This window comes from Pelodiscus sinensis, chromosome 29 (genome assembly GCF_052426305.1).
Source record: "Pelodiscus sinensis isolate ZL-2025 chromosome 29, ASM5242630v1, whole genome shotgun sequence".
In the NCBI taxonomy this organism is placed as follows: Eukaryota; Metazoa; Chordata; order Testudines; family Trionychidae; genus Pelodiscus; species Pelodiscus sinensis.
In genome coordinates, this window is record NC_143080.1 from 2451921 (window position 1) to 2575983 (window position 124063).

The 124063-nt window shown below is 59.9% G+C and overlaps 5 protein-coding genes across 9 annotated transcripts; 3 read left to right on the top strand and 2 right to left on the bottom strand.

The window, feature by feature from the left end:
- The first annotated feature begins 484 nt into the window (after window positions 1-484).
- On the top strand, window positions 485-6405 carry SCRN2 (secernin 2). Of its 2 annotated transcripts, none has more exons than XM_075911533.2 (9): window positions 485-637; window positions 2184-2358; window positions 2488-2669; window positions 2903-3102; window positions 3537-3752; window positions 3994-4159; window positions 4572-4752; window positions 5015-5184; window positions 5722-6405. In XM_075911533.2, the coding sequence occupies exons 2-8, from the start codon at window positions 2185-2187 to the stop codon at window positions 5171-5173; spliced, it is 1278 nt and encodes a 425-aa protein (XP_075767648.2). In that variant the 5' UTR covers window positions 485-637; window position 2184; the 3' UTR covers window positions 5174-5184; window positions 5722-6405. The 2 variants fall into 2 exon arrangements, with proteins under 2 accessions (XP_075767648.2, XP_075767649.2); XM_075911534.2 differs by having other exon boundaries at window positions 5834-6405.
- Window positions 6379-15357, bottom strand: LRRC46 (leucine rich repeat containing 46). Its single transcript, XM_075911536.2, has 8 exons — window positions 15225-15357; window positions 14746-14848; window positions 14047-14155; window positions 10689-10735; window positions 10132-10241; window positions 8609-8678; window positions 7208-7374; window positions 6379-6877 (listed from the first exon to the last, which is right to left on the bottom strand). The coding sequence occupies exons 1-8, from the start codon at window positions 15232-15234 to the stop codon at window positions 6486-6488; spliced, it is 1008 nt and encodes a 335-aa protein (XP_075767651.2). The 5' UTR covers window positions 15235-15357; the 3' UTR covers window positions 6379-6485.
- Window positions 15358-15414: 57 nt separating this feature from the next.
- On the top strand, window positions 15415-23278 carry MRPL10 (mitochondrial ribosomal protein L10). Of its 2 annotated transcripts, none has more exons than XM_075911537.2 (5): window positions 15415-15559; window positions 16110-16276; window positions 18059-18223; window positions 20099-20243; window positions 21968-23278. In XM_075911537.2, the coding sequence occupies exons 1-5, from the start codon at window positions 15517-15519 to the stop codon at window positions 22237-22239; spliced, it is 792 nt and encodes a 263-aa protein (XP_075767652.2). In that variant the 5' UTR covers window positions 15415-15516; the 3' UTR covers window positions 22240-23278. The 2 variants fall into 2 exon arrangements, with proteins under 2 accessions (XP_075767652.2, XP_075767653.2); XM_075911538.2 differs by having other exon boundaries at window positions 15442-15559; window positions 16142-16276.
- Window positions 23279-28723: 5445 nt separating this feature from the next.
- Window positions 28724-48654, top strand: OSBPL7 (oxysterol binding protein like 7). Of its 3 annotated transcripts, none has more exons than XM_075911189.2 (23): window positions 28724-28874; window positions 35933-36110; window positions 36419-36541; window positions 37212-37265; window positions 37468-37581; window positions 38126-38248; window positions 38405-38528; window positions 38687-38790; window positions 39307-39486; window positions 39721-39850; window positions 39939-40057; window positions 40525-40632; window positions 40856-40987; window positions 43296-43377; window positions 44732-45045; window positions 45366-45503; window positions 45803-45866; window positions 45984-46062; window positions 46142-46286; window positions 46868-47012; window positions 47357-47483; window positions 47574-47696; window positions 47870-48654. In XM_075911189.2, exons 2-23 carry the CDS (start codon window positions 36012-36014, stop codon window positions 47976-47978), a joined length of 2736 nt encoding a protein of 911 aa, XP_075767304.2. In that variant the 5' UTR covers window positions 28724-28874; window positions 35933-36011; the 3' UTR covers window positions 47979-48654. The 3 variants fall into 3 exon arrangements, with proteins under 3 accessions (XP_075767304.2, XP_075767302.2, XP_075767305.2); XM_075911187.2 differs by lacking the exon at window positions 28724-28874 and adding an exon at window positions 30037-30233; XM_075911190.2 differs by lacking the exon at window positions 28724-28874 and adding an exon at window positions 30041-30233 and having other exon boundaries at window positions 39394-39486.
- Window positions 48655-51646: 2992 nt separating this feature from the next.
- On the bottom strand, window positions 51647-82120 carry TBX21 (T-box transcription factor 21). The gene is made up of 6 exons (XM_075911191.2): window positions 81118-82120; window positions 56072-56226; window positions 55046-55167; window positions 54306-54464; window positions 53397-53458; window positions 51647-52678 (listed from the first exon to the last, which is right to left on the bottom strand). The coding sequence occupies exons 1-6, from the start codon at window positions 81678-81680 to the stop codon at window positions 52048-52050; spliced, it is 1692 nt and encodes a 563-aa protein (XP_075767306.2). The 5' UTR covers window positions 81681-82120; the 3' UTR covers window positions 51647-52047.
- Window positions 82121-124063: the final 41943 nt, after the last annotated feature.

Here is a 124063-nt window from a genome sequence, read left to right on the forward strand (position 1 = left end):
ATCACAGCATGCACAGGTTGCTTCCCATCCCCCCACCAAAATCTGAAAGGGGGCCCCTGAAAGAGAGAGCGGGTCTCTCGGGCAGGTGCAACCGCCCTGGCCTGGCAAAGGCAAAAGGGCGAAAGCTGGTTGGAAAATGGATTTTAGCTGAGAGCGCCCAGCCAGCCCTTCCATAGGGTGTGCTAGGGGACCCCATTCACTTGGGGGGGGGGAGAGGGGTGTTTGCTAGGGGACCCCCTTAATTCCAGGGGGGTTCGCTAGGGGACCCCATTTATTCCATGGGGGGCTGCTAGGGGACCCCGCTCTTAGGGGGTGTTTGCTCATTCCCTAGGGACATGCTCGCTAGGGGAATCCCAGCCAGGCCGACCCGAGCGCGGGGCTGCGGCTGACCCGGGCCAGGCACGGGTGCCAGGGCGCCCCCTAGCGGTGGGCCCAGCTGCAGCAGGACGGGCTCTGGGCGGGTCTCGCCGAGCGATTGCTGGGTTCGAGTCCCGCCCGGGGAGGCCGGGACACGGCGCTGGGCCCCGCCCCGCCCTTGCTGTAGCAGCCTCCAGCCGCGGGGCGCCGCCGCTGCCTGCTCGGAGCCGCGGAAGGGCCTGGGGGGGCACGGAGCCCGGAGCGGAGGGAGGCTGGACAGGTGCGGAGACCCGCTCCCCGGCCCGTGCAAAACAGGCGGGGGGGAGTGAGAGAGACCCCCTGGGTCGGGCAAAACGGGCGGGGGGGAGTGAGAGAGACCCCCTGGGTCGGGCAAAACGGGCGGGGGGGGGGGGGGAGTGAGAGAGACCCCCTGGGTCGTGCAAAACGGGCGGGGGGGGGAGTGAGAGAGACCCCCTGGGTCGGGCAAAACGGGCGGGGGGGGGAGTGAGAGAGACCCCCTGGGTCGTGCAAAACGGGCGGGGGGGGAGTGAGAGAGACCCCTGGGTCGGGCAAAACGGGCGGGGGGGGGAGTGAGAGAGACCCCCTGGGTCGTGCAAAACGGGCGGGGGGGGGGAGTGAGAGAGACCCCCTGGGTCGGGCAAAACGGGCGGGGGGGGGAGTGAGAGAGACCCCCTGGGTCGTGCAAAACGGGCGGGGGGGGAGTGAGAGACCCCCCCCCCAGGTCGGGCAAAACAGGCGGGGGGGAGTGAGAGACCCCCCCCCGGGCCGTGCAATGCAGCCTGTAGGAGAGATTCGCCTTTTGCGGGCTTGTGGGGGTGTTTTGCGGGAGACCCCCCCAGCAGAGCAAGGAGCCCGTGTGTAGGGACCAGCTGCTCAGGCTGGGGAGGCCAGTGGGAGGGAGAGGAGGAGGCCTGGGACTGCGACTGTAAAGGGTGTGAAAGGAACAGGGGGTCAAGTGGAGGTGTGGGGAGGAGGGGGCCAGAGAAGAAGGGCTGCAGATGGGGCGTGCTGCGGCCCGGGGTGCAGTGTCTGTGGATTGCCCCCCCCCGTGCACCGGTCTCTGTGATCGGCCCCGCCCCCCGTGCACCGGTCTCTGTGATAGGCCCCCCCCCGTGCACCGGTCTCTGTGATCGGCCCCGCCCCCCGTGCACCGGTCTCTGTGATAGGCCCCCCCCCGTGCACCGGTCTCTGTGATCGGCCCCCCCCCCGTGCACCGGTCTCTGTGATACACCCCGCCCCGCCGTGCACCGGTCTCTGTGGGTCGGGCCCCCCTCCCGTGCACCTCTGCCCCCCAGGCCTCCCCCTCTGCACCGGCAACTCAACCGGAAATGGCTTTAATCCCAGGACAAATAGTTTAGGGGACCCAGGTTGGCCTGGGCTAAGCCTGGCCACCTCTCCCCACCGGCCCCCAAGGCCTGGGGCTTTCCAGGCCTCTGCGCTGGGTCTGACCCCATGATCCAGGGGCCCAAAGCCGGGGAGCGGTGCTGGCCCAGCAGCGATAGGGGGCTGGAGCTGCGAGTGGGCCCCTGTGGGTCACGGGGTAGAGGGCTGCAGAATGGGGAGAGTCCCCTCTCCTGCTGTCCCCGGGGGCTGACCCATGCTCGCCCTGCCCCAGAGCACCCCTGGCATGCCCGGCCTCGGGAGGGGGTGTGGTACCAGCGGGCCGAGGGGGAACTGATTGCAGGAGGCGGGGGGGGGGGGTGCCCGGGGCTCTGCCGGGAGGGGGGCTGATGACTCCTCCCCCCCGGGAGACCTGGCTGCGACGGTCGCAGGTGACCCCCCGCTCTCTTCCGCTGGCTGGCTAGCATGGCCGAGCGGGTCCGCCCCGCGCCCTCCTCCTGCGACTGCTTCGTCGCGCTCCCTCCAGCCACCGCCGCCCAGGCCGTGATCTTCGGCAAAAACTCCGACCGGCCGAGAGAGGAGGTGCAGGAGGTCGTCTGTCTCCCCGCCGCCGCCTACGCCAGGGGGGCAAAGCTCAAGGTGAGCGGGCCGTGTGCCAGGGAGGGCGACCTCGGGACCCAGGTCTGGGGAGGCGAGCGGGGGGCCTGAGCCCTGGCTGGGAGAGGGAGCCCCCTTTTGCTGACGGTCTCTTCTCCCGCCGCCTCCTAGTGCACGTACATAGAGATCGAGCAGGCGGCGAGGACCCACGCCGTGATCCTGAGCCGCCCGGCCTGGCTGTGGGGCGCCGAGATGGGAGCCAACGAGCACGGCGTCTGCATTGGGAACGAAGGGGTGTGGACCAAGGAGCCCCTCGGGGAGGGGGAGGCCCTGCTGGGGATGGACTTGGTCAGGTGAGAGGAGCCGGCCTGTATCCCCGTCGGCGGGGGGTGGTGAGTCCAGGCCCCTCTGCTGGGCTGTGATCTGAGACCGGGAGCCGCCCGGCTCAGCCCTGCGGCTTGCACTGCTTTGCCGCCCCCCGGCCGTTCTCTGCCTGTGCGGGGGCAGCCTGGCCGGGATGCGTGCCTGGCCGAGGCAGAGCGCCCCTCCGTGGTTCCCCCGCCCAGCGCTGCTCTGTGTGCCGCAGGCTGGGTTTGGAGAGAGGCTGCTCGGCCCACGAGGCCCTGCAGGCCATCACGGCTTTGCTGGAGCGCTACGGCCAGGGCGGCAGCTGCAAGGAGGAGCCAACCCCTTTTGTGTATCACAACACCTTCCTGCTGGCGGACCGGCGGGAAGCCTGGGTGCTGGAGACGGCCGGCCGGTACTGGGCAGCGCAGAGGGTCCGAGGTGAGCGGGCTGAATGCAGAAGGGGGGGACTCCAGTCCCGCTTTGCCCCAGCAGGAGGCGCCGTGGGGGAGCGGTTAGTCCAGTCTCAGCAGGGATGTGTCTGCGCTGAGGCGGATGAAAGCCGAGTCCTGCTGGGGGAAGATCGGGGACATGGGCAGCCCAGATAAAGGTGGAGCCTCTCGCTGACCCCTTCCCAACTTTCTTCCCGCCTGCTGCCTCTGGTGGCCTGTGTGATGAGTTTGGCAGGTCTCTGCCCAGTTCGCACCACGGCCCCGCCCCCTGTCCGCGATGCCCAGCGTGAACAGGCCCCGGCAATTTGACTCTTGTTCTCGCGCCCGGAGAGGGGTCTCCCTGGGGCAGGCGCTTGCCCAGCCGGAGTGCGCTGTCCCGTCTCGAGGGGCGCCCGCCCGGGCTCTTCCTGTTTCGTGTTGCAGAGGGGACCCGCAATCTCTCCAACCAGCTGAGCATCGGCACGGAGATTACTGCGGAGCACGTGGGGCTGAGGCCCCATGCCCAGAGCCAGGGCTGGTGGGATGGCGACGGGGAGTTTGACTTCGCCAAGGTCTTCTCTCTGGCCCACCAGCCCGTGCGCATGGAGGCAGCCAAGGCCCGGTACCGCGCTGGCAAGGAGCTGCTGCAGCAGCATGCAGGTGGGTGTGAGGGCCGGGGCTGGTACCTGTGTCGCCCTGGGACCATCCCCGCGAAGGGTCGGAGCTGCTGGGCCCCTGGCCAATGAGAAGGGAGCAGGTGGGAGAACCTAGTGCTCCCTCTGGGTCGTTGACCAATGGCATGGTCTCGTCCCATTGGCCACCCGGAGCCCTAATCTGCGATTGGTCGAGGGGAAGCGTGAACCCGCCCCCCCCATTGGTTTTCCGTCTCTTGGCTTGCCAGGCCGCATCACGGCGGAGACCATCATGGGCATCCTGCGGGACAAGGCCAGCGGGATCTGCGTGGACTCGGAGGGCTTCCGCACCACGGGCAGCATGGTGTCCGTCCTGCCGCAGGACCCCGCCCGACCCTGCGTGCACTTCTTCACAGCCACGCCCGACCCCTCCAGGTCAGCAGCTGCACGGCCGCCGGGCGTAGGGAGCCGGGAGAAGACGGGGTGGGAAGGTTCAGCAGACCTATGGGGTCCGAGGTTCCTCAGCCAGCAGCAAGGATCCCCCCGTGCATGGAAGTCGCTGGGCGCTCAGGGATCGAGTCCCAGATGGGGAAGCTGACAGCGTCCCCACCGAGTCCCCTCCGCCGTCCTGATGGCCTCTGGCCCCCCTGCTGGCCCCCAGAGCTTGGCTCGCACAGGCGGTGCCCCCATCCCGTGGGCGTGAGCTGCTCGGGGAAACCCCCGGCAACTTCTGACCGAAAGCCACGGGCCTGCGCGAAGCTTTGCCTTGGCCCAGCCCCGTGAGGACGGTGTCGGGAGTCCCGGCGACTGCCCTGATCGTCTCGGCCCCCGTTCCCCTCCCCGGCAGGTCCGTCTTCAAGCCCTTCGTCTTCGTGGCCAGTGTGACCCCGGTCCCGCAGGTGATGTCTCCGGGCTTCGGCGACGAGGACCCCGTCCAGAAGGTCCCTCGCTTCCAGCGCAGGGTTGATCGGAGGCACCAGCTCTACCGGGCGCACCAGGCCGCACTGCAGCTCCTGGAGACTGACCAGGTAACAGAGTGTCCTGGGGCTCTGCTTCCCTCTCAGATGCCGAGCGAGGCTATGGACAGCCTCGCCTGGCCCCAAGTCCCCACTGCACCGGCCCTGGGCTGCCCAGCTGCCTGCGGTGCAGCGGGCGGGTTGGCGCTGGGCTGTCTGAGATCGGCGGGGGAGGGAGTGAAGGGAGCCAGATCCTGGACTCCCTGCTCCACACCGTCCCCATGAGCGGCAGCTTGGGCTGAACCTGTCTCTTCTCCGCGGACCCACTCCACAGGAGCAGGGCCAGACGCTCCAGCAGACCATGCGGGAGCTGGAGAGGCAGGGCCTGGAGGCCATGAAGGACGTGCTGGCCGGCAGGATCCCCCTGAACCCGGAGGAACTGGCCGATCTCTTCTTGGACTGTGTGGAAACTGAAATCAAATGCTACAAATAATCCCCAGGCAGGTGGGTTTGCGGGTGGGTCCGGGAAGAAAGATGCCGCAGAGTTCATGCATTGGGGGCTGCACCCCTCTGCTGTTAGGGGCACCCCCCGATTTTGCCCGGTGCACCCGGACTGCGGGTTCGTTTGGGGGTAGTGTTTGCTCTGGTCTCGTCTCCCTGCAACGCTGGCTGCTCCCTGTGCTCAGTCACACCCCTGTCCAAGGCAGGACTGGAGCAAAGGCTCCTGGGAACCAGTGGCATTGCCCCGTGGCCCAGTATCTCACCGTGGTCTAATACCTGTGCGTAAGGGGAGTGGCTTGTGCCACAGCTCTCTGTGGGGTTGGGGGGATTGCAGGGGGTCTCCTCTTGGGAACCCGAAAGCGCCTTCATGCTCGACACAGAAATGTGGCCCACAGAGACCCCTGGGCCCACGGTGCAGCGTCACGGGCTGCGCGTAGCCGGGCGGAGCGTTGCATTGTGGGGCGTGTGGTCGGCTGGGGCTGCGCCGTCACACCGAGGACAGCGTGGCTGAGCCATGGCCCTCCCCTTGGTTTGTTTCAGAGCCCTGCCCGCCCTCCCCCGGCTGGGTGGGGTCTGTTCGCTTCTGCCCCCCTCACTTCCTTCCAGCCGGGGCACTTCCAAGGAACAGAACGTTCGTTCCTCCTGTGCCCAGGCCGATTCCTAAGCTCCCAGCGGCTCCCTCTGGCTGCACTGACGGGACTGGAACAGCGGGGGACCAGAGCGAGGTCGCGCCGCCAGGATCGCTGCGCCGGCAGGGCGCCTTCTCCGGACCCTCCGCCTGGCATTTCTCAGCCGGCAGCTGGGAATCGTCCTGCCACGCCTTGCACTAGCTGTCACTCCCAGTAAGAATCCGGAGGCTTTAGCAGTTTGAACAGGCCGGCGGTTCTAGGCCCGGCTATGGGGCTGGGAGGGGGAGAGCCGTAGCTAGTGAGAGGGAGCTGAATTTGGTGGCTGGGTTACCAGTGCCCACCTGGCTCCTTCCTAAGAGGAAACACGGCCTAGTGGTTAGAGCACGGGACATCTGGGTTCTCTTCCCAACTCGGCCTCACCGAGGGACCTCGTTTGGGTCACCTGTCCCTTCTGTAGCAGGGGGAGGAGCCCCACCGGCCCGCCCTGCGTGGAACCGTGATGTGGGGTGGCGCTAGCCCCGCCCCACCAGGGCAGCAGGACGGAAGGTCCCAGGCAGATGGGCCAAGGTGGAATAAAGAGGTTTTACATTTGTCACACACTCCACTGTGCTCTCTCCGCGGGGCCGGCCCGGTCGGTCCCACGTGCCTTTGCAGCGGGGCCTGGCCAGGCTGCCGTCATTTCTTTGCTCTTCTGGCTGCAGGTTTAGCACCAGCGGGCGCCTCCCCTTTCAGGGCCTTGAGGGGGGCGCCGCGCCCACCCGCGCGTGAGGTGCCAGGCCGCGGGGAGCCTCCGGCCTTCGGCAGAGAAAGCAGCCGAGATCCGGACTTGGGTTTGGGGTGCGGCTCACGCAGCCTAGGGGCTGGCGATCTCCCTCCTGCGGCTCCTTCCTCCACTGGGCGAGGGGCCTGGTGGCCCTCCCAGCTTCCTGGGCGCACACGGCCTGGCGGCTGCATCAGTCTCTGTCGCTCTGTGAGCTCCTCCAGCCGGGCCTGGTGTTCGCTCAGCGCCTCCTGCCGCCTCCTCTGGGAGCGACCAGCCAGCTCCCGGTGGAGATCCACAAGGAACTCTGTGCGGGGGGGGGAGTGGGAAGAGTTAGCACCACCAGCAGGAGTTAACCGGCTCCTGTGGGTTTCCTCACAGCACCCCCCTGGCAGGAGCATGGGGGGGGGGGTCAAGCCCTCCGCCAGGCTCCTGGGCACTGCTGCAGGGCGGAGGGGTCTCCCCGTCTTTGGAAGGGGCGACCTGTCTGATCACCCGTCTCACCAGCACCAATAGTCACGCCTGTAGCCCAGGCCTGTGCAATCGAGGGGCAGGTGACTTTGTCTGGGTTCACCCCCGTGTACCAAGAGCAGAATCCCATGTGGTCTGAAGTGGCTGCCAGCAGCTGCTTGGTCACCTTTGTCTGCGCAGAAAGGCCCCGTCAGCTCAGGGAAATCCGCTTCTTCCTCACTGGCGCTGTCCTCAGACGCGGGCTCCTCCTCTGTCGGCTCAGGGTCTCTCTGGCCGGGGAGGAGTTGGGCGTCCAGCTTCAGGAGACGGGGCAAGGCCCTGAGCACCAGCTCTCTGGAAAGACCAAACCCCAGTGTCACCGAGGACCCCGGAGCGCTCTGACCACCGCTCGCCGGCTCACACGAAGCGAGGCTGCAATGCAGCTGCCTCTGGGGTGGAACAAGGCAGTGAGCCTTGTTGGAGGTTAGGTCCATAAAAGGCTATTAGCCAGGGGATAGAAACGGTGTCCCTGGCCTCTGTTTGTCAGAGGCTGGAGAGGGATGGCAGGAGACAAATCGCTTGATCATTGTCTTCGGTCCACCCTCTCTGGGGCACCTGGTGCTGGCCACTGCCGGTAGACAGGCTACTGGGCTAGATGGACCTTTGGTCTGACCCAGTCCGGCCGTTCTTATGTTCTTATGAGCTGGGACAACTCCACACAACAGGCCTGGGCAGGAAGTGACGATGCCACAAATTGTAGCTGGGGAGGCAGAAGGGAATTACTCCTGGTGGCATGAGGGGGAGGATGCCCACTTACCATCCTGGGACCCTGCAAACTGCCATGGGTCTGGAATGGTCAGGAGAGGGTCAGAGGGGGAGAGAGCCCCCTGGCCACCACCAAGGGGCCCTGGGTCAGAACGGACATGGGCAGCAACGTGCCACCTCCCCAGCCCTGACCACGGGAGAGCCGCTGTAGGGCAGACCTCAGTAGCCACCCCGGGGGGCACGGAACCCGTTACAGCGCTCCTCCTGCTGGAAGGCTGAGCAGCAGATGAGCGCAGCTGGCCCGAGCCAAAGGGGACAGGGTTCAGTCCGACCTGCGTCACCAGGGGCTGTAAATACACGCGCCGGGCAGGGGGAGCCCAGGGCATCGAGGCGATTTGCATTTTTGCTCATGGAAGGAAGGAGCCACTCAGTCCCCGGGCTTGCTTGTTACCTGCCGTGGCCCTGGTCTCAGTCCAGGGGGAGCCCTTTGGGGGCCCAGTCCTGCCCTCAATTCCGGGCAGTGTGGCCCCGGTGCTCCAAGGCTCGTAGGCTCCGGCCCTTCTCTGCCGGGAGGCTAAAGAGCTTTGTGGATCTGGGCCTCGTTAAACATCCCCCTGGTGACGCTGACGTGTGTCCTGGCGGGTCTCCCATTTAAGGCACAGAACTCGCTCGACCCTGCTTAGCAACCCCCAGCCTACTCTGGAGGCACTCAGGTAAGGGGAGGAGGAGGAGGAGGTCCTTAGGTATTTAGTTACCTCCCGGGAGCTGGGCTTTCACTCTCGGCCCTGAGACTCACAGGAGGGGGGATTTCGGGTCGTCTCACCTGTAGCCGTTTTGGCTGGTGCATCCATTTCCGGATAAGTTCAGGATGAGGAGGCTCCCGGGCAGCTCTTCTGTACAGAAAGAAAGGGGGGGGGAGTGAATCTTCTGCTGGCTGTTCTGGTAGGGTGCAGGCCTCCTCGCCCCCCCCCCCCCCCCCGCTTGGGCACCGCCAGTCCTCGCACTTTGCAAGCACTAAACAGTCTCTCTCTCACACACACACACACACACACACACACACACAGCTGAGGAGACTGAGGCACGAGAGTCTCCCCAAATCAAATCACACCGCAACTCTGTGATAGAACTCAGGCGTTCGGATTCGCTGGTACTGTATTGTTAACAAGCAAGGTTCCCTTGCTGATTTCTCCCTGCCAAAAACTAGAGGCTGATCGGCACAGGCCTTTCGTGCCTGTTCCTGGAGGCCTGCTCTGGGTGGAAGGGACAGATTGTAAGGCAGCTTTTTGCCCAGAAAGTGCTTCATTGCACACTCTGCCCTGGGAGCACCCAGATGGATTTGGTGTGAATCTGTGTTGGGTTGGTTTGGAAAGCAGCACGCATGGGAAGTGGCTACTGTGCTTAAAAGGCAGATACGGTATCGCCCGTGGGCATCGCTTCCCGGCTTCCTGCCCAAAGGAAACGGAAAATAAACTCGAAATTCTGATGCATCAAAAGGTGTTTATGCCCGTTGAAGGCCACGGGACACAGTACACACACTTGGGCACTCTGCTGAATCGGCGCTTTAAGGAGGACACCGAATGCAAAAGAGGCCCTGGAGTGTCTTGGGAAAACATGGACTATTGGGCTGCAGCTTAAAAACCTGGCCCAGGTAAACGACACAGGACTGTTCGAATGTGGAGGAGGAGCTGGAGTCACATCATCTCTTCACTCGAGCACACGGCTCCTGCTTTTTAAAGCTGCTGCTCTTTGGACAGGAGACACGCACGAGCGAGCCCCTCTGCCGAACTGCCACGTGCTTTTCCCGCACCGGTGCATATCTCCGCTCGTATTCTTGCCGTGTGTGACACACAGAAGAGAGTTAACCTAAGGCAACACAGGAACGGCTGTGGCTACCTCCACAGAGGAGGAAAACATTGGTCAAACAGAAAAGAGACTCAAGGGGGAAGGCCAGAGGAGTGTGGCTGAGAGGTTAAAGTGGGGCACTTGAGATCAGAACTTGTGAAAGCCAAGACTAGTGGTTAGAGCAGTAGTAATCAGGACTCCTGGGTCCTATGCCCAGGTCTGCCATGGACTACCTGTGTGACCTTGAGAAAGCGGCTTAACCTTTCAATGCCGTGTAAATGGGGATATGACCATCTTTGTGCACAGGGTGGGCGTCTATGTTTGTTCCGGCTTTGCCATCCTTGGCTGGACGTGGCTAGGGATGTGCACAGTTACCAACCACGGTAGCTGTCCACCACGGGTCTGCCCTCGCAGCATGTTAAGAGCAATTAAGAATAAGCAGGAACAGCCAGATGCATGTATCTGAGTCTGTCCAAAAGAGACTGCCACCTGCACCTCTCCTACCAGAGTCCAGGGTCTCGATCCGGTTCTGCGACAGGTCCAGGAACTGCAGTTGCTTTAGGTCCCGGAGGTTTTCCACTGCATGGATGCGGTTCCCAGCCAGCGAGAGGAACCTGGGGGGGCGCCGGAGAAGGTGGGAGAAGCGGCATCAGTGCATGCGGGGGACTTGTGCAACAGGGAACGTAGCCGACCAAAACTGCAGTGTGAGCTTATGCTGATCTCAAAAGTCAGTGGAAAACCCGCTGTTGCCTTCGGGGGGAGTGAAAGGAAGCCAAAGGACTCGTCCAGCTGCGGCTCTGTGCCGGAAAACTTAAAACCGACGGGCAAAGTCTTGTGTGCCAGAGAACCGTGGCCACATTCTTGGGTTAAGCTTCCATGAAAGTGCTGATGTCGCTATGGACACCCAATCCTCCCTCCCACCCCAGGAAAATCCTGTGTTATCGTCTGGTCGCCACGTCCCCGCTGGGGAAAGTCCCCCCCCCACCAGAGCCGCTGTGCAACAGCTGCTGTGTACACACGCTCTGAACACAGTTCATCATGTCCCAGAGAGCCCCACCTACCGGAGGCTGGGAAGGCAGCTGAGATTCTCAATGGTCTCAATTTGGTTCTGCAAAACAAAATGATTTTTCTCCTCAGTGAAACCTATAGATGGCACGTCACATGATCACAGCATTAACTGGCCCTCCCGGCTCCTCCCTCCCCCTCGGACAGTCAACGGCATGTCACATGATCACAGCATTAACTGGCCCTCCCGGCTCCTCCCTCCCCCTCGGACAGTCAACTGGCCAAGTCGTATTTTACAGAGGAGGGAAACTGAGGCAACGAGAGACTTGTCCCAGGGCGCAAGGCCAATAAGGGGCAAGGCTGAGAGTACGAGGCTGAGAATGCAGAACTCCCCGAGTTCCGGTCCTGTGCTGACTCTTCTGCCGCATGATTCCTCCAGGGAAACTGCCCCCCCATGAATCTCAGAGGTCTAAGGAGCAGTGGTGGGGAGAGAGGTGGCATTCGAGGGAAAGAATAACTTGCCAAAAAGCAGACTCTGGGAGCAGGCTTTCCAGGCCTGACACGTACCTGTGAGGCAGCCAGGTGTTACCCAGGAACCTATCCATAGGGATCACTCAGACCCTGCTCCGGCAACCTTTACACACACGTGCGGCGTTACCCAGGGAGGGAGCTGAGTGTAATAAAGACACGTCAGAGTTTCATGTGCGTATCTGCAGGGTCGGTCTAAGGGTCTGCCTGTGCCTTTAAATTGATATGGATGCACAGTTGCAGGCCAGCAGCTGAGTCCTTGCAGTGCTTGGGTACAGACACTGCCTGTGCAGACGGGAGGGGTTCACCCCCTGGTGTAAGTACTCCAACTCCAGGAGAGAGCTACGGCGACAAAAGAATTCTTCCCTTAACCTAGCACCGGCTATCCCAGGGATTAGATCAGCACAGCTCCAGCTCCTGAGGGTGAACTTTTCACGCCCTGGAAAGACGAGGCTACGCCAATGGAAGTTTCCAGTGCAGACCGACCTCAGGACGCCAGTCCTATAATCAGACCTGTTCAAATGGGCCCCAAAGTCAATGGGCTTTGCAGTGGGGCTGCATGCAGAGACCCCATTGCGGGAGTGGGGCCTATACATGCACATGATCTTAGCCAGACCTGCCAGATGGCTGGAACCAAAGCAGAACTCTATTTATTAATCCGAAGGGGGCTTTTTTAAAGGTCAGTGTAAAAACCAGATTTTTAAAAAAGCTGAAATGTTCTTATCATCAGTGTCACTTAGGGTATGTCTAGACTACAGGCTTGTGTCGACAGATACTGTCGACAAACCTTCTGTTGACAAAGAGCATCTAGACGACATCCAGTTCTGTCGACAAAGCAAGCCGCTTTGTCAACATGACAGTGTGGACGCAAAGGACAGTGTAGATGCAATAACGCCTTCTGGTGACAGAACTCTGTCGATAAAAGGCGTTATTCCTCATAGAATGAGGTTTACAGCCATCGACAAAACTGCTGAGTTCTGTCGACATTATGTCGACAGAACTCAGCGGCAGTGTAGACGCAAGTGCCCTTTTGTCGACAAAACCCTGTAGTCTAGACACACCCTTAGATGGTTCAGTTTCTGGTTCTTCTGCAGCTCAGATCATCAAAATTAAAAGAATTAAAGATCAGTTTTGCTTTTCCTTGGGTTTAGGCCATTTGTATATTTGTTGTGGTCACGTGTCTTTCAGAGTGGAAGGTCCCTCATCGTTACTTTTGTGTCTTTCTGGAGATAGTCACTGTCTGGCTCCCACGCCCTGGGACAAGGCTGTGATGGTTAGGTGGCTGTCGCTATGTGGCTAAATTCCTGTAATATTATCACTCTCATTTCACTTTGTATTAAGAACTTGTCCTTTTAGATATATCTTTAAATGTTCTTATAGAATCTCTGTAACATTTCTCCTAGAATTTTGTATTAAGAGACACTTTCCTTTTTATATATATATATAGATCTCGTAAGAAAAAATGGCTTTTGAGCTCTCCCCTTTCCTTGATGGTCCTGTTGAAATGAATGAGCTGTGAATGGAGAATGAAAGGGGAGCACTTCCAGCAGCAGTTGTAAGGGTGGAGAAGGTCTGGGAGCCAGATCCAAGACAATACCTGTAAAGTGAGCTCATTAAGAAGACTGGACATACAGACGCCTTGGGAGTCAAGCAGCAAGTGCCCTTGGAAGAACTCTCTTTGAAGCAGCATTAAGAAAGGCGAGGTGATGACTAATTGGCTGCATGAGAGGGATAAATAGGCATCTTGCAGAGGGACCCCGGGTTTTCATCTTGTCAACATGGGGGGGGGGAGGAGAGAGAGAGAGAGAGAGAGAGAGAGTGTGTGTGTGTGTGTGTGTGTGTGTGTGTGTGTGTGTGTGTGTGTGTGTGTGTGTGTGTGTCATATGCATGGATTGATCTATGTATGTTCAATAAATGTGGCGTGTTGCCTTATCCCCCTGAAAAAGATCCCGGGTGCTTCTTTTAAGCACAACAGCTAAAGGGAAATGTGTAAATCCAAACACAAAATCGTGGCCAGGTGTCATTCTATGTCATACACTTTTCTAACATAAAATCTGGGCCCAACACCCTTGCCATTGTCTCTGTTTCTCACCCTTGGGGTGTCCCTCCCCAACACCGCATTCTTGAGAAACTGCTTGCCAGAGGAGAGTCTGACCTTATTTCAAAGCCAAACTATGTTCTTGCTTATAATGGACCTAGCACTGAATCCTTGAATGGCTCAGTGTGGGGAGGGGGTGCACAAGTCAGGTTAGGGGGTAACGAGGGGCTCTGGGCAGGGGAGAATGTATGGGGGGGGGGAGCGGAGAGAGCCAAAGCTGCTTGCTCTTCTCCTTCCTGTCCGTCAGGGAGCAAGAGCCAAGTGCAAAACTCCTTTGCTCCCTGTGCTCTCCAGCCAGCGTAAGGAATGCAGCAAACTGTGCACTTTCCCCTTGCTCCCAGATGAAGGGGAACAGCCAGCAATGTCCCCATAAGAAATGGGAGGGGGGCTTCAGCCCCCCTGCCCTCACTAAAGGGCTGCCTGGGGGGTTGGGAGGCTCAGGGCTGGAGAGCCTTTTCACCTGCCTGGTGATTCTCTTTTCTGTATGGTTTTATGAGACGCAACCCCATTCCAGGCACCTTCCATTTTCCTGGCACAACCAAACCCCTACATTGCTTTAAGTTATGGTAAGAGGAAGCTGCATCCCAAATGTGGTGGTCCTAGCTTTTACCATTTAGGAGGAGTTCTTGAAGACACAGACAAATAAACAGACAGAAAAACTTTCTCAACTATGTAGTAGATTTACTGGGGTATGCGAAGCGTTTGGCTGCTGTGAAAAACCACATCTGATCTCCAGAGGGTGCTGTCTCCCAGCCTCAGAGACAGATCAGGTCTGCTAAGTGTTTTACCTGTTGTAGGTAGAGACTGCGGACTTCTCTCAGACCCTGCAGGTTGCTGATAGCACGAATGTTCTCCCTGTCCAAACGGACGGTCAGCAGAGAGGTTAACGCCTTGGATCTATGGAGAAAGGCATTCAGAACAAATGTATGTAGCCAAGTCACTGGAATACAAGAGCAAAGGCAATCCTTCCGAGAGCCCCTTCAGAAAGAAGGATCCGGGACGGCTGGGAGAGCAATTTTCAGACTTTAATAAAGTGACAACCTTACGTTCACTGATCTGCTGGGTGAAGGCAGGAGTAAAGCAACCGGGTGCATTGTGGGTGTCTCTGCAGCAGCTCTGAGGAGGCCAGCGGGAGTTAGTCTAGCTCTGTGGAAGTTCCCCATCCCAAGACCCAAGGCCTGCTGCTTTGGGTGGGGAGAGCTGAGGGTCAGCTCACCTTAGTGTTAGTGACCTGCCAGTACCGTATGTCTCAAGTCACTACCTCCATGCCTCAGTGTCTCCCTCTGTAAGATGAGGATGATAATACTAACGTCCTTTGACAAATCCTTTGCTGTCTACTGATAAGCGTTTGGTAAGAGCTAGGGATTATCATTACATCTCCCCTGCCGTCTGATAGGATCCAGGGGGCCTCCCACCCACCCCTCCTTTCAAGGGACTCCCCCTCTTTGCTCCCTGGCGTCCCATTTCAGCAGCCGTCAGACACTCACATGCTCTCCGTGGTCTCTTTTCCGGCAGGGCAGGGCAGGTTCCTCAGGGCAATGAGAGAATCGGTGATGCTCCCCCCTCCCCTGGGGGGGCTCTGCTGAAGGCCTGGGAGCAAACACAGGGATCCAGAGTCACTTGGCGCCCCTAATCCTGCTCAGCAGGGTCAAGGGAATGTAGCTTTGGATTGCATTGGAAGCAGGGCCTGGCTGAACACAGTGAAAAGCTCTGGCCCTGCAAAACCCGCCCCCCACCTGCACCCCTGCATGCACCTCCCCCCACCACCATCTGCACCCCTGCATGCACCTCCCCCCACCACCATCTGCACCCCTGCATGCACCTCCCCCCACCACCATCTGCACCCCTGCATGCACCTCTCCCACCCCTGCATGCACCTCCCCCCACCCCATCTACACCCCTGCATCCCCCATCTCCACCCCTGCAACCCCCCCCAGGGCTGCGGTGCCCCGCTCGGGTCGCTCACCCCTGGGCATGGCCCCCGGGGGTTCTCCCGCCGGCGGGGGGGGACGCGGCAGGGCCCAGGCGGTGCAGGGGGTCGGGGGGAGGCGGGGCTGGGCCCGGAGACAGGAGCCCCCGGGGGGGGGGGGGGGGAGGCGGGCCGGCGGCGGAGGCACAAGCCCAGCGCGTGCCCGTTGCTAGGAGACCGGCGCTTCCGGGCTCTGCGGCGCGGGCGCCCCCTGGCGGCCCGGAGGCCCCTGGCAGCCGCCCCGCCCCGCCCCCTTCCCACAACCCCCCGCGGCGGCCTCCCGGCGGAGATGGCGGCTGCGGCGCTGAGCGGGCGGGGGCCCTGCAGGGCGGGTAAGAAACCCCCCCCCCGCCCCCCTCCTCCCGCCCCCCCGCCCCGCCCCCATCCCCCCCCCCCCAGCCCCGCCCCCACCTCTGACCCCCCCAGCATCGCTTCCTGCCCCCGCCCCGCCCCCACCTCTGACCCCCCCCAGCATCGCTTCCTGCCCCCGCCCCGCCCCCACCTCTGACCCCCCCAGCATCGCCCCCTGCCCCCCGCCTCTCCCCCCCCCACTCCGCCCCCCTGCCCCCCCAATCCCCCCCCCAGCCCCGCCCCCACCCCCCCTTCCCCCTCAGCCCCCCCCCCCTCAGCCCCCCCATCGCCCCCAGGCGTCTGACCCCCCCCGTTCTCACTGCTGGGGGGGGCAGTAGCCTCTGCGCCGTTACAGCCACTTGCGGCGACCCCCCCCCCCCCCCCCGGGTCTGAGCGTTGCCTCCGGGGCTGGCGAGTCGCTCAGACCCCCCCGTGCCTAGAGCGGCAGGGCCCGGGCCCTGGGGGGTCCTGTCGCCCCTCGCCAGCCCGGCTGGACGCGCCTTTCACCGCTGTCGTTCTGTCCGGCCCCAGGCTGGCTGCCCACCCTGCAGTTTGTCCGCCAGGCCAAGTCGGTCACCCGGCACTGGAAGGCGATGCACTTCGAGCGGCAGAAGCTGATGGCGGTAACGGAGTACGTGGCCCCCAAACCGGCCATCCCCGTGGTGTGCTCCACGCCCCGCGTCCACGCAAAGAAGGAGGTACGCGCTGAGCGCGGGGCTGGGAGCCGTGCGGAGACCTTGGGGGTGTCTGCGTGGCCTCTGGGAGGAGCCACCCTGCCCAGGTCGAGGTTCCTGTTAATTGGGTTCACCCCAACGTGCTAGAAATAGCTTTGATGTTGCGCCACGGGCTCTCGAGCCCACGCCGTCCTAGACTTGCGACTCCAAGTTCCAGCCTACGGAGCTGGTTTTCATGCCCTCGTGCAACCTGCTGGAGGGCCACGTGTGGCCCATCGGGGTTCTGCGTGCGGCCCACGAGACGTTTCGTTTTCCACTCCCATGCACAGGGCTTCCGCAGGTTTCCGTCTGGGTTGGTTTTTTCCTAGCGCTGTTACTCAAGTGCCATGCGTGTAAAGCCAGGGCACGTGAAGGGAGGTGCATGTTGATTGCACCTAGCACTGAGTGAGAGCGCCAAGCGCTACCTTGCAGCCAAGCTCAGGGCTGCTACGGGTTGGTCAGCACCGCCTGCAAATTCTAGGGGTGCCAGTGCAGGGAGCAAATACCCTAACCCGGGAGACCATCTTGGTTATCACAATCCTGCATCCCAGTGCGATGAAGGCGGCCACTTGGGCGGCTCACTCACTAGCCGAGGTTGCCCATTGCTGACCTAGCCTGAGCCCTGCTAACTCGAGTGTTTAAACCTGGGCTGGGCATTGGATGCAGTGTAAATCCACCCTTACAGGCTCAGATTATTCACTGGGCATTGGTTGCCCTAGCAAACCCTCTGTTTATAGCTGAAATCCCTCTTCCTGCCCTTGCTGCCCTTGGGTCTAGACGTCCCTTTCGTTGCCCTGTTGTTTTTCTTTTTTCCTCTCAGCTTCTTGAGCGATAAAGGCTTGAATCCCGTCTCCCACGTTTCTCATCTTTTCGACCTGCCTTTGGCTTTAAGTTCTGATCAGCCCTTCTGTTTGCGTGCCTGCTTCATCACTGATGCTGGGCATCCCAGCCACGCCTGTATGAGCTGGGGATGTTTGGCTTCTCTCACATCAGGCCTTATGCCCCTGCTAGGCTTGCCAGATGCTTTCACCCAAAGTCCCGAACGTGACAGGGAAAAAAAAAACTTGGTCGGGGGGGGGGGGGGGGGGTGGAGGGAGAGACCAAACTTGTTGACCAAAAAACCCAGGAGACAAAAGTTGTTGAGCAAAAAAAAAAAAAAAACCAAACAACGGTAAAACGCAGACATGGCAGGGGAACAATGTCCCCACCGGCTTTCCGTCCAAGAAAAGCAGAAAATACCAGACATTTAAAATGTCCGGTATTTTCTGTTTCTTTTTTACCGGACAAGGGCCAGAAATAACGGACTGTCAGGGTGAAAACCGGCCACCTGGCAACCCTTGCCCCTGCTGTCCCTCCAGAGCCAGCCTCTTCAACTTTTGCCTTGTGCTCTTTCCCCTCTTGGCTCTGCCTTGGTGACGGACCCAGTCCAGCTCCTGGCTAAGCTACTGGCCTGGGGATGTCAGTTAGTGCTGGATCAGACCCTTAGTGCACATGGGCTGCTGGCTAAAACGGGACACAGGGTTCTCACCCTGGCCCTGCCACTTACGCTGTGTGTGACCATGGGGCGCTGAATCTCTGTGAGCTCAGTTCTCCCATCTGTACATGGGGGATGGGGCCTGCCTCTGGGAAAGCCTTGGATGAAGGGTGTTCTGTGACGGTCGGGTTCTGCTTAACTGCTCTCTGTGCGGGCTTCAGTGTGGCCGCTGGGGCCCCCCAGCTCTATGCTTGGCCAATGGCATGTAATAAATACGGCTCTCCCGCTCCCAGGAGAACGGCTATGCAAAGCTGTTACACCGCCAGGTGGCAGAGGCGTTCCAGGACAGCAAAATGATCGCTGTGTGCCAGCACTGCTTCACGCCCAGCGACGAAATGCTGATGATGCAACATCGCCTCCGAAAACACAACATCCACGTCAAGTTCTTCCCTAACGAGGTACGGCCGGAGCGGCCAGCAGCTGAACCCGGCACCCGCCGGCCACTCCTATTGGAGTGAGGTTTTGTTCTGAAAGGGGTGCAGTGAAGCCAGGGCGAGAGTGTGTCTCTAGACAGCCCGTGGAAGGGGGGACGGGGTGAGGGTTATTGTGCGCCCTTGGCTGTGATAGCTGGACTTGCTCTTTATTAACCTACACCTCGTCACAGGAGGCTGGAGTAAGTGCTGTCTGCCTCAAAGCGCCAGCTGGCCTTTGTCACAGAGTGGCACAGCCCCCCCCGTCGGCAGTCAGACGGGACTCTGAGCCGGCAAGTAGAACAGACGGTTTATTGGGTCACAGGGACACAGCGAAGCACAGACTTCTTGTTACAGGAACCAGGAGCCGTCAGTACAATCCACCTTGGGGATGGGGGGCCCAGAGCCAGTACTCTGGGCCCCTGCCTGGCCCCCCCCAAGCCAGCTAGACTCCCTTCTCCCTAAGTCAGCCGAAAAACTCACTCACCAGCCAGCAGCTGGTCCCAGGCCTCCAGGCAGCCCTGTCCCCTCCTATGTCCTGCTTCCCAGGTCCAAGGTGTTATCTGACTATTACTGGTTGCATCTTCCCCCTCCGGTCAGGTGACAGGTTGACCTGGGCCATTCCGTAGGTCGGTCTCTGTCTGTCTGTCTGTCTGCAGAGCAGCACAGGACAATAGGAATCCCACACAGCATCACAAAGCAAACAGCGAACACAGTCCCCACGACGTCCCAGCCTAGGATTGTGGGGTTTAGCTTGTAAGGCAGCGGTGGGCAGTCCACGTCCCGGGGATGCTTGTGGCCCGTCAGGGTTCTGTGTGGCCCACCAGATGTTTTGTTCCCAGTGCCCACGCGAAGGTCGCCAGATTCTGCTGGTTTCCGTCCGCGTAGGTTTTTTCCTACCAGTGTTACGAAAGTGACGCGCGCTTTAGAGCCAGGGCGCGGGAAGTGAGGTGCGGGCCGACCGCACCCAACGCTGCCGGAGAGCCGGGCGCTCCCTCTGCAGCCAATCCCAGCGCTGCCACGGGTATGTCGGCACCGCCCCTGCACTCTAGGGACGCCAGGGCAGGGAGCAAAACTGCCCTTGCCCGGGAGACTGGCTTGGTGACGGCCACCCTGAGATGCGGGAGGCCGCTAGCCTCACTTGCCCGGCCCTGTTCTAAGGCCAACGGAGGATTGGCCACCCAGATGAACCTGGCCTTCTCCTGGCGATCAGCAGGCTCTGGTGCCCCGCTGTAGGGGCATGTTGCACAGCCAGGGCCCTTTCACCAGAATGCACTGTCCACAGCTCCACGTCTAGCTTGGCGTGCGGGAGATTTCGCAGGGAGCGAGGCGATCCGGGGTAGCTGGTCCGGGAGGCAGCGGTTTTCCAATGCCGTGCGCTGCATGCGAATAAAACGTAATCCCTGTCGGAAAAAGACTCTGTGGAGGGAAACCAGCGGACTCTGGCAACCCTGCAGGTGGGCACCAGTAGCAAAGCGTCTCGTGGGCCACACACAGAACCCCGACGGGCAGGGCGCAGGTGCCCGCCGCTGTTAGTTGTACAGGGGAACTGTTAGACTCAGGCAACATCAGAAAAACACCTGGCTATTGGGGACCCGATGGTGCTGGCTACTTGGGTTAATTGAGTCCAACTGCAAGATGGTTTTGGGCTGAGAATTCGGGGAGGGGTGTCTGGAAGCTGCCGGTCTCAGGCCTTGGGGAAGGCCCGGGTCTGTTCTCAGCGGGGCAGCCCGTGCTCTATCATAAAAAGGCGGGCGCCATCCGAAAGGCACCGCAGGGGGCAGCCGTTCGTTAGCGCCACGTGCAAATTAAGTGTCATCTCTTTCCTGCTTACTTTGCGTGCTCTTTGCCTCCCTCTTTCAGATCGTGAGACCCTACCTTTCCACGTCCAAATACAAGAACCTTCTCCCTCTCTTCGTGGCCAGGAACCTCATGATCATGAGCCCGGAAATCAAGGTGAAGGAGATGTTGCGAATGCTGAAGCGCGTACCACAGATCAGCCTCCTAGGTAAGGAACCTCCCTCAAGGGATCGGCCGGCTGGGAGAGCGTCCGATGTTGCTCCGTGTATTACACGGGTGTCTAAAGAGGCTCCCTGAGGTCAGGGCCCTGTGGCGCACGGGGCAGAGCAGCCGCAGAGGGAGAGGCAGCCCCTGCCCCAGAGAGCTTATGGTCGAAGTAGGAAAGAGACCGGGTGGGTGGGGAAAACACTTTGCTCGGAGTGATGTGGGCTGGGAATAGAACCCTGGGTCCCGCGTGCCATGTCAGCGGCCCGCAAGGCCTCTGGGTGCATCTCAAGGGGAAACTTTCTGCCTCTAGGGCAGGAGCAGGCACGATCCAGTGTGCCAAGCCTTTTGATCTGGCCCAAGCTGCTCAAAACAGCTGGCACTGGGGGAGAGAGAGAGGGTGCCCAATGGGAGCTGTGGTGATTGGCCTGGGGGCGAGGGCAGGGTGCAACGTCTTCTTCCCACCCCCGCCCGGGTCACACGGTGCAGAGCGGCACGTGGAGGGAGCCTCCAGGCGTCTTGGGCTGTGGCAGGCAGGGTTCTCGGGTTCTCTGTTGGGCTGCTGGCTGGCAGCCACCTGCAATAAGCGCCCCCCGGACAGAGCCTGCCTCTGGCGCCCCACCCCCTCTCTCTCCCCAACTCCCTGCCCTAGATCACCCCCCTCCTGCCCTAGGTCACTACCCAAACCTCTGCACACACACCCTGCCCCAGATCACTGCACCCCCCTCTAAACTCCTCCCCCGGGCCAGAATCCTCTCCTGCACCCTGATCCCCTGCCCTAGGTCACAACCCCGTCCTCCACCCGAACTCCCTGTCAGACCCACATCCTCCCCTGCACCACATTCCCCTCCCCTGAGCTTCCTTCTGCACCCAACCCCACACCCCCTCCATAGAAAAGTGCGGCCCGTCACCACTTAGCAAAATCTTGGCGTGCCCCCCCCCCATACAAAATTATCCCCCCCCTCCCCCCCGGAGGGGATTGGCCCTTCCGCTCACGCATCAGGCATGTCTGGCACAGCTGCTTTGCCCTCGGACCCCAGAATGTGCCCGGGCTGGGGAGGGGGGGGGTCTGTGTTCACTCGATCCAGCACCAGCTGGCGCAGCTCCCCGGTGGCGGAGGGCTGAAGGCCGGGGGGGTCTCCTGGGCCGATGCCTGCCCAAAGTGGCATCTGCAGAAGAGAACAGTGGGGAGCCAGGCTCCCAGGCAGGGTCACGCCGCAGGGGCAGGGCTCTGCTCACGGCCCAAGAGGCCGGCGCTCTGCGGGCCAGTCCAGGACAGGAGCTCGTCCCCCGCCAGGGCGTGGACCGGGCTGAGCGCAGGTGCTCGCGGCACAGTCGCAGTAGTGCCCTTCGCCCCTCCCCTCGCTCCTGGCGGGCCGAGTTAGACCAGGATCGTGCTCCCCGGGAAGTGGCCCCTTCACGTCAGGGCCGCATTGCGTCGACGGGGACGCTTGTCCTGCTGCTGCCTGCAGGGCTGGGAGCCTGGGGTCTCGTCCTGTCTCTGCTACCGATTTGCTGCCTGGCCTCAATCAAATCACGTAACCTTTCTCCGCCGCCCTCTGCGAAGAAGGGAACAGTCTCCGGGGCAGCAGCCGTGCCCAGCGTTGAGCTCCCAGGACCAAGCACCTCCCGAGCGCGCCGGCGGAAGAGACAGGGACCCGAGCTCTTTGTCGCGGCGTCGCCTGGGTCTTGCACTCAGCGGGGTCTGCTCCTCTCCTGTCTTGCCAGGTGCCTGCATTGACGACACCATCCTAAGCAGCCAGGGGGTTGTCAGTTACTCCAAGCTGCCCTCCCTGGAAGTCACCCAGGGGCAAGTGGTGGGCACGCTCTCGCTCACCACCTCCCAGACGTGTGCACTCCTGCAGCACGGCGCTGGGCACCTCTCGGCGTTGCTGGACCAGTACGTCAAACAGCAAAGCGGCGGCACCGGGGAGCCGGACGGGCAGGCAGGGGAAGGCCAGGCTGAGCCGGGGCCTGCGGCGGGTGCGGCCGGCCTTTGATGCCAGCTTCCTGGCCCCGTTTATTAACCACGCGCTGCACATCGAGACTGACGGCAGGAAGCGTGTGCAGGGCCAGGTTTCATCAGAGGTGGGTGGGGATTCGTGGGAGGGGCCAGTTGCCTGTCTGAACCAACAAACAGGATCCTAGAGGACCAACCCCTCAGTCTGCTACTAACGCAATGTGCTTGTGTTGGGGGGCGGAGTCTGCTGTGTTGGGGGCGGAGTCTGCAAGGCGGTCCAGTCTGCCTCTCTGAGTTCGTCCTTTCTCCGCTCTCTGTAACGCCCCCTCTGGGTTGGAAATGCCACCGATGGACCATCCGGAGTCTTGCTCGGCATTGTGGGATATGCAGGAGTGGAGTGGGTGGTGGCTGAAGTATTTGCCTGCTTTCCAGCCCCCCTCCGATCCCGCTGGGCCCATCGCTGGGCGGAGGGAGGCCAGAAAGCACATGGGGAAATTCAGCCTCCCTCTTTCAATGAGGGGAACTCCGAGGCAGCCTCCTCGGGGCAGGCACCAGTGGTGTCACGCCCCACGGCAAGGCTCCGCCGCGGTTTCGGAAGCGAGGCTGCTGGCCCGACAGGCTGAGCGGACAGAGCAAGCGGGGGGATCTGCCCTCACAGCGGCGGAGAAGTGTGTTTCCCAGAGTGGGCAGGTGTACCCGTCTTCGCGGCGCTTAGGCTGCCCTGTAAATACGGCAGGTGTCTGCTAGCCACTCCCGTGGTTGGCCCTCAGGTGGCTCGCCCGAGTGGCGGTGACCACGCTGCTATTTTTAGGGGTAAGTTTGGGCAAAGCTAGTGCGTGTGTGCCTGCCCCAGCAGGGTATTCCATCTCCCCGCCGCTGTGCCGATGCCCCCGTCCTGGCCCGAGCACGAGGGTATCCCTGGAACCGGCCCTTTGGGGGGATGTTTTCTAGGAAGAAATGTTTGCTGATGGAAAATGGCTTGGAGTGGGGGGCGGGAATTCTTGGGAGCGGGGGGCACCTGTTCTTGTGAAGCTGTGAAAGATTTTGGAGTCTTCGATTAAACCCTGAAAATATTTGGACACATTTTGTTCTCGTTGGAAACATTTTACAGAGGAGAAAAAACCAAACCCGGTTCTTCCAGGTGGGCCCAGCGCTGGAGAGTCTCTCTCCTGGGGAACAGCTTCCAGTGCTGAATCGCAAACGGGGCGGGGGGGGGTCTTGCTGTCTGGTGGCAGCTTCCACCTGTGCTCCCCGGGGGTCCTCAGGCTGCTGTCTGCCCGCACGGACGTGCTCCAGCCCAGTGCTTTCCTCAGAGCAGTGGCAGGCCCCCGGCCCGACCAGGAGCTCAGCTCCCTGTCCCCACGCGCCTCTGATTTTCTACTGAGTCTGAAACCTGACCCACCGCTTGCCTTAGCAGAAAGGGAAGCTGGCGAAAGCACGTAGGCAAGTGGCGGGCAATCCCGTCTCCTTTGCAGAGCCCTGCAAATCTGCCGATAGCTGCCTTGTCTCCGAGGATATCCCCACCTGCGGACCTGCCCGCGGATAGCCGCTTTGTATCCGAGGGTATCCCCACCTGTGGACCTGCCCGCGGACAGCCGCTTTGTATCCGAGAGTATCCCCACCTGCGGACCTGCCCGCGGACAGCCGCTTTGTATCCGAGGGTATCCCCACCTGTGGACCTGCCCGCGGATAGCCGCTTTGTATCCGAGGGTATCCCCACCTGTGGACCTGCCCGCGGATAGCCGCTTTGTATCCGAGGATATCCCCACCCGTGGACCTGCCCGCGGACAGCCGCTTTGTATCCGAGAGTATCCCCACCTGCGGACCTGCCCGCGGACAGCCGCTTTGTATCCGAGAGTATCCCCACCTGCGGACCTGCCCGCGGACAGCCGCTTTGTATCCGAGAGTATCCCCACCTGCGGACCTGCCCGCGGACAGCCGCTTTGTATCCGAGAGTATCCCCACCCGTGGACCTGCCCGCGGACAGCCGCTTTGTATCCGAGGATATCCCCACCTGTGGACCTGCCCGCGGACAGCCGCTTTGTATCCGAGGATATCCCCACCCGTGGACCTGCCCGCGGACAGCCGCTTTGTATCCGAGGATATCCCCACCTGTGGACCTGCCCGCGGATAGCCGCTTTGTATCCGAGAGTATCCCCACCTGCGGACCTGCCCGCGGATAGCCGCTTTGTATCCGAGGGTATCCCCACCTGCGGACCTGCCCGCGGATAGCCGCTTTGTATCCGAGGGTATCCCCACCCATGGACCTGCCCGCGGATAGCCGCTTTGTATCCGAGGGTATCCCCACCCATGGACCTGCCCGCGGATAGCCGCTTTGTATCCGAGGGTATCCCCACCCGTGGACCTGCCCGCGGATAGCCGCTTTGTATCCGAGGGTATCCCCACCTGCAGATAGCTGCCTTGTCTCCGAGGATATCCCCACCTAGAGCCGCTTTGTCTCTGAGGGTATCCCCACCCGCGGGCCTGCCCACAGATATCCACGGCGTATTGGGGCGGATGCAGACACAGATGTGTCCACGCCAGGCTCTAGCTGTGAGCAGTGATGGGGAATAGAAGAAGTGGAAGTAGGTTTCAGCCCTGACGTGAGTGGACTCGGGCCTAGCGGAAGCCGGGCTGTGGGTGGCCGCCTTGAAATCTGCAGGCCGGTATGAAATGCTTTGTCCTCTAACAGCCTCAACACCACCAGGTGCCTTGTTGGACTAGGCTCCTCTGTTCTCCTGCTGGCTTTGGCCTTGCGTCGTGTGGTCTGGGGCCAGGCAGTCGCCGTGACAAAACAGCCTGGGCCTCCTCCAAAGGTGGAAAACTCTGAAAGCAAGTCCCCGCTCTGGTGTGCTTGTTCCTTTGCTGTTCGAGCCGCCTCCCTTGGCGGGGTGATACCGAGCCTAGCAAAGCCGCGAGGCCCGGCCCGGCTGCGGGAGTGAAACGGGAGGACGGGCGTTAAACGTTTCCTAGAACGTCCAGGTGGGGGCGTCGGTCTGAGGCTTTTACAAAGCCCCTCTTGCTTCTCCCCCGCTGTGGCTGACTCCTTTGGTGGCTTCCTCGTCCAGCTGCAATGGGCCCAACCTAGTGCTGGGGCCTGTAGCGCTTTTAACGCAGACCCCAGACTTCTCTGCTCTTCTGCCGTGGCCGGGAAGAAGGCCCCTTCGCTTTGCCCATTGGCTCCTTGCATGGGGAAGCCATCTCCTTTGCCACCCTCCCGGGAGATGAGAGCCAAGTTTGGTGTTAACACGAGCTCCCCTTGCACTCGGGCCCACCAGTCTCTGGGGGGCGGGGGCGGGGGCCAGGAAGGCCATGCACAAACACCCCCAGTCCATGCCTTCGCTCAGCGTTGGCGGGGAAGTGAGGGGGAGCTGAGGCTGTGGAGGCCGATTGAGCCCTGACACCAGCGACGTGGGGGGACTCGGGCCTAGCGGAAGCCAGACTGGGTGGCATCCTTGAAATCTGCCGTGTAAAACGCTTTGTCCCCACCGCCTCCAGCACCTTCCATCCAAGGATCTCCTGTCCCAAGCCGGCCGGGGTGGCTGTCTGCCTGAGAAACAGGCACAGCTGGGATGTCACCTGCTCCCCGCCGTGGGGGATTTCTACCCAGGCACGTGGAGGGCCGTGTCTTTTCACTTCCCGCCCCTGGGGAGGTCAGAGTTCTGCTGAGCTCCGGGTAACAGGGTGTGGCAGAGCCTGGAACAGAACCCCGGGGCTCTGCCTCTCCTTCCTGCCTGAGAACGGCAGGGCTGGGCCTGGGGAGGAGGGAGGGAGCTGCTGCATTTTCTGCAAGTGGCTTCCGGGAGCCCATCCAGACGCCTCTCGACCTGCGCGTCTCCCGGGCTGCCTTTGTTCTGGCTGGTAGCGCCAGTCACTTGATCGCAAGGCCTTGCTCTTGGCCGCTCCCTGCGCTGCTCACAGCTCTTGTTCCCTGATACGTTCCCAAGTCACAGCAAGGAGGAGCCGGATTTCCCCTGGTGGCTTTGCCAGGGACAGAGGATCGAAGGGGCTGGCAGGAACAGCTCTGCCCACAAGCACAGCAAACGCACGAGGGCAGCTGGTCTCCATCTCAATGCAGGAGGTCTGGGATGGAACAGTGGGTGGGTTCCTGGTTGACTGTAGGACACCAACTTGCCTCCATCTATGCGGGGTAGACCATTTTCTACCCCGGTTCCACTGCTCTGATCCGGCCAGGGAAGATCCCACTGGGTGGTATAGACCTGCAGACCCCAGCAATGGCATTTTCAGTAGGAGCCCCATTCCCACGGTGTGGGGGAGGGAGAGAAAAATTCTTCTGCCGCTGGGTTTCGCACGGGGAGTTTTCTGCTGATTCTCTCATTGCAAAGAGAACGGAGGGTGGTTTTCCCAGCAATAGCTGAGTGCTAGGTCTGAAATCTGGGCTGATGTGTGTGTGTGTGTGTGGGGGGGGGGGGGGTTGTAAAAAAGGAGTTTGGTAAAAAAAATAAATCAGTTGAAACTGAAAAAGTCTCATTTTTTGTTTTGATGAAAACTTGCAACACGTTCGAAGAAAGATGTCGATGCACATGCGGGGGGGGGGGGGGGAGATGGGGCTTTCAAATAAACTTTGTCCAACTTTTCCCCTTCCGCCGGCAGGTGAACAGAGAGAGCTACTGAACAAGGGTCTGGTCTTAGATACTGGCTCAGCAATTTTCCTGATATTCCTCTCTCCCCCTACAATATCATTCCCTCCAGGGCGATGCCTTTTACTCTGTATCTCTGCCCCTGCAGTGTTTTCCCTCCCTTCTGGAGAGAACGGAAGGTATTGACTCGGATCTCCAAAACTGGCGTCTGGTTTGATTTTTAGATCCGAGGGAAACCAGGACGCTGCAGAGAGACGTAACCACTTGCTTATTTATTGCAAGCCTGGAAGCAGTTAAGAGAGTTGTTTGCATTTTACAAGCCTTAAAAAAATAATTACTGCACACAATGTGTAAATGTTAAATACTATGCATTCGAAAAACGATTAGTGCAGCACAAAACACTCCAAAAGCAATTCATAGAAGATTTATTAATTACAATATTTAAGCCTAGTTCATTTACACTTCACCCATAGGCCACCTACAGTCCCAGGCAGGTTTGTGGTCCCTTCGACTCGCACGCGTCAGGACGCCGTACGCTGCCATAGCCGGTGTGAAGGGTCTTTTACTTTCACTCCCATCGATTCCTCTTACTAAGCCTGTTTTATAGCAAAGCAAGGCCTGGTCATTCTAATATTACCTACCAATTGATTACATGTTGTGTAAGATACCTACAATGCCCTTCTTTGCTACTCAGGATGTTGCAAAAACTAGGTGCTTGGTTATAGTTTTATGGCTGTATCTTGAATTTTTGCTTATCTGAAATGGAATGTACCAGTACAAGGTTCCTCCCGATGTTCTTGGCGTGGTCTCGCTGGACCATGCTGTGTGATTGTGCAAACAACATTCCTGCCTCTCCTAGCTTCCCCCGGCCTTGCCTGCGTGCTCACAGGCACCAGACTTGAGACAGGCCCAGGTTTTGCTTTGTTAGAGATCCACACTGTGGTCAAGGCAGACATTATTACTTGTCAAGGCAGGGCCCTCCAGGTTCCCCTACAAAAACGCAACAGGCTTTGGGTCCTGCATGCCCGGAGAAGCTCACATTCTCTGCGTCACTTTGGGCTGCTGTAGCAGTTGAGATAAGGGAGCAATAGTTTCCCAACTTTTTGCCAGTAAATGGAGTTTTCATTTACAAGAAAACTGTTTTCTTTCCGGTGGAAATGGTTGATTTTTTGGTGGTGGTGGTGGGGGCGGGTGTGCAAGAGGAAAATCCAAAATATTTTGGCTAAAATCTGAAATATTTAAATTCAAAAATGCTGCCACCGTGCCTTATGGGAATTGTAATTCAGCTGCCTCGTGCTCCCATTCTCTGTGGTCGGAGCTTCCTGGCTGGATTTCATCTCGCATGATGCGCTGCTTTGCCTCGCCAAGAGGGGAGATGGCAGTGCATCATGGGAGACCGCCATACAGAGTATGTCTACACTACAGAGTCCACACTGCAAGCGCGTTCTTCTGCAAGAAAATCGAAAGGACAGAGGGGTTTTCTGACATTGGTAATCCTCGTTCTACGCGGAAGAAGCCTTTTTGCAAAAGAGCTTTTTTGGAAAAAGGCACGTGGGGACGGGGAAGAGGGAGTTCCCTCGGAAGAAGAGGAAAGAGGAAAAAGCAAAGGTGCCTTGGTGTCCACTCCGCCCATAGCAATCACAGCTGACGTGAGAGAGCGTCCATTGTGTGGATTCACTTTTGCAGTGTGGACGCTCTTGATTTTGCTGTGTGGATTCACTTTCGATTCACTTTTGCTGTGTGGACGCTCTCTTTCAGAACACCTTTTTTGGGGAAGATCTCTTCTGAAAAAAGCTTCTTCTGAAAGAAACCTGCAGTCTAGACCTAGCTTATATGGAGACATATGAGACACCCAAACTACAACTCCCATGGGGCACGGCAGCACCATTTCAAAACAGAAACATGTTGGCGCTGGGCCTATGTCCGTTGGATTTTTGGCCCCCAAACTTGAAATGTTCTGTTTTCCTTGCGAGCAGCAGGGGGCCTTCCAGCTAGGAGTTCCTTGAGTTACACACAGCTGAGCATTTTCCGATGGCCGGACTTTGTGGCACTCTGGAAGCAAGAGGCTGGAAGGGTATGTTGTTAAAACCCTAAAATAGGAGTCCGTTCCTGGCTCTGCCATGGTTTTCTGTGACCCTGGGGCAGGGCTGGCCATAGGCCGATTCCCCCAAATTGGGCCCTGCGCCTAAAGGGGCCCCGTGCCCTGAAGGTGGAAGTGTGCTGGGCGTGTGTGTGTGAGAGCTACCTCCGGGATTTGACAGGGGAGGTAGCTGGGGATTTTTTGTCTTTTTTTTTTTAATGCTGGACCAAAAAAATTCCCGGGCCCCGTTGAAAGTTTTGTGTGCGTGTGTGGGGGGTTTCTTTTTGCTCAACCAAAATTGCTCTCTCCTGCGGGGCCCCATCGAAATTGTTCGAATTGGGCCCCGCACTTTCTAAAGCCGGCCCTGCCCCGGCGAAGTCACTTGCCAGCTCTGTGCCCCCGTCCCCCTGTGCAAAAGGGACGAGTCCTGTGCAGCTGAAAAAGGGTTTTACCCAGGGAAGCGAACGCCCCCAAAAATCTGTTCAACTCGCAGGTGCCACCGGACTCCTGGTGGTTTTTTCAGATAGAGACCAACAGGCAACCCCTCCGAGAGGGTGAAATGGGGCGGGGAGGTAGCACCGTTCCAGTCCGCACCCCGCAGAGGGTGTAACGAGCCCATGTGCACTGGGAGACGATCCCACCCCATGGTCCGGGGACCAGCCTGAGAACTCCCGAAAGGATGGAGCCTCCATGCACGGGCCGTTCGGGGTCGATGCGCTTCGGCTGCCCCTGGGCTCACCGGCCCCTGGCAAAGGCCCGTTGTAAAGTCCTTGTGCTTTGGTGCCAATCACAGGCCGCTCGGAGGGCCCGGCTGGTGGGTTCAGACACAAATACCCGCTGGGCTGCTCTTGTCCTGCCCGTTAACACCGTTCTCCTTGTCGCAGCCCCAAGTGACTGTGTGTGCGGGTCCGGGCGGGGGGGGCCGGTGCCGTCCCAGGGGCCGCGTGTTCGGGTCCGGGCGGGGGGGGGCCGGTGCCGTCCCAGGGGCCGCGTGTTCGGGTCCGGGCGGGGGGGGGGCCGGTGCCGTCCCGGGGGCCGCGTGTTCGGGTCCGGGCGGGGGGGGCCGGTGCCGTCCCGGGGGCCGCGTGTTCGGGTCCGGGCGGGGGGGGCCGGTGCCGTCCCGGGGGCCGCGTGTTCGGGTCCGGGCGGGGGGGGGCCGGTGCCGTCCCGGGGGCCGCGTGTTCGGGTCCGGGCGGGGGGGTTCCCTGGGGCCGCTCCCGGGATCCTCCGGCCGCGCGGGGCCGGGCCGCGCTCTGCGTCCGCCGCGGAGCTGGGGGCAGAGCCGAGCCGCTGCCGGCTCCTTCCGTGTTCCGCTTCCTGCGGCGCCGGGCGGCGGGGGAGGCGGCTCGCTAGGTAAGGACCGGGCCGGGCGGGATCGGGCCCCGCGGGTCCCCGCCGCGCCGGGGGCTGCCCTCGCCGGGGCCCGGCTGCTGGACCCCCCCGGGTGCCCCAGCCCAGCCCAGCCCAGCCCCCTGGGCCCCCCCCCAGCCCAGCCCCCCCCCCAGCGCCCCCGAGCCCGGCCCCCCCAGCCCAGCCCCGTGGAGCCCGCGCCCCCCGCCCTGGGTTCCCCCTGCGCCGCCCCGCCGAGCCCGGCTCCGGCAGCCCAGCCCCAGCGAGCGGGAGGCCGGGCTACCTTGGCTGGAGGGGGTGGGGGGGTCCGGGCCGGGGGCTCCTCTGAGCTGGGGGGGGTGGTAGGGGCCGGTGCCCCGTCCGTCTGTCCGGAGCGCCCCAAGCGAGGGAGCCCAGCGGCGGGCAGGGGGTCTCGGGCTCTGCCCCCAGCTCCGTGGGCCGGGGTGTCCAAGTCTAGAGCGGTGGGTAGCGACTGGCAGCCCCCGTGCTGGGCCCTTCCCCCGGGTGCTGGGCGCTGCACAGGTGAGCGCGGCAGGGGGCCGGCAGCAGGATGCCTGGGTTCTGACCCCTGCCACGAACTTGCTGCACGCCCTTGGGCAAGTCACTTTCTTGCCCCTGCCTCAGTTTCCCCCACCTGGAAAGCAGCGGGGCTAACGAGACCTGCTTACGCGCCAGAAAGGCGGCTCAGACGGGGTTTGGAAAACGCAAAGAGGGCCAATTATCCGTCGCGTTGTTGGTCTGGGGTGTCGCCCTCTTGGGCCTGGTCTCCAGCCCGAATTGAATCTCTCCTCTGCAGTCCCCCTTGGCTTCCGCCTCCTCCTCCTCCTCCTCCTGTCCTGCAACGGTGGCGCAGAGCACGGTTGTCGAGCAGCCGCTCTGTTCCACCCCAGAAGCAGCTGCATTTCAGCCTGCCTGGCTGAAGCGACACCCCTATGTCGGTGCTTTCGCCAAGCCCTCGGGGATGAAAAGCCCCCCCCCCCCCCCCGGTATTTGTAGCAGCACCCCAATGGGCAGGCAGATCTGCTAGGAAGCGCTGAGGTGGCAGGCACGGCGGAAATTGACCACAGCAAGCCCATGGAGTGGGCCGAGGTCACCTCGTCTGTTTCATTCACACCGGAGTTGTGGCTCTTTGTGTGCTGGTAGCCCCCGGCCGTGGCGGGCGCTGTACAAACAGGCTAAGCCGCCGGCCGGGCCCTCGGCACCCACTTGGCAAATCTGATCCCCGCTGGGTCCCGGAAGAAAAGTTCTGGGCCTAGTCCCTAGTGCTCAGGTTCCTTTGGGCGGGTCTCTATAGAAGCCAACAGGTTGGGGACCCTGCTGCTCCTCCCGCCACCCTCAAACCCAGGGCTACTCTACATGTGGCCCACGGCCTGTTTGTTTGCAGCCCGCGGTGCGGTTTGGGCTCGACACGCGGCCGGCGGGTGGGAGCCAGGACAAAAAAGCCGAGCCCAGGACTCTGCTGAGATGCGTTTTAGCAGTTCAGTGCCTGGCCTGGCGGTGCCCATTCAAAGCGCCGTCCTAGGGGTGAAACGGGGTCAATGTTGCATTTTATTAATAGCAGCAGAACGGACGTCGATGGGGCCTGCGTGTGGTGTAGTCTTGCCTTAATCTTTGGATTCATGCCCGTCAGTGTGAAAGAAGCGATTTGCATAGATTTGCATATAGATTTGCATGTATAGGCCACCCCACTTAATTTGCGCCCCTCGGCAAGTGCTGTGAGCGTCATTGTGGCCCCCGGCGCTTCCAAAGTGGGGTAGCCCTGCTCAACCCCACGCCAGGTCCTCCCTCTTCTGCGCGCCCCCAGCACCCCACCTGGTTCCCGACTCCAACGCCCCCTCCCTCCGCCTAGCTGGGGGTGGGGCACCTCAGGCCCAGGGGCTGGATGCGGCCCCCGGCTTGCCTGGATCCAGCCCCCAACCCCCATTGCAGGGTTAGAGCCCACAAAATCTATTAGGCCGGGCCCCCCCTTGGCTCTGGTGTGCGAGGGGCATGTGGGGGGCCTCTTTCTCCTCCATTGTGTGCAGCCCCCGACTGATTTTTCTGGGGGTCAGCGGCCCCCCGACCCAAAAAAGGTTCCCGCCCCTGGCCTCATGGCCTGTGGCAACCACTCCCCCACACACAGAGAGGCAGTAAAATCAAAGGGGGACACCTGGAGTTTGGGGGTTGCTGTCCGGCCAGGGGGTACCATGGCAGGCACAGGCCTTAAGGGGATCCTTGGGGTGCGAGCCCCGGAGACCAGCCCTCCCACGCCAAAGCTGTGCCAATCTCGGGATGGCCTGGGACATCCATTTGCAGATTCCCAGCCCCTGGGGCCCGGGAGCTGGTCACCGAGGTGCCACCGTCCCGCAGCAGGTCGCCCCCAAGCTCGGAGGGTAAAGATGGGGAGCTGCCGGCAAAGGACTGAGTCATTGCTGGCCCGGCCGGGGCAGGAAATGCGGAGGAAGCAGAATGAGGCAGGGTGGGGGCTGGCAGTTGCACTCTGAACCCGGCTGCTTGGCAACTCCCAGGTAATCAGCTGTGGAGGGGAAGTGGCATGGTGGCAAGAGAAGCCAAAATAACGCCCTGCGGCTTTTCTGTGCCCCGGTGGATTCTGGGGCCTCCCAGTGATGGGGACATTTGGCCGGTCCCCAGCCCTTCCTGCCCGGGGATCTCAACGTGCTTGGGGAGTTAAGGCTCCATCCGAGGTGGGTCAGTAGCGTTATCCTCATTTCGGATGGAGGGGGGAAACTGAGGCACGGGGGAAGGGGAGTGGCAGCAGGTTAGTGGCACAGTTGGGTGTAGACCCCCGTGCTCTAACCACTGAACACACTGGCCTTCCCCGGAGTCCTCTTTCTGCTCTAAGCATTAGACCTCACTGTTTCCCGGAGCGGGGACCAGCACCCCGGGGACGTGGGGCCCGGTCTCTAACCACTAGGCTCACTGCCTACGACGTCTGTGTGTTTAGACTCTCCTCTGAATGTATACGATGGGTGGGCGTTTGTATGTAGACTGGAGTATTAATATTTGCATTACGGTCACACCAGGGAGCCAGGATCCTGCGGAGCCAGCTGCTGTACTAGATGCGCATTTACTCGACTTTCTATGTTTCACATGGTACATTGAGGGGGGGAAAAAAAAGAAGAAATTTGGGAGAGGATCACGGGAGGGGTTGGTCCCCCGATGCTGATACCCTGTAGTTAGGAGGATCTCCTGTTAACCAGTGGGTGTCAGGGACTGCTAGGCTGTTTCCAGCTCTGCCACTGACTTGCTGTGGGACCCTGGTCACATCCCCTCTGTGTGACTCAGTTTCTCCTCTTAATATTCCACCTGTGAGCTCTCTGGGGCAGGGACTGTCTCTTAGGGTGTATAATGCAGACAGACCCCGTCCTGTGTCTCAGGCCGTTTCTCTGCGTTGAACTTACCACGGTGAGAGGAGGCTGCGCCAGCCAAGGGGCAGGGCGAGCGGGGGTGGAAGAGTGAAGAGGGGAGACCCAGGAGAGAGGGCGAGGAGGGGTGAGGTGTGGGGCCACGGCAGCTCTCTGTGTGGGGCGCAGGGGGCAGCAGGCAGTGGTGGGAGGCGGAGGAGGCCGTGGGAGGGGCGGGCGAATCGGAGGGTATATCCCCCATCCCGGGCAAACGGGATAAACACGGAGGCCTGTGGCCAAGGGGGAAGATGGGGAGTGCCGGGTGCTGAACTGGTTAAAGTCTCCTGAGGCTTGTGAATGAGTCTGTTGTCATAGCCTGGGGAGGGGCCAGGTGAGACAGGCCTGCCAAGTCCTCAGGCTCTTTGCCCAGCCCTGGGCAGACACACGCGGCTTTGCATGCCCAGCGAGGGGGCAACGGAGCAGGGGTGCAGCTGCCCAGAGTGGGGGGGACAGCAGCCCCCTCTCCCTGCTGCCGACCCCTCTAACTTGGGGGGCAGAGCCTGGGCAATCGCACTGGGCCGCCCAGGGTTCGAGGCCCGGCTTTCCTAAGTGCCGCGTGGCCGGTCCCTTGGCCCCTCTCCCGGCCGGGGGGGGGGGGGGCGGGCGCTTTGCAGAGTCCCGCCGACAGCTCGGAAAGGGGGAAGGTGAAGCCCGGGTCTGTCCCCGGTCTGGCCTGTTGGGGTTTGCTGGCCTGGCACCCCAGTGGAGTAGCCTCCACTCCAGCTGAGTCTGTAGGGGAGACACTTACGGCCCCCGGCCCCCCTCCCAGAAAGCCAGCGGAGGAATTGCAAGCAGGCTCCGGTGGAAAGGTCTCAGCTGGACTGCGAAAGCTCCTTCCCGGACCCCCCCCCCCTCGTCCTAACCCCCCCCCCTTCCTCTTCCCTTCTGCAAATGCCAGGCGGGAAGGGGCCTGGAGAAATCAAGTCGGGGCCAGGCCCAGTAGCCGCGGGCCCTCCTCCTTGATAGGTGTCTGTCCGGCCTGCTCTAGAACCCCCCTGGGAGTCCCGTTCCAGAGCGTCGCCACCCTGCTAAGTGAGAAAGTTTTTTCATCGTCGCATGTAACCTAAATCCCCCTGCGGTAGGTTAAGCCCGTTGCTGCTTCTCCTCTCTCCGGCGGCCACTTGCTCCCGCCCTCCTTGTAACAGCCCCTGTCGCATTTGCAGCCTGTTCTCAGGCCCCCCTCCCCCCCGCGGCTTCTTATCTCACCACTACACATACCCGGTTTTTTAATCGTTGCCCCCCAGGCCGTGTTCTCTACGTGGGGCGCTTGGGCAGCCGCTTAGGAGAGATTCCAGTGCTGTCCTGCGCATTAGGAGAGCGCCCATAGCTCGGTTTTGTGTTTCTACTGGTGGTGCACATCCGCACGTGCTGTGGGGTGTGTAAAATTATTCCGCACACATATGGAAGGGGGCAGCAAGGCGGGCGTGGGGGGCGCTGGCCCAGCTGTGCCGGGTTAGGGGCTGGTATATCGGAGGAGGGGGCTGCAAGGCTAGCGTGGGGGGCGCTGATTGGTATATCGGGGGAGGGGACTGCAAGGCGGGCGTGGGGGGCGCTGGCCCAGCTGTGCCGGGTTCAGGGCTGGTATATCGGGGGAGGGGGCTGCAAGGCGGGTGTGGGGGGCGCGGGCCCAGCTGTGCCGGGTTCAGGGCTGGTATATCGGGGGAGGGGGCTGCAAGGCGGGCGTGGGGGGCGCTGGCTGGTATTTTGGGGAGGGGACTGCAAGGCGGGCGTGGGGGGCGCTGATTGGTATATCGGGGGAGGGGGCTGCAAGGCGGGTGTGGGGGGCGCGGGCCCAGCTGTGCGGGGTTCAGGGCTGGTATATCGGGGGAGGGGGCTGCAAGGCGGGTGTGGGGGGCGCGGGCCCAGCTGTGCCGGGTTCAGGGCTGGTATATCGGGGGAGGGGGCTGCAAGGCGGGTGTGGGGGGCGCGGGCCCAGCTGTGCGGGGTTCAGGGCTGGTATATCGGGGGAGGGGGCTGCAAGGCGGGCGTGGGGGGCGCGGGCCCAGCTGTGCCGGGTTCGGGGCTGGTATATCGGGGGAGGGGGCTGCAAGGCGGGTGTGGGGGGCGCGGGCCCAGCTGTGCCGGGTTCAGGGCTGGTATATCGGGGGAGGGGGCTGCAAGGCGGGCGTGGGGGGCACTGGCCCAGCTGTGCCGGGTTTGGGGCTGGGGCAGCAGGAGGCTGCGGGCCAGGCGCCCCCACCTGGAAAGTGCCCTTCGGTCTCGCGGGCGCGGGGAGGCAGGTGACGCCCCGCCCCGGCCGCCCTACTCACAGCCGGGTTTGGGTCTCTCTGCCCACAGGGGGGCCTCCCAGGTGGAGGTGAAGGCGGAGGCCTGAGGCCGGGGCCCCTTCCGCCCGCACCAGAGGGAGCCCCCGGCCATGGGCAGCCACGAGAAGGAGCCGTCTTCCCCCCGGAGGGCGTCGGCGCCGTCCCGGTCCAACAGCACCGTGTCTTCCAAGCACGGCAGCGCTCACCAGGTGCGGCGTCTCCCCGGCCCCCCGGGAACAGAGCTGCGCCCTGGCAGGGGGCTGGAGGTCTCCCCCCAGAACCAGCTGCCCTGCCCCCCCAACCAGAGAGGAAGCTTGTGCTCCCCAGGGTGGGGCCGACGCTGCCCGCCGGGGCCTTGGGAGCCGGGGCCTCTCTGCTCCCGGGTGGCTTCGAGCCCGAGCAAAGGCAGCAGGGCAGGGCTGGCTCTAAGACCGGGGCTTGGTCCCGCCCTCGGGGCCTGGGGGTGGTGCAGGGGCCTGTCCGTCAACTGCCCCCCCTCCCCACCCGTGTGCTGCAGGGCTCCGAGTACTGGGAGGTCGTGGACGAGCCGCAGGGCAGGATCGGGCCCAGCCAGGAGCCGGAGGGGCATGAAGGCTACCTGCTGAAGAAGAGGAAGTGGCCCTTGAAGGGCTGGCACAAGGTGAGAGGGCGAAGGGGAGGTAGAAACGCCCCCCGCCTTCCACAGCCTGGCACCCCTTTGTTCCATCACTGCCTCCTTTGGGACCCCACTGGCCCCTCGTGGGGCAGGGGACTGGGGTGAGCTCTTGATCCCCTGCTGCCTTGGCCTGGGCTCTTCTTGGACTGGGCCAGCGCGTGGCTGGGGACAGAAAGGGGAAACTGAGGCACGGTGGCATTGCACCAGCAGGGGGCGCTCTTCCCCCATGGCTGCACTGATCGTACACTCCCACGAGGCCCTGGGGCGGAGGGGATCTTGGTAATGCTGAGGCGCTGACCCTGCTTTCCTTGGCCAGCTCCCAGCGTGGGGGGGTTGCCTTCTGCCCCCACAGGACTTCCCCCCCCTTCACTTCCTGTCCTAAACTGCCTCCCCCTGTTCGAGGGCTTCCAGCCCAGGCCTGGCCGCATTTCGCTGCTCCGTGAGCCCTCGCGGGCCGTGCGGCTGTTCGCTGGGCCCTGCGCTCCTCCCCAGAGGTGGCTGCATTTCAGCGCCGTGTGACACGATTCCTGTCGGACATTTGGAAGGGGCTTTGCCCCCCTTCCCCCGTGGCTCCTTGGGACAGATCATGCTGCCCCCCGGCATCCCCACCCTCTCCCTCCTTCAGCCTCGCTGACGCCTCCTCTTCCTCCCCCAGAGGTACTTTGTGCTGGAGGAGGGGATCCTGAAATACGCCACCACGCGCCAGGAGGTGAGTACGGCCCAGGGCTGGGGGCCTGTCCTGGCCTCCCCGGGGCAGGGGGTGCTGGAGCTGGCTCGCCAGGGGGACCGGCGAGGAAGGGGTCTCCTCTTGGGGGCCCTTCTGCCCCCTCCCCAGGTGGGGGGAGGTGGGCGGGTGGAATCCTCCGGGCCCAGGCACTGCCCAACGCCCGTCCGGGCCCCGGCTCTTCCAGGTGCTGAAGGGCAAGCTGCACGGCTCCATCGACGTCCGTCTGTCCGTCATGTCCATCAACAGGAAAGCGCAGCGGGTGGACCTGGACACGGAGGAGAACATCTACCACCTCAAGGTGCCGGGGCACGGGGGCAGGGCGGGGGGGCGTTAGGGAGATGGGGTGGGGGGCAAGGAGGAGACGGGGTGGGGGCAGGGGAAGAGAAGAGGAGGAGGGGAAGGGAGGAGCGGGGTGGGGGATGGGGGGTGGAGGAAGGGCAGGAGGAGGGGGGGGGCCGGGGTGATGGCGGGGGATGGGGGGTAGGGAGGGGGGGTGGAGGAAGGGCAGGAGGAGGGGGCCGGGGCGATGGTGAGGGGATGGGGGATGGGGGGGTGGAGGGAGGGGAGGGGGAGGGGTGGGGGGAGGAAGGGCAGGAGGAGGGGGGCCGGGGCGATGGCGAGGGATGGGGGTAGGGGGGGGGGTGGAGGAAGGGCAGGAGGAGGGGGGCCGGGGCGATGGCGAGGGGATGGGGGATGGGGGGGTGGAGGAAGGGCAGGAGGAGGGGGGCCGGGGCGATGGTGAAGGGATGGCGGATGGGGGGGTGGAGGAAGGGCAGGAGGGGGGCCGGGGCAATAGCGGGGGGGGTTGAGTCACACTCCTGCCTGCCCCCTTCCCTTCTCAGAGCAAGTCCCCCGAGCTCTTTGCCAGCTGGGTGGCCAAGCTGTGCGCCCACCGCCTGGCGGAGAAGCCCAAGTGCCCGGCACCGCTGGGGGGCCCACCTGGGGGACCCCTGCCCCCCGCCCTGGTGAGTGCTGCCCTCGGGGGGCTCCCCTCCGTGGGGTGCGTCTGACGGTGGGGAGGGGCTGGGAGATTCTGCCCCGGTGGGGCGTGGAACCCAGGCCTCCGGGGCTCCCCCTCCCCCGAGGGCGAGTCCTTCCTTGCCCCGCCTCTCTCCCCGCAGGGCTCCGCCTCCTGGACCCGCGTCCTGCCGTCCGGCGCCCCGGCTCTGAGCGCGCTCACCAGCCCCAGGGGCAAGGTGCAGGCCTGGCTGGCGGACAGCGAGGGGCTGGACCGGTGCTCGGCAGGTGAGCGGGGCCGGGCCGAGGGAGCGTGTGCGGCCGGGGGGAGGAGTTGGGGGGCTGGGGCGCCCCCCCGAGCGATTGGGGCAGGGAGCGCCTGGCTCCCACCGTCACTCACCGCGGCTGCCTCCCCCTTCTCCCCGTCCCCCCTGTCCCCGTCTCAGAGCTCTCCGAGTGCCAGGAGAAGCTGCAGGAGCTGAACAAGATGCTCCAGAGCCTGGAGTCACTGCACCACATCCCGCCCACACCCCTCATCGCCAGCAGCCAGGTGAGGGGGGGGCACTGGAGCCTTCCTGGGGGGCTGTGCTGGCTCCGCAGGGAGCTCGGTGTCAGGGCCCCCCGCGGGCAGCGCTGAGAGCAAGGCCCATGCTCCTGAGGGCGGAGAGGGCCCCAGCTGGCAAGGGGAGCCCGGGGGAAGGATCGTGCCCTGAAGCCACGGGGATGGGCTCTGCCCGGGGTTCTAGGTGCAAAGCCATCCACATGGACGGCATGGGACTGAGCTTCCACTGGGCTGTCGGCAGCAGGGGCACAGCTGCCCTCGCCAGTTGCAGCATGGCTGGTTACTGGACCCCGCCGTGCTTCACCCCAGAGGCAGCTGCATGTCACAGTCAGTGAGTGAACCCTGCATACCCCGCTGTTTCCTGGCCCCTGCGCTTCCCCAGAGGTAGCTGCATTTCATGCTCCCTGAGCTATCCCAGTGCGCCCCGGGCTGTTAATTGGGTCCCCTGCATCCCCCAGAGGTGGCTGCATTTCACACTCAGTGAATAACCCTTGTGCGCCACAGGCTCCGGCATCACAGCCCTGCCGCCTGAGCCTGCCCCTGGTCCCGTCTCTTCTCGCCGGGGGGCCTCACTCGCTCTCTTGGTCACAGGCCCCAGCAGCTGCCGAGAGACCCCGAAAGGGGCGGCGAACCACCAAGATCTGGTGCACCCAGAGCTTTGCCAAAGACGACACCATCGGCAGGGTGAGCAGGACTGCGGGCGGGGGGGTGGCTGGTTCCACTCTCCAGGGTGCGCGGGCAGAGGGAGGCTGGAGCGGGAGGGCCCCCAGCCGGAATCCTGGCAGGAGCACGGCCTAGTGGGTGGAGGGGGGGGTCTGGGAGAACGGTGCTGAGCCCCTCGGGGGGTCGGAGGTCATGATGACACCGGACGGGGTGCTCCGGGGGATCTAACTCCCCCACTTGCTCCCCCCCCCACAGGTGGGCCGCCTGCACGGCTCCGTCCCCAACCTCTCGCGCTACCTGGAGTCGAGCCCGAACCAGGCCGCCTTCAGCCTGCCCCCCGAGTACAGCCAGCTGCAGAGGAGCTTCTGGACCCTGGCCCAGAAAGGTGGGACGGGCGGGCGGGCGGGGGGACCCGACCCGGGGCCAGCGCTGCACTGGGGGGGGCGCCTGACCTTATCCTCCCCCCCTCCTAGTGCACGGATCCCTGAGCAGCGTGGTGGCCGTGCTGACCGCCGAGCGGGATCGCCTGCAGGAGACGCGGCGGGCGCTGGGCGTGCCACGGCGCGCGGGCAACGCCAGGCCGGCGGCTGGGGTAAGGAGCCGGGCCCATCCCAGCCTCGCCCGCGGGGCCCCTGGGGGGGGGGGCGCGAGCAGGGAGCCGGCCCCGGCCGCTTGGGCTCGGCTGCCGTTTGCCACGACCCCGGCGCTTGTGGACGTCGTCCTGGCTCAGCCAGGGGTCGACGGGGGTCAGCCTGGACTGGGGGGCCCGGGTAGGACATCCTGGCTCAGAGATGGAGGAGCTCTAGGTCCTGGGTTCGAATCCCTGTCGGGGCCGGAGATTGGACGTGGGGGCTGTCGGGGCTCTTGGCAAGGCCTGGATGGGCTGCGGAGCTCCGGCCTGCATTGGCAGGGTGTCAGGGGGGTCTCTGCCAACCATGGTCAGCAGGTGCCAGGCAGCTACCCGGGCAGGGATGCTGGGCTGGGCCCTCACGGGGGGGGGGACAGGACATGCTCCCGGGGCACCCCCCCTCAGCATTCCCCTGTCTCCTCCCGGCTCAGGCTCCCTTGCCGAACCCGGAGCCTCCGGAGTATCCGCGGCGGGTCCACTCCCTCTCGCTCTCCTCCGACGCCACACTGGACTCGTTCGCCTCGCTCAGCGCCGACCAGGTCAGGTGCCCGCCAGGGCTGGGGGGGGGGATTCCGGATGGGATGACGGAGGGAGCAAAGAGCTCTCCCGTCCCCTCTGGACCTGGGTGTCTCTCCCCCTCGGGACGGGCCCTGCTGCTCCAGGTTCCCTGGGACGTCCGAGCTGCCCTGGCGTGGGGGGGCGGTGCCCCCCGCGTAGCCCCTGGGCGAAGCGTGACGGCCACCTGCCCTTCTCCCCCGGCAGCCCGACGCCCTGCCGGCCAAGTGCCGGGAGCAGCAGCTGTCCAACCGCAGCATCGTCTCGCTCGCCGACTCGCACACCGAGTTCTTCGACGCCTGCGAGGTCTTCCTGTCGGCCAGCTCCTCCGAGAACGAGGTGAGGGGCTGGGGTGGGGTGGGGGGGTCCCGTCCTGCAAGGCTCCCCCAAGCCCGGTCCTCGGCCCTGCTGCCCTCTGCTGCCTGGGGTGCGTCGGGTCTCTGTCGGCTCCCGCTGGGGGCTTATTAGTGCATCCAGGGGATTCAATGGGGCACCCCCAGCACTGGTGTGGGGCCAGGGGACGGCCATGGGGTCTGGCCGAGGGTTACACCCGTCTGTTTATGCAAACACAGAACCACCACGGGCGCACACAGGTGTGCACACAGCCGCATGTACAGCACACACAGAGCTAGTGTGTACCCACGTCCATACGTGCATAGACACACGGGCATCGTGTACACACACACACACACACACACACACACACACACACAGCCGTGCACACAGCCGCACGTATGGCACACACAGAGCTAGTGTGTACCCACGTCCATACGTGCATAGACATACGGGCATCGTGTACACACACACACACACACACACACACACACACACACACACACAGCCGTGCACACAGCCGCACGTATGGCACACACAGAGCTAGTGTGTACCCACGTCCATACGTGCATAGACATACGGGCATCGTGTACACACACACACACACACACACAGAGCCATGCACACAGCCACACACGGAGCTATTGTGTACCCACATCCATACATACATAGACACATGGCCATCGTGTACACACACACACAGCCGTGCACACAGCTGCACCTACAGCACACACAAAGCTATTGTGTACCCACATCCATACATGCATAGACACACAGCCATCGTGTACACACACAGTCGTACCCACATCTGCACACACAGCCCTAATGTACACCCACGCTCAGGGCCATCCCCGCATGCCGACACACACACGTTTGTGTACACACGTGCACACGCCCTACAGCTCTTGTTACCCACATCCGCCCACATGTACACACGCACACACCGCTGTCGTGTGTGCATGCGCGCACAGCCATACCCACGTCACACATGCACGTACACACAGCCAGCATGTACACACACACACAGCTGTACAGACCCCCACACAGGCATCTCCACCCAACAGCCATGCCAGCAGATACCCCCAGGACGCGAGGTGCCAGCGTGGTGCTGTGGGCGGGGCTAAGAGAAGGGGAGGGGCTAAGAAAAGTGGGTGGGGCTAGGAGAAGCAATCATCTGGGCCGGCTTTGTTTGCTGCTTTTCCTTCTGTTGCAAGTTTGGTTTTTGTTGCACTCATCTGGCCTCTCTCTTTTCTCTCTCTCCCGTCCCCCCCCCCCGCCCCTGGCCCAGCCGCTGGCTACAAAGCCCCCTGCCCTGCAGTCCCCCCCAGTAGGGTGGCCAACACCGGAGCTTAGACAGAAGGGACTAAGCCAGGGGTGTCTCCTGCGGCTCGCAGGAGGCTCAGCCGCTCCCGACCCTCTTGTGCAAAACTCCGGGACATCCCTGGGAACCAGGGACCGTTGGTGACCCGCCCCCCCCGCCCGCCTTACCCCCCCCCGACCTGCCCTCCCACCCCCCCGCCCACCTTGAGCTTTCTCTCGCCTAGTGCGTCTTGCGCTGCTGCTCCCGAGGGGCCCAGAACCGTCCCCGCTAGAAACTCCCCCTCGCTTCTTACTCCCCCTCTCCATTAACCCCCCGGGCCACGATCTGAGCCCCCCTTTCCCTCCCAAGCCTGGGTCCTCTGCTGCCGAATCGACCACCCCAACACCCCCCCCCCCGGCTCCTCTTGGGGTGTCCATCTTGGCTCTCACTGGTAGGCTCCTTCCTGTCCCTGAGGAGACCCCCCTCCCCCCGATTTTTCCCCCGTCCCCCATTTCTCGCCCTGAAGAAGCCCCGAACAGGCTGTGCGGAGCCTGAAGAGCTGCAGTCCTGGCCCTGCCCTCTGGCTGCCCCCTGCTTGGGGCGGGATCGGGCCCGGGCCGGGGGGCTCTTGCTGCCCCAACTTGCCCCATTGTCGGCCAGCTCTGCTTCTGCAGAGAAGAGGGGTCCCCGGGGCCCCTTTCTGCCCTGGCCTGGGCCTTCAGCTACGGCTCTTCTCCTAGAAACCCCCCTCCCTGCCTGTGTCCATGGGGGGAGGCAGCCTCTCCCGCCCTTGTGCTTGGGGGGGATCTGACTCCAACGGGGGAGCAGCCAAATGCAGCCAGTGCATGGCCCCTGCCCCCCCCTTTTCCCGGGGTCCCCAGCCCAGGCTAGTCCCTGGGGGGAGTTGTGCTTTAACCCTGGCCCCCCTCCTGCCCCCCCCCGCCGTAGTCGCCCTGCGCCGGTTCCAGCCTCCTAGTTGCCAACCCGGCCTCTGTGACCTTTCTGCCCCCCCAGGCCTCGGACGAGGGGTCCTGCATCAGCGAGGCCACCAACAGCCTCTCCGACGAGGCGGGGGGGGAAGGGCGCTGCCAGAGAGGTACCCGCCCCGGGGCAGGGTCCCGGGACTTGGGGGAGGCGCAGGGTGATGGGGGCGATGGCCGAACGAGGGGGAGGAGGCTGAGGAAGGGGGCCAGGCCGAGGGGGGCGATGGCTGAGGGGGGGGGACAGGATTGGGGGAGGGCAGGCCGAGTAGGAGGGGGCCAGGCTGAGGGAGGGGGGGCAGGCCGAGGGGGCGGACAGGCCAGGTGATGGTGGGGGTGGGCCGAGGGTGACTGCCACCTCTGCTCCCCGCAGGCCGAGGGAGAGGAGGCCAAGGGGGGGCCAGGCCGAGGGGGGCGATAGCTGGGAGTGGGGGCAGGCTGAGGGGGCAATGGCCGATGGGGGGGGCAGGTCAAGGGGGGCAATAGCCAAGGAGGGGACCGGGCTGGGGGAGGGCCCAGGGTGACTGCCACCTCTGCCCCCCTGCAGGCTGAGGGTGAGGAGGCCAAGGGGGGGGCCAGGCCGAGGGTGAAGAGGCTGGGAGGGGCCAGGTCGAGGAGGAGGAGGTTGGGGGGAGGCCAGGCCGAGGGGGGCCAGGGGAGGGCTCAGGGTGACTGCCACCTCTGCCCCCCGCAGGCCGAGGGTGAAGAGGCTGGGAGGGGCCAGGCCGAGGAGGAGGAGGCCGGGGGGGGGGGGCCAGGTCGAGGAGGAGGAGGTTGGGGGGGGCCAGGCAGAGGGGGAGGAGGCTGGGGGGGGAGGGGGGGGGCCAGGCCGAGGGGGAGGAGGCGGGGGGGGGCCCAGGTTGGGGGGGGGCCAGGAGGAGGAGGTTGGGGGGGGCCAGGGGGGGAGGGAGGGGGAGGGGGGGGGCCGGGGGGGGCCAGGCCGAGGGGGAGGAGGGGGGGGGCCAGGCAGGGGGGGGGGGCCGAGGGGGAGGAGGGGGGGGGGGCCAGGGAGGGGGCGGAGGGGGGGGGCCAGGCCGAGGGGGAGGAGGCCGGGGGGGCTGGGGGGGGGCCGAGGGGGGGGGCCGGGGGGGCAGGCCGAGGGGGAGGAGGCCGGGGGGGGGCCAGGTCGAGGGGGAGGAGGCTGGGGGGGGGGGCCAGGCCGAGGGGGAGGAGGCTGGGGGGGAGGGGGGGGCCAGGCCGGGGGGGGCAGGGAGGAGGAGGCTGGGGGGGGGGGCCAGGTTGGGGGGGGCGAGGAGGAGGAGGCTGGGGGGGGGGGGGGGCCGAGGCCGAGGGGGGGAGGAGGCTGGGGGGGGGGCCAGGCCGAGGAGGAGGAGGCCGGGGGGGGCCGGGGGGGGCCAGAGGGGGAGGAGGCTGGGGGGGGGGCCAGGTCGAGGAGGAGGAGGCTGGGGGGGGCCAGGCCGAGGGGGGGAGGGGAGGGCCCAGGGTGACTGCCACCTCTGCCCCCCGCAGGCCGAGGCGGGGCGGAGGGCAGGCCCGCGGCGGAGCCGGGAGGGGGGGCGCCGCCGCCCGCCCCCCCGCCCCTGCCCGTGCTGCTGCCCAGCAGCGTCCCGCGCAGGAGCTGCCTGCCGGCCCCCGGCGCCCCCGCCAGCGACGTCAGCCTCTGGAACATCCTGCGCAACAACGTGGGCAAGGACCTGTCGCAGGTGTCCATGCCGGTGCAGCTGAACGAGCCCCTCAACACGCTGCAGCGGCTCTGCGAGGAGCTGGAGTACAGCGCCCTGCTGGACGCCGCCAGCCGCAGCCCCGACCCCTGCGAGCGCCTGGTACTGCCCCCGCCCCCGCCCAGCGCGTCCCGGCTGGGCCCCTTCCTTCCCGATCCCTCCGGCGGGGGCCCTGACGCGTGGGGGGGAAAGGCCCTGGCGGCTATTTCCACGGACTCTTGTCTTTTCCTAAAAACGTCCAGTCCGTTCACCCTGCAGCAGGGAGTTCCGCTCCTCCACAGCCCTCACTCCACGGTCCCACCCCTTTAGACGAACAGAACATCTCTCCCCGTAGCTGCCTCCATGCCCCTAGCACCGTCTGTCCTGGGGACTGGGCGTTACAGCCAGATAGGGACCAGGCCTCAGTGATTCTCTCCCCCCAGATCTGCGTCGCTGCCTTCGCTGTCTCTGCCTACGCCTCCACCTATTACCGAGCGGGCAGCAAACCCTTTAACCCTGTCCTCGGCGAGACGTACGAGTGCGTTCGGCCCGACAAAGGCTTCCGCTTCATCAGCGAGCAGGTACTAAGCTGGCTGACGCCTGGGCGGAATCTGAACTGCCCGCCGCGTGTGTCATGAGCACCGTACTGCTCGCAGCTGGTGGGGATTCTCCTGGTGGTGTTTTGTAGCTCTCCCACCAGAAGTACACCAAGGGCACAGAGGAGAGGGGTCCGTAGCTGAGCATGGAGATGGGGTGGAGGGATGCAGCAGAAAGGGCTTGCCCGGAGGTTGGGGAGACTGCACCTTCCCCGAGCCTCAGCTCAAGCGGAGGGTGCGGCTGCGTGGTGCTGGGTGAGGCATGGCTCTTCCTTACTCTGCAGGTTTGCCACCACCCGCCGGTCTCCGCCTGCCACGCAGAGTCGGACAACTTCATCTTCTGGCAAGGTGAGCGGCGGTGGGGGGGCGAGAGGGGGCTGGGCCCGGCCACCCTGGCTGCGGGATTCCCGCCGGTTCGGGCCAGAGCCGCCCGCGAGCGACCCCGTCTCTCTCTGCTCCCCCCAGACATGAAGTGGAAAAACAGATTCTGGGGCAAGTCGCTGGAAATCGTCCCGGTGGGGACGGTGAACGTCCGGCTGCCCAGGTGAGGGGCCCTCCGGCCGCGCGCTGCCCTTCCTGCCCCGCCCCTCGGCCCCCGCTCAGCGCCTCTCTCGCCCGCCCAGGTTCGGGGACCACTTCGAGTGGAACAAGGTGACGTCCTGTATCCACAACATCCTGAGCGGCCAGCGCTGGATCGAGCATTACGGCGAGGTGCTGATCCGCAACACTGGCGACAGCTCCTACCACTGCAAGATCAGCTTCTGCAAGGTGGGGCATGCCAGCCTCTTCCCCTCCATGCACACCTCCCCTCTGGCCCCCCATTCCTCTGCCCCTCCAGCCCCCCATGCTCCCTCCCAGCCCCCGGCCCCTGGTGGGGGACAGGCCTCACGTATTCCGAGCCCTCCCCCACCTCAGGGGTGGACGCCATAAACCTTCCACCCCCTGGGGCAGGATCGGGCCCTTTTCGTTTCTGCCCCATCTTCTCCTGGCTCTGGCCTCCCTCTTTTCTCCCTCCGTCTCCCTCCCCCTGTGCAGCATCTGCTCCCCCATGCAGCATCTCCTCCCTCCATGCAGCATCTGCCCCCCCGTGCAGCATCTCCTCCCCCCGTGCAGCGTCTCCTCCCCCCCGTGCAGCGTCTCCTCCCCCCGTGCAGCGTCTCCCCCCCTCCATGCAGCGTCTCCTCCCTCCATGCAGCGTCTCCTCCCCCCTCCGTGCAGCGTCCCCCCTCCCCCCCCCCGTGCAGCGTCTCCTCCCCCCCCCTCCGTGCAGCGTCTCCTCCCCCCTCCATGCAGCGTCTCCTCCCCCTCGTGCAGCGTCTCCTCCCGCCCTAACCCCCCTCCTCCGGCAGGCCCGCTACTGGGGCTCCAGCGGCAGCGAGGTGCAGGGCGCCGTGTTCAGCCGCAGCGGCCGGGTGATCCACCAGCTCTTCGGCAAGTGGCACGAGGGGCTGTACCGCGGCCAGCCCCCCGCCGGCCAGTGCCTCTGGAAGCCCAGTAAGGACGGGGGGGCGTCACTTCCCCCAGGGGGGCGGGAACCACCCCGGCAGAGGACACCCAGTATAGGGGGAGACCATCCCCTGCGGGAAGAGAGACCCGGGGGGGCTGGGACAGACCCCCCCATTCCCAGTCGGCACCGGCCTTCCATGGGCCCCAACCCACCACCCGTACGTTGTGGGGAAGGGCGGAGGTGCTGCCCACGCGGCCCCACGGGGTCCGGTGACAGGAGCATCCCCCTGGGCTCCCAGCCTGTCCCTGGGGGGGCGGGGGATGTGAGGGTGAGGGACTTGGGGGGGGGGGGTTCGGAGGCCAGCTGTGGGTCACACCCCTCCCCCGCGCAGACCCCATGCCCCGCGAGCACGAGCGGCACTACGGCTTCACCCAGTTCGCCCTGGAGCTGAACGAGCTGACGCCGGAGCTCAAGGGCTTCCTGCCCTCCACGGACACGCGGCTGCGCCCTGACCAGCGGTGAGTGCGCCCGAGCCTGCGGGCCGCGCCGGGGCCCGTGGGGCTGAGACCCGGCAGCTCATGGCAGGTGTGACCCCCCCCTCCCCGCAGCTACCTGGAGGAGGGCAACGTGCAGGCGGCCGAGGCCCAGAAGCGCCGGATCGAGCAGCTGCAGCGAGCCCGGCGCCGGGTGATGGAGGAAAACAACATCTTCCACCAGGCCCGGTTCTTCAGGTACCGCCCCGGCCCATGGCCTTCTCCTGGGCCTGCGGGGGCCGGCTCCGGGGCACCTGGCAGCAGGAAACTAGAGCTGGGGGGAAGCGGAGGAGCCCCTGGCCTCTGACTTGGGGGGGCTGTGAGTTGGGGTTTGGGCTCCCTGCGCCTGGTCACATCCCTCCCCTCCGCAGGCGGCAGACGGACCCCAGCGGGAAGGAGTCCTGGGTGAGCAACGAGACCTACTGGCAGCTGCGGGCGGAGCCGGGCTACGCCCACCTGGACAGCGCTGTGCTGTGGTAGCAGCGGGCGTCCTGCGGGGGGCGCCCCGCCCCGGCACAGAGGGACACCGCAGCGCCCCCTGCTGGACAAGCACACGCTGGGCAGGGCAGTGGAGCTCGGCGGCGCCCCCTGGTGGGCAGGGTGAAGTTGCTCGTGCGGAAGGTGCCCCGGCCCGGCCCCGGGACGCCCCCTTGCTGCTGTCTGCTGGCCGGACAGCCTGGCCTCTCTCGGACAGTCGTAGGTGCCAACCCGATGCACTTGGTTCTGCCTTCCCCTCACTGGGGGGCGCTGCGGGGGGGGGGGGCAGCTTTTCTTTTTCAAATTCTTTGTATTAATAGAATCAAAACTGTGCGGAGGGGCCTGAATTCGGATCCCAGCTCAGGGCGGGGGGGGGGGGTCACCAGTTCTAGCCCCATAGGCCCCCCACGACAGCAGCGGATGGGGTGTGTGCGCATAGGAGAGGCTCCTAGGTTCGGGCCGGGAACGCCCATTCCCCAGCCAGGAGATGAGTCGAGCGTCTGGGTTGCCAAAGGGTTGGACCTAGGGTGCCTGGATTCCAGTTCCAGGAAGGGAGTGGAGTCTAGTGGTTAGAGCAGAGGCGCGCTGGGAGCCAGGACTGTTCAGTTCATGTTCTCCGGGGGCCTCCAGTCTTTTCCTCTCCCCTGTGGCGCTGAGGTTTGGGGGATGGCTGCAGCTCTCCCTTGGGTTACCCACCCGGCTTTCCCATTGCGCAGGCTCCACCTTCCCAGCCTGTGTGGGCCTGGGTTCCTGGACATGAAGGGGGGCAGGGGGTTGGCCTGCAGGCGGGCAGCCCCCCCCCCCCCCACAGCCGCTCCTTGGTGCTGGGTTTGGCCTTTTGTAGGATCAAACATTCCACGCCTCCAATAAAGGATCCGCAAGAACCTGGGTGCAGCGTCTCCTTCGCCGCCCCCCATGGCCGCTCCCCTGCACCCCACGGGAGGGTCCTGCACCCCAGGGCCCCCGCCACGGGCGCCCTGTCTGCACAGCCCTTCCCTCCTGCACCCCAGGGCCCCCGCCACGGCCGCCCTGTCTGCACAGCCCTTCCCTCCTGCACCCCAGGGCCCCCGCCACGGGCGCCCTGTCTGCACAGCCCTTCCCTCCTGCACCCCAGGGCCCCCCGCCACGGGCGCCCTGTCTGCACAGCCCTTCCCTCCTGCAGCCCAGGGCCCCCCGCCACGGGCGCCCTGTCTGCACAGCCCTTCCCTCCTGCAGCCCAGGGCCCCCCGCCACGGGCGCCCTGTCTGCACAGCCCTTCCCTCCTGCACCCCAGGGCCCCCGCCACGGGCGCCCTGTCTGCACAGCCCTTCCCTCCTGCACCCGAGGGCCCCCCGCCACGGGCGCCCTGTCTGCACAGCCCTTCCCTCCTGCACCCCAGGGCCCCCCGCCACGGGCGTCCTGTCTGCACAGCCCTTCCCTCCTGCACCCCAGGGCCCCCCGCCACGGGCGCCCTGTCTGCACAGCCCTTCCCTCCTGCACCCCAGGGCCCCCGCCACGGGCGCCCTGTCTGCACAGCCCTTCCCTCCTGCACCCGAGGGCCCCCCGCCACGGGCGCCCTGTCTGCACAGCCCTTCCCTCCTGCAACCCAGGGCCCCCGCCACGGGCGTCCTGTCTGCACAGCCCTTCCCTCCTGCACCCCAGGGCCCCCCGCCACGGGCGTCCTGTCTGCACAGCCCTTCCCTCCTGCACCCCAGGGCCCCCCGCCACGGGCGCCCTGTCTGCACAGCCCTTCCCTCCTGCAACCCAGGGAGCGTCTTTAGGGCCTAGGCGGCTTCCTGCTTGTGGCCTAGGGGTTAGAGCGGGGTGGGGGGAAGAGGGGCCGCGAGCCCAGCCCGCCAGGTCCTGCTCCCAGTGCAGGGACCAGTGTTCAGGTGGGAGCTGGCTGTGGCCGCCTAGGTTCACTTTGCACAAGTATAGGGGCCCCGCCTGCTGCTGCACACTCGTGTCCCTAGGGGTCACTATGCACAGCTGGCAGGGCAGAGGGTCACGGCCTGGAGACGCAGTTGCTTGCCCCTAGCGGGCGGTGGGTGTCTCTCTCGTTCGCTGCACTCGGCTGCTGGCAGCCTGCCCATACATTGCACAAGTGCCCGGGCTGCTCACGGTGCATGCCCAGAGCTGTGCGTGCACTCACAAGTGTGGCCCCCCCCACGTGAGACCACAGGCGTGCATTGCACACTCCCCAAACACGGCTGTTGCCTCCCTTTGCAGGCAGCTACGCAGCCTAATCCTGGTTGCAACCCAGGCCCCCCACCTGTGGGGAGGAGGGGGAGGCGCTCGCTCGCACATGCAAAACAGTAGCCACCGCGTTACAGTTTATTTAAAGAAATTCTTAAGCCCCCCCCAAGAACAAACCAACGCGCCCCCCCCCGGTGAACCTGTACACGTGTCAATAAATACTTTCAAAGATTTGTCTTAAAAACAGAGGAAAAAACCCCAACCAGCCCCCCCCCAGCACCAACCCCCCCGTTTCGCCACGGCGGCGTGTAAACAGTTTTGGCGAGCGAGGCAGGGCGGGTGCTGGCCTGTGCCCGCCCCGTGGGCAGCCCGGAGCCGCAAGAGGGGCCCTGCCGCCTCCCCGGGGCTGGCACCGGCCTCTGATTGTCTAGCTGAGTCAAACCCCCTCACGTCAGCCCCAGAACTTCAATTATTGCAGGCCTGGGTGGGGGCCAAGAAAAATAACCCGTCCTGTGGCACCCCCCCCCCCCGCAAAGCGGCGGGTACACAGCCAGCAGGCCGGGGAAGTCAGGGGCGTGCCAGAACCCCGTGAGCTGGGGGGGGAAGGAGCTGGGTCAGGCCTGGCAGAGCCCCCCAGGGAGGGGGGGGAGGAGCTGGGTCAGGCCTGGCAGAGCCCCCGGGGAGGGGGGGGAGGAGCTGGGTCAGGCCTGGCAGAGCCCCCGGGGAGGGGGGGGGTTGCTGCGCATGTGCACCCCCTGCTGGTCATGAGGCATCATTTCACCTCACACACCAAAAGGCCCCCAGCCCCAGGATATGTCCTGCTGCCGGGGGGCACCTGCACAGCAAGGCTGCAATGGGTCACACGGGGGGGAGGGGAGTTCGGGGCTGGCCCCCTCCCCTAGCTACACTGCCCCGCACAGGGTGGCACTTTTACCCTCCCCCCCCACTGGGGCGGATCAGCCAGGGCCCAGAACTGCCCCTGCCCAAGGAGACGTGGGCGCAGCGCAGCCCAGGACCAGGCAGCCGTGTGACATGGGGGGCAGCCCCTGGCAGGGCAGCAGCCGGGGGGGGGGGGTATTACCCCAGCCTGCCTGAGCTCCAGCCTGTGCCTACCCCTGCCTGGTTCTGCCTGTGGGGCCCCAGCTGCTTGGGGAATTCAGTGGCCAAGGAGGGGGGTGCGGACCCCCCAATGCAGGGCTGGGGGGCAGGGGGAGGAGAAGAGACCAGTGGCCCCCCCCCCCCCAGGAGCTTGGGTAAGGCTGCTGTAAAACTCCCCCGCCCTTGCCTCCCCTCCGAAAGACACCGCAGGCCCGACTAGCCCTGCCTAGGCCAGGCGCAGGGGCCGGGGGCTGCTGCCGCCACAGCAGGGTGTGCCCCGGGGGCAGCAGTAAGTGGGGTACAAACTTGCCCCTGGGCTCTCAGCCGCTGCCCGCCCCTGCTCCTAGCTGGCTGGGGGTCATGCAGGGTGCAGCTCTGGCAAGGGGAACCCACTCAGCCCCAGGTGCATGGCCCCCTTCCCCCTGCCCCTTCTGTGCGTGTGAGCAAGGCGCCCGTAGGCAGGGGTCCATGTGTAAACACACAGGGCGTGAACACCGGGTGGGGGCTGCAGAAGTGTGCAACCGTGCAAGAGGGCATTTGCACACACGGGCAGTGGGGGACGAGCGGATGTGTGACCGTCGTCCCCAGCGGGTGTGCGCACAACCCCCCCTTTACAAACACAGGGGGCCAGGCGGGGCCTGCAGAACTTGGATTGTGCAATTGGGGGGCAGCGGCTAAGCACCCTGAGAAAACAACACCCCTCCCCCGCCCCAGCCCCCGGGGACCCCGATGGAGCGGGGGAGGTGCTTGTCCAACACACCGGGGAACAGCTCCCTCCCCGCCCCCCGGCACCGCCCCCTCAGTTGGCGTAGAAGCCGTAGTAGCCGGGGTCGGCGCCCCCCTCCTTGTCGTACAGCTCCCCGTTGCGGGCGGGGGGCGAGCTCTCGGCGCTGGAGGCGTAGGGCGACACCCGGCGCCGCTTGCACTCCGCCTCGAAGAGGCCCGAGTCCGAAGAGTCCACCGACTTGACCGAGGCCGGCTCGGCCCAGCCCTCCATGTCCTTCCCCTTCTCCTCCGGGGCGGGCAGCGGCCTCATGTCCCGCATGGGCCGGAACCAGCTGAGCCCGCCGGGGCTGGGCTTGGCGGGGGGCTGGCCGGGGCTCCAGGCGGGGGCCGGCGAGCCGAAGGGGTGGGGCTCCTGGTAGTAGGGCGAGGGCGGCAGGGAGACGAAGGGCACGTACTTGCTGCCGCCGTAGCCGCCCTCATAGGCGCCGTAATCCAGGGGGGCGGCGGGCGGCTGCTGGGAGGCGAAGTACCAGCGGGGGGCCTCCTTGGGGGGCAGGGGCTCCCCGTTGTAGTAGCGGCTCTGGGGCAGCGGGTACTGCTCATGCAGGAAGGACGGGAAGCGCCCGCTGGGCAGCAGCTGCTGGCAGCCGGTGGTGTCAGGGGGAGAGGGGGTCACGCGCTCGCCCTCCGCTGTCGTGTACATCCTGGGGGGCAGACACAAGGGGGTCAGCGGGGGGGTTCCCTGCGGCATGGCGGGGTCACCGCAGCTTGGATTCTGCTCTGGGAGAGGGTGGGGGGCCAGAATGGCAGCAAACCCCCCCCCCCAGCCTCCAATGGGTCCAGGGGGCAGGTAACACTTCCTCCTGCTCCAGGTGGGGGGCCCAGGCTGGTCTTGTGGCTTCAGGCTCCCCCCACATTACCTACGCCTAAGACCCCAGCTCACCTTCCCTGCCCGCCCCAGCTGTGGAGCCCCGGGGACACGGGGCGAGGCCTGGCAGCGATGGGGCATCCGCACAGACCCCCCCCTTGGCCGGCTGTGTGGGGAGAGCCGTCGCCCAGACCCACGGCTGGGCTGAGCCGCAGGGGAGTGAGGGGAGAGTCGGCCCCCAGGCCCTCGGCTGGGCTGACCCATGGGGCAGTGGGGTGAGAGCCGGCCCCCAGGCCCTCAGCTGGGCTGACCCATGGGGCAGGGGGGTGAGAGCCGGCCCCCAGGCCCTCAGCTGGGCTGACCCATGGGGCAGTGGGGTGAAAGCCAGCCCCCTGGGCCAGTGGCTGGGCTGAGCCACAGGGGGGTGAGGGGAGAGCCGGCCCCCGGGGCAGTGGCTGGGCTGAGCCACAGGAGGGTGAGGGGAGAGTCGGCCCCCAGGCCCTCGGCTGGGCTGACCCATGGGGCAGTGGGGGGGGGGGGGGAGGAATACTCACGAGTCGAAGTTGTCCCGGAAGCCCTTGGCAAACGGGTTGTGGTCTATTTTCAGCTGAGTGATCTAGGACAGCACAGGACAGAACGTGGGAACCTGTTCACCCTCGGGGGGGGGGGGGGGGGGGGGGGAAGCCAGGGCTGGGGGGCGGAGGGGGGAGAGAGCCAGGGCTGGGGGGCGGAGGGGGGAGAGAGCCAGGGCTGGGGGCGGGGGCAGGAGGGGCCCAGAGGGTGCCGGTGCCCTACGTAGCCCAGTACCAGCATTTCCTCTCCTGCCCCGGGGGCAGGCGAGGCCGAGGGGAGGGGATGCCAACTCTCCCGGAGCGGGCCCCCTTTGCGGCAGGCCGGGGAGAGCGGGTCTCGCCGGAGCAGGGCCGGGAGGGGGGCGCAGGCCGGAGGAGCAGCAGGCGGCCGGAGAGGAGCGGCACTTAGGGGGAAAGCGCTGCGTCTCTCCAGCCGCCCGCTGCCTGGCTGCTCGGGGACGGGGGGCTGAGCCTGAGGGGGCGGCCGGGGCTGTCAGAGCCCCTTGCGGGGACCTGTCCAAGCCCCAGCACGGAGCCTGCAGGGGAGGAGAAAATGGGGGTGGGGTTTGCAGGAGCCCACAGGCATAGGGCCCCCTGAAATTTGGGGCAATTTAGGGTGCCCTCAGCTGTGCGGTTTGTGTACGGGGAGGACGGCCCTGGGCAGGGGGCCACAGAGGGGAAGGAGGGAGCATTGGGGGGAAGCAGCAGGGATCCAAGATAGCCCCCGTCTCCCTAGTGCTCCCCCAAACACCCCATCTTCAATCCCTAGAACCCCCCATTGACCCACCACTGGCCCTGATCCACCTCCCTGCTCTTCTCAGCCGGGAGACGCCGTCATGAGGCTCCTCCCCTCGCCCCCAGGGAGCAGGCGCCCACGGGGGCCGTACTCACGTCAGCGTTCTGGTAGGCCGTGACGGCGATGAACTGCGTCTCTGGGAAGATGAAGGTCTGGGTGTTGCCGGAGGGGTAGGCCTCGTCGCTCTCCCCATCCTTCACCTCCGTCACGTGCAGCCGGGGCTGGTACTTGTGCAGCGACTGCAGCACAATCATCTGCAGAGAGCAGGGCACGGCCGCGTCACGGGAGAGGCGCTCGGAGCCCCCGTTGGGAGGGGGGAGAGCTGGACAAGCCATGGTAGGATGATCCCCCCCGGTTCTGGGGAGTCAACCAGTGGGAGGGGGCGTGGCAGGCTGATCCTGACGGGGGACACCACGGCCCACTGGGATAAGCCACCGAGGGAACGTCAGCGGAATCCATCGCGTTAGGGAGATATCATGTGGCAAGGAGTTCCAGAGGCTACTGACTAGACAAAAGGCAGCTCCTTCCGCTGGAAGGAAAGCGAGAGAACCAATGGAACAGAGAAAGCACGAGGAGGGGTCCTCAGAGGCAGCCCTGCCCCAAAAAGCAGCTGATGGCGGGGAGTAGGGAGTGTCTGGAGGATCCAGAGTGTCGAGAGGCACGCGGTTACCACCAGGAACAATGGAGAGTGGCTGAAAGGTCTCTGTCCAGCACGGTGCAGGGTGGCTACATGGGTGTTGGGGCTGGGGGTTGGCCTGTGCCCTATGGTGGGGGGCATCACCAGGGCTATGGGGCCGAGGGGGGTCTGGCCTGTGATGGGGGAGGGGGCGGTTACCTGCGTGACGTTGTTGGACGCCCCTTTGTTATTGGTGAGCTTGAGTTTGCCGAACGAGACCTCCTGGCGCATCCAGTGGGCCCCGGTGTTGGGCGAGTCGGGGTGGACGTACAGCCGGTTACCTGCCAAACAGCCGCCTGTTCAGCGCCCCTGCCCCGGGCCCGCCAGCGGCTCCCTGCGCCCCTGCTGCTGAGCCAGCCCGTTGGCGCTTAGCGCAGCCGCCCTGCCCGCTGGGTAGCCAGGGGGCAAAGAGGCGACTGAACCCATCATCTTCCACCCCAGTGCCGGGCAGGGCCTATGGGGCAGGGAGCCGCTGCACTGCCGTGGTTGCCCTGCTGAAAATGCAACAAGTGCTGGGGGGCGGCTGGAGCCAGAGTGCGGACAAGCAAGGGCGGGGAGGGGCTCCCCACTGCTCAGGGACCCAGCAATGGGGAGAGATCAGCAGCTGGGATGGTCCTGGCCCCTGTGGCTCCAGGGGAGTTTGTGGTTAGGGGTCCCCACGGCTGCCCATGCGGGGAACACGGCTCCGGCTCCACCCCTACCCGTGCAGGGAAAAGGCAGCCCTGTGGCCCGGGCCATGGCTGCTTGAAACCTTAAAACAGCCTCGCACAATCAGGAGCCAGCTCTTAGCTCACAGTGAGCCCCCCCCCTTCCCCCCAGCTTCTAGAGCAGATGCTGAGCTCGGGAATAGTGCAGCTCATCCTGGCTGCTGCAGCCCCGGCCTCTCCCAGCAGGGGGCGCTGTGGGGCGGGGGCAGGAGCATGGGCTGGGGGGGAGAATTCTGGCTACTGCAGTCCCAGCCTCTCCCAGCAGGGGGCACTGTGGGGCGGGGGCAGGAGCATGGGCTGGCGGGGGTGGGAAGGGGGAGCTCTGGCTGGTCTCTCCCAGCAGGGGGCGCAGTGGGCAGGGGAGGGGCGGGAGCACCCACCTCCCACAAGAGCCCTACATGTGACAGCAAGCACTGACCCACAGGTCGGGCCCCACAGGGGAGATACGTGGGGCGAGGCCTGGCTCTCTCCTTCATACCTGGCATGTTGCCCTCGGCCTTGCCGCACTGGACCCACTTCCCGCCCTGGTACCGCCAGTGGTGCTGGTCCACCAGGACGATGTCCACGCAGACCCGGTAATGAGCCACGGGGTCCAGCCCGGAGAGGTTGAAGCTGAGAAACGGGAACATCCGCCTGGGGGGTGGAGGGGAGACACAAACACAGCCCAGCCTGTTACTCGGGGGGGGGGGGGGGGGGGGGGAGAGAACGCCCTCTGGTCCCTCCCCCCCATCACACATCAGGAGATAGCCCCCCCGCACAGAAGTCAGTCTGATTAGGCAAGACACATACAGGGTGGGAGGGGAAACTGAGGCACTGTGCTCTGCCCCCGGGTCAGCTGCAGAGCCGCGAAGAGACCCCAGGTGCCTTGATTCCCACTTCAGCACAGAGCAGGAGTCTTGGCTGCCCCGCAGCGGAGCCCAGGGTGCTACCCCATAACCACTCTCCTCTGGGCGAGATCAATGGGGGGCTGCTTTCCCCCACGGGGTATCAAACCGGAGAGATCAGGACGGGGCAGGGGGGGACGAGACGACACAGCGATTGCAGAAGAAGCGGAGGGAGAGGACGGACATTGACCATTCCCGGTGCTGGGGCCCTGGTCAGGATTGGGGTCCCTGTGCATCCTGTGTGCACAGGGACCCTGCCCCAGAGGGACTGAGGGAAATGGGGGGCTGGAGGAGGGGGGAATCCGGGGGTGCTAGAGAAGCCGGGGGGAGCAGTAAAGAACAGGGAGAGGGGAGAAAAGGGGACAGGGTGTGCGTGGAATCACACTCCCCCCAGAGCACCGCAGTGGATCCGTTCTGGCGCTGAAGCCGGCTCAGCCCAAAGGCCTGATCCCAGCCCCTCCCCCCCTCCGGCCCTGTGCTCCCCATCAGGGCAGCGTTAGCCGCCCGGCCCCATTTAGCACCCGAGACTTGTCAGCTGGTCACAACAGGTGGCAGCTCCGCTCGTCCCTTTTCCGGTTCAGAAACCGACACCGTTGCTATTCTCAGCTCCGGCCCCAGGCCAGGGAAGGGCAGGAGGCCGGGAGCCGCAGGGGGAACGGAGAACAATGGGAGAGGGGCGCCGAAAGGGAGGGAGAAGAGCAAAGAGGCCGGGTCGGCTGGGTCTTGCACTCCAGTTTCAAATCCCTACTTCAGCCCCTCGTCCGCGGCCTCCCCCTTTGTCAGAGGAAGCGGGACCTGAAGAAGGGACTGGGGGCTCCACCTCCCGACTGCACTGAGGGTGCTGGCTTGGCAGGGTCTGGCTTAATCATCACCAGCAAGACTCGAACTCAGGACCCGCAAACATCCCAGCCTCTGGCGGCTTGTGCTGCCTACAGGGCTAGTCGCAGGGGGTGTACCAGGGCTGGCCACAAGAGGGAGACGTGGCCCCACAGAGGCAAGGGGCGCCTTTGGGACAGGTGAGCACGGCGCCCCCTAGTGGTGGGTTTTCAGGACTGCAACACGCTACTGTTCCCTCCCAGTGGCTCTAAAAACCCCCGGTTTGATCCAGGGATGGTGTAAAACGGAGGGGCTCAAATTTGACAGGTCATGAATTCATTCACGTTAAGCCCGATGGATGCTCCAATACGGCATTGACATCAGATTTACACGGGTGTCAATAGGGGGCCCCCATACCAGCACCTGGCTGGGCTGACAGCAGCTCGTTAAGAGGCATGTCACAGGCCACCCTCGCTATCGCCCCAAGACACGTTCCAAAACATGGACTCCCAGCGAAATGACGTAAAGAGGGGAATTTTTTTTCTATTTGCACCAATTGTTGGGGTTTTTTTCCTGAGTGACATAAGAACGGGGAATGGATACGTTATAAACCCTCCCGTCCCCACAAGCATCAGCGCGGAACAGATGTAGCCCAGGCCGACTTGTAGTGGGGGCACCTTGTACTCTGGCGTTACGTTCGCACTCCAGTGGATTCGCACGGGAATAACAGGTGGGTAAAAAGCAGGCTCAGAATCAGGCTCGGTTCCACGCATGGAAAAGGGGAGCCGGGAGGCAGCCCGATTCCTGCCTCGTCAGCCCTGCAAAAAAATCCTGAACCAGCTCCTCTCCCCAAAGTAATTTACGATGTTTGAAAATGGATGCACTTTTTATTTGCCTACTGCATTTTGAGCCTGGGGGAGAGGGGGGAGACATCACGAGGGCAAGCCGCTCTCCCCCACCACGAGGGCTAGAAACGTACGACTCTCTTCTTTCAAAATGGAAGCCAAGAGGCCCCCGGCACGGCTGGACTCCAGGCTCCGGGGCTTTCAGAACAAGGAAAATCAGGAGCAAATGGTTAGAGCAAAACCGCCCGAGCTGGCGACCCTGGAATTCTGAGCTGACTGCCCCAGGAGGAATCAGGAGTTTAAACACTTAGGGCCAAGGCTCCTCTTGTGTCTGTACAGCACCTTGCACCCTGGGCCGCAGGTCCTATGTGCTCCCACAATATAGAGGTACAAGGAATAAGATTAAGAGCAGGCATTTATCCCCGCCAGTCCTGCTCACGTCCCGGCAAAGCCATGAGCTCAGGGCCGCAGGACTCAAGCGATTGTCAGGGAAAAATACCTCGCCTGCCCAGGTGTCAACCTCTTCTCTCCAGTGCTCCCCCGATCCAGCAATCGCCCCCTCGCCCGGACCGCGGAGGGGGCAGGAGAGCGGGAGCATTTCATCAGCTGGTGAATAAAAGACGGGCCAAGAACCGGAAGCCAGGAGGGTCCCGGCCGCAGCCCTGGGGCAAAACACCCGCCCGGGTTTCGCTGGCTGAGCCAATTGCTCGCAAGGCTGCGGCTCCCGGGACAGGGTTGAGCAGGGGTCACCGACCAGGAAGGGGGCGCAGGGCAGCTCCCCATGGCTTGCCTTGCTGGGTCGCAGGGAGGCGTGGGCCCCGGCAACCTGCGCTCCTGTGGTTGGGTAATTCCGGGGGCCCACACGGCACACCCCCTGTGGAATATACACAAACACACACACACACACCGCAACCCCGCCTACGATCAAACACGCCCACGTGCACCACCGTAACATCCCACACGCAGGGCGCACGTGCACAAGCCTGCACGCGCACGACAGTGACGCACGCCGGGCGGACGCACAAGCAGGCGCACGCATAGCTGTGTCCCCAGATACGTACAGCTGTGTCACACCGGGCACGCCCAAACTCCACACACACACACTCAATGAGGCACAACCGCTCACCACCGCGGAGTCTCACAATCTGGTGCGGACACGGGCACGGGACGAGCCGCACTCCGGCAGGCAGCAACCCCTCCTGCTCTCCAAACATTTACAGCCCCTCGAGCATGATCCCGGCCTCCAGCCACTGGACACACCAGCGGGCGCGCCGGGCCCCGGTGCCGGGCGCCCCATTCCTGTCTGAGCGGAGAGCCGGGGGGCAGGGAGGCGGGGCCGGGCCATGTGGGTGCAGTGGAAGCACGCAGACCGGGGGGGAGTCCTGCCAGGAGCAGGCCCCGCTGTTTGCCAGGGCAGCCCCCTCCCGCCCCGCAGGCCTCATTCGACCTCCCTAGCCGGCTGTCACCCCCCGAGTCGCCCTCCCCCTCCCTTTTCAGGGATCTCGCGGCGTCCCCTCTTCCTCCGCCGCCTGCCGCTGCGCTGCTCTTCCTCTCTCGGTCTCTCTCACTCACTTCCTTCCTTCCTCGGCCGGCCCCGGCGCGCTGGGCAGGCCGAGTGGGAGGCGCCGGCGGGTGGAAGCGGGACAGGCTGTGAGGTGCAGCGTTTCCTTGAAGCGCCGGCGTTTCTGCTAAAGCGGGGCCGGGCTGGAGAGATCGCGGGGCCGGGGGAGACCCCGCTCCGGGGAGTGGGGGGGCGGCCCCGCTTCTCAGAAACGGCTCTGGAAAGCCCAGCCCCGACCACGTGCCTAGGGCCGGGGCCTCTCCCCCCTCCCTCGGCATGGAAAGCCCCCTCCCCACGGCTGGAAGGCCAGCCCTGGGGGGGCGCAGGGAGCAGCTGTTTTTTGGGGGGGGGGGGAACGTCTTCCGCCTGCTCTCTGCCTTGGTTACTGCCCCGAGCCCCGGTCTTCTCCTGAGCACAGCCTGCCCCACGCCCTTTGCCCCACGGCCCAGCCTGCCCCATGGCTCCTCCGCCCCCAGCCTGCCCCGCACCCTTTGCCCCATGCCCCCAGCCTGCCCCACACCCTTTGCCCCGCGCCCCCAGCCTTCCCCATGGCTCCTCCGTCCCCAGCCTGCCTCACACCCTTTGCCCTGCGCCCCCAGCCTGCCCCACACCCTTTGCCCTGCGCCCCCAGCCTGCCCCATGGCTCCTCCGCCCCCAGCCTGCCTCACACCCTTTGCCCCATGCCCCCAGCCTGCCCCACACCCTTTGCCCTGCGCCCCCAGCCTGCCCCATGCCCCGTGGTTTGTCTGCCTCACGCCCCAGCCTGCTCCATGGCTCCCCTGCCCTCAGCCTGCCCCACCCCCTTTGCCCCATGACTCACCTGCCCCCCCGCCCCCCCCGCCCCAGCCTACACCCAAGCCAAGCTGTGCGTGAAATACCCCACACAAACGGTTTCCGGTTTCCAGGTGGTTTGGGACCGGGGGGGCCGGGCTGGGCGTAAAACGTTTCCAAGACCCGGGGCGTGTTCCACATGCCCTGCAAGCCGAGCGCCCCAGGGCCCGAAGGCCAAAACGCCGCGTCTGAGACACGGCCAGGGCTGAACGTTGGGGGCGTAGTCACGAGCCCCCCGAACATGGGCCTGGTCCTGCAGGGGTCGCCCAGCACCGGAGCCGTGGGGCCAGGAAAACGGCCCCATCGCCAGGTTCCCAGCTCGCAACGGCAGCACAGGCGGGGTTCGGAGTCCCGGCCATGGGACCCACGGAGGTAACCGGGCAGGGGCTAGCGGGGGAGGGGCATTCGGCACAGCCCCCTTGCCCACCGCCCGCTCCTCGTGCCAGCCCACGTGGGAACAGCCCCCGCGCCCTGCCAACCCGACGGCGGCCGGAGCGTCACTAAAACCCCAGCTCCCACGCACCCGGAAAAATCGGCAGCTGTTTAAAGGCCGACCCCTGATCCGGGCCAGACCCCCCCGCCCACCTTCCCAGTCCAGCCTTCAGCCATGCACCCCCTGTGACGCTCCCAGTCTGACCCACGAGGGGGGGGCTTTCCCACGGGACCGTGGGTTTTATTTCACCTGGGCGAGAAGGGGGCTGGGGCGGTCACGCCGGGAGGGTTAATCTCTGCCCCTTGGCAGGACGACTCGCTTCACAGCGGGGCGGGGGAGCAGCGGGGAAGGGGAGGAATCCAGAGCCGAGTGGCTGGCCCGAGATTTAACATCCCCCCTCCGCCCCGCACAGAGCCAAGCAGGCCGGATCCCGAAGTCGGTTTCCCTTAGGCTCAGTCCCGGCAGCTGGGAATCCGCTCCCAGGACCTCAGCGAGGTGCCGGGGGCTCTGCCGGCTTGGTCAGGCAAACGAGTTTCCCAAAGATTTGGCCATCAGGGCCCTGCTCCCCACACACCAGCCTCTCCCGGACGCGGTCGCCGTGTCACGAGAACAAGCCCGCGCAGAGGGTGGCTGCCGCCGCCCAACACCACCCATTTGCCCAGGGGGTGGTATCAGCAAGGTATTGCCCCAGGCTAGCACGGCTCAGGCCTGGTCCCGGTGCCGCTAAACTGGCATTTTGCTGGCTACGTCCAATGGAAGCCGGAGCGGCCCCCGAGTTTTATCCGACAAGCAGCACACATGCATGGAAATGCAGCCACTTCTGGGGCAGAGCACAGCTGCGGTGAAAGAGCTGACAGCAACAAGACCACCCCCTGCCTTAGAGAAAGCAGCCGCTGGAGCAGATGGCCCAGAGCTCAATGGGCCCAACAAGCTGCTCGCTTAAACCAGTTTCTCCCCAGCACCCTTACTCCTTGTTGCTGCTGATTTCCTGCAGTGGCAACAGACGGGGCACTTCTGAGGAGCAACACCAAGAGGGGCGAAGCTCTCGTCCAGGCCCTAGCCCCGGGGGGGGGGGGGGGGGGGGGAGAGGGACAAGTTGCCCCAACGTTGCACGGCCAATGGCTGCCAAATCAGCACAAGCAACATTGCTTTGAAACCTAACACCGGCCTCTTTCCCAGCCCACGGACAGAGGGGGCCTGATCTCCGTTGCATGAGGGATGGAAAAAGCCGCCTCCGATAGTGAACCAGTTACACGATTTGTTTAACCTGTTCACCATTAGTCCGCAGGTGGTGGTGCTGCCCAGGCCCCTGTGCAGCTCGGCCCCGGAGTCCAGCTAGTAGGGCTGGTTAACTGGTTACCTGGTAAGCAGGCTGATTAGCCAGCGGCTTGCCGGTAACCAGTTAACATCTTACATCCCGATGTTGCATGGGTGTCCGTCAGGAATCACTCTGCTTTGCATTTGCACGGGCCACGTGCGACGGCATCCTGACCTTGGAAGGTGCTCCCAGGCGGTACTTGAATACAGGTCATTAATACTCCCATGATGGGCGTGAACAGGCGCTACAGAGAAACAGCCATACAAGAGAGCCCTGTTCGGTTACACCAGGGAGCAGACAACGAAATAGTGACAAGCGCTTGTGCACACGTGCAAGACGTTTAAACGGTGACGATGGGTGAATTTGGGTGGCCTGATATTTCACAGGAGATTGTTACAAGAGGAACCACAGAAACTTGGTGGAGTGATGATAAATCAACAGGCAATCGCAGGGCACAAAACAAACAGGACTGAAAGCAGGGGACACCGGCAGGAGGGTGAAATTCTAGGAGAAAGAACTGGGCCTGTCAATTACAGCTAACCCCTTATGTCAATCAAACTACATCACAGAACCGCTATGGCTAGAAATTCCATCCTTGAACAATAAGAACAGAACAGGCGGGAGAGACAATTTCTGATGTAGCCCTAACTGGTCCCAGGGGCGAATACAAGCTGAGCCATAATGTCATTCCATTTAACATCCTTGAGGAATGGGGGGGGGGAGGGGGAACCAGAGAAAAAAATCACAGTGAAAGCAATTAGCTTCCAAAAGGAATAGCTACACAAGAAAAGAAGAGTCCAGGAAAACAGAAGTGGAACAGTCAGAGTGAAATGTCGACCAGCTGCATGACAACTTTTTAAAAGCATCAGAAAACAGGCTCAAACTGAATCAAATTTCAATTTGAAAAAACAAAACCAAACCAACCAAACAGGAAAGGGACCAAAAAAATGCCACCCTGGTAAAAGAGATGGACCAAAAGACGTGTTTTAGAAGTTGGCTGTCAAATCCTACTATAGAAAATTGAAACGTAATATAAACTTTGGCATGCCTCAGCAGGATCCGGGACACAGAGTGGTTCTGTAGATCATATTTTTACATAAAGTTAGAATTGTCATTAGAATTTGAATGAAACACGGACATAACTCAGTCTCCTTTTAGATCAAGTTTGGATTGAATTGCTTCAGACATTTTAAAACCAGAAAGCAAAATCAGGACGTGCCTGTCCTATTCCGGAGACACATTCCAGACTCAGACCCCTCAGCTTCAAATGTAAAAAACAATCAAGCAGGCCAGAAAAGAATCCTAGAATCACAGAACACTAGAACTGGAAAGGACCTCACGAGGTCATCCCAGTCCAGTCCCCTGCCCACACGGCAGGACCAAGCACCATCATTCTAGAATCTAGACCATCCCTGACAGATGTCTATCTAACAATCTTAAATATCTCCAGTGATGGAGATTCCACAACCCCCCTAGGCAATTTATTCCAGTGTTTTAACCACTCTGTTCGGAAGTTTTTCCCTAATGTCCAACCTCAACCTTCCTTGCTGCAGTTTAAGCCCATTGCTTCTTGTCCTGTCCTCAGAGGCCAAGAGAACAATTTTTCTCCTTCTTCCTTATAACACTCTTCTAGGTACTTGAAAGCTGCTATTATGTCCCTTCTCAGTCGTCTCTTTTCCATACTAAACAAGCCCAATTCTTTCATCCCTCTTAGCTCATGTTCTCTAGACCTTTCATCATTCTTGTTGCTCTTCTCTGGACCTGCTCCCATTTCTCCACATCTTTCCTGAAATGTGGTACCCACAACTGGACACAACACTCCAACTGAGGCCTAATCAGCGCAGAGTAGAGCGGAAGAAGGACTTCTCGTGTCTTGCTCTCAACATGCCGCCCAGAATGATGTTTGCTTTTTTTGCAACCATGTCACACTGTTGACTCCTATTTAGCTTGTGGTCCGCTCTGACCCCTAGATCCCTTTCTGCAGGGCTCCTTCCTAGACTGTTGCTTCCCGTTCTGTGTGAGAGAAACCGATTGTTCCTTCCCTAAGTGGAGCATTTTGCATTTGTCCTTATTAAACGTCATCCTCTTGACCTCAGACCATTTCTCCAATTTGTCCAGATCATTTTGAAATAGGACCCTGATCTCCAAAGCACTTGCAGCCACTCCCAGCTTGGTTTCATCTGCAAACGTAATAAGCGTCCTCTCTATGCCAGTATCTAAATGGTTGATGAAGATATTGAACAGAACCGGTCGCAAAACAGACCCCTGCGGAATCCACCTTGTTCTGCCCTTCCAGCCTGATTGCAAACCATTGAGAACTACTCTGAGAACAGTTATCCATCCAGTTATGCACCCGCCTTATTTGAAGAGTAGCTAGCAAATGATGCACACACTTTGCTGCTAGATTGACACACATCAGAAGCAGGAAGTCTGCCCCACTGTCGGTGGCAATGTGATAGATCGAGGTGCTAAAGGAGCACCCCAGGAAGTCCAGGCAGTGGGGGAGAAGTTAGAGGAAGTCTTTGCATCGGTCTTCACTTCAAAGGGTGTGAGGGAAACTCCCACATCAGAGTTATTCTTTTTAGGTAACAAATCTGAGAAACCGTTCCAGAATGAGGTGTCATGAGAGGTGGTTTTGGAGCAAATTGATAAAATTAAACAGTAATAAAGTCACCGGGATCTGATGGCAGTCACCCAAGGGTGCTGAAGGAACTCAAATGTGAAACCACAGAGCTGTGCTGGGTAACGTATTGGCTCTGCATCAGATGACTGGCGCGTAGCGAACGTCAGGTTTTTGTTTTAAAAAGGCTCCAGCGGCGATCTTCACACTCGTGGGCTGGCAAACCGACCTTCAGTTCTACGCAAATTTGACTGAAACGATCATAAAGACCAGACGGATCAGACACATGACCTCGGGAAACCATGCCTCGCCCAGCTAGTCAAATTCTTTGAGGCTGTCAGTAAAACGTGGGCAAGAGGGATCCAGTGGGTATGGTGGACCTGGACTTCCAGAAAGCCTTTGACAAGGTCCCTCACACAATAAGCTGTCCTGGGGTAAGATTAAAGGTGCTTTCCTGGATCGTGACGGGTTAAAAGACAGGAAACAAAGGGCGTAGGAACAAACAGTTTTCATAGTTCAGAGAGGGGTCCCCCAAGGATCTGCATGGGGAGGAACCAAAGCTGTCCAACACATTCATAAGTGATCTGGAAAGGGAGGTAAAGAATGAAGTGGCAAAGTTTCAGGGGATACAAAATTACTCAAGATGGTTCAGTCAAAACGCTGGCAGCCGAGGGATCTGAAAACCCGAGGTGGGTGGGCAACCCACATGGAAAATGAAATTCAATGTTGATATTCAATGTTGATAAATATTGAACCACGTAACCCCAGCGCTGCCTACGACGCGATGGGGTCTAAATGAGCGGTTCCCACTCGGGAAACAGACCTTGGAGCCCTTCTCTGGAAACATCCACTCAAGGTACAGTGACACCAAAAAAGCCAGCCACATTGGAAGCCACTAGGAAAGGATCAGAGAAGATGACAAACGACCAGGATTTCATTAGAGAAATTCGTGGCACACCCACACGTCGACTGCGTGCAGTCCTAGTCACCCCTCCTCACCAAAGATATTAGAACTGGAAAAGTACAGAGGAGGGTGACGAACGTAACGAGGGGGGTGGGACAGCTTCTGTAGGAGGAGACTAAAAAGACTGGGACTGTCCACTTTAAAAAAAAAAAAAGACGACAGAGTACGACCGTGGTCTATAAATAAGGTGGAGAAAGCGAATAGGGAAGTTTTAATTTACTCCTTCACGTCACACCAGAACCAGAGGCCATCCTATGACATTAAGAGGCAGCAAGTTAACACAGACATAGGCAAGTACTTCTTCACAAAACACAGCCAATCTGTGGAACTCCTTGCCAGGGGATGCGGTGACAGCCAACCTGTGGAACTCCTTGCCAGGGGATGCGGTGACAGCCAGAAGTAGAACCGGGTTCAAAAAAGGGAAGTTTCTGGAGGGTAGGCCCAGCAGTGGCTATTAGCCACAACGATCAGGGACCTAACTCCATGCTCCGGGTGTCCCTGAACCTCGACTCCCAGAAGCTGGGAGTGGACAACAGGAGATGGATCACTCCAAACTGACCTGCTCTGTTCCTTCCCTCTGCAGTATCTGGTACCGGCCACTGTCAGGACATGGAATTAGATGGACCATTGATCCGCACAGGAGTTCTTCTGTTCTTATAGTCGCTGGGCTACATGGCTCAGCTCTCCCACACGCACCAGGTTCACACTGGTGTAACACAGCTGACCGCACGCATATGACTCTGGATTAACACCAGTGGGAGCATACAAAGGGGTGCGAGGTAACAGCTGGTTTCCCCATTGCTTAGGGCGTGGGTGATTGTAGCCTGCTGGGCTAGTGGCACCGTGGCCTGGCCCGTAGCATGCCACACTGCCTTGCTGGCGCCTGGTTGGGCTGTTTTGCCACGGAGCCCGTTGGCTTGGTTTCCAGTCACTTCTCTAGCCAGCTGCCAACAGAGCGTCACAGATCACACCTGTGCCAACGCAGGGGAATGCGCACACCACACCCAACACCTCCTACTGGCCCTGAACGACAGGCGGTGAGACGCATGCTAGGCTGCCAGGACAGGCACGCTGGGGGTGACATCCACACTCCACGTAAGCTGAGCGCTTGGGCAGCTATGCGGGAGAGGGTCAAATGTGCCCAGCGCCCACAGCTGGCACCATGTATTTCTGCTGGTGGTGCATATCCATGCATGCCTTGGTGCATGTCACAAAATTTATTCCGCACATGGACAGAAACAATCTGAGAGAATGTTGGGGTCTTTGAGATGGACCGAAAAACACCATCATTCTAGTTTGCTGGGCGTTTCAAAAGGTTACAAAGAAATCAGCTGGTGACTGGCACAATGTTTTGCCAGACCTAGAGTGTTTCCTTTGCGAGCCTTGACCCTAGTTTTTAATGTGACAAATGAAAATAAAGGAAACGTCAGATCTGAAAAATAAAAAATTTTGCCAAGTCCCTCCCCCTCTCCCCCCACCACACACACTCCCTACCCCTTCAGCAGCACACGGACGCTATCTGAACAGGTTGCTGACACGTGGGACACCAAGAGGTGGCTTTCTGCTTTGAACATTTTCAGCCACCTCTAATGAAAACGCTCTTCCTGCCCGACCCTCAAATGGCCCCTATCAGCGAAGCTCTACTGATCTTAGAAGAACGCCGCTGATGTACATATTGATGGGGATTAACTTAGCTCTAACTACTCCAGAGAGATCTTGGAGTCATTGTGGAGATTTCTCTGAAAACATCCACGCCGTGTGCAGCGGCCGTCACAAAAGCAAAGAGACTGGGAGGAATCATTAAAAAAGGGATAGAGAATAAGACAGAGAAAGTCTTATTGCCTCTGTATAAAACCATGGGACGCCCGCATCTCGAATACTGCGTACAGATGTGGTCACCTCATTTCAAAAAAGATCTCTTGGCGTTGGAAAACGTTCAGAAAAGGGCAACAAAAATGATGAGGGGTTTGGAACAGGTCTCATATGAGGTGAGATTAAGAAGACCGGGACTTTTTCAGCTTAGAAGAGGAGACTAAGGCTGTGTCTAGACTGCAGGCTTCTTTCGAAAGAGGCTCTTTCGAAAGCATCTTTCGAAAGAGACTTGTTTGAAAGATCGCGTCTAGACTGCAGGCGGATCTTTCGATAGAGGAAATCCGCTTTTTCGAAAGAGAGCACCCAGTCTGGATGCTCTCTTTCGAAGATGGCCTCTTTACATTGAAGAACGCCTTCCTTCGAAAGAGGAACTTTCGAAGGAAGGCGTTCTTCCTCGTGAAACGAGGTTTACCGCCATCGAAAGAAAAGCCGCGTTCTTTCGAAATAATTTCGAAAGAACGTGGCTTGAGTCTGGATGCAGAGGAAGTTCTTCCGAAAAAAGGGTACTTTTTTCGAAAGAACCCCTGAGTGTGGACACGGCCTAAGGGTACGTCTAGACTACATGCCTCTGTCGCCAGAGGCATGTAGATGAGGCTACCAGAGATAGGAAAATGAAGCGGCGATTTAAATAATCGCGGCTTCATTTAAATTTACATGGCTGCCGCGCTGAGCCGACAAACAGCTGATCAGCTGTTTGTCGGCTCAGCGCGATAGTCTGGATGCGCGGGTGTCGACATCAAAGGTATTTGTCGACCACCCAGGTAAATCTCATCCCAGGAGGCATACCTGGGTGTTCGACAAATACCTTTGATGTCGACCCCCGCGCATCCAGACTATCGTGCTGAGCCGACAAACAGCTGATCAGCTGTTTGTCGGCTCAGCGCGGCAGCCATGTAAATTTAAATGAAGCAACGATTATTTAAATCGCCGCTTCATTTTCCTATGTCGGGTAGCCTCATCTACATGCCTCTGGTGCCAGAGGCATGTAGTCTAGACGTACCCTAAGGGAGGTTAGGATAGAGGTCTATACAACCATGACTGGTGTGGAAACCGTGAATAAGGAAAAGTTATTGACTTGTTCCCATAACATAAGAACTAGGGGTCACCCAATGAAATGAATAGGTAGCAGGTTTAAAAACAAACAAAAGGAAGGTTTCTTCACTCAGTGCACAGGCAACCTGTGGAACTCCTCGCCAGAGGATGTGGTGAAGGCCAGGACTTGAACAGGGTTCGAAAAAGAGCTAGATAGATTCATGGAGGTTAGGTTCATCAATGGCTATTAGCCAGGACGGGTAGGGAGGGTGTCCTTACCCTCTGGCAGAGTCTGGGAATGGGCAACAGGAGAGGGATTGCTTGAAGATTCCCTGTTGTGTTCCCTCCTTCTGGGGCACCTGGTATTGGCCACTGTGGGCAGCTCTCACCCCATCAGCTTTGGACTAGGGATGGAAAATCCTGTTTCATTAGTTAACCGGGGACAGGCGGGGGGGGGTGGGGTAAGGGGACATTCCAGTCCGGTTGGCTGGAGCGGCCCCGCAGCCACCCACCATGGCCGGGCTCGACTGGCCCCTGTGCCATGGGGCAGTAGCGTCTGACTCCCAGCCCAGGTGGGCTTGCAGGCTCGGAGTCAGCAGGCTCATAATGGGCGGAAGCTGGAGGGGTGAGGGGGGGATGGCTGCTGGTAAGCTTCCCCCTCCCCCCGCTGCCAATGGACCCTCCCCACTTTGTCCCCCTCCTTGCATGACTCAGCCCACCTGGGCTGGGAGCCAGGAGCCCCGCAGGGCTGGCGCGGCCCCTGCCCGCTGGTAACGGTTTCCATTACCCGGTGAACATCGCCCCTTACGGATCCTGCTGACCAGGTAACCGGTTACCCGTCCGCATCCCTCCTTTGGCATCCACCCTCCCGCATCTTACACCCGAGGATCTTAAAATACTCAGGAAACCTCCCGGGCTCCGCCCAGCGTGGACCAGCCCTGCCTACCGCCGGGGAACTCCAAACCTGGCGTCCGGGTCCATGGTCACCGAGAGAGAGCTGGGAACAGAGCCCAGCGCTTTGACCACGGCCCAAGATAGATCCCGGCCGGCCTGTTGGTGACCGCTCCATCCCCCGCCCACGGAATAGCAGCCCGGAGTCCCCCACGGTGGGGGCTCCCCTCAGCTCTCCTCACTAGGCCACACTCCCTCCCAAGGTCAGCTGTCCCAGGACTCAGCCCTGCCTGTTCAAACCACTGGACCATGTCCACAAACCACGTTTCTTCTTCCTGGTGCCGAGGACACCCCAGTGGAAGCCGGGACCCTCCCTCCGCCGGAGGGGTCCAGTGTAGCACCCAGCCCCGTGGGACAGTCCCGGAGGGGGGGGAGGGGGTCCAGCAGCCTGGGATAGTCAGTAACAGCTGGGAAAGGGGGGGGGGAGCTGGGAATAGATTCTCTTCCATCAGGCCTGCAAATAAGCAAGTTTCGGGGTGCGGGGGCTGCCTGTCTGCCAAGCCAAGCTGCTCAGGGCAGGACAGATACAGGGGCTGGCCTCACACAATATGGGGCCCGGCCCCCCGCTCTGCAGCATCTGCCCCAGGCCTGGGGATTCCCCTCGCCCACATGCACAGCTTCTACCCCAGGACGGGTGGATTCCCCTTCTCCTCCCCCCCCCCCCCCTCCCCCGCCTGCACAGCTTCTGTCCTGGGTCTGGCAGATTCCCTTCCCCCCACAATGCACGGTTTCTGCTGGGGGCGTGGGGCCTTCCCCCTCCCCCCCGTTGCTGCCAGGCGTGGCTCAGACCCCAGGCGGTTTAGGACAGGAAGAGATGCGCCGCTAAGCTTTGCTCTATGGCCCAGGGGTGGGGACTTTTTTTGGGGTCAGGGGCCAAGCAGATAGATTTTGTGGGGCCAAAAACAAGGGGTTCAGTGTGTGGGAGGGGGCTGCCGGGCAGCAGGCTCAGGGTGTGGGCAGGAGCGGGTGGGGGGGTCGGTGGCCCTGGCAGGGGGGGAGGAAGGGTGCAGGAGCGGAGTGAGGGGGTGGAGTCTGGGCAAAAGGGGGGCCACCAGGCTGGAGCACCAGCTCCCCACTGCCTGAGCTTTGGGGGCCAGACCCAGGGAAGCTGGAAGCCGAATCCACCCCCTGGGCCGTACGTTCCCCACCCCAGGCCAGAGGGCCCATTTCTAAATTCTGGAGCAGAGCAGAATGGGAGATTTGGGGCGGCCGCAGGCAATTTTTGAAAATCCCCTGCTTAAAATCAGCGGGCGCCCTGCTCCATTGTGGGACGTGTGGGGTAAAGGGATCGGACCAGAGTTACATTAAGGTGACCCAGATGCTCCTTGGGAAGTATCGGGGGGGGGGGGCTGTGAAAGGGGGGGGCGTGAGCGACAAGCCCCCCCGCACTGTAACGTCGCATTAGCATCATCGGCAGCTGTGAGCACGCAAGGCCTGGCCCCTGTGGGCAGCGTCTCCTGCTTCTCCCTAAGGGGATCGGAGCAGGGTCAGGGAAGAGAAATTAACCGGCCCCGAGAACCGTGCATCTTCTGGCAGCTGAGTCGCATTTCCCGGCAGGGCTGGTGTGGGGCGGCAGGTGCCTGACTCAGCCACTGGCTGCCTGCCCCGGGGGGGGGGGGGGGGGGGCGCGTACATGACTGAGGAGGCTCAGAAAGAGGCCCCCCCCCCCAGGAGAACCAGCACCCTCCAAGTGCGGCAGCAGGCACGAGGCTGCCCCACGCCAGCGCCAGGGCAGACGTGCAGGGAGGTGCTAGGACCGAGGGGAGAGACTTGCCCAAGCCGGGAGCAGGGGCCCAGCTGCGTGCATTTGTACAGCCCCCGGCGCCCCAGCCCACCACGGGCACTACGGCAACACAGACAGCAAAGACTCGTTCCCACCCCAGCCCGGAGCGCATGTGGGCAGATCCCCGGCCATGCTCAAGGGGTTCAGGTGGAGGGTAGCTGGCTCCATGCCCCTGGAGGGGGCGGGGCCTCCAGCAGAAGGGGCGGGGCCTCTGGCAGAAGGGGCGGGGCTGATGGATAGCCTTCCCCAGGAAGCCCTCAGTGCCACCTGGAGCAAGCCGGGCAGGGCTCCGGCAGAGATTTAAAGGACCACAATAGCAGGGGTGGCAGCAGCTGGGTGCTCCAGGTCCTACTAAATAGCTGGGTTCCAAGGCAGTTACCCCCCCCGATCAGCAGGCCTGGGTTCCCCCCCCCCACTTTGAGCTGCAAGAGGGGCCGCCCCCATACAGAGTAAGCCTAGGTCATTTGCAGGAGGGACCCCGGGGGGACGTGCCTGGGGAAGAGGGCGAAAGGTGGTCAAGCAGCGGAACACCTCCCAGAGTGGGGGCGGGGCAGTCATTTTCATAGTGGGGGCACTTAATGAATTTCAGTATGCAGTCCTAAGCCAGCTCCACCCCCAAAAGGGGCGGGGCTGGGAGCAAAAGGGGCGGGGCCGGGAACTTGCTTCCCCCGAGAGTTGTCTGGAGCTGGGGGCTTTGAATTAAAGACACAGCTTCCCCAGCCTGGCCGGGCCCACCACAGCACAGTCTGGGGGCCAGGAGGTAAAGGCACAGCCTACCCAGGCGAGGCCCCGCCCACACAGCCACCGGGGAATTCCCTGTGGTGCAGGGCAGGGGGTGGGGGGGCGCGCCATGCTAGGGCCCAGTGCCCCCTCCTTCCCATGGTGCAGAGGGAGAGGGGGAGGGAGGGCAGGCTGGCTAGCCCAGCTGTGGCACGGTGAGCTGGACGGCCATGGGAGATGCTGCGGTTGACGATGCAAGAAAACGGACGATAATTTCAGCAGGGCTCTGCTTGTCCGTGAGGGGTGGTAGGCGGGAAGACGCTGTTAGACAGTCCCAGAGGGGTCGCCGGGTTAGGTGGTACCTTTAAAAACAACGTGTGGTCCTGGGGCACTTTAGGACATGTCTACACTAGGGAGTCATTTCGAAACAACTCCTGCTTTGCACGAGGAACAGCGCTAATTTGGAAACGGGGAGTGTGGACGCACCGCTGCGGCTTCAAAGTAATGACCCCCCAGAGTCCTTCCAAGTAATCACTCCCCAGGGCTTCGGTGGGATCTAGGTAGCGCATCCACACGAAGGAGCTGCTCGGACGAATTTCGAGGCTTCCCTGTCACATGGACGTGCTAGCTGAAGAGAGTTATTTCAGGAGTTATTTCCAAATAATTTCCTAGTGTAGACATTCCCTCAGGGGCTAACGTGTATGAAATTGCGCGCGCGCGCACACACACACACACACACACACTGAATCTCTCTAACCCAGAATTCTCTGGTCTGGCAACATCCATGGTCCAGCATTGTTTTAGTGAGCCGGATGTCCACTTTTCATGGGCGTGGCCAAGTTTCCCGCGGTCCCATAAAGTTTGTTTACAGCCGCCAGTCCTGGCTCTGTGTTCTGAGCTGCAATTTAGCTCTAATTTACCCCAAAGTGTCCTCTCACAGCCAGGAAGCAGAGGCAGAGTTGGTCATGCTGCTAGACAATATCGACCTCCTGTGGTCCGGCAAATTCTCTGGTTCAGAACCAGTCACGTCCCAAGGCTGCTGAACTAGAGCGGCTCAACATGTAGGATCATGAACGTTCGTGGGCAAAACCCACTGCTTCCGCTGGGCTCCCAACTCATCGGAAGAAGTGGGTTTTGCCTGCGAAAGTTCATGATCTGATCTATATTTGAGACAGGAATAATTTGCGCGGGTTCGTCAATATCTATTTCCAGCGGTGAATTATCCCGTATGTAGGAAGGATTTCAGTCACGGACAGCACGGTTCTCCTCCCCAACTGGGCTATCAACCTCTGCACCCGTTAGAGAGAACGGTGTGATTTCTGCAGCAAGTGCCAAAATGTCGCTTCACTCTTTGTCCGACAAGCGAGCCTGACATAAAACGGGCGGGGTTACCAGCTGCTGTCAAGCGGCATAGCCATGGAGATCAGTAAATTTCCCACCGCTGACCATCTCACCCAGCCCCCCCCAAACGTTTCTCCATCAATACATTTCATGTGTAAGCGATGTTCGGATGCATGGGGACTGTGAAGTGGTTGAAATGCTAATCCGTTACACACAGGGGACAGCTTGCTCCCTGGCCGTAAATATCACATAAAACTATCGCAAGAACAATGATCTATGGCCTGAAATGCGAGCCCGGGTCTGAAGACGGATACACAGGAAAGCCGCAGGTACAACCAGCCACCCCTTGAAAGCCAAGGCTGTAGTGGCTCAGTATTAACGTGGTGCTACGCACACTCTAGATTTTGCACTGGTTGCACTATGGTAGTGCAGTCGATTTTTTTAAGCAATCCAGTTATCCCAATACAACTCCTAGGCTACGTCTACACTGGCCCCTTCTTCGGAAGAGGCATGCTAATTTAGAACTTTGGAATAGGGAAATGCGCGGGGGATTTAAATATCCCCCGCGGGATTTAAATAAACATGGCCGCCGCTTTTTTTCCAGCTTGGGGAAAAGCCGGAAAAGAGCGTCCAGACTGGCGCGATCCTCTGGAATAAAGCCCTATTCCGGAGGATCTCTTATTCCTACTTCAAGTACACACACAATACCCCAAAGAGCCCCGCTTTTCAAAAGGAGAGAGACCTCCTTTGGACAGCAGCAAGACCAGTCCTGGCCCTAATTTCCAGTGAGAAACTGTCACCCCCTCCATTTTTAAATGACACAGCCGGTTGTTGCCGTGTGGGTCTCAGGATAGGAGATACACAAATTATATCTTCTAGCCACAGTGGCTCTCCATTTTCCAGATCTTTCAAGAATCTAATTTGTCTAGAGCAATGATTCCCAACCTTTTCCCCATGGAGGAACCCCTAAAATAATTTTTCATATCCCGAGGAACCTATGAAAATGTTTGCTTGGCCAGAAAAAGTTGACAGCGGGGAGCACAATTCAATTACTGCTAAATTATTGTCAAGAAAATGTATTTGTAAAGAGGTCAGCTTACATTGGAAGAAAACAATTTTTTATTTATTCCACGATTTCTCGCGGAACCCTGGTTGGGGAAACACGGGTCTAGGATCACCCCCAAACTTCACCTCGCTTAATATCTACTTGCTTACAAAATCTGACCAAAAAAGCCTGACAAATTGGAATAGAAAGATTGGGCTGACATTTCAGAGCACAGTACACAGGGCAGTTTACACAAGTCACTGTCAATATGAAAAGTTAGTTTGTACTGACTTTGATGGGGTTTTTACGTAGCCTGCTGTAAAACCAGACAAACACCCAGATGAAAGACCCTCACAGATCCACACGTACTTTGGCGGAGAACCACTGTATTAAATCGGCCCGATTTTTGCTGGTGAGAGAGACGTGCTTTCGAGACACTCAGGGCTCTCCCGGGCTGGAATAACCGGCTGCGGGTTAGACCGCTCCGTGTGCAGACCTGGCTGCGTGCCGGATACTCTCCGCCAACAGCCCATGAAAGATACAAACCGGCCCCCCCCCCCCACTTCTCTAACATTCAATTTTTAAACACGCGCGCTAGCTAATATTGTTACAAGCCACCTCGGAGATTACTGTTAATGAGAGGAAGTGGAGAGAGGGGGAAAAAACCAAAACACAGTTTTCTATCTGTTTTTCCACATTGTTTACTTGGTGCATTTGACAGCCCTCTGGGGCCCGTCAACTTCACCATTTCCTCTGTAGCGTCAATTTCAGCATTTGCCCCTCTAGAGCGAATTTTCCTTGATTCCTGGTGAGGGCCTTAACATGCAGTGGGGGGCAGGGGGGAGAAACCGTCTCTCCTCCCCCTCCTCTCCCCCCCCCACCTATAGAAGAAAATGTGAGTGTGAAATATGGGAGGCGAATTTCAGAGTCTTGCAGGCTTGTCCGCACTTCAACACCCCAGCAAACTTCCGTGGGAACTTTTGCTACCTTCCTGCCACATCCATCCACCTAACATGCTGTCCCCACTAGCTCGGGTGAGCACCAGCGCTCCTGGCGGTGGGTTTTTCACGCCCTCGAGTTCGTAACTGGGTTGAGCTCGTTTTCTAGCGGAGGCCAGACCGGACGGACAGAGCAGGACCTGACGCGCGGCTTTTAGCTAAAGATCAAGCTGAAAACAGGGACGGGGGAGTTTGGGTTTGCTGTGAAAATGCTCACTTCGGAGAGGCGGCGTATCGCTGTGACGCCTGCAGTAAACAAGAGAAGGCCCGTCTGCTTGCCAGATATTATTTCTTGCGTGTCTATTCCCTAGCCAAGGGCCGGGGTCCTTTTTTGCATCCGGGGCGGCACACAAGAAGTCCCTGACTCAAAAGGAGACAGACCCTCCCCACAGGGTCCACGCACGCCAGCGCTGAGGGGGGCGCAGGCTAGCAGATTCAGGGGGCTCCAGCCCCGGGGGTGGGTGGCAGGGGGGCTGAAGCACCAGCTGTGCCTCGGAGGCCAGATCCAGGCGAGTTGGGGGGCGGGGGGACACATTCGGCCCGGACGTCGCCCACTCCTGCCCTAGCCTCTTCCCATGCTCTGGTACTGCCACACTAAGCACGGGAGCCCGTGGCCCAAGGAGGCGGGGGGGGGGGGCAGTGCCTGGCTGCTATGGATGGGAGATGGAAGGAGCCGGGGTGGTACCGGGGCGTGTAGCGGTGGCACAGAATCGCTGTGGGAACTGGGTGCCAGAGGAAGGTTACGTGGGCACGCTCGGCTGGCAGGGTATTTCAGGCCAACTTCAGAAACGAGTACGTCTGTGCAGCCGGAGTCCTCCCCGGCACATGGGCCACATGCCACGCGACCCTCCCGGGAATGCCAGGAAGTGGGGGCCAGTAGATTCAAGGGGATCTAAAAGCACCGGGCAGCTCTGCTGATGGCAACAGAGCTGTGATAATCTTTGCACCAGCTGGCCATCCGATTTCCTGCCCTCCCCCCAGCATCCTGCCCTCCTGCAGGCCGGAGGGGAGGGGGCTAGAGGAAAGCACTCTAGAAGGGGATAGGACAGCGTTCGAACCCTGGTTCTGCCAATGCCCGGTCGGTGCCTCAGTTTACCAGCCTATAAAATGGGGACAAGTCCCCCAGTCTTGGCATCGCCACCGTGCCAGGAGGCCTCCCCTCATCACGGACTAGCTACAGGGCAGCTAAACTGGATTATTAATGGATTTGCTGAACCTCCCCCCACCCCGCCCGCCTTTTCCACCTCCAGAGCAAACCACAGAGCACAGCGCTGCCTGTGCCCTCTGGTTAAAAACCCCCCATGGCGGAGGGGCGGCAGGTGGGTTGCTGATTTCCTGAGTTGACTTGTCTCCCAGTGAGACGCCCGCCACGGCGTCTGAGCGATGAAAGAGCACGGAGCCACAGCAACCACGGCCGTGCAAGAGACAGAAGAAACAGGGAGGGATCGTCAAACTCAGCCGCTGCGGCTCGCCTCCCTCCCCCCTCCCGGGCAGGCCAATACCAACAATGGAAAGAAAAGCGCTTTGCACAGTAACGTCGCACCAGGCGTGCGCCTCACTTTACACCGGGGGGGGGGGGAATCCGGGTTAGCCCCAAGGTCAGTCAATCCTGGGATTCACGCTGTCACTGGGCACGTGCAGCCATGCAAGAAGGTGCTTGCACCAGTGCAATCCTCCCTCCCCCCGTTAAACTGTGCTCGTGCGAGCACCATGTTGCACCAGCACATTGTGGGGGGGGGTCGCACTAGAGCCCGGATGGAGTTACATTCACGCCAATTGTCCCTGTCTAAACTCAAGGAGCCGCGTCTAGCTCCAGACTGCAGCGGGGTCTCATGGGACACAGCAGGCGCCGGATTGGTCCCAGGCACCCATCACAAGGAAAAGTTACAGTCGTGCGGGGCCAACTCCTAGGGGGTGACCTGGGTTTGGGACAGAGGGGACAGAGGCCCGGTGCGCCAAAGGTATTTAGGCACCTCCCGCTCAGAGATTTCAACAGGCGCCTAAACAGGGGAGGCCTGATCCTTGTGCAATGAAACCACAGCTGCTGGGGAGGCCAAACCATCCCCCAGAAAGGAAGTGTGCGTGTGTGTGTGTGTGTGTGTGCGTGTGCGTGCGTGTGCGCGCGTGCGAGTGGGCGGAGAGGTCTCAGACCCTTTTGTTTACAGCTAGATGCAGGGTGATGGGAGGGGGAGTCTCAGCTGGAAGAAACCCCTTCCCCCCCCCCCATGAAGATTTCATGCATTGGGTCCCTAACCAGAGTCCTGATAAGATAACCTCTGACTGCCAACAGGGTTCTGCTTCCTCCTCGGAAAGGGAACGGGAATGGGACGATCTAACAGGTCATCCGGGCAAATCAAAGTCCTGGCAGCAGCTCCCCCACTCGGGACGGGCACGACCCGCCTAGGCAGGCGTCCCCGTGAAAAGAGCCCCGCGCCCTGTTTCCTTCGGGTGGCAGCTGATTTTGGGGAGTAGCCAGGGGGATGCTCAGGCAGGATCCACGGGGAACCCCCCAGCGTCAAGCCCAGCGGAGCGACCGCCACCGGGCACCAAACGGCTCTGGCGCCTGCTCCCAGAACGCCCGAGGGCACGGCTGGAGAACAGTCCTTAACACGCCGTCAGCGCCGGATCCGTGCTATGGTCAGATGCCAGATCAGAGCAAAGGTGCAGGGACGGGGGAAGACTTAGCAGAGAAATCCCACAAGCAACTCCTAAAACCAACAGAGACCAATCAAATCCCATCCCAACTCCGGGGCGGGGGAGGGAGAATTAATTTCAGGCCTGCTCCTGCTCCTCAGAAGCCAAAGTTGGCTGTGGGATTGACTGCGCAGCGGTGGCAGGATCAGGCCCGTGATTACGGGAAGCCATTCAGGTTGGGTGTCAAACAAGGGGTATCCGGATTGAGATCTTTTACGGGGCCTGATTTTCCGCTGGCACTGAGCCTCTCCCAGGGCCGGCCCACAACATTTTGGCACCTGAGGCGGGGAGCTCAAATGACGCCCCCATGCCCCCTCGCTTGGGCCAAACCATTGAAAGGTCTCATTTCTCTGGGTCCTAGTGGCACCCACCCCCCAGTCTGGCACCTGAGGTGGCCACCTCACTTCATTTCATGGTAAGGCCAGCCCTGGCCTCTACCTTCTCCATGAGGGTGAAGGCCCCTTCAAAGGTTCCCAAGTGAGGTGCACAAAAATCTTCAGCCGCCTTCGAAAAACCCAGGCCTGCCCGTTCACCGTTCCAGAAGGCGGCTCTCAAAGCACCCACCAACCCAACCAGCTTTGCGAACTAGGCGCCCAAACCTGCCCCCACTCAAGTCAAGGGCAAGACTCTAATCTAGTTCCAGGGCAACAGCACTGGGCCCTGTCTACATTTTAAGCCAGTCTGGAATGCAGCCACTTCTGGTGGGTGCCTAGTTTAACACCCCACAGCAACAGAGTCATTTAACGCCTCCTATTCGGTGGAGTGAAAGGCTCAGAGGGGGCAGCGTTAAGGAGGCGAAGGCATCCAAATGTGCAGTTACAACATGTCTGGAAGGGGGTTCAGGGGAAAGAGGAAGCTAGCTCTGTTGGTGATATTTTAGTTAGGTTTCTATATGACCCCAGCAACGGAAAAAAAAAAATCTCAGATGCTGAAAACCTGTCATCAGAAACGTTCCACCGCCCCATCTTAGCTTCGATTTCCAGAGGAACCGAGTCACCGGGGTTTACAGGCAAAGAGGAGCCCAAGGCAGGCCTAGGAAAGAAGGATTTCTAGCTCCAGGTGCTTCCCGAGCGATCGGCTTGGTATTTTCCCCCCCTTCCCTTGACGGTGATGGCATATTACGGAATCGCCCCGAGTCCTTCGCAGAAGCCATGCAGCACAAGCGTGCGGCTTGGAAGCCTGCGTGAGAAATGAACCGGCCTTAACGCGTTTAGACTTTCACCACATTAAGCAGGTTGGTTTTGGCATCCAAGTGACACGGCCTGCCTGGGCCAAAGAGAGCGAGAGGCGCAGAGGGGCCGAGACCAACCGGGGAAAGGGAGACGGCCCATCAGAGCCGCGGCCCAGCCGCCCTGGGACCCAGCCTGCGTTTTGGCCATTCCTACCCAGAAGGGCAGCGACGGCCCCAGCTTTGAACCGGTGACGAAGAGGCAGGTCTTCCGATGCAGCGACAGGGAGGAGAAAGCACCGAAGTGGCCTGGCCCATGCAGGGGACAAAGCTTTGCTGCTTTACGCCAGCAAGGAGACCCGCTCTGGGGTAGGCGTGAGCATGCATGGGGGGGCCCTCGTGCTCCAGGCAAACACAGCCCAGCTCCCAGGCCCCGGCCGAGTGTGCACAACACCTTCCAGGCTAGGCCCGGGTTTGGTGGCTCCTCTTCCGTGCAGAAGCGAGCGCTCACCGCCTGCCTGTCACACCCTGCTGGCGCTGTGCGCTCACACGGCCCTGGGGGAAGTGCGCCTGACACCCCCCACACCCTGCACCTGCTGATTCAGCAGAGAAGGGCCGACTTCCAGGCCCATCCCCGGCAGGCCCGGGGTCTCGGAGATCAGGACAGGGGCTATCCGGGGGCCACGGATGGGGGAGCCGGGGAGGCTGCGGTGGCGGCATTCACTGGCGTGTAGGGCGAGGTGCAAAGACGGTCGCGATACAGCTTCCTGGCACCTTTGGGAGCCGATTCCCTGCCGAAGGCAGCAGCTTTACCCCCCCCCCCCCCAGAGGATTTGGCCCTAGGCGCCTGTTATTACTGAAGAGCCACAACACTGCCAAAGGCAGAAACGATTCGCGGGTCGACCTCGGATGCCAGCGCCCCGGGTCCCCGAGGGCCGGGATCAGGAGGCGGCTCCGTTGGCCCATGGCTAGTCGGCGCGCGGAGCCAAAGGGCCCAGAGAGGCAAGGGCAGCTGCCCAGCAGGCCGACCCAGTGGATCAGACCCCGGCGGGTCAGGCTGGTGCATGTACCGGGTAGAGGAGCTGGGCCCAGGGCCAGGGGGCAGAAATACAGACTGAGACCCAGGAGCAGACACAGGCCTTGGAGCCCTGCCCGCCCCCACCCCCACCCCAAACCAGCCAGGGTGTGAGCCAGGTCCAAGTCACTCCCCAGCCACCTTAGAAGAGCCCGCATCTGGCCTCAGTTTCCCCAGAGAAAACAGAGTCACTCCCTGCACCTCATTTCTAAAGCCCACTCTAGACAAGGCGTTGAGAGCGAATGAGGCGCAGAAGGGAGCCTTACGGGGCGGGGGGGACTGTACCCCCCCCCCAGACTCCCTCGGGCTTTCCTCCGGCCGGGCTGAGCTAAGCACCCGGAGAATTCACCGCTGCAGCTGGGGTCAACCCCAAGCACTCCGGGGGGGGGTCGCCCTTCAGCCCCCCCAGCCACCCCCGCGCCCCGAGGAGGCCCCCGCGAGTCCGGGGCTGGCTGCGGAGAAGTTTCAGGACTCGGCTCCTCGGAAAGGGGGGGGGTGTAGAAGTGGGGCCCCCTCCCCCCACTAGATTTGGGGGACCCCGCCACCCCCCAGCCCGGAGGGGCCCGGCCTCACCTGCCCTGCTTGGTGATGATCATCTCGGTCTGGTGCTTGTGGAACTTGGCCCAGAGCGGGTAGTTGTTCAGCCCGGCCTGCAGCTTGCCGGCCAGCTGGTACCCCGGCACCGGGTAGAGCGGGCCCCGCGGGAACACGTGCGGCGCGGCGCCCGGGTAGCAGCCCTCGCCCGCCGCCGGGCCGGGGTAGAGCTCCCCGCCGGCCGCGTACAGCTCTCCGGGGGGCAGCGCGAAGCCGGGCGGGCCGGCGGCGGGGGGCGGCGGGGCCCGGTAGGCGGGGCAGCCGGGCAGCGCCGGTCCGAGATAGCGCCCGGCGCCCGGGCCGCCCACCCCGAAGCCCGCGGGCAGCATCTGGGGGCCGTAGGGCAGGCTCAGCGCGCAGCCCTCGGGGGCCGGCGGCGCCTCGGGGAAGTAGAATCGCTCCTGCCCCGGCAGCTTCAGCTCCGCCGGCTCCTTGGCCCCCGGCAGCTCCAGCGGCTCCTTGGCGAAACTTTGGCCCTCGGCCCCGTGGAGCATGGGGAGCGCGGGTCGGCTGGCTCCGGAGCCCGGCTCCGGGGCGCCCATCGAGGGGCAGCGGGCGGGGAGAGGGGTGCGGGGGGAGATCAGCCCCCCCCAATTCAGCAACTCATCGGGGCTGCGCGAAGAGAGACCCCCCCAAATCACAGTCTCTGCGGCGCCCCACAAAGTCGCGTCGCTCTCCCACGGGGGGTCCCGCGTCGCTTTCCCACGGGGGGGAGGGTCCCCGCGTCGCTTTCCCACGGGGGCGCCCCAAAGGCAGGAGGCAGAAATTTCCTCAACTCAGATCCCAGAAAGAAGCGGCCGGATTCCAGGCAGCAAAGGGGGGGGGATGTGTCCCCCCCCTCACACCCGTCCTCTGTCCACGGGCTGCGCGCTGGGGGGGTGCCCCCCGCTCCTGGGAGCTGCCTTCGTCCGCCCCACGCGTCTCACTGCACCTGCTCCATCCTCAGTGCCGGCCCGAGCGCCGCCCGCCTCCCTCTTATTAAAACAGCGGCCCCGGGGCCGCCCAAAGGCTCCGCCCCCCCGGCCGCTGGCCACGCCCCCTCGTGCAAAGGCGTGCAAGGGATTCGCTCGCGAGCCGCTTGAACGCGACAGGCGCCGCCCCTGCTGAAGAGGGAGTTGTGTGGGGGGGCGGGGCGAAAAGGGGCTTTAAAGAGGAACTTAGGGCCCCGATCCCACCAGCACTGAGGCACGTGCTCTGCTTTCCAGCAGGCACTTGGGTTGCTCCCAGCCCCATTCATCTCAATGAGGGGTTAACTCGGGCTGCCGTCTCAATGGAGCAGGGCTCACTACTGCATGGGATAGGAGAGGGGCCAGGTTCTGCTGGGTGGGATGGGGGTGGCAAGCCTGGGGGGTGCCAAGCCCTGGCATTGGAGGAAAAGCCCCTGTTGAGGGAGCAACCAAACTCAGCGAACTTTGTGCAGAAACTGACGACCTGTCAACCTTTCACTAAGCACGTGACAGGTCCCCTTCTGGGTCCGCTCTGGTTACAGGCCGACGAGGCGGCTGCCCAGGGTGGCAGATTTCGGGGCGGCTGCCTACGGTTGTGGATTTTGGCCCCCTGCCCATCATGGCAAGGCAGGTGGGCCCTGGCTAGCCAGGCCGCCAGGCCAAGCACTCAAGTCTGGAGCGACTCCGTCATCCAGTCTCAACGGGAGACACTTCCCAGATATGGAATAACCACTCCTGCCCCCCATTTCCCATTTTCTCCCCCCCACCCCATTGATGCTTAGAACATCCCCAGGAATGTTGGGCCTGAGTTTGGCTGCGGGATTCAAAAGGAAGGAGAAAATTTGTTCCTCTTGGTTTCTGAGGACAGGACAAGGAGTAATGGGCTTAAAGTGCAGCAGGGGAGGTTTAGATTGGACATTAGGAAAAAATTCCTAACTGTCAGGGTGGTCAAATATTGGAATAAATTGCCAAGGGAGGTGGTGGAATCTCCCTCTCTGGAGATATTTAAGAACAGGTTAGATAGACATCTGTCAGGGATGGTGTAGATGGAGCTTGGTCCTGCCTTGAGGGCGGGGGGCTGGACTCGATGACCTCTCGAGGTCCCTTCCAGTCCTATTATTCTATGATTCTATGATTCTATGGGGCAAACGGAGAAAGTACTTAGACTTCAGCAGAAAGGCCGGCCCATCACAAGCCGCTGGGGTAGCCGGGGGTGCCAGAGGCATGTAGCCCACATGCCTGCTGGGCACGGTGCTGGCCTGCGGGGAGGCACTGATACCACTTACAGAGAGAACAATGGGCCTGCATTACAGTAGTGGCCAGTTGGCTTTTCGCTCCTGGGTAGAGGCTCCTGCACTAAGCTCCCAAGGTCCCAGGTTTGAGTCTGCCTGTAGGCCTTCCAGGAGCACTTCATCAGAAATGTCGGTCATGTGGCTGCAACTCCTTTGGCCAAGCTGGTACAGGGAACCGGTCGCCCCCTCTAAATGAGCGCCGCTGCCAATGCTGCTTCCAGGCGGGCTGCCAGCAGCTGGCGCCCCAAGCAGAATGTGCGATCGGTGCCCCCGCCTCCACAGCCCTCAATGGTGTGATGTCATCATTGGGCACCCATTTAACGTAGTGCCCTGGTGATGGCCTAGTCGGCCTATACGCACAGGCCGCCCCTGGCTGCTCTAGAGCTTGGGGTACGTCTACACTATGGGACAAAGTGGAGTTAAGCTGCACAACTTCAGCTATGTTCATGGTGTTGCTGAAGTCTAAGTACTTTAACTTGGCTTTGGGCGCTGTCCACGATGTGGGAAGTCGGAGGGAGAACACTCCCTCCTCGGGGAAGCAGAGTTACCGGCATCGACCCGTGCGCCCCTCTCCGTCCGAATGAGCTTGTCTTAAGTCGACCGCTCATCGAACCCTGGAAGATCCACAGTGGCAGCTTCGATCTTCCTCTGGAGTGTAGACGTACCTGCAGGGGCCGCACCGAATCATGCCCCTGCCCACCATGGCGCTGTCTGCCGCGCAGACAGTCCAACGGAGTAGAAATGGAATCTGGATTCAGAGTAGACGGAACTCCCAGCCCACATCTCCAGCCCGGCCGACACTTCACCACACGCTGAACCCGGTGCAGGCAGGTCAATGTCAGCAGCGCTGCCCCCTATGGGCAAAATTAAGCAACAGCAGTGAGTCCTTGTAGGGTTGGGGCCTTGTTTGGTTATTTCGGGGGGCAGGACACCCGTGCCAGGCGCTAGCGGCTTTGCACACCCCACACTTGCCTGGATCTGGTTGCAGGATCAGGACCCGACTGTTTCCCCAGGATAGTCGACCCCCGGGTGGGCTGGGGGAGGGGAAAGGAATCTGTACTCTCCCCGGCTCCGCCCCCAAAATAAGCGTCACCCTCCAGCCATCACAAGAAGACGCTGCTCACCATTGGGCTTTGAACGATGATGGGGTGGCACTCTGAGCTCTCTGAGTTTGGTTCCTTGCTGCGTCGGGGCTGCCCCCACAGGGCCCCGCTTGCGATCCCCAAATCCCCCCCAGCAGATCACGTTGCTCTGTGAACCCTCCGCCTCCTGTCCCATGAAGTAGGCCCATTGCCAAGAGAACTGGAGTTAACCCCTCCCTGAGATGCATGGAGCCTCTGGGCGCTGGCTTGTCTCCACGTCTCTGCATGTGAGTCACGGTGCTGAGGGTTCCCTTCAAACGGTGACAGCTACAGGCGGATGTTAGGGGGAAGAGGCGCTTCTGGGGCAGGCGGTAATAGCTCCAACGAGGGGCCAGCATGTTGTACGGCCACATATTAGCCGATCTATCATGGTAGGTGGAATTGGAGTCAGAAGACCCAGCTTCCCTGGAGGAATTATCACTGGGGGGAAGCCAGGGGAAAGGGGACTGGGAAAATGGGAGCACGGGGATTTCGGCTGGAGTCCAGCATGCGGCTGTAGCTGTGTTCAGGGTCTCCTAGTCCCACTGAACCTGCTGTCAGCTTCCCTGTGTGCGGATGAAACAGCCCGATCGGAGCCCTGCCCCGGGAGAACAAAACCAGACCTCATGAAATAGTAACACCCCATGGAAGAAAGGCGAGGGGCTGGCTGAAGAGGTGAGCTAGGGCAGGGGTTTTTTTCAGGGATGATGGGTGATTTAATTGATACTGCTGGTTTGGGGAAGAAAGAGTTAATGAGTTACGTCAGGGCACAGGCAAACCAGCAAGACAGACAGACAGATCTAGAAGAGAGCTCAAGGGGTCATCAAGTCCAGTCCCCTGCCCTCACGGCAGGACCAAGCACCATCTGCCATCCCTGACAGGTGCACGTTTAGCCTGCTCTCAAATATCTCCAGTGATGGAGATTCCACAACCCCCCAAGGCAATTTATCCCAGTGCTTAACCACCATGACAGGTAGGAAGTTTTTCCTAATGTCCATCCTAAACCTCCCTTGCTGCAATTTAAGCCCATTGCTGCTTCTCCTATCATCAGAGGTTAAGGAGAACAATTTTTCTCCCTCCTCCTTATAACACCCTTTTAGATACTTGAAATCTGCTATCATGTCCCCTCTCCATCTTCTCTTTTCTAAACTAAACAAGCCCAATTTTTTCAGTCTTCTCTCATAGCTCATGTTCTCTAGACCTTTAGTAATTTTTAGATAGATAGATAGATGGGGTGGGTGGGGATAGATAGATAGATAGATAGATAGATAGATAGATAGATAGATAGATAGATAGATAGATAGATCAGGGCTATTAAAATGACATTTTCAATAATCAGAAAGGAAAATTTATCCCTACTGTATTTTCAAATATTGCAACCTAAATGATAGTACACATAAAGTTTCCTCTCCACTATTTGATGTCTACATTTCCTTCAGTTTGGATACTGAAACTAGTCCAGTTACTTTATTTCTTTTTTTCCTTGTTACTTTCGCCTTCCAGTTGTAAAGCTGTATGCTCTGTACTACTCTCAGGGTTGGGCTCGAATTATTAGTTCATTATTATTGTTACTTGCTGCACCTACCACGACTAATAAAAAGGTAGAGATATTAACATCAGCAGTGACAATGACACTGCAGGAAAATGTGTACATTGAAAGCACAAAATATAGGCCCCCTGTTCTTACTGAAATGTAAAAAATACAGCCCAGGAGCATTTTTCAGAATAAAAAAAATCAGAACTCAGAATCAGAAGCATTTTCTATGGATATCAGGTTTTGTAACTGCAACCAGATTGAAACGAGCCCAAAAGCCCTTGACAACATCCTTAAAAAATGTTCATTGGGAAGAAAAAAACTTTCAGCTAGGGTGGGGGGGGACCCCAATCTGAGATTTAATCCAAAGGGCAGAAAAATCATCTCCCCACAAATCTATGGGCCTGATTCCGATTTCGTTTACAGCGGGGTGACCAGGAGCGACTCCACTGAAGGACACCGATGTAAACGACAGAGGGAATCAGTCCCACCGTCCTTCAGAGAAAGTGCTGGGTGCCAGCGGAACAGAAAGCCAAACTCATCTCAGGCTAAATTGAATGTGACCTGCGAGGACGTCGCCTCTGAAATGAAAGGAGGGGTGAGGAACCCGGGGAGAAACGTCTGAGGTCAAACAGGAGGGTTAGTTTTTGTGCGTCTGCCAGGCAGCGGTTCCCGGAGTGCCCGTTCAGGGGCTGAGCCTTGCGTAGCGGGATCCATTAAGTGCAGCTGCAGGCCGGGCGGAGAGGATGTTGCTTTTAACACTTCTTTACGTTCAAGTTTTCTTCTCTGCTGTGGTTATTTTCTCTCTGGTTCTTTTTTTTTTTTTTTTTAATGTGCAAGAAACCTGAAAAATCCAGTCCTTCCTTTCGGCATGCCCCCTCTGCCCTCCGGATCACATACCCCAATCTGCGCCCACCCCATCCGATCCTCCTTCTGCCAGCTTCCAATCCACTCCCGTTTCCCTGGGCAGCCACCTGTAAAAGAAATTGTGGTGTCCCTCTAATGACCAGAGTAGCAGCCACAAAGTCCCAGGATATTAGTGCGGCAAGCTGGACCAATTGCTGTGGGTGAAAGAGACCAGCTTTCAAGCTCCCCCCGGCTCTTTTTCTTGTTTGGCAGCTCTTCCAAACAAAGGCCTGTCAATATTTTCCATTCCCAGCGGGAGCACAGCATGCAGGGGCCGGTGGCCAGGGTGCGGGGATTCCTCACCCATGGCACTGTGGAATAACAGCCCCAAAAGTACACCCATCGACAGGGTTCTCACGCGCTTCCCACATCTCAGCAGAGCCCAGTCAGCCTGTGACACCTTCTCTCTTCCCATGAGCACTCTGAATGTAACTCACCTTGGAGATCACATGGAATAGATACAGAACACCAGGGAGTGGGCACGCGGATGGGTTTTTCCCCCCCTTTCCCAGCGATAACACAGCAATTGCTGTCCTTGCTAGCTCCCTCCAGCTGGACGTCTGTTCTCTTCCTCAGAGGTGGGAAGACTGTGACAGAAAAAGTTTAGACAAGAAAATTGGTTCCCTGTAGGGTTAGAATCATCGAATCCTAGAACTGGACGGGACCTCGAAGGGTCACCAATTCCTGTCCCCTGTCCTCCCGGCAAGACCAAGTACCATCTAGATCATCCCTGACAGGTGTCTGGACAACCTGCTCTTCAATATCTCCAGTGATGGAGATTCCACAACCCCCCTAGGCAATTTATTCCAGTGTTTAACCCTCTGACAGGCAGGAAGTTTTTCCTAATGTCCAACCTCAACCTCCCTTGCTGCAGTTTTTAAGCTTGTTGCTTCTTGTTCTGTCCTCAGAGGTTAAGAGAATAATCGTTCTCCCTTCTCCTTGTAACACCAGTTTAGAGACTTGAAAGCTGCTCTTAAGTCTTCTCTTTTCAAACTAAAGAAACTCAGTCTTCCCTCCTACGTCATGTTGTCTGGACCTTTAGTCATTTTTGTTGCTCTTCTCCTGGGATGTGTCTACACAGCAGGACTAAACTTGAAATAAGTGTCACAAATTGAGCTCCGTCGATTGCATAGCTTATTTAAAAAGTGGGAGTATCTACACAGCACTTATTTCAAAATAGAGCTCTCTTCCTCCGACTTCCCTTACTCCTCGTACAATGAGGCTGCGTCTAGACTGGCAAGTTTTTCCACAAAAGCAGCTGCTTTTGCGGAAAAACTTGCCAGCTGTCTACACTGGCCACTTGAATTTCTGCAAGAACACTGACGATCTCATGTAAGATTGTCGGTGTTCTTGCGGAAATACTATGCTGCTCCCATTCGGGCAAAATCCCTCTTGCGCAAATGCTTTTGTTCAAGAGGGCCAGTGTAGACAACGCGGTATTGTTTTGTGCAAAAAAGCCCCGATGGCGAAAATGGCGATCTGGGCTTTCTTGTGCAAAACCGCGTCTAGATTGGCACGGACGCGTTTCCGCAAAAAGTGCTTTTGCGGAAAAGCGTCCGTGCCAATCTAGACGCTCTTTTCTGCAAATGCTTTTAACGGAAAACTTTTCTGTTAAAAGCATTTGCGGAAAATCATGCCAGTCTAGATGTAGCCTGAGGGTTACAGGAGTCAGAGTAAGAAATTCTCCAGCTTAACAGTATTTCAACATTATTTTGAAATAATTGCCTGCTGAGTAGACGTGGACTAAGTTAATCTGAAATAACGGTGCTGTGTACACGTACCCAGGGCTTGAAGTCAAGCTTTACAAGCTCCTAGGGGCGTTTTCAAGAGCGTGGTAAAGACAATGCGGGCCGGAAACACACCCTACCTCTCCCTCGGCCTGTGGTTCTCAAAGGGCACGTCTACACTGCAGGGCTAAAGTCGAAATAAGCGACGCAACTTCAGTGACATCAATTGTGTAGCTGAAGTCGAAATAGCTGAACTCGGCTTTTGGCGCTGTCTACACAGCACGAAGTCGAAGGAGGATCACTCTTCCTTCCACTTCCCTTACTCCTCATGGAATGAGGGTTACTGGACTTGGAGTAAGAAGTCCTCCAGCTCATCAGTATTTCGAAATAATGGCGGGAGCTAGGGCATTTGCTTGGGGAGCGCAGGGTGGCGGATTCAAACCCCACCACCCTCCACCCATCCTGGGACCCGCCAGACGTTCATCGCAGGCTGTCCCGCACTGGCTTCTGCATTAGGAAGGCAGGATCAGGGTCCCACGGGAGACAGGGGACGCGGTGGACCGCGGCGATGCACCAAATTCCCAAATAAGCGATATCGAAATAAGAGACAATTTGTGTAGCGCAATTTGCACCCCTTATTTCGAGTTTAGGGTGCAGCGTCGCCGCCCCCTTTCTTGGGAAATGTCAAAACTGGCCCTTTGGATTCAGTTTCTTCCTTTTTGAGGTTGATTTTTTTCCTCCTAAATGCAAAAGTGGGCGAAATTGACGCAGGCTTGAGAAAGGTTTCGTGCTGTGGCTGCATCTGCATTTTTGCACCAGAGGGAAAAAAAAGTGTGAATTTCTTTCCTGTCTCTCATCAGCACCACGCGCTCCTCAGAGCCTGCCGCTAATGCGAAGGAAGAAAGCTGGACCTGTAATGGACCCTGGAGAACACCAGGGCAAGAGAGGATGGAGGCAGGAGAAGAGAAGCCAGGTTAGGGGCCCTGGACTTCTCAGACTACTCCCGGCTTAGTTTCCCATTGGCATCCGTGCTGGGGGAGATTACGCGAGAGCCACGTGCTCTTCTCCCGCCACTCCGCCAGGTCAGAGCACTGGAGATGAACAGCTTGGAATCCTTTAGCAAGCCCTGCCCTCTCCTCCTTCCTCTCTGCTTTCCTCCGCTTCTGCCCCAACATGCCTGCCCACATCGCTGGCAGACAGCCTGGGTTGGCAGCTCCCATCTCTAGCTACCGAAGACCAACTTTCTAAAGGCGCTGGGCTGCCCCCAGGCCAGGTTCTGAGCCCCCGTCTCTGTACCCTCCTGCTTAACAAGAGTCCTTGATCTCTTTGGAGACAGGCGCTAGTCAACGTCGTAGGGAAGGGGGAGGCGCAGGGTCTGGCTGTGGCTAGGCGACCTCCATTCATATTCCCGGGTTCCAGGGCTGCTTTGTTCCGGGTTTGTCCCGCTCGAAGCACCGAGGCCTGTCGGTGCCTAGGAGCCGTGGGGCCATAGCGAGCCCCAAGTTAGCTCGAGGCCGTGGCTCGTCCCAGGCCCCTTCCCCCCAGTGTGGACCAGAGCCAGAGAAGCCCCCCAAAGCCAGAGGAAATGGAGAGTTAAGGATGTGCAAGGCGGGGGGGCCGGAGGGCTGGGAGGGAGTAGCTCAGGCTGATGGGCCGGGCTGCTGGCCCTGCAGGGGGTTGTGTATTACCCCAGCAGCGGCCGCTTAGCAGCTATTTCAGCCTTTTCAGAAGTGTGATTGTCTAGCAAGGCCTCCCTTCCCCCTGTTGAAACTGTCCCAGCCCCAATTCCGGCTCCCTGCCGGCTCCTCCCCGCTCTGCCATCCCCCGGAGTGAGAAGAGGAAAGAGTTGACATTAGGCACATTGAAGTCCCTGTTTTAGTCCAGGGTCTTACAAGGGCGGTGGGGGGTGGGAGGGAAGCCAGACTGAGGGGGAACAGGGGGGCTTTGACAATCCAGTCTCCTGGATCAAGATGTCCCGTGCTTGGCGTGTGTCACGTGCGTCATGGCCACACACGCAGACACACACGTGAACACATGCTGCCGTGCAAAGACATGGACCAGACGGGTCGGATAGGCAGCTGTCAGGGACGATCTGGACTGGCAATTCTCAAACTTTTGGGGCTCCGGAGCCGTTTCCATGTGTAAACATTGACGCGGTGCCCCAGCGGTCCATGGATGCGATGTGTGGTACCTATCGATGGTTCCAGTTTGTCAACCTCGCGGAGCCCCTGGGGATGTCTCTGCGGAGCACAGTTTGAGAAACACGGATCTAGACGGTGCTTGGTAGAACCCGAGGGTTGGCAGAAACCTCAGGAGTCGAGTCCAACCCCCCTGCCCAAAACAGGACCGACCCCAACTCAACCATCCCAGCCAGGGCTGTGTCAAGCCGGGACTTAAACACCTCGAGGGACGGAGATTCCACCCCCCTCCCTAGGGAACCCCTCCCAGAGCTTCCCCACCCGCCTGCCCCCGCCCTCTGCAGTCACGAAGCGCTGCGCACGGGGACTGCGCGTCTGTGCTTGCCGAGGGTCCTTGCGCAGGGCACGAAGAAGCGAATGGATTCATGCAGCGCCTGGCACGGTAGCGGGCCCCGCGCTCGGCTTTAAGACGCGCGCTAAGACAGGCTCCCGGTTTGGATCGGGATCCGCTCCGAGGGCAAAAACGCCCCTGAAGCGTCGTGGGACCCTGGGAGCTGGGATCGTGCGGATTTGTGGGGTCTCGAGGCCTCGCGGAAATCAGGACCGCGGCGCTAGGCGCTGTACAAACAAAGATGCCGGGATCCCTGCCCGTCTAGGAGCCACGAGCCTGGTATAAAGCACTTTTGGACTGGAACAGCTGCGTCCACACTGGCGAGGAGTGAACCGCTTCGGTTCTAGCCACAGTGCCCACGAGCCCATAAAAGACCTTGAACTCCAAAGAGCAGAGGAAGGAAATGGAGGGGAACTGATTTGCCCCAGGTCCGACAGCGGGTCAAGAAAGCCCAGGCCACCTGGGCCCCAGTGTAGTGCCTCGTCCACTCGCCCCGGCTGCCTGGTTGACATTGAAACAGCAGGGGAACCTGATAATTGCCTGTCTTCCTCTGCTTCCTGGCCAGAGGGCTGATCTTACAGCAGGAGGGGGCGTGCGCCTGTGAATTTATCCTCCAAGGAGATGGTAAATCAGGAATGAATTAGCACGTGGTGACGTCAGAGGAACACATGCGGCGGCACTTTTTTTTTCTCTTCTCCTTTTTAATGAGTTGTTGGGGGGGGGGTGTCCCCCCCTTCTCTTTTCACAACAGTTTTCCTGACTCAAAAACTGGCTGGAAAGTTTTGGGTAAGAACTTTGAGGAGAGATTAATTCTGTCTCCCTGTTTGGCCCCCTGTGGCTTCTGCTGAGCAGCGTAGCTACATGCTGGTAGATAGATAGATAGAGGGGGTGTGTGGGAATGGATAGATAGATAGATAGATAGAAGGTGTGGGGGGATAGATATATAGAGGAGGTGTATGGGGATGGATAGATAGATAGATAGATCAATAGATGTGTATGGGACAATGAAACCGACTTCCAGGGTAAACCACAGATCTACCGATAAAAGGTGCTAGGTAGGCGCGAGGGGGCCCATGTGGCTCAGGTATATTTTAGTCTAACTCAGCCACTGGGCTGGGCGCGTGTGCCCCGGGGGAATTCTCTGGCGGGTGACATATGGGCGCGCAGGTGCTCTGAGGACCAGCCCATTGGCGATCGTGGGCCGCTCAGGTCATGGCAGCCCTGTGGGCCCCTACGATCTGGGGCAATGAGGCCAGGTGAAGAGAGTGCCACGTAGCCACGTCGTGTCACAACTGCCCCATCCTCCGTGCGCCCGGTTTCCCATGCCCCGTGGCACACACAGAGGGGCGGCGGCCAGACGGAAACGGCTCCCGCCGGGGGGTCTGCACAGCGTATGACTGTGGCCATGGGGCACGTGCGTTTTCTGTCTCTCTCCCCCCAGCAGGAAGTACCTGGCTCGTGGCAGCATGTCAAAGAGGTTCGCCTGCCCTGCCTTGTTCCTTTCGCTTCCGTGCTGCATCCTGTTCGACAGAGGCCACCTGAGAACCCACCCTGCCTGCGTTTCAGCTGGGGGGCGATTATTGTACCTCTAGCTAGACCTGTAACACTGCGCCGGGGCACGTGAGATCCCGGAGCTGGAACTCCAACCCGGGTACTTGATCCTGTCCCCAGAGAAGTCATTTCAATTCAGCTGTGCCTCAGTTTCCCCACCCGCAAAATGGCCAAGCTTAGCTGCCTTTATCAATCCCAGAAGAACCGTGCTAGAAGCAAGCTACTATTCTTACAGGTCTGGGGCAAGGGGCAAGGGGGGTTAATCAGACTCCCCCTCCCCACATTTGTCAGGGTGAAATGAGCTGTAAACGGTGCCGAGGCCTTTTGCATAGGGATGAAAGTCACAGAGACAGCTTAATCCCAGCCCCCTGCCAAGCGCTAGTGGCTGCCCATATACCTCCAGCGGCTGGCTGAGGATCAGCTGGGGTTAACCCACGTAGCTCCCGAGGGGACAGAGCCAATCGAGGCCAGCTGAGAATCTGGATGAGAGGAACCTGTGCATGTACCGCAGGCTAGGGTAGCGATGGGCAACTGAGGCTAGTAAGACGTGTTCCCTGTAAGCTGAGTGCTCAGGAGAGATCCAAGTGCCACCCAGCTGATTGGCAGAGTGCCCGAAGCTGACCACAGCTGGCAGCCTGTGTTTCTATTGGTGGTGCACATCTGCACCTGCCTCGGTGCACGGAACAAAATTTATTCGGCACATGGAGGGAACTGCTAAGCGAGTGGCCCTCCTCTATTTCAGGGGGCTGCAAGACTGAGATAACCAGGACGGTCTCCTGGGATTGGGGCGTTTTGCTCACTGCGTGCCTGGAATCTGTGGACGGTGATGATTGACCTTGGCAGTCTCGGCCTCCCCCCTCCGCCTGCCCCGTGAGCAACCGGGCAGCCCCCATCGCCTCCCCCAGGAGCTGGAGCAGTGCCGGGGGAGGCATGAGCCCCACTTATGCTCTCCACGCCCTGGAGCAGATGTGCAGGCACGGGCTGGAGCGGGGATGAGCTGCAGGCAGGGAGGTTGGGTGGGTTGGGTCCCAGTGGTTTCATAGATAGGGCATCAGCCTCCGGACTGTGGGTTCCCCGCTTGTTCCCACGCCCTGGCTTTTCGTGCGCGTCACGTGGGAGGAAAAAACCGACGCGGCTGGAAACCAGCAGGATCTGGCGACCCAGCCCATGGGCCACGGGCACAAGACGTCCCGTGGGCCACGCAGAGAACCCCGACGGGCCGCAGGCTGCCTGCCCCCAGGCTAGGGTGACTACCTGGAGCCGGGCAGAGACCCCCTCCTATGCCCCTCCTGCAGGGCCAGGCCAAGACCCCCTGCTGCCCACCTGTGTGGGGCTGGCCCCCGCTCGGCCTGGTGTCCAGTGCAGGGCTGGCATGGCCGCTTGCCCCCGTCCCCCGCACGTCCCTCCATGCCCCGCTAGAGATCCCCCTGTTCCGCCAATCTGGGCAGGGGGCCAATCAGCTGTTGCCGAGGGATGATGAGCTGGCCAGAGCCAATGGGACCAACGCCCAGTTTGGCCAAAAAAGTCACGCGGCCGGGACGGGGCTGAGAAGAAGGGACGTGCCCGGTCCGAACGGGACGTGGGGTCGCCCACCGGGGGCCTAACCCTGCCAGGTGCGACTCTGGCCAGACTGTGCCGATTCAAGCAGAGCTCCCAGCTAGGGCGTGGCGCTTGGGATCGGCCCCCTGCAGACTGAAGGCCAGAGCTTTAGCTTGTATAAATCGGGGCGGCCACCGGTTTTGGATCAGGGGGGCCCCCGACCCACAGAAAAATCAGTCGGGGGCCACACGAAAGGGAGAAGCAAAAAATCCATCCCCGAAACAAACTCACCCCCCGGAGAAGCAGAAAAAACACTCCTGCATTTCCCTCGCACCGCAGACCTCCGGGGGCCCGGGCGGGTAGATTTTGTGGGACCTCCCCAGGTTCTGGGGCAGGGCAAAAAGGTGGGGTTCAGTGGGGGGAAGGGCTTCTGGGAAGTGGGCTTGGGGTGCAGGGTCTGGGCAGGCGTGTTGGGGCTTGGTGGGTCTGGGTGGGGGGAAGGTGCAGGAGTGGGGGGTCTGGGAAGGAAGTAGGATACTGGTGCTCCAGCCTTGTGGGAGGCCCAAGGGGGGGACACGCCGGGCTTGAGTGCCAGCACTGTCTCCCCAGTGCTGGGGGGGGGCAGCCCCGAGCCTCAGGGGCCAGATCCAGGCAAGCTGGGGGCCGGATCCAAGCCCAGGGCCCATAGGTTCCCCACCCCTGGACTATATCAACGCAGCTCCCTGGATGTCTGTGCAGCATGAACATACGTGAGGTGTCATGGTAGGAAACCACATGGGTTGGATTCTCTTGCCAGCTGAATCCTGGTTAACCCTTTGTAGCTTGTTTGCATCTGGAGCTTTGGTATAAAGGAGTTGGGGACCGAAAAGAAAATACCACTGGGCCCGTCTACGTCAGGAGAGGTGCCGGCAATAACTCTAGATGCCCAGAGGTTTCCTACCATGACACCTCACCATCTTAACCCCTTCTGTGCTGACAGCCCTCTCCAATGCATACCGCCCGCATCAGGCGGCTTGAGACAGCTGTCAATCATTCATTCACCTCTCCGCTGTGCCAACTGGCAAAAACTTGAGAATGATTAGGCAGCTGGTGTGAGGAGAGGCCATCCGGCTCTTACTTGTCAGCAGCCGTTCTCAAAGTGTTTGACAGAGAGGGGTTGTAGTATTACCCCCACTTTACAGATGGGGTAAACTGAGTCTTAGACCAATATTGTCCCAATGGTTCCTGGTGTTCTCCCACCTGTCTGTTTCCACCTGTTTTCGTTTGGCCTAGACATAGCTCATAAGCTCTTTGGGGTGGAAACCAGATTTTTGATCTGAGTGTGTGCAAGGTTCCAGTTCAATGGAGATGTTCCTGATTTACATCAGCATGAGCGGGACCGCAAGCCAGGCCAGGACAGCTGTCAGGAAGAGAGTGTAAATGTACCCAGTCGAGTGCAGCTGGAGAGAAATGGCTTCACATTTCGTTCCTGGCCTCCCATGCGTGGAAATGCACACACCAGGCTGGAAACCGGAATTTCTCTTCCGTGAGAAATTCCAGCATGTTGGGAAAAAAATTCATCCCCCATCAGGAAACCAAACAATCCAAAGTTAGGAATTTCCCACAGAATGAAAATTCCAGAGTTTCTGAGGCAGGACAATTGGCATCATTTCACTTCCTGGAGGTAAAACCGTGGTTCCAGGACTGTCGACATGTTCTACTATAGAATATGAAAAGTGGGATATGAAACACATAATGGGCAATCTCATTGAATATTAAAATAATGATTTTAACATGGCAGAAACGACAAAACCAAACCAATCCAAAGGGAGAAAGTCAAAATCCAGCGACCAGACATTACTGAAATGAGATCTCCCATGGATTCTTTCCCCCATTGACAATTTCTTTGAAATTGACACGTCCCTACCATACTTTGCCATTCCAGGAAACAGGCATTTGCCAATGGAGAACTCCCCCATCGATGGTCTTTTAAGCAGCTTCGGAACTTTGCGAACATGTGTCTAGACGGGTTAGCAGCTGGGGCCGGCCACTGAATGGGTGTAAATCCGTATCACTCCGACAACTGCTGGCTTACACCAGTGGAGGATTTGTGCAAACTCTGTTCTATTAATAATAAGCCCATTAAAATCCATTTTACAAACGGACTCCTGATAGGGAGGATGGCTTAAGTCTGCCGGCAGTTCCGGTCTGAAGCAGGAATCAGGACTGTGAGATTAGAGGCTAAGTCAGTGAGGTGTTTCTTACTAAATCACTTGTTCCTTTTTTCATTATGAAAACAAGAACAAACAAAAAAAAACCAACAAAGGTCTAAATTCGGTCTCAGGGAAAAAGAGATAGGCCATCGGAAAAATTTGCATCTCACTTTTGCTATGAAGCCAGCCCTTGCGTAGATGTTCAGAGAGGCATGACAGAAAACCACAGCCTGGCGGAGCTAAGGCCCAGCCATCTGGCAAAGGCCCCGGGGAAAGAACCAACAGAGCCAGATGGAAATAGCTGCATAGTCATTCCACCAGCCATGCCCAGAGAGAGACGCCCAAACTCGGAGCCCGTCACCACTGTGCTAATAGGATTGTGTTGGGGTCCTCGCACAATTGCAGGGTTACATCTGCGGCCGGTGTCCTTCAATGCCGGCGGATGTGACACCACTTTACACCAGCGGAGGATGCAGGCCTTTTAGCTTTACCACCCGGCATCGCTTTCCTCACGTTGCTGAAATGCAGCCAGTTCTGGGGCGGAGCAAAGCAGCGGTTTACCAGCACACAACCACACTCCACCCCTGTTCAGGGCAGAAAGGCGGAAAGGCTCTGGGCCTATTGTCTCGCGGTGCTGGGCCGAGGAGGAAGCCACCAAGAACACTGTGATCCCGACTGCCACGGCGACCCCTCTGCGACGTAACAGCCTGCGAGCGCAGTCAGTTTTAGATTACGTCTAGACTGCAGCCTTTTTTCGGAAGAAGCTTTTTTCAGAAGAGATCTTCCGAAAAAAACTTTGGAAAGAGCGTCCACACTGCCAAAGCGTGTTGAAAAAGCCATCTGTTTTTTCGAAAGAGAGCATCCAGACTGAAAGGACGCTGTCTCACATGTCAGCTGTGATTGCTATGGATGGCGTGGCCACCAGGGCACCTGTGCTTTCTCCTCTTTCCTCTTCTTCCGAAAAAACTCCCTCTTCCCCGTCCACACAAGAGCTCTTTCGCAAAAAGGCGGCTTCCTCGTAGAATGAGGATTACCAACGCCGGAAAAACCCCTCTGCGCTTTCGATTATCTTGCGGAAGAACGCACTTGCTGTGTGAACGTTCCTAAAGTTTTGTCGGAAAAACGGCCGCTTTCCCGACAAAACTCTGTCATGCAGACATATTAAGAACATAAGAACGGCCGGACTGGGTCAGACCAAAGGTCCATCTAGCCCAGTAGCCTGTCTGCCGACAGTGGCCAGCACCAGATGCCCCAGAGAGGGTGGACCGAAGACAATGATCAAGCGATTTGTCTCCTGCCATCTCTCTCCAGTCTCTGACAAACAGAGGCCAGGGACACCGTTCCTACCCCCTGGCTAATAGCCTTTTATGGACCTAACCTCCATGAATTATCTAGTTTCTCTTTAAACTCTGTTATAGTCCTAGCCTTCACAGCCTCCTCTGGCAAGGAGTTCCACAGATGTAGAAGGATCTGGCCCAGAGATTAGAGACGTAGGAAAACGGGGAGGCACGGACTTTTCTCTAAAGCCAGCTTCTCTGCCTTCCTGGAGCTGGTAGGAGGTGGCCAGGCCCAGACGACACCCCTGCATCCGGATGACGGGCTTGGAGACGCTGCCACGGGCAATGACAATGAAACCTGCCCCCCCGTTCCTTTCTCAGCAAGGGCCAATGACGGCCGGGTCATTCAAGGCCCGTCTAGGCGGCAGCTGGCCACCCGGGGCTGACTCAGGCTGGGAGGGGAAGGGCCTAGAACTCACGAGCACAGCACGGGGCAGCTGCAGGTGTCCAGTCCCAGCGGGGTCACGCCTGGGGGCTAAGCCAGCCGGCCCAAAGGGGTCACGTTGGATGGATGGGAAGTTACCCTGCAAGGCTACTGGGCCAGGGAGGCTGGGAATAAGCCATGGGCTGGCCTTTGGCCGTGCTGGCATACTTGTGGGACGCGGGCGGCGGGCGCAGATGGAGAAATTGGTGGGCCAGGTCCTTCGCGGGTCTGCTGCAGCGTGGCTTCTCCGGGCCCATTGACCCCCACCGGAGGCCGCTCCTGCCCGCAGCGCTGTCCCTCTGAGCATCCCGGTGAGCCTCTCCCGGCACCTTCTCGCATCCCTGCGAATCTCATCTCCTGGAGATAAATCACAAGTCCCGGTCCTGGAACTCCACTGGGCTAGGTACTGCACCGGCCTTCAGTAACGACAGTCCCAGCCCAACAGAAGAAGCTGGCTCACTCTTGGGAAGGCTGCTTAATCCACCTGTTGAGTCAGTACCATCGTCCCATTTTCCAGGGGAGGGAAATTGAGGCATGAAGCAGCAAAGTGACTTGCCCAAGGTTGCATGGGAAATCTGTGGCGGAGCTGCAACGTGATGGCCAGTCTCCCAAGACCTAAGGTAGTGTCCTAACCACTGAACCATCCTCCTCCTCCACAGATCTGCTGTGGGAACTTGGGTGAGTCACTCCCTGCCCCCAGTGCCTCAGTTTCCCCTCTCATCCTATGTTGATCTGGTTTACTTCACTCATAAGCTCTGTGCCACAGGGGGCACATCCACAGATCCCCAGGGATGCAGGGAGCTGGCCACCAGCCCCGTGAGTATGACCTGAGACACAAAACCAAGGGAGAGAGTGGGTGTGGCTGGTGGTGGCAGCACTAAGAAGAGGCCATCAGGCCAGAGCTGTGACACCCCCCCCCCCACACACACACACACATACTCTGCTCTGCCAGTATCATGAGTTGTCAGAGTCATTTTCCCCTGCCCGGCTCCCCGGCGGACTCCCAGCTCTGCCTGTGACGAGCCAGGCGATAGCCCCTGAAAGCAGGCAGCTGTTCTAAGAGCCCCCTCCCCCCCACGCCAGTTAATTATAACGCTAGGAAACGGCACATTATTCCGTTCTGCGGCTGGCATGTTGACTCACTCAGTGTGTGTGTGAATGCCACCTCCTGCCTGGCCCCCGCGGGGAGCCCCGAGCCCGGGCCTGGCCTCTCTCATCCCTTCAGACAGGAGCCTTCACATTCAATCACGACGGGCCGTGGAAATGAGGCACTGAAATGTACGAAGCCTCGTTCGCTTTCCGGGTCTCTGGCCAGAGCCAGCCCTGGCAGCTCAGCGCTTCACTCTTTGCCTGATCAACCTTTGGCCCCGATCCGGGCAGCATCTCCCTGCCAACCCGCCCTTCCGGCAGGGGCGAGAGGGAGCAGGCCTTCTCCCGTTAGCGTCATCTCCTGCGTTGGCGAGCCACTGGATTCATAATAAACCGGATCGCGCGTCAGTTTTTGGAAGCAAAGTCAGGGCCGGTGCAAGCCGGGCGGATTCCAGGTTGGAAATCTGGCCCAACAAGCAGCATTACTTGGGATAACAAGTGGAGTTCCTCAAGGGTCTGTTTTGGGACCCGTACTGTTCAATATCTTCATCAATGATGTAGATATTGGGATAGAGAGTACGCTTATTAAGTTTGCAGATGATACCAAACTGGGTGGGGTTGCAACTTCTTTGGAGGATAGGGACATAATTCAAAATGACCTTAGCAAGTTAGAGAAATGGTCAGAGGTAAACAGGATGAGGTTTAATAAAGAGAAATGCAAAGTGCTCCACTTAGGAAGGAACAATCAGTTCCATACATACAAGATGGGAAGCGACTGTCTAGGAAGGAGCATGGCGGAAAGGGATCTAGGGGTCATAGTGGACCACAAGTTGAATATGAGTCAACAGTGTGATGCTGTTGCAAAAAAAGCAAATATGATTCTAGGTTGTATCAACAGGTGTGTTGTAAGCAAAACTCGTGAAGTCATTCTGCCGCTCTACTCTGCACTAGTTAGGCCTCAGCTGGAGTACTGTGTCCAGTTCTGGGCGCCACATTTCAAGAAAGATGTGGAGAAATTGGAAAGGGTGCAGAGAAGAGCGACAAGAATGATTAAAGGTTTAGAGAACATGACCTATGAAGCCAGGCTTCATGAACTGGGCTTGTTTAGTTTGGAAAAAAGAAGATTAAGGGGAGACATGATAGCGGTTTTCAAATATCTAAAAGGGTGTCACAAGGAGGAAGGAGAAAACTTGTTCCTCTTGGTTTCTGAGGACAGGACAAGGAGTAATGGGCTTAAAGTGCAGCAGGGGAGGTTTAGATTGGACATTAGGAAAAAATTCCTAACTGTCAGGGTGGTCAAATATTGGAATAAATTGCCAAGGGAGGTGGTGGAATCTCCCTCTCTGGAGATATTTAAGAACAGGTTAGATAGACATCTGTCAGGGATGGTGTAGACGGAGCTTGGTCCTGCCTTGAGGGTGGGGGGCTGGACTCGATGACCTCTCGAGGTCCCTTCCAGTCCTATTATTCTATGATTATGGAGAGATCTTTCAGTGGCATGATCAGCTAAGAACCTGGGATGTCCACATCCAAAAGACAGACCTTCCAGAGCCGTGGTTAAAATGCCACCGCTCGAGTCTCCGGTGCCAAATGGGCTTTCCCTCGTGCAGCGGTGGGCAATGTACGGCCCAAGGGACACATGTGGCCCATCACGGTTCTATGGGTGGCCCACGAGACTTTTTCTTTACTTTTTCCCACACACAGGGTTGCCAGATTCCGCTGGTTCCCATCCGGGCTGGTTTTTTCCTACTGGTGCCATGCATGTAAAAGGCCACAAAAGTGCCATGCACGTAAAGCCAGGGCATGGGAAGTGAGGCGCGGCCAATCGCACCCAACTCTGACTGTCAGAGCCGGGCGCTCCCTCTGCAGCCAATCCCAGAACTGCTACGGCTCTGCCGGCACCACCCACAAATTCTAAGGACCCCAGCGCAAAGAGTAAATACCCTAACCTAGAAGATTGTCTTGGTTGTCTGGCGCCTCCCTCGAGCTTTGACCGTGGGAGATCTAGTGGCATGACAGCCTGGGAGATCTAACAGGCTCACAGCCCAAAGGACTCTAACTAGTGAATTAAAAAAAATATATTGGCACTGTCTGTAAAAAAAACTTCAAAAGAACGAAGTGCGGAAGCTTGTCTCTCCCACCAACAGAAGCCGGTCGAATACAAGATATTCCCTCCCCTGCCACGTCTCTCAAAAGCAACGAAACATTTCATTCCATTTCTAGCCCCGCGTTTGGTTTTGTTTTTTAAAACAAGTAATGAAAAATGTTCAATTTTCATTTTGCAACTCGTCCTCGCTTCTCACATGAGCGATGAGGCAAGGCTGAAGGACCTGGCCTTGTTTAGCTTGGAAAAGAGAAGAGAGGGGACATGAGAGCGGTTTTCAGGTATCGAAAAGTGTGTCACAGGGAGGAGGGGGGGAAATTGTTCTCCTTGGCCTCTGAGGATAGGACAAGAAGCAATGGGCTTAAATTGCAGCAAGGGAGGTTCAGGTTGGACATTAGGAAAAACTTCCTACCTGTCAGGGTGGTCAAACACTGGGATAAGTTGCCTAGGGAGGTTGTGGAATCTTCATCTCTGGAGATATTTAAGAGCAGGTTGGATAGACACCTGTCAGGGATGGTCTACTCTAGATGGTGCTTGGTCCTGCCATGAGGGCAGGGGACTGGACTTGACGACCTCTCTCCTTCTGGTGCTAATGTTCTATGATTTTCCTCGTTTCATTTCCACTGGCAGCACAGAACAGGAAATGCAAAAAGGGAGAGCGCAAAATGCGCAAAAAGTAGGAAAATGTTGATTTTTTTTCCCACTCCTTTTTGGACACAACTTGGAGTGACTCAAATTGTGTAGCTTATTTTGAGTCCATTTCAAAATATCGTACTTTGAAATTGGGCGCCGTCTACTCAGCCCTTCTTTCGAAAGACATCGCTATTCCGAAATGTCCCTCATGCCTCGTGGAATGAGTTTTACAGGAACATTGGAATAGCGAGCCCGTTATATTTTGAACTAACGGGTGTGCTCAAAAGATGTGCAATAGCTAATTCGGGATACCTCCAGTACCCCAAAATAGCTCTGCAGTGTAGACATAGGATTTCTGCCCTACAACAGCAAAAAATCAACAAAAGCAAAGCAAAAACAAACAAAAAAAGCCACTGGAAAATGTTTTGTTCAGTCAAAAAGACTTTTTTCACCTTCCTCTCCCCCACCAAAAAAAATGCCTGTGATGAGACATTTTGGAGAGCAGATGATTAACTAGACCAGACCGGTTTGGCCTAGAGATTGGCCATCTTCATCCCATGAGGACACGATTCGGGAGCTGGACCCTGCGTCTCTTTGGCTTTCATCTTCCCCGGGAAATAGAAGCGGAAAAAATCTTTTTCATTCTACGTCCGTTCTGGGACGCAACGGAACAGAGCGTTCATCTTAGACTGGATCAAGAGCCGGGCTTAGAGGGATGTGGGGGAGTCGTTCACATTGGATTCCCTTTAGCTCGTTGTAGCCGGGCTAGAGTTGAGACGCCAGTCCAACTGCCAATGGCAACTCCTCCAACATTAGGAGGGAGGGTTTCGATTCCCTTCCCCGGAAGGAAAACAAACCAAGAGGTGAATCCTCTGTCTCCCGCCAAGCAATACACCGTACAGCAGAGTTGTCGACTTGAGTCCCACGACTTGAACTCGAGTCGGATTAAGTCGCCCAGGTGACTCGACTCGAGACTCGACTCGGGTTCATGGTTTGTGACTTGAGACTCAACTTGCGACTTGCAAATTTTGTTAAATCGACTTGGTGAAAAAATTGTCCAAAAATGCCAAGTAACAAACTGCCCACAGCGGCGATCGCGGCCCCGCCTCCCGGCTGGACGACTAGTAGCTAGCAAGTACGATTTATGTTAATAAATGGAAACAGAGAGCGATTATTGTTATTTATCGACGTTGACGGCTTGTACAAACGTGACTTGACATTTTTTAAATTAAGACTCGAGACTCGACTTGGGACTTGACTCGAAAGTGACGTTAGGGACTCGGGACTCGACTTGAGGCTTGAAGTGTAGTGACTTGAGACTCGACTTGGACTTGACAATGACGACTTGAAGACAGCACTTCTGGACAGTCTACCTGCTGCCCATCCGGCCTTTCTCTGGGCTGACAGCAGCCTGCTGCATAGAAAGCGGGGAGGTGGGGCAAGAGGGGCTAAACACATCGGCTACGTCTACACTGGCATGATTTTCCGAAAATGCTTTTAACATAAAAGTTTTCCGTTAAAAGCATTTTCGGAAAAGCGTGTCTAGATTGGCAGGATGCTTTTCCGTAAAAGCACTCTTTGCAGAAAAGCATCCGTGGCCAATCTAGACGCGGTTTTCCGCAAAAAAGCCCCGAGCGCCATTTTCGCGAGCGGGGCTATTTTGCGGAAAACAGTCCTGTGCTGTCTACACTGGCCCTTTTGCGCAAAAGTCTTTCGGAAAAAGACTTTTGCCCGAACGGGAGCAGCATAGTATTTCCGGAAAAGCACTGATGATTTTACATGAGATCGTCAGTGCTTTTCCGGAAATTCACGCGGCCAGTGTAGACAGCTGGCAAGTTTTTCCGCAAAATCACATGATTTTGCAGAAAAACTTGCCAGACTAGACACAGCCGTAGTGATTGCAAAAACACCTGGCCTGCGTCTCTAGATGCGACTCTCAGCTGCAGGGTCTGTGTTCAGTCCTGGATCGGTGCCACCAGCTGCTGATCTGCTTTTCACCTGTAAGTGGTGGGGGGGTAGCTGGGTAGGACTCTTCAAATACCTTTCCCAGCCCAGAAGAAGAGCTCTGGATCAGGGAGTTCCCTACACCCCCCATGGGGGTATATACCCCCCTGAATTTCCCCAGCCCCCCCCCAGTTTTGTGAACTATAGCGCAATACAGCCCACCCACACTCACGGTGTCACTGACCCCCCCTTGTAAATTCAACCCCCCCCCATATCAATTCCTGGGGAGGCTACTGCTCTGGGCGGCTCTGCCCCCAAGCCAGAGTTGGTCCAATAAAAGATATTTCCTCAGCCACCTCATCTCCCCGATGTTCATCGCCCTCGGTTTCCACAGGGATGCCCAGGATTCATTTCAAGGACGTTGGTGCTCGGCCGTGACTGCAACTTAGGGCGAAATTCCTGGAAATGGTCCCTGGGCGCCCCACAGACGCCCTGCCCTCTCCCCCTCGCCAGCTTCTCGCCCCACTGCCCCTGGGCCTGTCTCACGGTGGCAGCTGGAGAAGGGACCCCTGGCCAGGAGATTCCTGGAAAGACCCTGCCCTGAGATTCGGGCCTGGGATCCAACCAGCCACCCCCGGTTTTAGCTCCCAGGTGGCGTCCCAGCCAGAGAGGGGACAGAGCAGAGGATCCCTTAATCTTCGGGAAGGAAGCAGGCTCCGGTTACGGGACAGCTTGCAGTGTAAAGGGAGAGGAACAGGAAGAAAAGCGATTAACATATTTCAGCTGGTGCCATCCAAAAATGGCCTAGACGGGGGCAGCATTTCAGAGGGTTAACCCCTTCGTGGCGCGACTCCGCAGCTCCCGTGTCGGGGCCCCCGCCAGATAAGGCTTTCCCTGGCCCCCCAGAGACCCTGGGCTGGGATGCCTCCCTGCCACAGCTAGAGCAGACCCCCCCAGCGGGCACGAGGCCGGGCGGACGCTGCCCCCTGCTAACAGCATGGACAGCCCCATCCTCTGGTTCTGCAGCGCACCCCAACTTCCTAAGTATCCAGCGCCCAGGAGGTGACCGCCCTCTACTGGAGGAAACCAGCGAGGCCCCCCCTGTGTCCGGCCTTCTACAGCCGAGAGCCAGTGGAGATCCTCCTGGAGTCAAAGCAGCCACGAGCGTAGCTCCTAGGAGCAGGCGACTCGGATTCGGTCCCGCAGCTGCCAGCCCCGAGTTCCTAGGCGGCCCCGGGCAGGTTACGGCATCGTGGCCAGCACGCGGCGCCTTGCATAGCGGAGGATCGCAACGTCAGCTCGTCCTCGTGCTTAGGCACTTGGAGCCTCCGAGCACGGACGCTGCAGCTGTTTGGCCGTGCCCTGCCACCCGCGGCAGCCGGCGCGGACAGGAAGTGACAGCGCCTCCCAGCCCCGCTGGGCACGGGAAGGGAAGATTTTGGGGAGGCAGCTTGCAGCTCTCCTGTTTGGAAGGCAGCCAGGGCGTGGAGTGGAAGAAATCTCTTGCAAAATGGGACACACCTCAAATGACTCCAAACGGCCAGGCCCAATCTCTCCCCTGGCAAGCATCGTAAGAAGGACCAGACGGGGTCAGACCAAAGGTCCATCCAGCCCAGCGTCCTGTCTCTGACAGTGGCCAGCGCCAGGTGCCCCAGAGGGAGTGAACTGAACAGGGAGCCATCAAGTGATCCCTCCCTTCGCCCATTCCCAGACTCTGACAAACAGAGGCTCAGGACATCATCCCTGCCCATCCTAGCTAACAGCCAGGATGGATCTAACCTCCATGAATTTATCTAGCTCTTTTTTTGAACCCTGTTAAAGTCCTGGTCTTCACAACATCCTCAGGCAGGGAGTTCCACAGGTTGCTTGTGCGCTGCACGAAGGAAAACTTCCTTTTGTTTGTTTTAAACCCGTTGCCTATTCATTTCATTGGGTGGCCCCTAGTTCTGATGTTATGGGAACAAGTACATCACTTTGCCTTAGTCACTTTTTCCAGAGCCGTCATGATTTGATAGACCTCCGTCCTATCCCCCTTAGACTCCGCTTTTCTAAGCTGAAAAGTCCCCGTCTTTTTAATCTCTCTCTTTATCGTTCCCAATCCCTCAGCATTTTTGTTGCCCGTCACTCCTCCCCTTCCTCTCCAGGCCCCGCCCACATACTGAAATTCATTAAGTGGCCCCCCTGCAAAAATTATTGCTCCCCCCGACCCCAGATGGCTGCTCTTAATGTTCGTAGTCTGCAGTTCGTGTCCCACATAAGCCCCATGTTAAAGGCCAGGCCGGCTGGCCCTTGGGGAGGGGGCCCTGTTGGTAGTGTAATTCCATCAGCCTCCATGGGGCTCCCCCCAGTTTGCACCTTCAAGGGGAGAATCCGGCCCCACATTAACCAAAATCTTTCCATTGCCTTTGGGGGGGCTTTTCGATTAGCCGCAGAGCGATTCTCTTGCAGGCATCCCCAGGCAGCCTCTGTCTCTCTTGGGAAGTTTTTGGAGTCACTCCCTACCTAAAAAAAAATAAAAATAGAGGACCCTTCCTGCCCCTTCTTTCTGCTTCTCCCCCCTGGTGTGGGTTCCCCCAGGATCCATAGCTCTGCAAGGCCCAGTATGTCCTCTGACTTCCCAGCCGCCCGTTTCTCCCTCCAGCCCTTCCCCTCTCTCTGCACCAGCAATTCATCAGGTCCAGCGGCGAGTGGTTCCAATGGTTAACTTCCCTCCTTGTTAAGGAATGAGGCCTTATTTCAAGTCCCCTTCAGTCTCCCACCATTTGCCCATGTCCGCTCTCGGAATCTCTTCCCCGTGTGCAGCAGAGGGGCTCGGGGTGGGGGGGGGAGTTGTAACCCACACACTGTCTGAGTGTAGGGCACTGGCCCATGGGGTGCCGCTGAGACCACTCGCAGAGAGAAAGGGAGTTTGCTCCACTGCCTGAGCTGAGGGCCAGCTGGCTTTTAGCTCACGCTAGAGCGGCTTCTGCACTAAGCTCCAAAGGTCCCCAGTTCAGTTCTGCTTCTCGACCCTCTAGGTTAGTGGTTCCCAAACTTTTCGGCATCACACCCCCTTTTGGATTTTTGAGAAACCCTCACGCCCCCTCCCCCACCAAAATAGCAGCAAAACTTGTTGAGCCAAAAAAAAAAAAAAAGGAACTGACCAGGCTGAAAAACAAACATAGCAGCAAAACTTGCGAGAGGGAAGGGCACTGGGTCACCTTGCCCCCCCCCCCCCCCCAGAATTTCTTCACATCCCCCCAGTCTGGAAACCCATGATCTAGTGGGGGAACCTGGCTGGGTACTCTACAAGAGTTTCAGGGGGTAGCTGATTTAGTCTGTTACAGAAAAAACCAACCAATGGTCTGGTAGCACTTCAGAGACTAACACGATCCCATCTGCGTGTTTTGTTAGTCTGTAAAGTGCTACCGGATCATTGGTTGTTTTTTATCCTACAAGAGTTAGCCCTGGTCTACCCTAGGAGGTTATTTTGAAAACAGGATCTAGGAGGGAGGACTGAAAGAACTGGGCTTGTTTAGTTTAGCAAAGAGAGGACTGAGAGGGGACATGAGAGCGGTTTTCAAGTACAAAGGATGTCACAAGGAGGAGGGAGAAAAATTGGACAAGAAGCAAGGGGCTTAAACTGCAGCAAGGGAGGTTGAGGATGGACATTAAGAAAAACTTCCTGCCTGTCAGGAGGGTGAAACACTGAATAAGTTGCCTGGGGGGTTGTGGAATCTCCATCGCTGGAGATATTGAAGAGCAGGTTGGACAGACGCCTGTCAGGGATGATCTGAGCAGTGTTTCTCAACCTTTTTTTTTTTTTTTCCAAGTACCCCTTTACAAAAATGATAAGTTCCCCCAGTGCCTACAGTTTTCAGACAAATTTTTTTCTATCATTGCAACACATCTGTTTAAACAACTTAATCGTAGCCAGGCGGGCGATGACATTTCGGGGTGTAAAAAGTACAAAAATAATAAAGCGCTGTGAAATGTAAAACACAAATGCAGTTTTCTGCACATGTCAGTGGCGCTGACGGACCCCCCAGATTTCTCTCGAGTACCCCTAAGGGGCCTTGTACCACTGGTTGATCTAGACGGTGCTGGGTCCTGCCGGGAGGACCGGGGACTGGACCGAAACTCGAGGCCCCTTCCAGTTCTAGTGTTCCAGGATTCGATGAAATAGCCTTCCTGATTTCTAAATAATAAGGGGACCTTCCACGCTGCCACGCCCGTTACTTCGAAATCCGTACCCCTGCTTCCTCGGGGAGTAACGTTTGCTCTGACACTGTTCCTTCCAAATAATTGCCTAGTATAGACGGGCCCTTCGTGGCAATGATCTCTCTGGATCAGAAGATGCTTTCAGGGTTCCCAGGTCATTGTGTTTCCATGAGCCAGAGGCTGCAAGGGGAGGGGGGTGTTAGAATGTGGGGGCCCATGTTTGCACCTATGGGGCGGGGGAGAATGGATGGGGGGCATGGCGGAGGGGATGGCAGGTTTGGAAGGGATCCAGTCCTGAGCGAGGGCATGAAGAGCATGTGTGACCAATTCGTCATGCGGAGGGGGGGGGGGGGGCGGAGTTCCCTGGAAGGAGGTGGGGGAATCTTTCCCTGGAAGGAGATGGGGGAATCTTTCCTTCCCTTATCCCCCCTCCCCCGGCGGGTCAGATCTCAAGGCCAAGTTTCCAGAAGCTGCTCTACTTCTGAGAGCACCTGTTGACTCCTCTGCCCTATGGCCCTGCCCTGTTCCCCCGCACTGTGTTGCCTTAGGGCCAGCGAGCCTAGTGACTACTGCTTCTGAGCCCACCTTCGAGCACCTGCCTTGAAGTACAACCAGGCTGTCCCTAGGGCCTTAGCTACACTGGGCCGAGTCAGGGCCCTGGCCGGGTTACCCAGCTGCACTCAAGTCCCCTCGCACGGCCATGTCGCACAAGCACCACGTGGGCACGGGGTGCCGCTCCGTCCGTGCACTAAGACCCCTGAGAAGCAGCCACGCAGGCGGCCGGCGGGGGGTGGGGAAGAGAGGCGAGGCGTCCGTTTCATCCCCCCTCCCCACCCACCTCTCCCTGCCCGCCTGTCGGATTCCTGCTCGACGCAATTTGTTTCAGAGGGGATCAGATTGTCTGTGAAAAGAAGCGCGCCCCCGTCCAAGCGCTCCTGGGATGTCTCCAGTCCTTGTCGGCCCGGCTTAGCGTAACTCTGCAAAGCCAAGACTCTGGGCGGATGGCCAGGAGCCTTCCTCCTTCATCAGAAGGATTAAAAGGCGCGGAAGTGATGGGCGCTGACGGCCAAGGCGAGCTGGTAAACACAACATGTGCTACAGCTTCTGACAAAAAGCCAGGGTCAGGGCTCCTGCCATCCGCCGAGCTGCCAGGGGCGGGGTGACCAGGGGGCGGGGGGAGCAGGGGGAGAAAGATGGAGTGACAGGGAGTGGGAGGAGGTGGGGGAAGGAGGGAAGGCGGACAGCAGGGAGAGAAAGGACAGCCAGCTGGAGCGCAGCAGGGCTGCTTGGACAAGGGGGGGGGGTATAAGAATGTCCAGACTGGGTCGGACCAAAGGTCCATCTCGCCCAGTGTCCTGTCTGCCCACAGTGACCAGCACCAGGTGCCCCAGAGGGAGTGAACAGAACAGGGAATCATCCAGTGATCCCTCCCCTGTCGCCCCTTCCCAGCCTCTGACAGACAGCGGCTCAGGACACACACACACCCCCCGCCCACCCTAACAGCCATGGAGGTTACCTCTGCTCCACGAATCTATCCAGCTCTTTTTTGAACCTTGTTCAAGACCTGGTCTTCCCAACCTCCTCTGGCGAGGAGTTCCACAGGTTGCCTGGGTGCTGCGTGAAGAAAAACATCCTGTGGTTTGTTTTAAACTGCCTGTTCATTCCATTGGGTGACCCCCAGATTTCTTCCAGGGTTCCTATAGTCTGCCCCGAGCCCTGCTGCAAACCACCGATGCTTTTACATTGCACACACACCCCGCTCCCGCCCACTATCCCCTCTCTGGCAGTGGGCAGACCCAGCAAGAGAGAGGGGCTGAGAAAGTGCAGAGAGAAGGAAGAAGAAGAGGAGGAAGGGGAAATAAGGCCGAGAAAGGGGGACCAAGGGAAGGGGGGCTCACTGGAGAAGGGAGGTGTGGGGGGGTAATCGTATGGAACATTTTCCCTTCCTGGTGCCTGGGAAGGATAGGGACCCCAGGCCCCGCGCCCAGGGTCTGCGTGGCCAGCCCTGAGTCCCAGCTGGATAAAGACTTATGGAGAAGAAGGCTTCTGAGAGGGGCTAATGTGAGAGGTAACAAAGGGATGAAAAGTCTCAGCGGGGTGGCCGTGTTGGCCTGTAACTTTAAAAACGCTGAGTGGTCCTGGGGCGCCGTAGAGACTAACCAAAATACAGAGACTCCTGAGCCTTCGTGGGCAAAACCCACTTCCTCCGACGAGTTGGAGTGGCAATAACAGAAACCGGGAGAGAGAGGACAGCCGAAGAAGAGCCTGCCAACTGGAGGACCTGTGGGAATGACGCTAATCCAGTGGGCTGCCTGTGTCCCATTCATCACTTTTGATGTGAACATGCGGATGTTAAAGGCAGGAGGAATTGGCTTTGTAATGCGCCAGCCAGTTCATGTCTTTAGTCGAGCCCAGGGTGACAGTGTCAAACTCATGCATCTGACGAAGTGGGTCTTTGCCCACGAAAGCTCATGCTCCTACACTTCAGTTAGTCTATAAGGTGCCACAGGACTCCTCGTCGCTTTTGCAGATTCAGACTAACACGGCTACCCCTCTGATAGTGTCAAACTTGCAGATCAATTCCAGTTCTGCAGCCTCTCTCTGTACCTGCCTGGTGACCTTCCTGTGGGGGAGAACGGCTACTTGTAAATCCACGACCGAGTCATCAGGCAGGTTAAAATGATCTTCCATAGCAGCGCTGGGGGATCTTTTTTTTTGGGGGTGGGGGGCGCTGACCCACAGGAAAACCAGTCGGGGGCTGCACACAAGTAAGAAGCAAAAACAAAAACCAACCCTCATTGCCTGGCCCCCAACTGAGAAGGAGACAGACCCTCCCCCATTCCTCTCCCACACCAGAGCCAAGGCAGGGCCCAGGTAAGTAGATTTTCTGTGTTCTAGCCCCATGGTGGGGCGGTTGGGGGGGGTGCCCCAGTGCTGGGGGGCAGCCCTGAGCCTTGGGGGCCGGATCCAGGCAAGCGGGGGGCCATATCCAGCCTCCAGGCCTGCGGTTCCCCACCTCTATCCTGCAGGTTTGTGTGTTGCCATTTCTCATGTCGGATTCGCGTCCATTTAGCACAGTGACTGGCCGGGGTGGCCAAAGCCCATGGCAGGGGGGCATGGCTGGCACCCGGCGGCCTGGATCCCATGAGGGGATGTGAGGCAGCAATTCCAAGCAGCTTGCAAAGCGGCTGTCCCAGCAGACCGATGACCTGCCCCCAGCCAAGCGTTTCGCAGCTACCGCGGCGAAGGGGGGGGTCGAGAGGCCGGCTCTAGATGATGTCGGGGTGCTTCCTCCGCACACAAGGGGCGGCTGGGCAGGAAGCCCGAAGGGGCCCGTGGGGGAGTTGGACAAAGGGGCAATCGGGGTTTCTTTTTCTCCAGCATTCGAAGACCCCGCCCAACGCAGCCCAGTGTCTGTGCAAAGGAGCAGCGGGTTTTAATTCTGAACAACTTCATCGGAGCCGGTACGCGTGACGCGGGGGGCGGGGGCAGGGGGGGAGGGCTGGATCGTGTTTCGCGGAAGAGTTTCCAGCTGCCCTGAGGCTGCGAGCCCGGGACGAATGCTCCAGCTCCGGGGCAGCGGAGAGAGGGGCGCGCCAGTGAGACAGATCGTGAACCAAGCCTGCCAGACAAAAGTGGCTCTTTGCAAACTGGAGGGGAGCTTGGAGGCCACAGGGCGTGTGTGTCAAAGTACCCGCAGGTCCGGTATTCTGGGGATCATAGAATCATAGAATACTAGGACTGGAAGGGACCTCGAGAGTCATCAAGTCCAGTCCCCTGCCCCCATGGCAGGACCAAATACTGCCTAGACCATCCCTGATAGACATGTATCTAACTTGCTCTTAAATATCTCCAGAGATGGAGATTCCACAACCTCCCTGGGATGTGGCAGCAGCTCCTCTATTGACACCCCCCGGGAGCAAATACGGTTTTGCTTTCTGTTATAAGAGGCAGCACCGGGTAGAGCATTGAATAGGGAGTGAGGCAACTTGGTTCGGCAGGTGGAGCCCAGTCAAACTCTTCCCCGCTACCTGAGTGTCACCGCTGGGCAGCCAGGCAGGGGATGCTGCAAGAAGCCCAGCCCAGTAACTGCATCCATGCACCGTTCATCTCCACGTGGGGTGAACTCCGCTGTCCTGTGAGCAGAATGCGACCGTCTCTGGGGATCACCAATACCGCGGTGCGTGGGCAGCTCTGAGCACCCACCGGCCCCAGCCAGATGCATCTCGGCAAGAGGCTGTTTTAAAAGGGGCCTAATTTAAATTCTCCCAGGAGTCCCACACGTCAAGGAACTCCTCGCAGGGCCGCCCTTTCTGCCGCTTCCCAAGCAGGTTCCCGGCTCGCCGGCCGGTCACCCGTCAAGAACACGGAGAGCGGATCTCAGACCTTTGGCTGCCCAGATCGCGACGCGCTCGCCCGCTTTAGCCCAGGACCGTTCACCAGGGTTTAGAAATGGGGAAACTGAGGCACGGCACCGCAGAGCTGGAACCCAGCAGTCCCTGCCCCTGCCAGCAAGCTGCTAGGCTAGCTCCGAAGCTCTCGCTGGCGTGGCTGAGGGCAGAACCTGGCCCCGTCAATTCATTCTTCCCTGGTTTAAAGCTAACTCCAGTTGCCTCGAGCGTCCCGCTAACTCACAAATCTAGCCACCAGGATCCAAGCGACCCTCGGCCCCACTGGCGTTCTGGTGTCTCTGGCACACCATGGGGCTTTACCGAGTCGCTTTTCTTCACAGGTGCAACTCCCACAACCCTTCAGGCCAGGCAGGGAGGGGGAGCTGTTGCTAATCTTCCAAGTCACCCCAAAAAGAAGGCTCCCCCCATGAGCCACCCTGCTCCCCTTACAGCATGCCGGTGACTGAATTACGATCTCACAGGTATCGGAGCGTAGGGATTGCTCGGGCTCACGTACCCTGCTCCTCGAGCAGGGAGACACTGTGCCGTGGGGTGTCCCAAACACGGTCACCGGCCCCTGGGGGCTCCAAGTTCTACTGACCCTCCGGATCGTCCAGATGCGGGCGCCTCCAGCGGATATGAAAAGCTTGTTCCTGTGGACGGTGCATTCTGCTCACAGGCCAGCGGAGTTAACCCCACGGCGCGTGAACCCAGCCGCCGGCTTCCTGCAGCATCCCTGCCTGGCCGCCCAGCGGTGACACTCCAGTCACATTTTTGCAGGTTTCCCGGCCATAACTGGTGGCTATTTGATTTCTAAAGAGGAAAGCGGAGATTCAGAGAGGTGCTGGGGGGCAGCCCACGGTAATGCTGACCCCCAGGGCTCCGCCGCCCACACGTGGCATGACGTTGGTGGGCTGTCCCTCCCCTCTCCACCCAACATGGGTCATCAGCAGGGGCGTGAACCTTGCCCCTCAACACAATGCTTAGGTGTGGGTCTCTTGAGCGAAAAGAACAACCGCGGGAGCCAGCAGCAGTAGTAGACTGTTACCCTGCAGGCGGACTAGCCCCGGCCCCCGCGGTGAACCTGTGAGGTGAATGTAGCCTGAGCAAATTCACGCTGGGGTTGGGGGCAACGCAGGCAGCGCCGTGGTCTTCGAGCCCAGGTGGGGGGGTGGGAGGCGCTTTGGTCACACGTGCAAGTTTTTTTTCCCCTGCAGCCGCAAAGGCCAGAAACTTGGCTTTCATTTCTGAAAGGAGCATGGAGACGCTCCTGCAGTCACCGGACTCTGGGGAGCGGGGGGCGGTTTGGCGACAGGGCAGCCGAGCTTCTGCGGCGGAAGTCACGGGCGGTGGCAGGTGCTGGTGTTGCTCATGGGGCAACCCAAGCAGGGAGGACACGGAAGCCCGGAAGCCAGACCACCCCGGGGACTGCCCTAACTTGTCCCCCTCTTCAGTGACTCTTGGCGGAGTCACAGAACTGCCAAGGTAAAGAGCCAGCTACAGACACACAGCCCTTGGTCCCACTACGCCCCGGAACGGCCCCTGGAGCCAGGCATGGTGTACAGCCCACATAGAGCGGTTTGTGCCGGTCGGTTTGGCCCAAAGGGAAGTGGGGCTAAGGTAGGCAGATGGGCGGGGGGCAACCGACACCCCCACCAGGTATAAAACGGAGATGGGGCGTATTTTATGGGTTGGATTCTGCGGCTGCATCTCTGCCCCAGCGTGTGTCTACAGTGTAGAGTTTTTCCGAAAAAACGTCACTTACGTCCACACTGCAATCGCGTTCTTTAGGAAAAAAATTGAAAGAACGGAGGGGGGTTTCCGACATTCGTAAACCTCTTTCTAAGAGGAAGAAGCCTTTCTGGGAAAGAGATCTTTCGGGAAAAGGCGTGTGTGGACGGGGAAGAGGGAGGTCTTTCATAGAATCATAGAACCACAGAGCTGAAAGAGACCTCAGAAGGCCAAGTCCAGCCCCCTGCTCTAGGCAGGACCAATCCCGACTAAACCAACCCGGCCAGGGCTTTGTCAAGCCGAGACTTAAACACCTCTAGGGATGGAGACTCCACTACTTCCCTAGGGAACCCAGCCCAGTGCCTCACCACCCTCCTAGGGAAATTGTTTTTCCTAATATCCAACCTGGACCTCTCCCACCGCAACTTGAGCCCATTGCTCCTTGTTCTGCATCTGTCACTACTGAGAACAGCCTCTCTCCAGCCTCTTTGGAACCCCCCTTCAGGAAGTTGAAGGCTGCTCTCAAATCCCCCCTCACTCTTCCCTTCTGCAGACTAAACAGACCCAACTCCCTCATCCGCTCCTCATAGGTCCTGTGCTCCAGCCCCCGAATCATTTTGGTCGCCCTCCGCTGGACCCTCTCCAGTGCGTCCACATCCCTTCTGTAGTGGGCGGGAGGGCCCAGAACTGGACACAACACTCCAGATGTGGCCTCCCCAGAGCCGAATAAAGGGGAATCATCGGAAGAAGAGGAAGGAGGAAAAAGCCCAGGTGCTCTGGTGGCCACTCCCTCCATAACCACCACAGCTGACACGCGACAGAGCTTTTCCGATGCGCTTTGGCTGCGTAGACGCTCTCTTCTGGAAGACGTTTTTTCGGATGCTCTCTTCTCCCAAAGAAGCCTGCAGTCGAAACCTAGCCCCAGCGGCACAAAATCCCCAAGCGACGTTTCCAAAACAAAAGGGAGCTATTTACACGGAGTCCCTTGCCCCCTCCCCCGGCGCAAAATTCTCCACTCTTCACAGGTGGGAAAAAGCGCCCCCTGCCCAGCAGAAACGCCGTCGCTTGCAACCTGTTCCCGGCAAAGAGGTCGGCTCCAAAACAAAACAAAACAAAACAAAACAACCCCCCAAGCCCCCAAACGGACACCAAAAACTAAACACAATCAAGTCACCCCCCCCCCCCTTGAAAATAAATCAATAAACCCCACACGGTCCCTCAGCCCACGAGCCAGGGATCCGCGAGGTGCGTGAGCGAGCCAGAGGGGCCTTTTGGCAATCCGAAGTGACACATGATGCGGGGCGTGCGTCCACCGATGTGACGCCGGGCTGACACCGCCCCCCCAGGAGGGGCCAGCGTTGGGAGAGAGAATCCAATCAAATGTTAAAAATAGGTCAGAGGGAAGGAGACGAAGCCGTTTTAATTTCGGCAGCTAGTTAAAAGAACCTGCCCCTGGCTACAGAATGCTTAATACAAGCCAGGGCGGTGACATCAGATCCCGCAGCCGGCAGGGGGTGAAAACATGGCGAAGGCTGGGCTTTTGCGTGGGGGCCACAGCGGAGCCCGGAGACCACAGAGCACTTTGGCTCCGCCACTGCTGGGAGAAGGCCAACCCTAAAATCAATCGCACCTCCCCCCCGGGCTCCGGCCTCTCTGACTATATTACCAGGGCAGCCCAGAGTTTGTAAGGGTATGTCTACGCTACCACCCTAGTTCGAACTAGGGTGGTAGTGTAGACATACCCTAACATACTTAACTTCCCTCCACCGGTGGGCTGGGATGCAGCTGGAGAACTAAAGCCCAAAGAGGCTAAGTGACTTGACCAAGGGCACATGGGGAATTTAGCCTAGTTAACCTTCTCAGATGAGCCTGCCTAATTTGGGCCCATGATTGCTGCAAGGGGCACTGCCTACTCTGCTAGGCCTCCCAGTGACCACAACTTTAGGTTAATACTGGCCAGACTTGGCCCGGCACCCTTAAAGCTGACAGGGAAGCGTAACGCCGACAGGCGGAATCGAACTTGCAACCTCTGGAGTTTCTACCACATGCGCTGAGAGCCAGCGGCTGCAGTCGTTTCTCTGCAAGTGGTCTCAGTGCCAGGAGAGGGGACAGTCCCACCCCCAGCAGGTGTGTGGGCTGCAGAGGCACCATAAAGAGGTGAGGGAGGTAGAGTCCCGCTGCAGGTGGGCGAACAGAACGGAGCTTTTGGTCGCCCAGGGAAAAAGCCGCTTTGTTCCCGGCTGATTTCCCAGCCCAGACACCGTTTACGGGGGAGACTTTCCCAAGCCAGGGAGCAGAGCCTGGATTCTCCAGCGCCGGGGAGAGAGCACCGAGCCAGCGATGGAATCGGCCGCTCTCGGCGGGGTGCCTGGCCGGTCAGGCGCGGAAAGGGTCACGGGAAGTTCGCCTGCCAGAGACCCTGCCGGTTCCGTGTGGCAGGGCGCGCGGTGCCATGGGCGCTGGGCACAGAGGCTCAGATGCGGCACCCCGGGACGCAGACCCGGAAGGAGTCCCACGCCGAGGAGTTCACCGCGTGGGGGGACGGGGCTCCCCAAGGCTGCCAGCCGACCCAGCTGGCCAGCCCAGAAGTGGAGGCTAAGCCGAGCGCAAGCTCCCTGCTGCTGGCGTCTGGAGGAACTAGCTAGCAACTCAGGTGCCTTGTTCCATGCCAGCTTCTGCCCCCGACTTCTTGGGTTTCAGAGAGTTGGAGGCCAGATGGGTCCATTCGATTACAGGGCCTTGGGCAAGTTACTTAACCTCTGGGCCTCAGATCCCCCTGCATGAAATGGGAACCATAATGAAACACAACAGGGAGGGAGACGAGTCCTTGGGGGCGGAGGTTTTGTACAGCACTGAGCACCACGGGGCCAGCAGCTCTGACCCTGATTATAATGCACCCAGCAGTACAACTCCACTCCGAGAGCCTGAACGGGGAGCTGAGGGAGTCACCATTAGCTGGTAGCAATGGTAGGCTGTTATCTTCCCTGGGAATCAGTCACTGGGGAGCTAACAAGTATTTTGCCAAATTGGTTCCATGCAAATCTTCGGGCCGGGCCACAAGCACATTGGCAACTGTGTGTTCTTATTCTGTGTACACGTACACACACACACACACACACACACACACACACACACACACACACACACACACAGCAGTGCCAAGCCATGCCCCGGTGTCTGCCTGGCTTCCTGGTGCAAGGAGGCATAACCTGCATCAAAGTGGGGGGAGAAGATACAGGATGGCGCCCCCCCAGTTAGGGGTACTGTTAAGGCCAGCCTTGATCAGAGAGGAAGGATGGCCCAGCTGCTATAGCACACACCTGTAATGTGGGAGGCCTGGCTCTGCCACAGACTTCCTGTGTGACCATGGGCTTGTCACTTATCCCCCATGCTGCAGCTCCCTGCCTGCCCATGGGCACAGAGGCTCTGCGGTGCATCCCAGGCAGAGGCTCAGCTACAAGTCACGGGCCATATGGGCACGTTCACTAGCCCTGCTCAGCCCCTGCTCCAGTTGGACCGGGGTGCACTGGGCACAGAGCGCTGCGTCCGACTCCTAGCCGCCGGCTGCCCGGATTGCTCGTCAGAGGCCGCGTCACCCGTTGCCCTGGCTGCTCGGCTGAGCAGCAGCCGGGAGCGACAGAGCAGAAGAGACAGTAAACGGCCCAGTGCGTGCCGTGTTTCACACCCCGGCGTCAGACGCCAGGCTCAGTTGTACCCAGCCCCTCAGGTCTCCTGCCGCTGGGCTCAGGCATTGGGGGTGGGGGTTTCCGCATGGCAGGGGCCGCTGGATGGTCGGTTTCCCATCTCCTCGAGTCGCAGGGCCCGCCAACGAGCTGGGAGGGGACCGGCCTTTTCCTGTGGCCTGGCTCTTTTTGGCTGTGACAGCATCAGCGCTTGCACAGCTAAGCAGCGTCAGGCCGGGTTAACGCCTGGATGGGAGACCGAGCAGAGAACACCTCGGGAACCCCAGCAGGAAACGCTCCTCCTCCACTGCGGGTGCTGACGGGCTGTGTGAATCCAATGCCTGAAATGGGAGGGCTCTGGATTTACCCGGAGCAGAATCTGGCCCGGAGTCTTGCTAGAGACGGCAAATAAAAACAACGGGGCGGGGACACACGCTGGGTGCTTTGGGTAACTAAACAACCCCCGTCGGGATCCCCTCTGCGGTCTCTACCCCCCACTTCGTTCCTCTTGGCTCCCTGCCCCACGCCATCACGCCAAGCCGCACTCCACCCCAGAAGTGGCTGCATATTGGCAGAAGGAGAAGCGACGCCCCGATGAGACAAAGCCAGTCCAGCTTTTTGGAACATAAAAGTAAATATTTAGGGAGCTGAATCCGGGCAGCAGCCGGGGCGCAGGGTCCTGCCAGCAGCTTCTGAACCCGCCTCCGAACGCTGCTGTGTAGGTTAGAAATTCCGTCCCCCTTCACCCCCTCTCGTCCCCATGGCCGGTAGCCGACTGCCCTTCCCGAAACCGATGGCCCCCAGCAGCGATGGTGAAGTCGCTGGGAGGAGGAAGTAACAGGACTCCAAGGAGCCAGGTGATTGGTGGAGGGACGTGCAGGGGTCTGAAATTTGGAAACAAACCCGCTGCGCCCAGTGGGCCGGCTGGGACGTCCCCGAAGCTCAGGAATGATCAGACAGGGGACCGGTTTGTTCTGCCCCAGCTATAAAGAGAGCTGAGCAGAGAAGCCGCGAAAGCAGACCCGGCAAAGTATCCGCCAGCGGGAAACACACAAAGAGCATCTTCCAGAAGAGAGCTTCCAGCTAGCTGTACGGGACAATCACAGGGGGGGCTACAAACGGGAGCAAAATTGTTCCCATTTTACAGACCGAAACAGAGAAAGGCAACATGGCCAGACTTACATCCCAGGCCCCAGGTCCTCTAGGCCCTGCTCCCAGCCTTATTCCACAGACCACACTGCCTCCAAGTGCCCCTAGTGTGGACACAACTGACGCCAGCAAAATAGCGCTTTGCAGCAATACTATTTAAAGAGTTCCTGCTCCTTCACCAAGGGACATCTGCTTGCCTGCCCCACCTAGGGGAGCCGAAACATCCGTGTCTGCTTGACCCAAAATACTGATCTCTACCAAAGCAAAACCCAGGCCTGTCTCAAGTCTGGTGCACGCAAGGATGCAGGCAAGGCTGGGGAGAGGGGGCTTTGAGACAGGAATGTTTTTGCACGGTCATGCATATCCAGCAGAGTACAGTGTGATCACGCCAAGAAAACGGGGAGTAGACTGGTACTGGTCCATTTCATTTCAGAGACAGCCATAGAACTGGTAACCAAGCACGGAGTTTTTGCAACATCTTCAGTAGTAGGATGTACCTGAAATAAGGGCATCGGGCATTGTAGGTATCTTACACAACACGCAATCGATTGGTAGATAGTATTAGAACCACCAAGTCTCACCTTGCTATAAAATACAGGACTATGTAGCACTTTAAAGACTAACAAGATGGTTTATTAAGTGCTCCACAGTCCTGTATTTTGCTTCAGCTACACCAGACTAACACGGCGACATTTCTATCACTTGCTATAAAATGCGCTTAGTAAGAAGAATCGATGGGAGATTGAGAGGAGGACTGGCTCACAGGTCCTGTTCGTTGTAACTAGACGTAAAAGACCCTTCACGCCGGCCGCAGAAGTGCACGGCGTCCCAACACGTGGGTGTCAAAGGGACCACGACCCTGCCTGGTACGGTATTGTAGGTGGCAAACGGGTGACGTGTAAGTGAAGTAAGAAAGACTAACTTGGCTACTCCCTAAGCTTAATTACTGTATTATAATCAATCGTTTGTGAGTTGCTTTTGTGCTGTTTTGTGTTGTACGAATTGTTTTCAAAATGAATAGTTTTTAAGGCGTCAATTGCGCAGTAATTGTTTTTAAGGCTTGTAAAACTTGCAGGACAATCGTAACGGCTTCCAGGCTTGCAATAAAGAAGCAAGTGGTTATGTCTCTTTGCAGTGTCCTGGTTTCCCTCGGATCTAAAATAAATCGAACCCCACGACACCCCCCCACTGCCGTTTCTGTTACTCTGTTGCAATGACTAGAGAGGCAGCCCCCGGTCCACCTCCAGGAGAGAAGCCGCCGAGACGGACGACACTTCACTGCATACAAAGCTGCGTGTCAATTAAATCCATTAAGCCCAGCTGCAACCAGGCCTCATGGCAGAGAGTTTGTCTGTTCCAAACAAATTCAGGAAGGTTTTTAAAGGGGGATTCTGGCCATACAAAGCCAAAGGCGCCAAAAACAATCTCCAAGAGACCAAAACAAACCCCAAAGTCCACTTTAGAATAGCCCCAAAAGCCACTCCCCAGAACAAACCGCAGGCCCCGTTGAAAGCAGAATTCTTGACTTCTCAGCCGGAACGTCAAAGGTGGGTGTCGAAACAGCTGCCCTGTTTCATTCCAGAGGTGGCTGTTTAATTTCAATGGCAGGGAAAAGCTTCAGAGGGGGAGCCGAGTTAGTTTGTAAGTTAGGGTTGCCAGGTGTCCGGTATTCTACCGGACTGTCCGGTATTTGCGCTCTTTGTCTGGTTAAAAACCCCAGAGAATACCGGACACGTGCAATGTCCCGTCTTCTCTGATTTTTCCACCTGGGCGCTCCCACAACACCTCTTGCCCCCGCGGGAGAACAGTGTAGCGATCGAAGGGAGTTAGTGACCCATCAGGACGCTTTTACTAAATTCTCAACCAAGAAAGTCACCGCTGTTAACTTACTTGCTCTCTCTGGGTGTATAGCTAGAGAGCTTAGATATAGAAACGTCTCTGTATTTGCCATGATCCTCTTTAAACAGGACTGGGATGGTAGGCAAGGGACCAATGAATCCACGTCGCTGGGACGTGCAACATCGGTCACTCAACTAGCTCCTGGAACACCGCCGAGACCATCCTTCCTCATCCAGAGATGGTCCCCATTTTGAGGTGGGGAAACTGAGGCACGGGGGAAGTGATGCAACCCTCTCCTTCCCTCCCAGCCCACCGCTCCTCAATCTCTGGCTCTAATCACCGACGCAGTGCCTCTAACGCTGACCACGTGCGCTATGAGCGGCGCCCTTGACATGTTGAGTTCTTGTCCCTTTGCCTCAGGGGAGGGCAGAGGCACAGAGAGACCTCAGAGACATTGGTGTCAGTGTTCCCTGGAAGCTGAGCACTTGGGCGGCCACCCAGAGGAGATTCAGGTGCCTCCCAGCTGATTGGCAGGGAACTCACAACTGCCCATAGCTGGTAACATGTGGAACTCCTTGCCAGAGGAGGCTGTGAAGGCTAGAACTAGAATAGAGTTTAAAGAGAAGCTAAATAATTTCATGGAGGTTAGGTCCATAACAGGCTATTAGCCAGGGGGTAGAAATGGTGTCACTGGCCTGTTTGTCAGAGACTGGAGAGGGATGGCAGGAGACAAATCGCTTGATCATTGTCTTCGGTCCACCCTCTCCGGGGCACCTGGTGCTGGCCACTGTCGGCAGACAGGATACTGGGCTAGATGGACCTTTGGTCTGACCCACTATGGCCATTCTTATGTTAGCATGTGTTTTTATTGGTGGTGCACATCGGCTTGCGCCATGGTACACACCATAAAATGTATCCCGCACATGGATGGAAAAAACCCCGAGCGGGCGCATTGGCAAGGTTACATCTCCGCGCGGCGCCGGGGCCGAGATGCCCAGCTCGAGCAGGCAGGCCCAAGAGCACAGCCACGGTAGGAGAGGCAGGCGCAAAGTCCTCCTGTGGGCGCATGCTGCCTGGATATGCACCGGGGAACCACGCCCCCGGCTCCAAGTGCGGACGTAGTTTAAGATCAGCGGGACCCAGCTGCAACCCCACTGGGCAGGAAGAGTCGTCGCTTCTGCACGTCCCGCCACCAGCAGAGCAGCAAGCCATGACCCCAGAAATCGCCTCTCCCGCAAATTCTCCCTAAGCCTCCTGCAAGGTCCCTCCCATATGGGAATCCCTGCAAAAAAAAACCCGCCACCCCAAACCAGCTGCCAGGGCTACCCAGCCCACACAAAGGCACCGGGGCACAGCTGCCACCTCCCCTTCTGGTTTCCTGAATTCCCAAGTTTTCCCAAGCTCACCCCACGCCAGCGCAGGAGACGCATGGCCCAGCCAGCCAGAAGGCACAGGGGTAGGTGCCTCCGATCTGGCAGAGCCGAGGGAGGGGGGCGGATGCGTGTGGGGGGGGGCGGGGTGTCTGGCTGGTGTGAAATCGCTTTCCGAGAGAGAAAACTCCCTTTGATGGTTGATCTGGGTGACCCCAAATTTAACCCCACTTACTGCTCGGGAAACCGTTCCCCCCAACACAGATCGGCTCTGACAGCCGAGTCCTGCCCCCGGCGGGAGCTGGGCGCGAGGCGTTGACCGCAGCCGCGGAGGAGGCGGGCGAGAAGGGAATCGGGGGCGCTCATGTCACTGGGAGGTCAGGCCTGTCGCCCCCCCGCAGCGAGATCTCTCGCCCGGCGGCCCCTGCACGCGTTTCAGCAGGGGTCTTTCGCACCCGGGTTTGTGGGGAGGATCCGCCGTTCCCCCCAGCTGCCATCCTCCCTGCTCCACTGCCGCAGGGCACGCGGCTGCCCGAGCCGGCTTTGTTCTGCAGGGGATGGGAAGGGCTGCGTCCCTGGATTTTAGCAGCCCTGTCGCCTTTTGGAGCCGTCTACGAGGATCCCTTCTTTGGCTCTCAAACAAAATTCAGGAGGCTCCGTTCCCCTGCCAACAGCTGGCGAGCGGTTGCTTCAGCCGGTGCCTGCCTAGCGCCACGCCAGGCGAATCCCGGCACGGACATCCCCGGCAGCGTTCCCTCTCCTGTTTGCCAACCATGCGCGGAATAAATTTTGTGGCTGCGCACCACCAGGAGAAACACACGCCGCTGCCTGGGGGAGCTGTGCTAATCAGCCGGGCGGCACACGGCTCTCTCCTGGGGCAGTCGCCCACGCACTCAGCTCACTGGGAACGCCGGCGAGCTGGACGTTGGGACCTCCCGGGTTCCATGCTGAGCTCTGCAAGGGAGTGTGGCCTAGTGGTCATCCCCCATTTCATCTCCTCTCTCTGCGACTGCAGTTAGCAGGAGAGTGGCCGTGAAATCGCAGCAACTCAGACCCCCGCCCGCCCTCTCGGTCACGCGCGAAAAGCAGGGCTTGGGGGGGAGCACCCCGATAATCAATAACGAGACAGACTGAGGGCTGGTGTGACGGCAGTGGGTCGATACGGAGGCCAGCCCAGGGCTGCTTGGCAGCGTGGGTGAAGCGAGTTCGGGAGATCTCCCGCAGCGCCGGCCTCGTGCCAGGCTGGGCCACGCAAGGGAAGTGTTGGCTGCCTTGGACCCTGATCGGGCGCTTTCACACCCCAGGGATTCCCATATATGCCTGCCTGAGCCCCCAGGCCCTAGAGAAATGCCTCTTCCCCCACCACACACCTCCATGCCTGCGTGGGGGACTGGGAGGAGCCTTCCCAGAGCAAAGCCACTAGCTACACCCCCCCGCCCGTCTCCCCAGCAGATGCCTGGGACTTAAAAAGGGCCGGCGGCATGGGGAGGGGGTAGCTAGGTGGGGACAAGACCCCCCCCTCCGGTTCTTGCAAGAAGAGGCCTCAACTTCAGTGCACGCCGTTGTCACGGGGGCGGGGCGATGGTCTCAACTCGTGACAGGCGCGAAAGACACACGAGTTCGGAGGCAGCCGCGACGGAGCCGTAGTTTGCAGCACACACAGAGCACCCCAGCTAAGACGTCCCGGCCCCCG

Excerpts from the sequence above, each read along its gene's own strand:
- SCRN2 (XM_075911533.2), top strand. The coding sequence starts at position 2,185 with ATGGCCGAGCGGGTCCGCCCCGCGCCCTCCTCCTGCGACTGCTTCGTC. Across the intron at positions 2,670-2,902 it reads CTGGGGATGGACTTGGTCAG|GCTGGGTTTGGAGAGAGGCT; the intron begins GTGAGAGGAGCC and ends TGTGTGCCGCAG. Across the intron at positions 4,753-5,014 it reads AGCTCCTGGAGACTGACCAG|GAGCAGGGCCAGACGCTCCA; the intron begins GTAACAGAGTGT and ends CCCACTCCACAG.
- LRRC46 (XM_075911536.2), bottom strand. Across the intron at positions 10,736-14,046 it reads GCAGTCTCTACCTACAACAG|AACCAAATTGAGACCATTGA; the intron begins GTAAAACACTTA and ends TTTGTTTTGCAG. Across the intron at positions 8,679-10,131 it reads GATCGAGACCCTGGACTCTG|AAGAGCTGCCCGGGAGCCTC; the intron begins GTAGGAGAGGTG and ends CTTTCTGTACAG.
- MRPL10 (XM_075911537.2), top strand. The coding sequence starts at position 15,517 with ATGGCGGCTGCGGCGCTGAGCGGGCGGGGGCCCTGCAGGGCGG. Across the intron at positions 18,224-20,098 it reads TCAAGTTCTTCCCTAACGAG|ATCGTGAGACCCTACCTTTC; the intron begins GTACGGCCGGAG and ends TCCCTCTTTCAG. Across the intron at positions 20,244-21,967 it reads ACCACAGATCAGCCTCCTAG|GTGCCTGCATTGACGACACC; the intron begins GTAAGGAACCTC and ends CTGTCTTGCCAG.
- OSBPL7 (XM_075911189.2), top strand. The coding sequence starts at position 36,012 with ATGGGCAGCCACGAGAAGGAGCCGTCTTCCCCCCGGAGGGCGTCGGCG. Across the intron at positions 37,266-37,467 it reads ACGCCACCACGCGCCAGGAG|GTGCTGAAGGGCAAGCTGCA; the intron begins GTGAGTACGGCC and ends CGGCTCTTCCAG. Across the intron at positions 46,063-46,141 it reads GTGAACGTCCGGCTGCCCAG|GTTCGGGGACCACTTCGAGT; the intron begins GTGAGGGGCCCT and ends TCGCCCGCCCAG.
- TBX21 (XM_075911191.2), bottom strand. The coding sequence starts at position 81,680 with ATGGGCGCCCCGGAGCCGGGCTCCGGAGCCAGCCGACCCGCGCTCCCC. Across the intron at positions 56,227-81,117 it reads ATCATCACCAAGCAGGGCAG|GCGGATGTTCCCGTTTCTCA; the intron begins GTGAGGCCGGGC and ends TCCACCCCCCAG. Across the intron at positions 52,679-53,396 it reads TTCCGGGACAACTTCGACTC|GATGTACACGACAGCGGAGG; the intron begins GTGAGTATTCCT and ends TCTGCCCCCCAG.